This window comes from Adiantum capillus-veneris, chromosome 8, assembly GCF_014529385.1.
Source record: "Adiantum capillus-veneris isolate H3 chromosome 8, ASM1452938v2, whole genome shotgun sequence".
Taxonomy (NCBI): domain Eukaryota; kingdom Viridiplantae; phylum Streptophyta; class Polypodiopsida; order Polypodiales; family Pteridaceae; genus Adiantum; species Adiantum capillus-veneris.
This window is the reverse complement of record NC_140938.1, coordinates 89,514,227-89,658,405: the sequence shown is the minus strand read 5'-3', so window position 1 is coordinate 89,658,405 and position 144,179 is coordinate 89,514,227. Positions and strand designations below refer to the sequence as shown.

General features: G+C 43.5%; 1 protein-coding gene and 1 pseudogene across 1 annotated transcript; one reads left to right on the top strand and one right to left on the bottom strand.

Annotated features, from left to right (window-relative positions):
• Window positions 1-46,375: 46,375 nt before the first annotated feature.
• Window positions 46,376-135,714, top strand: LOC147452534 (putative bifunctional riboflavin biosynthesis protein RIBA 1, chloroplastic). Its single transcript, XM_086518184.1, has 8 exons — window positions 46,376-46,585; window positions 61,135-61,202; window positions 108,029-108,383; window positions 133,864-134,085; window positions 134,188-134,513; window positions 134,605-134,734; window positions 134,827-135,123; window positions 135,297-135,714. The coding sequence occupies exons 1-8, from the start codon at window positions 46,496-46,498 to the stop codon at window positions 135,501-135,503; spliced, it is 1,695 nt and encodes a 564-aa protein (XP_086374310.1). The 5' UTR covers window positions 46,376-46,495; the 3' UTR covers window positions 135,504-135,714.
• On the bottom strand, window positions 113,953-115,985 carry LOC147452535 (uncharacterized; annotated as a pseudogene).
• Window positions 135,715-144,179: the final 8,465 nt, after the last annotated feature.

Below are 144,179 nucleotides of genomic sequence, written 5' to 3'. Positions count from 1 at the left end.
TGGTGATGTTAAGCTAATTTCGATATTTAGAAAATGAGTTTTCAGACGACCAAACTCTCGAGTTTCTCAGATTTTTCAGCATAGGTTGATTCTATACTAAGACAGGAAGGGTAAATATTTATCAATGTATTCTCAAAACTGGGATTATTAAGACTACATAAGTCATCCATAAATCTGAAGGTATGCAAAAATTGTGGGAGTATTAGAGCATCACTAGGGTTGCTCAATTTTAGAAACCCATAAATAACTGAAGTAGCAGAGGTAAAGATTACACATAATCGGAGAGCATGAAAAACCCATAGGGATCCCCTGTCTTGTTTGTAGCAACTACCCCCGAGTTGGAGATAACTATTTTCTAGCACCCATTTGATATGTTCGCAAAGATCATTATGCCGAAAGACGCAGGGAGCAGACAATTTGGATATTTTAACCCATCCGGAGTTCTTTTTTGTAGAAATACAGGAGTATCCAAGCTTTGCCCTGTGTGTGAAAGAGATTATAATTAGTTTAGTTAAAACACTGAGAAGACCGTCATCTTCGGTAATTAGCGGAATATTTTCATAGCATTGTGTTATGTCAGCAGTAAAGATAGCGTAAATTTTTTCTGGTAAGTTAATATATACCTCCGCAGTATTTTTATCAGCCAAAATGGACAACAATCAAGGTTATTAAATCGTTTCATAATATCTCTTTTGACAGCACAAATGGCTTCTATTTCTAATAGAATATATTTAAGGCAAATAGTGATGTTATCTGTGATATCAGTGAATAGACTATTAGCAGCATCAGAAATCCATCTGAATTTATGCTTCTGTTTTTTATACATAGGAAATAGGACAGGTATTTTAAGTGATCAGGGAAGATATCCAAGTACAGATAGCTCTTTTTTATGTTTTATAGAAGCATCACTAGGGGAGACACTAAGTTCAAAGAACTCATTCCCCTTAAGCCTATCATGGGCTGATTCAAAGGCAAGCCTTCGACATATGATACAAGTCGTATTTGGCGCTCTATCAAGACCAACAATAAACCAGCATGTTTTAATGTTCGAGAAGGATGCCCTCGCCTGGGGGGTAAGCCAAGTAGTCTCAGTGCTCAACCATCCTTGTGGTAAAAGACTAATTTTGTTCCAGAAGATTTCTTTAAGTGTATGTGTCAGTATAATGTGATCAGTCTACTCCAGTTGGAGTTTTATGGCCAAGTTGGCCAGGCATTCAAGAACCGCAAGTAAGGCAAGGTTGGGATTAAGGGGAAAAGGTGGAATGTGATTCAGACCATTATTTATGAGGCCTCTGATAGTTATATCAGATATGATCTCTAAGTTCGATGTACACACATGTAAGCCTAGGTTAGCAAATGATTTGCAAAACATAGGGTATTGATGACAGACGCAAGTAGGGATATCTTTAAGAAGGAGGAATTCTTTTGAGTAGACAAGGTTTTCAATACACGGTAGATACTTCCATCCTATAGTTACATTATCAAGCAACGTATTAAGACCAAAAACCCTTTTGTAATATTCACTCAGAAGCGATTGTGGTGTGAAAAACTCCAAAACTTTGCTAGTAAATAGACAATGGGCAAAATTAGTATCACGGTTTTCCATCCTTGGGGATAGGTAGAGTCTACCACATGCGTTCCGAAGTACCTGCAGATTACATATCCAAAAGATTTCTGATTGGTACATTCCTACCCCGCCCTCTAGTGTAGCTTCTCGCCCTCCCTCTTCCATACGTAGAGTCACTAGATGAAGGAGTCAGAAAGGAAGTGTAGGAAGTAGACGGAGAACCAAGCGTGTTAGGCCGTTTGGAGACCTGAGAGTCCTCATCCTCTAAGCTAGTCTTGATTTGTGCAACCATACCTTTGATCCCCTTATAGTTACCAAAGGTGGTTAATAAGGTGCCACATCCATCACCACCAAGCTCCTGGAGGGTGTCACACATAGTACTTCTATAATGCATGAAAGCAATTTGTCCAAGGACCAAATCCTTAGCTTGTCCACCAAGCCATGAGCAGAAGAGGGATAGATTAAATTCTTCAGCTTTGTCAGGAAAAATGATTGATAGATTGTTGAGGGCATACCAAATTGCATGGTCAAACCAGATAATGCTTGACTCACATGGTGCTTTAGGATCCAAAAATCTGCAAGCACACTTAAGGTAGGGTCTGAAAACGTTCCAAACAGTTTCCGTGTAGTATTCTGCATTGCTTTTACTAAAGGTCATCAATCCTTTAGGTCTTACATAGAGGCAAGCATTGGAACTACATTTTTTTATCATCAAGAAACCTCATATTGAACGGTGCTTTAATAAGATCTCCCTTATCAAGGAGCTGAACCCCTTTCAAGACTTTGAGTTTGCATTCCTCTATGGTAGCCAGAGCCAAGTTAGCTAGGAAGACCCAAGTTTCCATGGAAATTTGAGCAAGGAATACTTTGTTAGGGAGCAGCGAGATTCTATAGTCTACACCCAAGGATTCAACTTCGATCTGTCGCGAAGGTAAGAAAGGAAAGGCCCTAGAAACCTTTGGTACTAGATCCAATAGGGAAGCCTCACTGAGGGAACAAAGGTTTTTTTGAAATTCTTTGACAGCTTCCAAAGCAGAAGCATCTCTACAAAAGAGGCTATTAGGTGGAGGAACCATAGGAGTTGAAGGTGCAGTAACAAAATTAGGACTAAGCCCACAAAATCTCCTGAGTAGATTAGACAATTTGGATCCCTTAGAAGAGAACGTTGCTAGATCTTGATTATGGGTTTTGGCAAGACACACCAGGTTAGCAATATATTCCAATAGAAGATTAATTCCATCAGCCCTGTTTTTAACGAGGAGAGCGAGCACTTTTACCCACTGGTCAAAAGAGACGAAATGGATAAGGGATAAACTAGCATCCTTTGAGGCATCAAAAATCAGAGAAGAGGCTTCACCATCCTGGATACATTTCAGTACAAGGAGAGAGGCAAAGGAGAGGGGTTCCATAGGTAGCGAAAGACCCTGGGAAAGAGAGATAATCTGCAATGATTACAAAGATTAGGTACACCATCCAAAAACTTATACCCAAAGTCATCATAGATCTTATGGATACTACATTCCTTTTTTGAGTTTTACATTTCTATGAAAATAAGGTCGAGTCCTATTCAGAGTATAGGGAGAATAAAGTTCTATTTCTCTGGCTAGGCGCATTTTCTCCGAGATCAACGCTCTCTTCACAGGATCAGAACAGACCTTCATTCTAGCAGTAAGTTTCAAAAATCCCTGGAGGACAGTAATACTTGTTAAAGGTGAACTAACAAGGTACAATAGTATTTTCTTGTGTATGTAAGTGCTAAACAAGGGTCATATAGATAGGTAACATTAGCAACTTTAAAACAGTCCGGTCAAAGGACCACTGCGACTGTGCACTAATGCCCCTGCCTTTTACAATATCCTAAAATATAGTAACAGGCACTAAGTGCTAGAACTAGAGTCCGAGATGAAAGGACAAGTCCTTCCCTCTTTTGCGCTTATTGTGTGTGTGTGTTGCTGTTTTAAATACATATATACGCAAACGAACACAAGTGTTCACGGACAGCCAGATCCTAGACAAGTATAAGGGTTATGCAAAAAACAATTATTTGCATGTTTGAAAATAAATTATGTACATGGTATCACTAACCGAGAATACATCATAGGAAAATACAATCCCAAAGAATGGTAGTAGAGCCGCTCCCCATTCGAACGAGCATCAAATTCAAGACATAAAGAATAGCCTGTTTTAATCAAAGAAGGTAGCCACCACCTGCACCCATAATAAACAAGAAAACTCTCAGTTAGCACTTGTTTATCGTTATACAGGTGATGCATGGCTATCCCAGTTGTTATCCATGTCACAATGATAAAACAAATCATTCTTTATGTGTTTCCATATAATCCTTTGAAAATAATGTGTCATGATACTATACTTCTTCTTTTTATTCCTCACAGCACCATATATATACAAAAAGTATCTCATACAGATTTTATGTAGTAAAATACTCGGTATTGTTTCCTCTAGAAGTGATAGAGGAAGGGTTCTTTTACATACATACGTTTGGCGGGTTTTTTTCACTTTTATCATAATTTCTTAAGGCCTTTGTTCAATTTAAAACCTAGTACATACCGTTAAGGTTTTAGATACCATAAGTAGAGACCTAGGTATCACAGCATATGGCAGCCAATTCCCAGAATCAAGGTCAGCCATGTTTGTAATATGCACAATATTGCTTATTTCTTGCTTAGGAATACTCAGCACACTTCCTTGCCATAAAGCATTGAGATTAAAGTATTTAACCAATCATTTTCAAGAGTAAAAAGAGCCTATAGTATTCAACACACAGTACCGACACAAGATAGACGTCATCCCCAACAGCAATACAGTCTATAATACTTTTACACCAAGATGTGAACCCAAGATCAAGTCTTCCAAACACAACCACATCATCGAAAAAAATTTCATTAGAATATTACATTCCTTCTTACTAGAGAGCAAAGTAAAATTCAGTATATATGTTTCGAAATGAATACTTGCCAATCATCTCCTAGTGCACCATGTTAGTCACCTAGGATCAGTAGCTCACCATATTTTTGAACCAAAATTTGTAATTTATTACTGAACTAAACAGCAGCTAGTTAAGGCCACTACCCCATTTTTTAGAGAACCGTTTAGAATACTGGTTTTTATCATAGAATAGAGCTATCCCTGAATAAAAGTCCTCAGTAGAGATGCCATACTGCCTGTTAGTATACCACATAGCTGGGGCAAATATGATTATGGGCTGGACCTTTATCTCGGGGTCACTGAATATGGCCGTACTTAGGTTTTCTATGATGCCCGGAACCCAAAAATAGCTCTATCTCGGTTTAAAGCAGAAGTTTTTTAAGAGATCTCCAATCGTACACTATCCATGAGTGCCCCAATTATCGGCCTTTTATGTTATAGATACACACACATCAAAACCCATCCATGTCATTAATATCTATTTTTAGAAGTCAAGATAGGCCTCATACCTATTCATATTATTAATTATTAACGTTGCAAGTCCTGATTCTTTAACCTAAAAAATATCATAAAGGTGTCACTTTTTTTCTTTATGTCCTCTACAACACACAGTCAGCAAAACAGGCTTCGCCCGCATTAAGATATTTATTGAAGTTTTCTAGAAGCCAATCAACAAACCAGACAAAATCCGACAGTGGTAGAGATAGTCCTCTTAAAACCGGATTTTTCTTAGCAGATCTCTGACATAGTACAATACAGTCAGTTCTCAAATCCACAACCCCCTGGTATGTAACACAAAGATGCCCCTAATCATAGAAACAAAGCATCATTTTACAGTTGTCTATAGTTACGAATCAGTCATGAGCAAGGAGAACACCCACAGCAACCCTATGTCCCATAGGGTGTCATCTTTAGTATGTCAGCTTCATTAAGTTTTGTACGTTAGAACCCAAAAACATGTATGAAAAGATTATCTCCGCATAAACATAATACCAAAACAAATACATAGTATTTTCCACGCAGACAAAAGCTACATGCTATTTGACCTGTGAACTCGGAGTAGTAGGCAGTCAGCCCCCACGATGATTTCCTTCCCACTTGTCATCAAGTGCAGAACAGTTTTCAACTCAATGTAAAAACATCTACAAATTCCATTACCATAAACAGTAAACAAATGCCAAGTGAGTATAAAAACTCACAAGTTTATATAGCCATGGTGTCAATACAGAGCGTACTGTATAAGATCAGAGTCGACAGCCCGTAATCCCAGAAGATCTGCATACTGTCATACTGCTACGAGAGGATGACACAAGTGCACAAAGCCAAGCAGAAGCAGATGAATGAGCACAATTGGTGTCGAGGCATGGCGTGTAAAGCGAACAGCCGTGCAGGGTGTGGGTTATTAGTACTAAGTAACTCGAAGGCAGAAGATAATGACCCCCCTTAGTCCATTTTAAACTTTTATGAGAGGTAATAGTTACCAATTCTTCTTAAGAAGGAAATACCATGTTTTAAGCTAGCATTCCCATGCACCATAGAAGGTCTGAGCGGTAGACATGAAGATGGTATTACGAAACAGTTATTCCAATCCTACTGTAGACAATCAGTTAGCAATTCAAAGGGTACTCCATATTTTACACAATTCTCCTTATATAAAGACACAACATCTATACAATACAGGTTAGGTGTGCTTCTCTTCTTTTTTTTAAAAGGGGACTAGGCCAAGAAAAGTTTATAGTATTTTTCGTACTGTATAGAGCAGGCCTGGAGTAGCATTAGTACATACATACAGATGAAGGGTTCTTTCGATAATAGATTATATGCAAAAAAACATAAGCAACAATTGCACAGTTTTCAGAGAAAAAACAAACATTATTCTATATATCTATCAAGGCTAAGTCATATCTACCAGATATCTATAGCTTTGGTAGGCTAAAGGCCCCATACCCGATGATGTTTTTAGGTACTACGAACCAATTAGTCCCTGCCTATTAGTATTTCAAGGGGTAATGCATATTATTCCAAGTCCTTTTATATAAGAAAAACTTTCCTACACCCAAGTTAGGTGTTTTTAAGGTATTTCCTTGTTTTGTAAAAAGCCCAGCCTGGAGTGGCATCAGCACATATGTACCAGATGAAGGGTTTTTAACACTAGGTTATTCACTTCATAAGCAACACCATGCAAGGTATTCAGAAGATCTTTAAACAATATTCCCTATACCTATCAAGAATAGGTCATATATTCCATATACCTATTGTTTGGTGTTTTAACCCGAGTAAGGACAAGGCAGAGTTATACCCTATTTAGTATAAGAGAAAGGAAGCCATTAGAGTGGCATCAGACACTAGTACAGGAATTTAGTAAGCTTTTTTACACTTATCCCTCATGGCAACAAACACTGATCTGATATTAGCTTTTGCAGTCCAACACCTGTAGCAAACTAATGAGTTAGCTCGTAGATCATTTGTCAAAAAATATGCCAGCCTTCTCTTTCCGAACCAGGGAACATCTGTAGCCGAAACACAGTGGTGGACATATCAAGATAAATTCACCAGAGTAACATTATGGGGTCGAGAGCATTTCAAGAAGAACATTAGTCTGGCAATGGTAAAAGAGGCATGGGTTTAGGTCCGAAGTACTATTACGTTGAGCAGTCTATGAAGCGCGGGTTCTCATAGGGATTATTCCTACTGGCACAATTTATTCCTCATCACAAGCTCTTCCTATGTCCTCATTTTGGCCCTTACTTACGAGGATACTTTGATTATTCTCCCCGAACCAGAGGTTTAAGCATGGTATTAGCTAATCGTATCCTACCCCATACTGAACGACCACCCATATGTTTCTATTGCGATAGTTGTTTGTGTGATCATGTAATGGATGGCTTAACCGTGATGTAAGAGGAACCTAGGCGGTTTTATCTGCTCTTATCTATGATAGACTCTCTTTTTTTTTTGCAACACTTTTGAACAAGTGTGTGTGTGTGTGTGTGTGTGTGTGTGTGTGTGTGAGAGAGAGAGAGAGAGAGAGGGAGAGTTGGGGTCAAATTGAATCCAAGGCAGTGCAAGTAGGTGTATATGTGCTTATATTGGTCATGCAGGATTATGTATGTAGGTACGAGAATCAATACTTTATGCAATTATGTGCTTGGCTTGGTGGTTGGGCAGGGGGCAACATGAGATCTCTCTCATAGATACACTAGTTGCATGTTGTTTCACATGGAGAGTGGGATAGATAATGGGTGCTTAGATGCAAAGCAAGTTGGGGGGGGGGGGGGGGAGAGAGAGAGAGAGAGAGAGAGAGAGAGAGAGATGGTCTATTCAAATAAAGGATAGTACATCTCAAGGCTATGTGGATAAGTTATTGTGTGTGTTTCTATGCCACCAACACGTTCATATATGTGTGTGAGAGTAGGGGAGAGAGAACGTGTGTGTGATCAATGCTTTTTTAGCTTATAAGGGGTGATCGCCTATCAAAAAAATAAAATTTAAAAATAGGCCTTTGCTTTGAGCCTTCTAGGTATTGATCGAGTGGCTTGCTGTATGAAGCCTTCGAATCTACTTCTCTAAAGTGCTGATAATGATAATTAATTGACTGGCAAGAGATGAGTGCTTGCATCATGAAGGCAACGTGTGTGAGAAGTGAGAATTTATCAAGTATGAGTAGGTTGTTGTGTTTTCTCCTTAGAGGAGGGTTGATGGTCCTATCTGATGTGTGAAGCAATATTTTGCTTCCACAATATAGCAATTGAAGCATTTGCATTTGCGTGTCGTCACCGGAGGTGGCGCCATTGTACTAGTTGTATTAATAGGGCATTGGAAAATGGCTTTTGTTCACTTCTTAGGTTGACACAGTGAAGCTCCTCCACATCAGCTCTATCCAATGGAGAATGCATCATACATTGTCATGTTGTTCTACGATTGCATTGTCTTCTTTGAACATGCACAATGGTGCCATAGGAACGTAGAAGCGATGTTGTCTACAGTAGGGGTTGGGAAAGTACATCACACAACTTATAGTAGCATTTGGGTCCACAAAGTGAAGTGGTGCCTAAATGATTGCAAATGGTAGTCAAAAACCAAAGGTCACAACTTGTCAAAAGGAAAAAGGAATAAGATCTCTCTATCTCTCTCTCTCTCTCTCTCTCTCTCTCTCTCTCTCTCTCTCTCTCTCTCTCTCTGTGTGTGTGTGTGTGTGTGTGTGTGTGTGTGTGTGTGTGTGTGTGTGTGTGTGTGTGTGTGTTGTGTGTGTGTGTGTAATAGTTATTGGCGCATACATCCCAAGTTACTTCTTGGGATAGGTGTGATTAGCGTAGGGATCCACCTTATGCAACATTACTGATTTGGTGTTGTGAGTGAGAACCTTACCATTAGAGTCAAGTTTGAGATTTGATGCTGAGAGTTACTTGATGTTCTTAACCTTCTTCTTCTTTACATATCTCATGGCATAAATGTGTAGCTTTTTTCTATCACGATATCAAGTGGCCTTCATGAATTTACGTCATTTATCAGTCATTTATCAGAGCATGTATTATCGGATTTATCCTGTAATGGCGCCTTTCTTTGCTACCTTCCCTCCTCTTGTAGAAACTTTTTTCAGTCATCTTTGGCCCCCCATTGTGTATCTCTATGCCCTTTGCTCATATCTCAAGTAACGTGTATGAAAATGTCTACTTGTGAATCTCTTAGAGAAATTCACACTGTCTTTTCTGGTTTGTGGGTGTGCATCAATGTTAGGCTACGGAGCTATGGCGGGTGGAGCCTTGGGCAAGCCATGGCGAAGGAAGCTGCAAAGAAAATCGAAAGAGAGAGAGAGAGAGAGAGAGAGAGAGAGAGAGTTGACACAGAAGCAGCAAAAATAACGCTATTTGATCTATAGCCTTACATATAAAGGAGGCTTCAGATAGCCATGCAAAAACAAAAACAACACTTGACTTCCAACTAAGCTTTCCCCTGCATGCTATAAACCGTGTTTCCACGGGTTGCAAAACCTAACAATCCCCCCCTCAAGCCCGAACTAGACAAGCAACTCATGATACCTCAAGTTTTTGGTATACTCGTCAACCGTGAGTTTTAGGTTTTCTCACAACCAAGGATTTTGGTGTATCCATAACCTGGTGCTAGGTGAGTAACCCCCCCTTGAACAGATAGGGTGTAGGTCAAAAAAGTTAGCTACCAAAAATGGAGTTTTTGGTTCACTTCCAAACCTTGGGTTTAAGGTGTACCCAGTAACCTCATGAGAAGTGCAACAAAAATGGGCTGAGAACAAATACTTTTGGGAGGTCTTACCACTTGATTTTTGTGGCAGTGTCTATAACCCGTACAAAAATTTGGACATGGCTGTAACTAACATTTAATAAGCTAAAAACAAGTCTTTTAACAGAAAATATTATTTGATTGAAGAGAGATAATGATGTTGACTATAGAAAAAAACCATAATAAAACTATGACACTGGAGAGATAACAACAATTTTGAAGTATTTTATCACGTTTTTGAAGAAGATCTTCGTGTTCTTCATCACTTTTCCTCATTGCTAGCTGTATTCCAACCAATGAATGGACAGATTTGGCATACAAGTCTTTCTGTTGTTGTCGAGAATCATTCCCAGCTTTCCTAAGATCCTTCAACCTTTTGATAAGTTTAGTGATCACATCAGCTCTAAGCTCCTCCATCTGCTCATTACCCAATAAACATGTTGGTGACTCCCTTCGTATTTGTTGGACCCTTTTCACCAAATTAAGAGGCTTTTGCCTTCTTCCAGATGTCCATTGAATTTGTGATTGTGTGTATTTTACTGAGAACGGCGCATGAAAGGAGCTTCGAAAGAGAGTAAGGGTTGAGCTAGAGGACGCCGTGGAGAAGTAGCTAGGGCTGCCATTATGTTGCATATACACACTAGTACCGTGGCCGTCTTGAAGGAGCATCGAGCTCAGCAGTGCAGGGTGTGAATCCCTCTTTCTTACGGGGTTAATTGAGGTTGGCCAAATCAAACACAGTGTGAAATAAAACCCAAGTGACGATTTTCAATTTACAGAGAGACGAACAGAGCGATGATGAAACCTTCTTGTAGGCAGCCTGTAGAGGCCGAGTTAGCAGACGAGTGCGTCGAAATTTCACCAGCATTGCAAGGCAACCTTGTTGATGACACGTATGTTCGGTTTGTTGCGGGTCAACGTGATGGTGCTCCCTTTTGCAAGCGACCGCTTCCGCCAAGCTTCTCCGCCAAGCTAAATCAAACCGAGGGCGGGCGCCCTGATACTAGTTGTTAGGCTACGGAGCTATGGCGGGTGTAGCCTTGGGCAGGCCATGGCGAAGGAAGATGCAAAGAAAATCGTGAGAGAGAGAGAGAGAGAGAGAGAGAGAGAGAGAGAGAGAGAGAGAGAGAGAGAGAGAGAGAGAGAGAGAGAGTGTGAGAGAGAGAGAGAGAGTCAACACAGAAGCCGCAAAAATAACGCTATTTTTAATTGATCGATAGCCTTACATATAAAGGAGGCTTGAGATAGCCATGCAAAAACAAAAACAACACTTGACTTCCAACTAAGCTTTCCCCTGCATGCTATAAACCGTGTTTCCACTGGCTTGCAAAACCTAACAATCAACTCTACATGTAGGGCTTATGTGGGGATATTACCAAGGCACATGCATGCTCTACTATCATAGACGATGATGCTCTTTCCAAATATCTACTTTGTGGAAGCTTTTAATACAGAGGCCAAAGTTGTTTCATTGTTTTTTGAGGCTTTGGGTGAACCAACGTACCAAAATTTCTTGCAAGGCCACATCTTTGTAGCTATGTCGTGCTATATGAATAGGGGGCTTTTGTTTGCTTCTTAGGTTGGCTATGAAGCTTTGCCACATCAACTTTGTCCGACATAGAATGCAGCATACACTGTCGTGTTGGATGTCCATTGTCACCAACTCTCTTTGGTTTATGCATCGATCAATTGAAACAAATTTATGCAAGAAGAAGGCATTGAAGAGGTCACTATTTGCAATACGGTAATCATGCTTTCGTTGTATGCGGAAGATGTAGTGCTTCTAGCACACACTTTAGAAGATGCACAAAAGCTTATGGTTGTCCTTGAGAACTTATGCTTGCATAGTGGGCTAATTGTGAATGAATCCAAAAAAAAGGTTATGCTTGTGAAAACCAACCGTAAGGAGAAGCCATGCATTGTGTACAACAATGAGACACTTGAAGTTGTTGAGAGCTTTAAGTACCTTGGCCTTGAGGTTCCGTCCAATCACAAGTGGCATGAATGTGCTATGCGTCGTTTGGAAGCGGGAAAGAGAGCATATTATGCATTTGAGAACATGTGTAATACGGGAACATCAAGTGTTGCATTCTCAAGAAGTATCTTTTTGATACATTGGTGACACCGATTCTTCTTTATGGAGTTGAAGTGTGGGGCGGGAGCATCTCAAAGTCTACTAGGGAAGAGTTTGAGAATGTCCAAAAGCGTTTTCTTACAAAGTTTTTCCAAGTTAATACACAAACACCATATATGCTCCTACTTCTTGAGTCAAGATCTCTTCCAATTGAGGTTATGGGCATGGAAAGGGTTGTGGAGTACATGATAAACATGCGTCAAAACCCCTCACATCGACTTCCTACAATTGCATGGGAACCAAGCAAAAAAGTTCAAAAGACGCGTAAAAGCAAGATCTTGAGCACGGGATGGATGCAAGACATAAAGAAGTGGTTTGGGAGATGGGATGCATTACACTTGCTACATGATGCTTCAATTGACTCCCAAGTGATTGAAGCTTTCTACAACCCCAATGTATTACGGCTTGGGAGAAATCCGATGGGTCACGCTTCATATATTACACCACCCATATTGCCCCCAACTACAAAACCATGTTCTTCACTGAAAGAGGAAACCGTACTCACACTTACATGCTTGAGCCTATCCCCTTGTTGGCGATACGCACTATCGCAGCCATTTGGCTTAGCTCCCATTTCCTTTGATGCGAGATAGGGTGTTGGGGCAATGGAGAAGAGTCAAATCAATTGTGCACATTATGCTCACTGCAAGTTCGAGAGTCTGAGTACCACAAACTACTAGAGTGCTCAGCTTTTGGTCACATTCGAACTTGCTTCTCTCACATTTTCAGCCATAACTTAGACCTACACACTTTCCTCTCCCAGCCACAGTGTGGGCTCTCCATTGCGACTCTCATCACCACAATTTTGGAGCATCGAGAGTCACTCGTCAGCCATACACATACTACATCACATGTAACTTTGGTCCCATAGGTCATATTTGACCTCCGAGGACGATAATAAAATCTCTCTCTCTCTCTCTCTCTCTCTCTCTCTCTCTCTCTCTCTCTCTCTCTCTCTCTCTCTCTCTCTCTCTCTCTCTCTCTCTCTCTCTCTCTCTCTCTCTCTCAGTTATTGGTGTATGCATCCCAAGTTACCTCTTGGGATAGGTGTGGTTAGCACCCAGGGGGGCTACCTCAATGTATGTAGGTGTACCATGTGAGTTCACTCGGAGGGTTTTTTTATATTCCAAAGAGCTACAAAATTACATGTACAGAGGGGTTTAAAAATGAAAAACTAAAAACAAGTTATGGGTATGAGGGAAGAGGGGTCTTTTAAGTCATGGTGTAGAGGGGTTTATAAATACCTCTTGAACCCACGTGCTATACGTATTTTTGAAAGTTGGACTAAACTTGATTCCTATATCTTTCATAGTAGACTCTGGTATCACGCAGACTTGAGCACCACCATCAATATAGGCTTCCACCTGCTTCTTCCTTTCCAGCAAAACATCCACCACTAGAAGCACATCCGTGGGACTCCCCACCCTTAAGGCCAGATTCTGCACAGCACGTGCATCACCTCTTGCACGGGGTAGCCTTGTACTAACACTGGTCGACCACTGTCTCCTCAATCTGGGGTTTAAGCAAGCAACTGCCCAAAAGTGATATTAGCTTTTTGGTTTTGAACATCACTCACCATATCATATTCAAGGTGACCCCGTCCCAGCTGAAAATCTGTCTGCTTGATCTTCCATCGTCGTCTCCCCCTACTTGGCTCAGACTGCTCTTTCCTCCCATCCACTTTCTCTTTCCCTTTTCTAGCTTTGGCTTTGCGTTCTGTCTCAGTCTCCCTTACATCTCTTGCTCTTTTATTGATCATAACATCAACCTCCTACTGATCAACCCCTATGATGTTAACTCTTTGCACTTCATCATTACGTGGCAGAACCAGTGGTGCCTTATTTTCAATAGTTTGTTGCTCCTTTTGACCATTGAATTGTGCTTGTCCTCTACCTCGACCAAATAGAGGGTACATGCCACCTCTTTCCCTTGGTGGATGAGGGAAGTCTGGAGCATAATGGTCCTCTTCTCCACAATTATAACACCTACCAGGCAGTTGCCTCGCCCTACCTCTTCCTGCTCTTGGTTGCCCCTGTTCATTACACTCAAGCGTAATTCTTGCATTTGCTCACTTAAATCTTGAACAGTATGTATCCATTTTTGAGAAATTGTTGCCGCCTCTCGGTTCCCTTGGTTATCCGCTTGAGCTTCCTCCCTTGGACGTGGAGCAGGGTTCAGGACCACCAACTCGTACCCCAATGCACCTTGATCTTCTTCTTGATTTTCCTACTTTTGGCCCGTGCAATACCAACAGCCCCGTTGTAATTTTCCGGGCTTTCAAAATCCACTTTTTCTTGAACCTTGGGATGTCTCGAACCTTGGGATGCAAACATGCCATGAACTTCTCCAATTTGAAGTACTCACCGCCACCTGCCAACTGCAAAATCCCTCCCGTGCTCTTCAAAACGGGCGAGAAAAACCCCAAATTCTTCGTTCATGTCTTGCTTCAAATTCTTCAATCTTGCATCAAAATCAGGAGGAGATACCTCTTTTCAAAAGTCCTGTAGAAACCGAGTCCGCAAAGCTGGCCACATAAATCTTGGTTTTCCCTCCAAAGCATAGAACCAATTCTTGGCCCTTCCTCACATTAGAGTGGAATTGTCTGCATCTTGTTATCCTCCGTATTCATATACAGCAACAGCATATATAACTCAAAGTCGGTCATCCACTCCTCCGGATCTTCTTCTCTAGTGAAAATTGAACCATAACCTCTTGCTACCATCTCTCCTTGATGAAGAAAGCTTCTTTTTTCAAACCCGAAGAGCAATTAGATGCTCCTCTATGGGGGCACCAGAAGATGGATGGGGGGAAAGGGGAACACACCCGGCACACGAAGAGCATGCCTCTCTATAGCCGAGGATAACCACTACACCCCGATCCACTAGAGTTCACCTTTGAAACTTGACAATTTGCCTACAACCGCCTGCACGATCATACACACACAACCCTTACACTAACCTTGCCTGGTAATATCTCCTACACAACACAAACCGCTCTTTCTTTTTCTCTCACTCACACCACAGGTCCAAAGAGGCACACACTTCTCAAACCGGCACCAAACAGTAGGGACAGAGCAAAGACGAGAAGGGGGAAATAGGGGAAGGAGGTAACACCAAACTCGGCTATGGTTCCCTTCAATTAATGGCAAAACACAACTATTACAACTCCAAGAAATCCCTGCTATCACATGGCTTAATTGTCTCCAGCATGAAGAGCAACACGGAGCATAGAAGATAACTGATGCCGCCGCGGGATGATTCCCTTCTTGAGAACACAAGCAAGAGAGCACAGGCTTAAATTGGCATTCTGGTGTATGGATTCCTCTTAGTACACCCTCCCTTGGTGACTCATTCTATTATGTGAAATCTAGGGATGATGCAACTAGGAAGGCATGGGCTTATCCAATGAAAAATAAATCCGATGTATTTTCTACAGAGCCAAATGTGGAAAGAATTTATAGAAAATGAAGCAGGTACTAAGCTGAAATGCCTCATATCTGACAATGGAGAAGAGTATTACAACAAATCATTTGAAAGATTTTTTGCTAGTAATGGCATTTGAATGAAAAATACAACACCAAGGTCACCTCAACAAAGTGAAGTTTTAGAAAGGATGAATAGGAAAATCATGGAGTGTGAAAGAAGCATGGGGATACTTGCAGATTTTCCACTTGAGCCTTGGGAAAAGTTAGTAAGTACATCCATCTCTTGAGTACATCCATCTACTTGGCAAATCAATTGCCCTCAATAACATTGGATGGAGAAATTCTAGAAGAGGCATGGACAAGCAAGAAGTTTAACTATGCATTTCTCAAAGTATTTCTATGTGAGGCCTGCATGCACATAAATAGAAATTTAAAGTCTAAATTAGATGCAAAGTCCAAGAAATGTTTTTTGATTGGTTATGGAGAAGTGGAATTTGGGTATCGGATCCTAAAGATGGTAAAATCTTTAGAAGTAGAGATGTTATTTTCAATGAACATAATGTGCTTAAAGATTGCTTGGAAAGAAAACAAACAAACAATGCAGGTGATGAGTACAAAGACAATGAAGACTCAAAAAGTGAAAGCATTGACAACTTGTAGTAATGCCAACAACATGATTAACTTCAAATTGTATCCCAAAGATATAAAGGTTTAGTGTACCTCCAAGGAGATCCATGTAGCCATCTCTCAGTCACAAATTTTAAAGTTCTAGATTCATATGAAGAATCCATACAACGTGAGTCCAAAGAGGAAAGGACAAAGAGTACGTAAGCAGAGCTAGACTCATTGCAACAAAATAAAACCTAGGAATTGGTTGATTTTCCTAAAGATAAATGGGCATTACAAAATAAATGGGTATACAAGTTACAAAAGGAAAAAGGCGAGAAGAATACAAGTTTAGGCTTGTGGTAACGGGGTTTACTCAAAAGAAAGGAATTGATTTCATTTTGTCAAAATCAATTCCATTGACTTGTTTTAAGACTTGTGGCTAATCTCGAGGGGGTCACTTAATAATGTGACAATCACATGAGTGTAGCAGAAGGGATTATTTATTTTCATTTTTTCTCACATTCTCACATAAAAAAGGGTATCACCAAATGAAATTGGAAAAAAATATAAAGACCGAATAGAAAAAGGGTGTATTTTATTTGTCAAAAATTCACAGATAAGGAGTTTCTAAAATAGTTCTTGAACGCACGCGATATACAAAATTTATACATAGTGACCCCCCCAAGTGGCTACTCAAGACTTGGATCTTGAACAAATGGATGTAAACATAGCATTCCCCATGAAGACTTAGAGAAGGATATATACATACTTCAGCCAAAGGGTATGAAGAAAAAGATAAGGAGAAAATGGTGTGTAGGTTGAGAAAGAGATTGTATGGTTTAAAGCAAGCATAAAGACAATGGTACATATAATTTGATCAATTTATGCTAGATCTTGGATTCAAATGAAGCAACTCACATCACTGTGTTTACACAAAGAATTTGGGGGATAAAAAACACATCATCCCAATGTTGTATGCTGATGACATGCTAATTGCAAGTGCTAACATGCAGGATCTATAAGGAGAGTTGTCTAGATCTTTTTCAATGAAACATTTAAGCATTGCAAAATGAATACTTGGTATGAAAATATCAAGGGACATGTTGAAAAATACACTAACACTATCTCAAGAGTATTACATCTAGGTTTGCAATTCAAAATGCAAAACCAATTTCTACACCTTTAGCTAGTCACTTTAAATTGAACAAGTATATGTGTCCAAAGACACAAAAGGAAATAGTTATATGCCTAATATTCCATATGCTATAGTAGTAAGTTCTCTAATGTATGCTATGGTCTAGACATGGCGAAATATTTTCCATGCAGTGAGAGTTGTGAGCAAGTTCATGGAAAATCCATGTAAGGAACATTACCAAGCACTAAAATGGATACTTAAGTATTAAAAGGGATATGCAAGGATATATTAATGCAGATATGGCAAGTGACAAAGATACTCATAGAAGCACTATAGGCTATGCTTCACCATTGGAGGCACAACAGTAAGTTGGCCATCAAAGTTGCAGAAGGTGGTCTCACTATCTACCACGTAAGCATAATATGTATCTCTTATAGAGGCTAGCAAAGAAATCTTGTGGCTTTATAGGTTTTTGGAGGATATTGGATGTAAGCAAGGCAATTGTGTCTTGTATATTGACAATAAAATTTCCAATTACTTTGCAAAGAATTCAGTCTTTCACCTTGGATGGATTCACTCAATAATTATGTGACTATCACGTGAGTGTAGCAGAAATGGTTATTAGATTTCAATTTTTCTCACATTTTCACATACAAAAGGGTACTCTAAAATGGAATTGAGAAAATAATTTTTAGATTGATAGGAGAAGGGTGTATTTTATTTTTCAAAAATCACAAATAAGGAGTTTTATAAATAGTCCTTGAATGCAACAATATACACAATTATACATAGTGATCCCCTCCCCCACCCCCTCAGACTTTCACTCAAGGACGAAGCATACAAAAGTAAGGAATCAATTCATACATACTCTTTTGAAAGAGGGATAACTAAAGCTTGGAAAAGTGCACCCAAGCTAGAATCATACAGACATGTTGACAAAAGTGGTAAACAAATCTAGAAGTTGAGATTTTTCTCAACTTGAATTGCTATTCAAGGATAAGAAGCCATAACAAAAAGCAGCCATAGATTTTCTAGAGGTCAATCTCCAAGGCGGAGATTGTTAAGTTTCAAGCTTGATTTACCCTTGTAATTCTTATTCTAGAAAAGCACATTTTTAAGGCCCTCATTATGAGGAGAATCTATCGTCCATATGAGAAAAGCCACTCGTTAGAACATCAAAAGTCAAGCCCTCACCAAAGAAATCACTCATCAAAATATTCCCTTTTCATCGAAATATATTGGCCAGTGAAAAGTGTCATTAGGAAAAGGTTGGACTCAAAATTTAGGCCTTGTAGGAAATTCCATGTCACGTAGAGAGAGATAATGGAAAATTCATATTCTCCCTCTTCGTACATGTTTCCAAAAATCCAAATATCACTCACAAGGTATGTTTATAAAAAAACCCAAAAAGTAATCAAATCATGGTAGCAATTCACTGTTTGTGGAGAGGTTAAGAACTAAATGCAAAATATCTCAATCTTTTGCATTTTCAAAAATTAGGCTCTACTTTCTCAAGTCATTTCCCCCCCCCCCCCCCCCCCCCCCATTTCCCTTTGCATGCTCTTGCATGCATATGTTGAATGTTCTTTCCTTCATTGCCCTCACCTCCTTCTACAACCAATTTCAATTAGTCATTACGAGAAGTTTAAGGTCTAAGAAATGGTAGGGAGAGAAAATTATTTTCATTTGTGAAAATGTAAACAAGAAATTGAAAAACCCAATATTGACAGAAAACTCCACCTTTTTACTAGGTAGGCCCCATATTTAGTATCATTTTCAAATATCTTGGAAATGTGTCCCTTTTCCAAAAATTATCCCCCCCAATGTATTATTTTTCTCCTTTGGTCCATATTTCAAATTTCCTCATACTCATTCTATCCTTCCTCTACACCTTTCTTTATACCATATCCAACCCATCATCTTCCTCATATCCAAGATTTGACCATGAATCTTGCTAAGAGAGGAATCTATCATCTCCATGTTGAGTTGATACCTCTTCAAAAAAGAAATAGGCTTTGTAAAACTCCTCCTTTTGCCATTGAAGCATTGAGATGAGAGGGAAAGAAGCACAATGACCTATGGATGGATGGTAGATTGTATCTTGCAAATACACCCCACCATCTTTCGATTTCTCTTCATTGATGATATTTGTAGGAGATGGTATGAAAGGGCTATTAGGCTATACACAAAACCTTGTAGTAGAGAGGGACATTCTTATGCTGGAGAATCATTTGCTACTATAGTTTAAGGATTCTCTTAATCGTCAGATTCAAAAAATCAAGGCAAAGGTAAAGAACTTCCAATCATTATTGAATATAGTCAAAAGCAAGAGGACAAAGCTTGGGCTCAGACAAAGACAACAAAAGTTGAAGAATATTGAGAGTCTCAAGCGAGGAGGTGAAGGCTACAACAGAAGAATCAAAGCAATGAGGTAAATATGATTTATTTTTCAAATTGATATCTTTGTCTTGCAAGTTGGTATCTTTGGGTGCTATAGCCTTTGTTTGTGTTTACCTCAGGTCCTTAGTTCAGCCACACTATTCACAAGGAAACATGAGAGGTGCATCACAATCATTTTGTGAAGTGATTCCACCTATAGTTTCTGGAAATGTATTGAATGAAAGAAGATTTAGGGTTTCTAGGGATACATACATCAATGGATTTCTGCAAAGTTCTACATTGAACAAGGATGAAGTTGAAGGCACTATGGACAAAGTTGGAATTAGTAGGCAGGTTATCGAAAGCTATACAAGATCATCAATAAAAACATGAAGCAGTCAAGAGTGAAGGGCTCCTTGCTACCACAACCATCACTTGTTGTAAGGGGAAAATGAAGCCCAAAAATCTTTGTGTGTAGTTCGAGGGAGGGGGGGGGGGGGGGGGGGGGGGGGGGGGGGGGGTCACTTGATAATTGTGTGACTATCACGTGAGTAGAGGAAAAGAGGTTTTTTATTTTTATTTTTTCTCACATTTTCACAAGGGAAAAAATTTTATAGATTGAACATAAAAAGGGTGTATTTTATTTGTCAAAATTTTATAGTTAAGGAGTTTTAAAAAATGTCCTTGAATGCACACAATATACACAATTTTATACATAGTAACCCACGTGAGGTGCAGTCAAAGAAGAACATTGGTGGTTAGGTGCTTTTGAGGTTGATAGTGAGGATTTTATTGTGTTAAATTAGGCGTTACACCACACTAGTATCCATGCAATAATCAAAGCTCAACAAGCTTGGGAGGGGCTAGATGTTCAAGGTTTTGGTAGGTACAAGGTGGAATGGCACATGGAGGGAAACCTAAAGACACTAAGGTATATGTACAATGTGTCAAAGGGTACCAATGCCAAAATCCCCTATATCTACTGCATGGGTGCAACAAAGGAGTTGAATCTTGTTGATTGGAACAGAGCCCTAGATAGACACTCTAAAGATCCAAACTTTCAAGTTGTTTTAGATATTCCCTTTTCAAATGTCCATCTGTGTGCACTACCTACACTGTGTAGAATCATTGAGAAGATTGTGCACCTTTACACAGGGTTTGCATGGAAACTATAACATTTATCAACCAAAGAAAATGCCATAAAAAGTATTGAAAGGGTATTGTCTAATATTCAGGGAATGTGGTGATTGAATCAAACCCTAGAGGTCATCCAGTGGAAATAATGTTACTAGGAAAGCTTCTATTGGTGGGGTGAATGCCAAGACATTTTTAGGATTCCATTGAAAATTGGATAGGGGTTTATCTAAAGTGCACATGAGCTCCGGCACCAATTGGCAACAAAAAGATTCCAATTGGTTTTGCATCAATCATAAACATTGTCCCTTTTCAATGTATAATCAAGCCTTCACAATGGCATACACTCGAGATTCTTAATGATCAAAGATTGGTTCTATCTTCAAGCATCGGCATCCATCCAATTGCACTTGAGCTCCTTTTTATTTTCCTAAAAATGCACCCCTAAAATCCCAATAGTAAAGCGCCCAAAACTGACCTTGTCAGTCTCCTCTTTTAACATCTAAGCAAGAGAGAACATTAAGAGAGTTTGCAATTCCCCTCATCTTTGCTTCTTTGGAGCGTCAAAAAAATTACCTTCAAAAGTTGTCTAGACAACATCTCCTTTGTTAACTGAGTCAACGTCAGTTAACAGGAGCTGCTAAAGACCAAAGACGTACGGATGCCCATCGATGATGAATACAAAGAAGCAATGAAGATTGGAGTTACACATTTTCTACATTTTCCCAAAATGGTCATGTATTGTAATTTCCCGATTTATTTAACCATTGTGATAATTGTAAGATGTTACGGGCTCAATAAGAGTTCTAAGATGTAAATCATAGGTTACTTACTGTACCTAGGTTGCAGATACAGTAAGTGTGAAGCCCTAAAGGTCTTGGGCGCCAGACATTACACATTTAAGACCTTGGCTAAGGTATAAAAGCCAGCTTTGTAAAGATTTTAATTAAGTTTTTGGATAATAGAAACACAACGTCAGCTAACGACGCTCACTTCTCTCCTTCTCACGCTTCCAACTTCCTCCCCGGTTGTCACATTGCAATCGTGTCTGTTGCGTTACAACTGCAAGTAAGAGCTCTACGCATTGACGTAAGCAATTCATAGTAATCCGTAGCTTTTGGCGTCGCCGACCCGCAGCCTAATTTCATCATAAGTAGGAATTTAAGCTTTAAAATCAAAAACTAAGTATAGGCGAGGTATTGGGGCATCATTGCTAAGCATTTAAATGCATTCTTGGTCAAAAACGACTAGGTCAAAAACTCATTGCTGTTAATAATCGCAATTTTTTTACTTGGCCTAAAGTGAGTTTTGAGGCCATAAATATGTGTTCTTAAATCTTATAAACATGTTCTAGAAGTTTTGTAACCTTTGGATGTTCTTTGATGCCATAATGGATGTGATTTTTTTGCCGATGAGCGATTAGATTTTGGTGATTTCAGTCATTTGAGTGTAACTTGAATTAGAATTAGGTCTTCGAGCGAGCTCAATGGAGCGAGCTTTGGAACGAGCTTTTTTTTTTTTTGGGAGTATTGCCCTCCCTACCGCCCTTCCTCCTCTTGTCACCCATGTGGTTCCTCCTCTTCCCATCCTCCTCCTCCTCCAAAATCCTTCCTCTCCTCCACCTCCTCTCTCCATCTACTCTTCTAACCACCTTCTCTCTCTCTCTCTCTCTCTCTCTCTCTCTCTCTCTCTCTCTCTCTCTGTCTCCACCCTTGCCTTCTCCACCCTTCCTGGAGTGAGCTCCACCCCTCTCTCCCCCATGTCTTCCCTCTCTCTCTCTCTCTCTCTCTCTCTCTCTCTCTCACACACACACACACACACACACACACTAGGACGAGAGGGAAGGGTGGCAAGGGTAGAGAGAGAGAGAGTGAGAGAGAGAGAGGGTGGTGAGAGCTATTAAAAAAAATAAAGCACTAGCAATCTCTCTCTATTTTTGTAAAAGAGGGAGAGAGAGGGAGAGAAGGAGAGAGTGATAGCGGGAGGGGAAGAGAGAGGGGGGGCGATTGGGAGGGGGAAAGAGATAAAGAGAAGAGGGGTGGCAGGTGGAGAGAGAGTAGGAAACTGGGAGAGAGAAAGAGAGGGAGCGCAGGGGGGTTTGTACAGGGTGAGCCCGTCTTTTTTTTTTTTAAATACACTTCACCTCTCTCCCTCACAATTTTGTCGCCCCCTTTTCTCTTTTGCTCTCTCTCTCTCTCTCTCTCTCTCTCTCTCTCTCTCTCTCTCTCTCTCCTTATCGATCTCTCTCCCACTGCATCTTCCTTTTTTCTTTCTCTGCCTCCTGTCACACTATCGCTTGAGTCTCTCCAATCCCAATGAGAAATGAAATGAAATGCTATGTTAACTGCCTTCAAAAGGCCAAAATGACCCATGCGACCAAACTGGTACATTCTTGGTGGATCTAATCCACTGTTTGGGTACAAAATAAAATGAGAGAGAAGGGGAGAGAGAGAGAGAGAGAGAGAGAGAGAGAGAGAGAAGGGGGGAGAGGGGTCCGCAAGGGAAGGGAAGGGTTGGGCGGGCGAGGGGGGGACTGTGAGAGGGGGAGAGTGGAGTGTAGTATCTTTTTTGTTTTTAAGGGAAAGAAAGGGAGTGTAAAAGGATGCTTACGCCAAAAAAAAAAAAAAAAAGTCATCCAAAGCAATAGCGATCGCTATTGCTTTGGATGATTTTTAAATTTTTTTTGCCTAAGTACCCCTTGCACTCCCTTTCTTTCTTTAGAAAAAAAAAAGATAATACATTCCACTCTCCCCCTCTCAAAGTCTCTCTCCCCCCCCCCCCCCCCCCCCCCCCCCCCCCCCCTCTCTCTCTCTCTCTCTCTCTCCCCCCCCTTTCACTGCAAGTTCGAGAGTCTGAGTACCACACACTTCTAGAGTGCTCAGCTTTTGGTCACATGCAAACTTACTTCCTTCACATTTTCAGCCATGACCTAAACCTACACACTTTCCTCTCCCAGTCGTAGTGTGGGCTCTCCATTGCGACTCTCATCACCACAATTTTGGACCATCAAGAATCACTCATCAGCGACACAAATACTACATCACATGTAACTTTGGTCCCATATGTCATGTTTGATGTCCGAGGACGATAACAAAATCTATCTATCTACCTCTCCCTCCCCCGCTGGCCCCTCCCTTCCCTCTCTCTCCCTCTCCCTCCCCCGCTGGCCCCTCCCTTCCCTCTCTCTCCCTCTCCCCTCGGCCCTCTTTCTCTCTCTTTCTCTCTCATTTTCCTTTGTACCCATGCATTCTATTAGATCCACCAAGAATGTATCAGTTTGGTCTCATAGGTCATTTTTACCTTATGAAAATTCTTAATATAGCATTTCATTCCATTTTAGTTAATATAACAATTCATTCCATTTTGTTTCATTTCTCTCTAGGGTTGGAGGGACTCGAGGGGTGGTGTGGTAGGAGTAAAGAGAGAGAAAGGGAATAGGGGGTGGGGAGAGGGGTGGCAAGTGGGGAGAGAGAGAGAGAGAGAGAGAGAGGAAGGGATAGGGAGAGCAAGATAGGAGGACATATATATATATATATATAGAGAGAGAGAGAGAGGGGGGGGGGGGGGGGGGGGGGGGGGGAGGATTGGAGCTAGGGAAGAGGGAGGGGCAGACGTTAGAGCAAGAGGTGGGGACCAGAGAGAGGAAAAAGGTGGGCTGGAGAGAGAGAGAGAGAGAGAGAGAGAGAGAGAGAGAGAGAGAGAGAGAGAGAGAGAGAGAGAGAGAGAGAGAGAACAGGGGGCAAGAGAGGGAATGGGTTGGAGGGATCGTGAGAGGGAGAGAAGGGGAGCGGTGAGAGGGTCTGATTTTTAAAAAAAACCAAAGGCACTAGCAAAATCGCTAATGTTTTAGGTTTTTTTAGAGAGATAGAGAGGAGAATTTTAACGTTATAGAAAAGTATAGAGAGAGAGAGAGTGTGTCTTTGGTTATTCCACTGGAGGGAGGGGCGGCAATGGGCGATTGTGGTAGAAGTAGGGGCGGCACATGGTGATAGTAAGTTAGCACCACTAACCACCATTTGGTGGGCTAGGGTGGTGGGTGGTGATGGTTGCTGAGGGGCGGCAATGGGAGATAGTGGTGGTGGGATGGAAAAAAAAAAGCTTGCTCCAAAGCTCGCTTCGTTGAGCTCGCTCCTTAATCGTCTCCCTTGAGTTAGATGCGATTTGTTTGTTTTTTTTCAAGATATTGACAACCTCTTGTAGCCTCTATGCACTGTCGAGTCAGCTTCATCCCATGGATATTCGTGGTTCTCGCTATGTCTGCAATAAGATAGGAGTGAGGTTAGACACCCATCCCACATTTGGCGCCGTTGTCGGGGACGAATAGACCTAAACTAGGGAAAACACGAGCGTCTTGTGTAGTCGTCCATTAACTTCCTCTAGGTTCACCTAGGGTTAAACTTTTTCTTTAAAACCGCATAGCTTAAGAGTGTCGTCTTTTGTTGTGTAGAGGTAGCTTGGAAGTAGATTGTACTTGTTAAGTACCTTGTAGGATTGTAGGATTAGATTAGGATTTTGAGAATGATTGATGGACAAGACAAGTCTTAAGATCAAAGCTCAAAAAACCATAAAAAACAAGAAAACCAGTGTTTGTGAACACTGGGTTGTGGACACTTTCTAGAAGAACCTAGGAGTAGGGTAAGTAGAATCCAAGGTGAGATCTCAAACCATTGCTCACTCCAAAAGAATCATCTGTGAGTTGTTTATGTGAAGTTGTAGAATTTCAGGTCTACAGCTTGAAACAGCACCAAAAGACTATCAACCCAGTGAATTCGGCTCGAGATTATGCTTTAAAAGTATGAACCAGTGGGTAATCTTAAGGACGCATTTGAGGTAAATTTTCAAGAGTTTGCCAAAAACTCAGATTATTTACTTTTTCTTGACATTTTAGGCCAAATTAAGTTTTGACTTAACTCAAAGGCTTAAAATAGATCATAAAAAGACTGTTCACTAAAAAAGTTGACAAAAGTTTTCATTTTGGGCCAAAAGTAAATAATCATGATTATTTACTTTTAGCTCAAAACTGACCAAGGTTAATATCAGAGACTCTATGCATGATTACAAACATCTTTTGTGAAGGCTCATAGAGTTTGGATCACAAAATAGACCAGAAAAACTTAACAAAAACTGAAATCTATACTGATTGTCGAGAAATTGTGTTTGACTTGATGAATCTTGTTCAAATTTGGTGAAACTTGACTCAGAGGCTAAAAACATGTCACTAAACGTATTGAAAAAAGTGCAAAAAGTGTTCATTTTATATCAAAAGTAAATAATCACATTTTTGTATTTGGCTCAAAATGGATCAAAACAGTTGTAGATATAGACAAGAGTCTAGCATCTATGATGTCTTGGGTCCTGAAACCACAGAAGCCCATATCATAGGAGACCCATGGAATAGACAATATCAGGGCAAAGATAATGCTATTTATAGCTTGACTTGGGAAATAATTTGCCATGTTTCACGGAGATACATAGGAAACTATGTAGAAGGTTTACAAATGCCAAACATCAACAATGTTACCCAAAGTGTGTCTTCACAATCCCAAAAGGTGAGACTCAACCATAGCCAAATAGTTTGAGCTCTCACAATGAAGCAGGCTATATTGATCACCCTAGGAAGGGGGGTGCTGCAAATTCATCAAGCTCAGCTCTAGTACTAGGAAATGCCACCAGATAGAAGCCCAAGAACTTCTAGCCAAAGACCCCTTCAAAACAAAAAACATTGGAAGATCATATGGTTGTTGGAAGTTTTCCACTGACCCAGAAACCATCAAAATCTGCAGAAATTTTCTTCTATGAAGATCATCAAGGACAAAAGTTTCAGTTAATCTCCACGAGTCAAAATCAAAAGCCAACAAATTCCATAGTGTTCAAATAGTTGCATGAGACCAAGCTTGCATATGCATATCGAGATGCAAATAGCAATGATTCTTAGCAGGTTGATGACCTTGTACAAGCCTCTATGGATGCTAAACTTGAAGTCAAGGACTATCTGAAGATGATGCAAAGCCTGAAGCTACCAAAACAGGTGACAGAAAATTCAAAATCAATGAAAGCTAAAGTCAGAAAGGCTACCCAAAGGTCACTACCAAAATCTCCTCCGAAGAGATAGATTCTGTCAGAAATTATAGTGGATCTTCTAAGATCAAAAGTTACTCAAATACAGGCACACAATGCTCAACAGTTGCAAGAAAAAGGTGCAGCATTACAACAAAACGAGCCAACATCAACGGAAGTAGGTGATCAAGACAAAGCCAATGTAGAAAAAGTTCAACCCACGAACACCGCCACCACAAAAGCACTCAAACAAAAAGAAATCTTGAGAAGATCAAGTGCAACATTGTTGGTGAAAACAAAGAAAAGCTTTCAAGAGAAGTAAAGCTAGATTTTCAACTAGACAAAAACCCCACGTCCTTTCGCACTTGGAAAAGATGTGGCCAACCACAACTGGAAGATGCTCCTGAATTTGTGAGCATATCTGGAGACAAGTGAGCAGAATGCTAGGGAATCATCTCCACCACCATTGAAGTAAGTTCACAGATCATCATAGCTCAATTCCACGTGGTCACAACAAAAGATATGCCAGAAGACATCATAATGCAAATGCCAATGGCCTAGAAGATGTTAGAGATACAGAATTCAAACATGACGGAGTCATCACACACATCAAACAATGAAGACCAAGACTGGTCACCCACAGACGACAGCACAAAGTCCTCAAGCACAATTCAAATGGAAGATCTTATTGAAGATTATTCATCTCCATCAATCAAAATTGTAGAAGAGCTTAAATCAAATCAGGCATCAAGAAGTGCAGATAAAACAAAGCAAAGAGCAACCACGAAAGCTATTAAGTAGATGATGCCACCAAAGCCAGAAGTTAAGAAGAATGAGGTTGCAAAAAGTCAGGAAGCAATAGGAAGTCCAAAGATCAATTACTCATTGCTAGCTGAATCAGCTGATGTAAATAAGATTGGAAAGCAGAGTCCCAAGCCACCATCCATAAAGACACAGCTAGATCAAGATGAGACCATGGCAAAAGTAGGACAAAGATCTTCAATAGAACCAGCAATGAGAATAGCTATAGTTCTCAGCAGTACAACAGGAGCAAGTGTCAGCTGCAATGCTCTACTAGATAAAGAAGCAAATTACAATATGATTGCAGAGAACATCCAAAGGATCCTCCAGATCGCTTCAAGCAAGCATGATAGCAAAACAATGCTAGGTATGTATACAGGTCAAGAAGAAATGGTTGATACCCTTAGCATGCAAGATCATGAAGAACATGTGAAATTTTATGTGAAGCCTTCAATGGAAATGCTTGCAGATGTCATACATGGACACCAATGGTTAGACCAACACAAGGCCTACAAAGAAGATATAATGCTAATACTCTCTTTTCCAAGAAGTAGCCAGCAACAATTACAGATGTCGTTAATGCTAGATTCAGAGTTACAGAAGTCACGAGAATCAAAGACAAATGCTGCAGACAAAGGTAAAGTTAAAGTGGAACCTCCACCGATTAGCACAAATGGAGTGACATCATATGCATCTACATTGTTAATGCTAGATTCAGAGTTACAGAAGTCACGAGAATCAAAGACAAATCCTGCAGACAAAGGTAAAGTTAAAGTGGAACCTCCACCGATTAGCACAAATGGAGTGACATCATATGCATCTACATCAAAGAACCCTCATGGATCGGCTTCTTCAAGCAAGTCACGCTTTCAAAACTTCAAGCTAATTGTTGACTCGATTAAAACCTCTAAGGAGACACCCAGAAAAGCAAAGATATTTTAGCCAAAGTACTCAAGAAATCAAAAGAAAGTCAAGCAAGTGTTTGTTCACAGCAGTTTAGTCAAAGTCAATGACCCAGTTTGGATTAAAGATGGAAAATCAATGCAAAAAGACAAACACATGGGATGATAGCATCACAATGGAGCTTAAAAGAATAGGAGTACTATAGAGGTAACAAACAGATATGGGTACCAAAACCGCAGGTTAGAGCATATGAAGCAAATTCAAGTACCTCCCAAGAAAGAAGGTCCACAAGGTATCGACCTCGGCAATATCCTAGGATACCTAAGAAGCAGGTATACAACATAACAACATCAAAAGATGCTAAAGTCAACCAAAACTCTCAAGAGGATACAAAACAAAGACGGATCTCAAAGAATGCTCCTCTTGGACAAGGATTCTACACAGGTTATACAAAGATTTGGCTACCTGTCAACCACAAGCCAACTACAACTACATCAGACCTGCATGAAGATCTCAAGAGCTCAACAAGACCTAGAGCTCAACAATGTCAACAAACGAGACACAAAGGTCATCAACAAATTTGGATTCCTAATTCTTCCAATGCTCCTAGTCAAAATCCAAATGCTGACAGTGGACAGAGGCATACAACAACATCAAAGACTCCTATCAGCAGGCCTAATTGGAGAATCAAAAAGATAACGGAGTCTTCACAGTCAAGGAAGGACCACCAAAACAACATGAATGCAGATTCAAAGATGATAAAACAGGTATGGCAAAAGAAACCTTGGTCCTTCACTAATCCTCTTTTTGAGGATTCAAGCTTACTTTTACCTGAATAAATGTTTGTAGTAAGCACAAGAATGTAAAAAGTCAAGTCGCCAGGGTGCAAATAGCACTAGACTTTGGCATAGTCAAAGTCGGGCTGCTGATCCATAAAATGAGCAAAGCATTAGTCCCAAAGCTTCAAGTCATAGTAAACTTTGTGCTGAGAGTCATAGTTATTAGGCTTATGCTCAAGCTGGAAGAGTTGAGCATATGTAAGTCATGTTGCTCATGCTGGATGAGATGAGCATAAGAGTCGAAGTCTATTAACTTACAAATGGTGGAGTGTCGTAAAGCCCAACACTCACACACAATGCACAGTAAGATGAGAACACATATCCTCGTCTACTAAAACCATTCTTAAAGGGGTGCTAGCTTGCAAATCCATGTCATATGCTTTTATAGCTACACCATCTTCTAAAGAACCCCTCAAAATCTTTCTTGCACGACATATTGTTTCCCATGCATTTCTGTGTATGCATAAATAGGATGTCCCATTATTGGACATATGCATTAGACACTCTTTTTTTTGCTACCACCTATGCACCTTGAGTGGACTACAATAGGAAAACCAATGTTCCATCATGCTACCCTTCATATTTGCTGCCTTTTTAATTCCATATCTATTACCAAATAATCCCTTGAGTACTATATCAGTATATCCAATCCTAATAAGTACTCCAATAATGTGCGTATCCCAAAGGCACTTTTTTCCCACTGGGTTTTTTCCCTTTGGTCATTTAGGTATTAGACTCTAATTTAGAACCTCATCATTCTACTTCCCTTGTACATACTTTTCATAAATAAACAAAAGCCTCCTTATTATGCTATTACAATGGACAAATGCAACATCATCTTTCACATCAGGCATATTCGGACTAATGAAGATGCTGCAGCAAATTAAACCTCATCAATAAATTCAACGACAAATGAAGACAATTAGCTCATCAACAACCAATCAAAAACCTTCCACAGCCTCCATGGACACTTTTCAATAGTGCCCGAGGACGGGCACTAAAATCGAAAGGGGGGAATGTTAACTGAGTCAACGTTACTTAACAGGAGCTGCTAAAGACCGAAGACGTACGGATGCACATCGAGGATGAATACGAAGAAGCAGTGAAGATTGGAGTTACACATTTTTCCAAAATGGTCATGTATTGTAATTTCTCGATTTATTTAGACATTGTGATAATTGTAACGTGTTACGGGCTCAATAAGAGTTCCAAGATGTAAAGCATAGGTCAATAGTGTGCCTAGGTTGCAGATACAGTAAGTGTGAAGCCCTAAAGGTCTTGGGCTCCGGACATTACACATTTTAAACCTTGGCTAAGCTATAAAATCCAACTTTGTAAATATTTTAATTAAGTTTTTGGATAATGGAAACATAGCATGAGCTAACGGCACTCACTTCTCTTCTTCTCGCACTTCCTACTCCCTCCCCGGTTGTCACATTGCAGTCGTGTCTATTGCGTTGCAACCGCAGGTAAGAGCTCTACGCATTGACATAAGCATTTCATAGTAATCCGTTGCTTTTGGTGTCGCCACAACCCGCAGCCTAATTTCATCATAAATAGGAATTTAAGTTTTAAAATCAAAAACTAAGTATAGGCGGGGTATTGGGGCATCATTGCTAAGCATTTAAATACATTCTGGGTCAAAAACGACTAGGTCAAAAACTCACTGCTATTAATAATCACGATTTTTGCACTTGACCTAAAGTAAGATTTGAGGCCATAAGCATGTGTGCTTAGGTCTTATAAACATGTCCTAGAAGTTTCGTAAACTTTGGATGTCGTTTGATGCTGTAACGGATGCGATTTGTTTGCCGATGAGCGATTAGCTTTTGGTGATTTCAGTCATTTGAGTGTAGCTTGAGTCAGATGCGAGTTGTTTGTTGTTTTCCAAGAGATTGACAACCTCTTGCAACCTCTATGCACTAGTTGAGTTAGCTTCGTCCCATGGATTGACAATTATATTCGTGGTTCTTGCTATGTCTGCAATAAGATAGGAGTGAGGTTAGACACCCGTCCCACATCCTTCTTCCCTTGTTCTCCCTCCTTCACCTTTCAGAGGAATTTTCACAGGAGCAAGCCCAAACCCTCTCTCCTCTTCCTCGTCAAGAGAGAGAGAGCCGAGCCAATAGACCGAGAGAACCATCTTCCCCTTTTGGGGGGGGGGAGAGAGAGAGAGAGAGAGAGAGAGAGAGAGAGAGAGAGAGAGAGAGAGAGAGAGAGAGAGAGAGAGAGAGGGAGCTCTCAAATCTTTTTCCTTCCTCCCCTTCTTCTTCTTTGAGGTCAAGGGGGGGGGGGGGGAGAGAGAGAGAGAGAGAGAGAGAGAGAGAGAGGCTATGTGACACCCCTCTATCCTCCCTTCCACATCAAAATCCCCCTCCTTTCTCGTCCAAAAAGACGTGTCCCTTCATTGCCAAAAAAACCTCTTCTTCCTTGCTCTACTTGTATTTTTTTGGCTCCCTGAATCCTCTCAAGAATAGCACCCCAAAAGCGCATTCCTTCTTGATATTTTTAGAAAGTCCCAATTTTCTCCTCCACTTATCCCCTTCCATTATCATAGGCAATAACCACACCTTTTCATAAAGGGGCATCCCAATGGGCCACATTGTATGAACACGTTACACCCCCTTAAGGGGCTAGTGGTAGCAAGACATGGCACAACCTCCACATCTGTCACCAAACAAACAATGGGTCCTTCCATTACAACCTGGGCATCGTGCAGAAACACATGTGCCCACAAGGGCTCCCATCATGACATCAGAAATCTCTCTCTTACTCTCCCATGAGATACCAAATGATGTGTGCTTTTCCTGCCTTTATACCATGCGATGCCTTGGTGGAAATCACGTGGGTTCACCCTGCTTCTACTAGATGGTAGCTCATGGTGAGTCCCCCTTTTGAGACTCCCAAATCCCACCAAAAAATGGCCCACATAGTATAAAAACTTGGCATTTTAACCATTCTAAGAGCAATTTAGATCCAATTTAAGCCCTCAAAAAACCCACAGAGTCGCGAACTCACCAGGCCTTATCCAAACTCCATTACCTACAAAACCCCAGATTTTACCCATCATTCCATCAATTGGCATGTATTTAAAGTACCTAAGGAAGACATAAATACTGCATGCATAAAATTTGTAATCACATAATCACTACCCCGCTATGAACATGTTAGCAAAAACACCTTGTTTTTGTCTTTGTGTAAACAAAACCCCCTCTAGGATCATAGGGAAGACTTAAAAACTTGTTATTGATAGATCATAGGCACTAGTAACCAACGAATCTTTTGATTCATAGCACATGGAGATAACCTACCCCAAACCATACACTTCACAACACCATTTGGATCAAATGGCATACAAATCAACTACCCAAACTCTTGATCAACATAAAATCCTTAAGACGTATACTACATCAAATAAACATAAGGCAAGTGTATCTTGCTATAACTCTACTCAAGGCACATGGGTAGAATCTCCCTTGATATCTTCCCTTCCATCAATTGGAAACATGTGCTTGTCTTGCAATATCTGCACCCCCTCTGAATAGGCAATCCTGTTAGTAGGGTATCACCACATGTCACCCTCATCCTGCATCACCGTCATATGCATGCACTCCTTCCCTACTACACATAGGCTCTTGCTCCTACTCATATGTATCATGTGATACATCCATGTTATCCTGTGTAGTCTTCAAATCATAGCGAACATCCTCTATTGGATTCAAAGGTTCTTCACATACCTGTAGACATCCATAAACATTGTATCTCTTTGTAAACCAATCATAGAACATCAAGCATCTTATTAATACCATCACATGGGTTGTTAATGGCATAGCCATTTGCTTTGGGTATCTTTGAAAGTTTTTGTCAACTTCAATTCTCATTCAATTTTGATTACCATTGGTCCTTTTACCCATAAGTTTAGGTTTGCTTGCATCTTTCTTCCATTCTAGCTTTGCACAAACTCGTTTCCAAAAAAAATCATACTTGGTACTTGATCATCTTTGTATCCCATTTCCTTAGCCATATACTCGTCACTTGCATGAAAAATTGCTTCTTTAAAATACTTCCAACACTCTCCATATTTTGTGGCAAGATCTTCTACCTCTTCATGTAAATTTCAAATAGCCAACCGCACAAATGACTCTCTCATAAGCTCCTCTCAAACTCCTCATCTTTGCATCTCTAACATGTAAGGTACCCCATCGGATCATAAATTTCAAACATATTGCATTGGGTGTGCACAACATCTAACACTGCTTCCACAACATCAGCTAGTTCTTTGTGATTTGATACCAATACATGCTCATTGATTTATAGAGCGTCAATCATCTACATTAACCTCCCTGACCTCTTTTGTACCTCTTCAGAGAAGTGAGTCATCCTAAATTTTGTAGTTTTTTGTAAAACTTGATGCCTCCCTATCTATGGCCCCATATATCACTCTCTCACCTTGGTCAGCTTCACGTTGGGTCCATCAAATTTTTCAAGTTGTGCGATTCTCCAAGGGTGACCTGGAAGGCATTGGGCCTCCGACTGAGAGAGAAGAAAAAACAAAAAGAAAAATAGAAGCACATGCCAAATTGAACACCAAATTTATTGCTTCTAATAAAATCTATACAAAATATGACCAAATCAACCTAATAAAGAGAGAGTTTGCAATTCCCCTCATCTTCCCTTCTCCGGGCCAAAAAGATCACCTCCAAAATTTGTCCAAAAAGGGCCTCCTACTTCTCTTGTTCTCTCTCTTCACCTCCAAGAGAAAAAATTATCCCCTTCTTCTTCTCTTGTTCTCCTTCTTCACCTCCAAGAGAAAAATTTATCCCCTTCTTCTTCAAGATTGAGACAACGAGAGAAAGCAAGAGAGACTAGAGAGGCTGTGTGACACCCCTCTCTCCTTCCTTCCTCACAAAAACTCCCCTCCTTCCTCGTCCAAAAAAAAACTTGCCCTTCACTACCAAAAACTCCCCTTCTTCCCTATCTGTGCTTGTATTTTTCTTGCTCATCAAATCCTCTTGAGAATAGAACCCAAAAAGTGTGTGCCTCCTACATATTTTTAGCAAGTCTTGATTTTCTCCTCCACTTATCCCCTCACTTTATTATAGGTACTAACCACACCTTTGCATAAAAAAAGGGCAGCCTGATGGCCACCATGTATGAACACCTCCCTTAAAGGCTCAGTAGTAGCAAGGCGTGGCACAACCACCACACCCATCATCGATAGCAAGTCAGTCCGTCCATTACAACCCCAGCATCGTGTAGCAACAGATAGACTACAAGGGCTCCCTCCATGGCCTAGGAGATCTCCCTCTCGCTATCCCATGAGATACCAAACGATACGTGCTCTTCTTGCCTTTACACCTTGCAATTCCTTCATGGAATCACATGTGGGTTCACCGCATTACCACATGATAGCTCATGGTAAGTCCTCTTTTGAGACTCCAAAATCCCACCAAAAAATGACCCACATAGAATAACAAGCCATTCAAAGAGAAATTTAGATCCAATTTAAGCACTAAAAAAGCCCACAAAATTGAACTCATTGACCCTTATCAAAACACCAATTTTTACCTACAAAATCCTAGATTTTTACCCATACTTTCATCAATTGATACATACCCTCAAAGTACCCAAAAAGGTCATAAATAGTGCAATTTAAGTTATATTGGGCTCCAACCGGTTCTGATTGGAGCTCGAAGACATCCAACGTGATCACGACAATTCCACACAATTAGGCTCAATTTTAGCATTAAAATTAATCAAGACCATCATTCATGTCCACATCTGGCAAACACATCACTCCTTAAACTACACCAAATCTACATAATTGCACAAACAAATCCCAATTTTTGTTTTTATCTCTATGCATGCAAAATGGCATGACAATAGCTTGTAATTTTCTTAGAAGATTATCAGAGCAGATGCTTACATATTTGTCTTTAATTAGTGTAATTTCTTCATCGTATTGTTGTCTAAGTTATATCCATTTTTAATCCACAAGAGACCGTGATCATGTTGGCTTCCTCTTTTTGAAAATGATAAGAAAAGTAGAGTACATGTGATCGAATCAGAGCAATTGAATTAAACTTCAAAGCCAACAATCATTCACAAATAGGTTGATATGCACAAAGGTAAATCATAGTGAACATATTTTTTTTGAATTTTTGGTTTAAAAATACAAACAAGTAGCATTTGTAGGTTGTTAAAAGGATATTGTGCTACTTTAGTGGCCCTTACATATTGGGTTGTTTTATCCCAAGGGGGATCAATGCCGCTAGATTTGCATGCTTTTTTTGACTCAGATTGAGATGGTTGTACGACACATGAGTGTCCACAAGTGGTTTTTTTGTCATGCTTGACAGTTCGTGCATATCATGGTTGAGCAAGAAGCAATCTACTATGGCCACTTCCACTTGTGAGACTAAGTACATGGCAGTCTTCACAGCTACAATGGAGTGTGTATGGCTCAGATGTCCTAGGACATTGCCGAAATCATATACACTAATAGTCAAAGTGCACTGGCATTTGCGAGGAACCTAGCTTTTCATGCTCACACAAAGCACATTGAGATGCATTATTACTATGTTAGGGAGGTATTCTCAGCAAAATACATCAACTTGGCTTATGTACCAACACAACACAACCTTCCAGATCTGTTCACCAAGGCAATGCCTCATGAGAAGTTTGAAGCTTTGGGCTTGCTTCCCTATGTGGATTGATCATGTCTTTAAATCATGGCATTTCCTTATACACTATGTGCTAGCTCTCTCATTCACCGCATCACTCCCATAGGGGAATTTGTTACCATATATTTGTCACTCCCAGGGGACTGTCGGGGCACTTTTTCACTAGGATTTTTTTTCCCCATGCATTGTATATACGCCCATCAATCTAGGGGTAAATTATATTTCTATTTTCCACCAAGCAATACACTCGTTGTTGTGTGCCTTGAGCTTCTTCAGTTTCTCCAAGCTATGTGTGCATCCCTATAACCCTAATTCCAACACCACTTCAGTTAATTGATTGAATTGTTGACCAGAAGAATAAAATAGATCTTAAAAAATTTAAAGATCACATCAATCATAACAATAAGTAAAGAACAATTATCAATTGGAAGAGCACGCGCAAACCTTTGAGCTTAGTGTAAGTGAGGAAAGCTTAGAGTTGAGGATCAAGCGCTTTCACTCCTAAAGCTTAAGGGACTCTTCAATATGAGAATAGGGCAAAACCCTTTAATTTTTTCATAGTCTTGCAAAGTGAGCATGCCACATGATAACGGGGGTAAAAAACATAGCCAACGTTTGAGAATACAAGCACTTAACATTGGGGACAACCGAGCTACATTGTCAACACTCCTCTTGTGATAGGATGTGATAGCAACCTAGCCACAAGAAACTCCTTTTATTAGAATCCTTGTGTAACAAGTCAGCCAAAGACTTTGCATTTGTTCAAACAAATGTTCGTCTCCAAAGTACAACATTGTCTATAATCAGCTATTAGATAGAGAGACTTGACACAAGACGTGGAAGTGGAGCACAATCTACTAATTGAACCAACCAAGAACATATAAGAGATGGATTTATAGCATTCACACAATGCAAATGACAGCACTTACTGTGTCATAAGTAGGAGGTGTTAACCTCGTCACTTAGATGAGATCTAAAAAGCTATCATAGGGATGGTTCCCTCATAACATTACTCCCTTCATCTCATAGGTGGAGCTAACCCTAGAGATGATACATGCTAAAGTGATAGAACGAGAGCTTGAGGCTCTCACTAAAACACTAAGGGATGCTAAAAGCGAATGAGACACACTTACACTGCAGATGATGGCAGAGGTCTTGAGTGAAGTAAAGAGCTTGCATGAAGAAAAGGAAAAGCTGGAGGATGAGATAGATTCAGCTAAAGATGAGGTAGTCGAGCTAAAAGCCAAGTTAGAGCTCCAAGAGTTTACAATACAAAGACTCGGAGAACCCCAAGGGCTGCTCGAGCAAGTGCATGAGCAGATAGCCAGGCTATACAAGCCTTGGAAGCCCAAGTCATTGCACTACAGAAAGAATTACGGCTGGAACAAAGACATAGAATGCATGTGGCACAAGGTTTCCTCGCCATGAAAGAGATATTGAGAAATGGCGGTGCATGTGCAGAGAGAGAGAGAACACAGGATGTGGGTGGATTAGCCTCAGGAACTAACTCAGTGCATAAGTGAGATGCTCCTTATTCTTATTTTTGGAAAGAATAAGGAAGTGTGTATACACAGTGGGCGGGCGGACACTGGACGTCCGGCCCGGGCAAAGGCACAACGACTTTACCCCAACAAACTGCCACTTAAAGGCAATGCGACGATAAGTGAGGCCTACTAGCTAAACTACTAGTATGTACAAGAAACTAGGTGAAAGACTCTCTCAACCTATGCCCACTGGCTCAAGCACCGCCAAGTACTCACCAACAATCCCTTATCAATGATCTCAATGTGAGAAACCCTCACTTTGCATTTGTCTAAAGAATCCCAGGTCTATCAGAGCACTTCAAGAGACTTTTTTTGGCGAGAATCCCTCACTTTGCATCTGGTAAAATCATACCATACTTTTTTGCCATATCCATGTTGCGCATATCTTGTAGTCGATAGCCCCTAACTAGCAATCACATCATGAATTTTGATACCCATGTGCCAAACACGTCTTCTTTCAACACTAACAACATAATTATGAATTTTTGTGCCCATATCAACATCTTGCATAGAGCCACATGCCTTCAAGATGCATGCATAGGTGATTGCATCTATTGAAAATAGACTAGAGATTTCTCTTGTGGGGAAAATACTGCAATCAATGCATTCCAAGAGTTCACAATCCGTATATGAAGCTGAAAAAAGCCTAGATCTTTTTGACAATGCTCCTATTGTGCGTATCATGTGACCAATGCATTCCAATGCTTTGCCCCCACTGAAAACAACCTAGAGCTTTCTGGCCCTGCTCTTGTTGCACACAACCCACAATCAGTGCAATAAAAGAGGCGACATTTCGGGCAAGAAGCCCCTCAAGCACTTTTTGTGCTTTCTCAAGCGCACCACATGAGGCATACATATTGACCAAGGCAATTGCCAAGCATGACATCTTTTTTCATCAATAGCCCCTAACTAACAATATCAGTATGAATTTTTGTTCCATATCAACATCTTGCATAGAACCACATGCCTTCAAGATGCACGCATGCATGATTGCATCTGGTAGAAAGAGACTAGAGTTTTCTCCTGTGGAAAATCTTGCAATCAGTGGATTCCAAGTCCATACTTCGCATAGGAAGTGAAAAACATTCTAGAGCTTTCTGGCCCTGCTCCTATTGTGCATATCCTGCAACCAGTGCATTCCAATGCTTTGCATCCGTTGAAAATAGCTTAGAGCTTTTTGGTGCAGCACTTCTTGCGCAGATCCCACAATCAGTGTATTCCAAGAGGCAACATCTGGACAGGAAGCTCCTCAACCACTTTTTGTGCTTTCTCAAGCGTGCCTAATTTGGCATGCATCTCGACCAAGACATCATGAAAGAGCTGGTGTGATCGTTGAAAAGGCTAAGACACGTGGAGCAAGGAGAAGGGAGTTTTTTGAATGGAGCTGTATGCTAACGAAGTAATAATAGTCAGCATGATATTACCCCCTACTAATGGCTCTCTCGATGTTATATTCATTCATTCGTACAATACCTCCTCTAGATATGGTCCCAATGCTAACGTTCGGACTAATCTGAGATCTCTTTCATGAGTCTCATCCCTACAGAAGGTATTGGATGGAGGATTCGAATGCGATGTGAGTGCACATGTGCGTGGATGCATGCGTGCGTGGATGCATGCGTGGATGTGAGTGCACATGTGCGTGGATGCATGCGTGGATGTGCAGGGAAGGGGAGAAGCACGAGACGGTGTGGGTGGAGCAGCCTCAAGAACTACTGAGTGAGGTGCTCCTTATTCTTTCTATATGAATGAATAAGAGTATGTACACACGTGGACAGGTGGCCGGACACCGGACATCCCAACAAACTCCCACTTAAAGGCGATGCACCGACAAGAGAGACCTACTGGCTAAACTGCTAGTATGTACAAGAAATTAGGTGAGAGACTCTCTCAACCTATGCCCACTGGCTCACTATGTTGATCTACATGCAATCATATCAGCTTCGGTGGTAGGCAAGTGTGCATACCCATGCTAGAGCATGCATGTAAATCTCGCAGACTACTCTGTATGGTATGCAAAACTCCACTATGCAGCATGCTAGTGTCAGCCATTGCACGATTGACAACCCCTGCTGCAAATTTTACCACTGCAGCTGCTAGATCGGGCCTCAACACTAGTAAGTCAAACATGAGATGTCCCAATACTGACAAAATCTGCACAAACTTGGCTGTACTCACCTCTCTTGTGCTATCTGCAATCACTACATCATCAAGACTACTCATCGCGTATGGATGTGTCATCACACGACATTGGGAAACCTACGTCCCTTTCACCCATAGGCAAGATTGTGCGCCCTGACACCAACTCATGAGCATATCAAAGAACTCCATGTCTGTCAGTTTTGTCTGTGTCTCTAGGGAGAAGACCTGCTCTATCTCTGCATGCACAAAGTCTAACAACACCTGTTGTGTCTCACTATAGAACTGCCGCTCTATCACTGTCTCTACAGAGTCTACTGGCACGTCCTGCACAACTAAATGCTCTGTCTTGTGAACATGGTGGAGCTCACCCGTAAAAGAGAAACGTCTCATCTCTCGCTCAAAGTATGCCAACAACAAAACCAAAACTGCATCGTCTAGAACCTCAGACACATGCATAGGCTATACCAAGCCGTTGCGAGCTCCTTTGGCAATCACTAATGAACCGCAATGCATCTGTAAAGACTGCTCTATAAGGAGTATCTGACAGCCAAAGTCTGCTAACTGTCTCACTAAGATCAAGCTCTATCTTACATGAGGAACATAGCACACATGTCGTAATATGTATTACACACCACTGGGTAGAGACAAACAAACGTCTCCTACAGCCTCTATGTTAAATACCGAACCATCGGCCAAGTGCACACAACTAAAACTCCCACTAGAAAATGTGTTGAGCCAGTCACAATGCGATGTGATGTGGAAAAGTGTATCCTCATCAAGAAACCAATGTGGAGAAAGTGTGCTATCCATAGACATATCTGCAAGAGGTACACTCGAGGCAAGCACATCACTGTCACACTGGCATAGACTGCCACTGGAACTGCCTCTCTAACATGTGTCAAATCCGTATCTACATCTCGCATACATCTCCGCTACTGCCTCATACATACGAAACAATGGCGCCTAATGTGCCATGTGTGACTACAATGCCAACATCGTACATATCCGCAAGAATGAGACCACCGTCTCTCAATGTCACACATGTCTGCTGCCATAAGTGAATGCCAAAATGGCAACAAAGTGGGAGGTAACTTGACCACTAAGCAATCATGAAAACCATGACCAATAGCATCAAAAATGATGCTCACATATGCATAAAACAACTCTGCAATCTGCTATCTGCAAGCATAAACTAGGACAAACTTCTCAACCGAGCATGAAGTGCATAACCATATATGCAAGTAGAGAACAAACTAGCTCAAAACGCATCCCACAAACTTCCTGCAAAAATTTGTAAAAATTTGTGAAATGTGTAGCTATCTATCTGTAGCCACACAAGCATACGCTAATCCGCACTCCTGCGAGAGTGGGTACAAGAACACCAAGTTGTGTCCAAGCTGACAAAACCTGTCAAAGTGAGAGTAAAGACTCTATCACTGTCAAAGTGGGAATATATCGACCATTGTGCAAGATGGCATAACACTGTAAACTTTTATGACAAGAAGACGGGGAAAACGAACAGAGTTTCCTTTGCAAAATGAGTCAAATCTCAACGTAAACCGCAAGCTAAAAAACAGCAGATAACTGTCAGAGTGGGAGTCAACTCGATCATTAAACCATCAGAGAGTAAACTGCGATTACGTGCAAACCATGGCAAGAATCTGGGAAAAATCCAGTAGAGTTTTTCCTGAAAATTGAGCAAAAACTCAAAAATCTCACCAATACGCATGAAAATAGACACTCAGTGTCTCAGTAGCAAAGTCCACAAATGGATACATAGCACTGCTAAAAAGCCTAGCAAAATAGCTCACACTTGATCGAGTGGCTCTATGGACGTATAACTGTCCAAAAATGTCTGTAAACCTACGAACCTGCTACCTAGGAGTGGGAGCTATGGCTAGCTCAAAATGTATCCGCATAATGCATACATAGCATGAAACTGCACAAGACCGTGCCAAAAGCTCTCTCGAATGCATTGTGCTACTTGTGAGCAAACCCGTTGAAACACTGGACACTCTACCTCATCGGTCAATAAACACGTCGACCGGAAACACTTGCCAAGAGCTCAGTGCACTCCAGGCAAAATTTTGCTCCAGAATGGGCCGTCAGAGCCATATGTGGCGTTATGTGCCGTCAAAGCCGAAAACTGGGAAAGTGTTGAAGCCAAAACGGCCGCATCAAAGTCGAGATGCCGGGAGAGTACGTCGGACCCAAATCTGCTCCGGAATGGGCGCTAGAGGAGAGCTAATGCCACTCTTGCTCTATTATCGCTTGTTGTGTCGAGGTTGGGAAATTGTTGACGATGCCGTCTTTCGCAGCCTGGCGGAAGCACGCTAGCCGAATAGCCGCATGATTGCTAGTCAAGGCAAAACCGTAGACATCGAAACACCGAGAAAAGCCACCAAAATCAGTGTTAGAACGGATGTTGAAACGACTAATCGCTGATGCTCAAAGCCGAGACCGCGAGCCGATGCAAAACGTCAACAAGAACGCTAAAAATGAGCCGCTAAATCAGTGTCAAAAATTGATGCCAAAGCCGCCTCCCATTGCTGGACGGGTGTTTCTGATGCCGAGGAGGACGCCAAGAAAATCAAGCCAATGTCGGGTGATGCTCGGGCTTACTTGCCGAAGTCGCGGTGGTCGGAAACCGCAAATATTTGCTCTCTCTCTCTCTCTCTCTCTCTCTCTCTCTCTCTCTCTCACTCTTTCTCGGGCTTTCTTGCTTTAACTCCAAGCTGGGGGTGTGTGAATGAGCGAGGAGTCCGGGTCGGTAGTTGGGGGTGTTGGGGGTGTCGAGGTCTCCCGTGGGAGTGAGCCCTTGCACACCGGCTCAAATTTTACAAAAAAAACGAATTTTAACTCCCTGTCGACTGTCGACTGCAGAATGTGTCGGACGGGCGCGTCGAGCGCTTGTCGGGTGTGTGTGGTCGATCCCGATCACAGCTCACAGAGCCTCCTGCTCTACCTTGGTGTTGCAGCCCGAAATGCCTATCTGCCACTCGGTGCAAGCTATCAATGCTCAGGCTTAGTGCCCGATTGATGCTCGACTTCCCAAGTTGCCTGCAGCCCGCTCTACACACATTCCCAAGGGATTCGATTTGCAATTTTGCCCCCAGTTTGCTATCTCCTTCCAAGCTCCAAGCTCTTGCTGAGTTCGGCCTGCTGCCCCCGATGCTCTATGTTGCCCTTCAGCGCTGCCCGATTTTGCGTCAAGATGCTGACGTGCCCAAAATGCCTTCAGCTTGCTACCAACACAGTGGCGCTCCCGAATTGCTCAATGTCGAGTTGATGCGGGCTGGCTATTGCTCAAATCCCTTGCATTGCTTTCAATTGTCTGCCCAATTTCTCAAGCTTCCAAGCCTTTGCTTGATTTCAAAAATCTCCCCCAATTCCTATGCTCTAGTTGTTAAGAGTTTTCAAGCCTTCAAGCCTTCCCCTCCCCCCACACCCCCAACCACAAATCTCACTCAGAGGATTCTCTGCCTGCTTCGACGCCCGATGACACCTCCCATTCATTCGGCTTTAAAAGGGATCTTGCGTGATTTTGTCTTTTTTTCGATTTTCCCCAGCCGAGTATCCCCTACTTAGTCTTCATGATAAAGAATAAACATACTAAAGGTTTAATAACACTAGGCCATAATGATAATGAATACAAGATTAAATGAAAGCATAATACATTGTTAATCCAACTCTGAAATCATGCTAGAAATAAATAAATATATAAAAATATAAAAAGAAAGAAATAAATAGATAGAGAGAGTTGACGCAAGATGGAAGAGAAACACAAAACTCAATCTCTGCTAATTGAAAATGTACAAGAGATGGCTTTATAGCATGTATGCAATGTAAATGACCTCATTGATGATGTCATAAGTAGGAGGTGTTGACCTAATAGCTTAGGTTAGATTTAGGAAGCTAACATAGGGGTGGTTCCCACCTAACACAAGTCTCGTAGAGCTTCACAAAGCCTTCAAATTTCAAAGGCTACACAGATGTAGTAAATGTAGTGTTGTGGCTTGCATCTTAAAAATGAAGATCTACCTCTAAGTAACCATGCACGTCACTGCTTGCTTATGAGGTTCAATTTTTTGAATTAAAAGGGGATCACCAAATATGTTAAGTTGCTATTCTAGGATTATCAACTTTGATGGTCCCTCTTCTATTGGTGTGGAAGTAGGGCACCAAAGAGACAAAGTCTCTCTCTCTCTCTCTCTCTCTCTCTCTCTCTCTCTCTCTCAAGTAGCCTAGATGGGAGCAAGGTCCCCTTATCTAACTACACTCTTGCAAGTTGCCTATGTAGGAGCAAATGTGCAAAGAAAGGCTTGTTGGTTGCATATGATTCTCTGAATGGATACTTGTAGATCCATTATTGTTGTACGTAATGCTGTACATGCCAATATGAGACGATGGTGCCTTTTACAACGTGCCATGCTACATATGTTGTTGGCTGGGAATAAGGCTAGGCTCAAGGTGCAAGGAACATGAGCGGCTCATGTTGACTTAACAAGGAATGATTCATTAGGAGTAGCCATGATAACACAAAAGTTGTTTTTGCCCTTTGAGGTCACCCACTTCTTTGTTATTAGAAAGCTAGGTATGAAACACAACATACCATCCATGGTCGCTTGCACATGCTACTCATCAGCCATTCAATCTGCTGTGCACAACTTGGCAAAGTTTCACACTCGTGTAGTCTGAATGCAAAGGGTGCCCTAAGGGAAAATCACTTGTGCTGTTTGAATCGAGCCTAACTTTACGATACTAACATTCTGGTCTGCCAAGAAAGTAAAAACATTTTCTTCGTGTGATTAGGTCTCCCAATCTTAGAAAAATATAAAGCCTTTCAAAACATCTTAAGTGCATAAATGAAAGGTGAGTTTATGAGACTTTTTGTGTCGATGTAAAGAGGTGGTCTACCTCACATTGCTAAGTTCTTGTTTTTCTTCTCCTTTATTTCTTTAGGATTTTCTTCTCTTTTAAGTGTCCTTGCACCATGAGGTAGTGATTTTTGCTTTCTAAAAGAAACCTTAGTGTTGTGTTGTGTTGGGTTAGGGAGACTTTCGTTGTTTTTAGTAAATGATGGAAACTTTTTTAAATGTTTATTTCACTTTCATTTCATATGAGGTAGTGATTTTTGCTTTCTAAAAGAAACCTTAGTGTTGTGTTGGGTTAGGGAGACTTTCATTGTTTTTAGTGAATGATGGAAACTTTTTTAAATGTTTATTTCACTTTCATTTCATATTGTGACATGTCTTGACTCTTTTTGCATTGTATCGTTTTAGAATGTTAAAGTGAAACTTCACTTACATAATTCTAATAAATTCTATGGATACACACACATATATACTAATGAGTTTTTTTAATTTTACAGCCTCATATGGCTTGATTTTTCTTACATTCGATAACTTAATTCTAGTCAACAATCAGGAAAGTCTCTGTTATTAAGCGGTCGACGACTGAGTTTCCTTCCCACAAAGAAGCGAACCGGAAATACTAACTTAAATTTAAAAATTGCAAGATTTTTGAACTATTTTCTCACATATTTCACTAGTTTTTCTTCCCTTTACCATGGTTTGCAACCAGGTAGTCTCCATTTTCAATCGGTTAAAGGCTAAGCTGAGGCAATCCTTTCTTGAACATTGATTCCACTTAAACTCAACCTAATGATTTTATCACGTTCTAATTATTTTAGAAAGCCATTGTGATTCTTTCACTGGTTTTCTATAAAGCCATGGAATACCTTACATTAAAATCTTCGTGTGAGTAAGTCTCCTCAATCTCAAAAAAGTAAAAATTCATTCAAAAAGATTTGGAATTAACCATTAGAATTCAATTATTTTAATCCTCCACTAGTCTCAAGACTAAGTGACACGAGCATGGGGGCTGGGATCTATGGTAGGGGGATTGTGGGTCGTAGATTTGGGTGGCGACTTCGAAAGTAATCTAGGGTACTTTCGGTTGTCATCGCCTTGCATAGTGTTTTAGGTAAATTAGGGCTCTCATGCTTCAGAAACGCGTGCAAGGCGAAGTGGTTAGGGCATGTGTCTCTCATGGGTGAGGTCACGAGTTCAAACCCCACGCCCGTAAAATGGGGTAACCTAGATTACTTTCGAAATGCGAGTACCCTAGTAATCTAGGGTATCGTAGATTACAAAAAGTAATCTAAGGTAACGGCATTCCAGATCTACTCCCCACCGTAGATCCCACCATCCCATGCCCGTGTCACTTAGTCCCGAGGCTCCACCAGTAGTAACCAATGCATTAGTAGCATCTATTTGGAATCACGTGATGGTGGTTAGAGCCTCGTTCCACCAAGGGGTTGCGGGGGCTGAAAGACAGTTTCAAGTGTGGTCCGCACGACTTGCTGCATGGGCTCTTAGTGGACGATGAGCGTAGCATACAATACCCTTTTTAGCCAAGGAACAGCCTGTATCTGATTAAAAAAGGACGAGACTCGTTGGACAAGTCACTTATGCTGCAAAAATTCAAAAAATAGCTACTTTTTGCAACGGCCATGGAGCATAGCGCACGTGGGCTCAAAGATCTATAAGCGCTACAAGCACTCAATAAGACGGGGCTATTAACACCATCAAGAACCTACTCACAGGACTTTGATGCAGCTACAAGAATTTCTCTGTTAGCTCACGGAATTAATATTCTTTGATGGAATTTTTGATGCAACTGCGGCAGCTTTTTTCATTTCATGTGCACACTCTTTTAGTGTTGACGTCGATAGCTGCCAGTCATCCATCGATACATTATCTTAACTATTCCCCATCCAAAATCCAAAAACTTCATAAAGTGTAGAAAAAAGTGCGGTGCCAATTTACCGCCCCCACACACGCGCAGGCATGCGGGCGCCCGCACCTCCCCACACACACCACCACCTCATCAGCTGAAGCACATCAGAAAGCCTCTCTTCGAATCAGCCAGCGAGCGAGCATGCTGCCCACTAGCTCCATCAAGTATTCTGCGAGCTTCTCCTCTTCTGCGCTTGTGCAGGATCACCACATCACTCCAATTATTGTCAAGGTGGGCTCTCTCCACGAAGCTTGATACAGAGAGAGAGAGAGAGAGAGAGAGAGAGAGAGAGAGGTACCAAATATTGAGGCATGGTGGTTATCTGAATTTTCTGCATGAAGGAAAAAGGAAATTAGTATTGTTTCACTCGCCGGAAGGAGCAGAATGGTTGCCTCAGCTCAAACTGATTACGATTTCCGAATAGTATATATTTGTTTTTGGCTTTATAATTTATAGCTTGAGGCACGCTTCACACTTTTTTGCAACAAGCTGTCGAGCTTGTCTCGGATACCGAGCTTCCTGTGTTGCCCAATTTCAGCCTATGCTTCTAGAGCCATGAGGGAGCTTGTTTTGAAAGTCTCAGCTGCTCTACCTTGGTATTCTATGATCAATGGCAGTATGCCGATGCTAACTTGGTTAGGTAGCCATGCCTGGTGGCCTGAGAACGCATCTTATCTTTGTATAGGTATTACTCTACTTTTGGCACATGGCTTGAAGGATAGGTGTAGGTGTAGGTGTGTGTGTGTGTGTGTGTGTGAGAGAGAGAGAGAGAGAGAGAGAGAGAGAGAGAGAGAGAGTGTTTTTGGAGTCTTCTGTAGTCCATAGCCCTGTTGGTATCCCTTCTTTGGATCATTTATCAAGGCCCCATCGTCCTGTTGGCATCCCTTCTTTGGATCATTCTCCATGGCAGCCACCACACCAGTTGTGGGAACCACCATGGCTGCTTCTGAACCCTTCACGAGGACCTATGATTTGACGCCAAAGGACATTTCTAGGATTGATGCTGCCACTCAAGATTACCTTGGACAGACTCCTATTGGGAAGATCCACACCGACAAGCCATGAGACCGCAAGTCAGAGTGATCTAGGAGATTACATTTGCCAGATCGTGGGATGTGTAGCTGTAAGGTTACTGAGGGTGAGCATACACAATTTTGAAGGCAAGGATCCAATTCATTAGGAGAGAAGGAGAGCAATTGTACTGACCACCGAGCAGTCACAACCTGCATCTCGCTTGTAAACTCCCCAAGGAAGCCCAAAGCATTGAATCTCAACTCTATGTAGATCAAGGTGGTGAAAGTGCTCCTCCAAGGAAATGTACCTATTGTACCAAGGTTGAATAGAGATCTTTGTCCACTAGCAGATGGTGGTGTCTTCTCTGGGAAGTCGATGTTCCAATATGTGGTAAACAATCTCTCTTGTAAATTCACTCGTATGGTAAGAAGTTGTTACCCCGGAGGTATGGTAAGAAGTTGTAACCCCCTCTGGGGTCACCACTGTCGATGCAGAGTTGGAATGAAAGGGCCCCCGTAGATCTCATGCCCAAAAGGAATGATCAAGCAATGTTGAGGATATCGCAAGCTATAGCAGTCACCGATAGGTTGCACGGATCACCACTGGATAGTGTCGTGCTAGTGGGTAACTCACTATCTTGCTAGTGGGTAACTGAAGAAGAGACAAAGTGGCAAACTCTGAGTATGTTGTCCACCCAACAACATTCCTACGAGGGGTAAAAATATTGCGGTCCGGCTAAAATCAGCGTGCTAGTACTCCCGGACCGTATGGGTAGATCTTCGTGTCAAAAGCCATTGAAGGCTGAAAACATAGAAAAAACAGTGTATAGCTCGAAAATAATTACCGCAATGCCATGGTTGTCATCAAACTGATCCAAGATTTGGTGTAGATGGATGTCTCATTGCTAGATCCAATGCTAAAACTGTGCCGTAGATGCTCCTTCGTCTTGCCAAGAATCCTCGTAGCTGACCCGCCTATTCGATATGAAGTCCAAGCCATTGAGGCTTCACTGTCGCAAACGGATGTCGCAGATCTAAGCAGAAGAGAATGGGAGGCTAGGAGTTGCCAATTTGTTGGAGAGGGTCAATCCTGATGGTGTGTGCACTGGAGGGGCTGTTGGCACACGCCAATAAAGCAAGTGAAAGCCACAAAAAAGTAGCCATCAAACTTGCTAGAGGGAGGCATCCGAGGAGGTACAATGGGCAAAAGGAGGGCTTTCCTAGGCTTTGATGAGTTTTCACGACATGACTATTCGAGTGGTCGCATTTGCTCGCAAGGTGGAGTCAGCATCAAGGCTGGTATTCTGCGACAGTAATAAGGCTACCTAGTAACTCGTATGGTCGGTGTTTACATCACAACAATACCTACATTTGCAATATCCACAAGTTTGGAGGAGTTTTCATCGCTTTATGCATCCACAAGTATCAGAAACAATCCGCATCAAAAGTCCAGAAAGCATCCACAAGTAGACGTTCGGCAGTTGTGCCTCACCTTTTATGTGGGGGAGGCTTGGGGGGATGTCACGTGCGCACTTCACTTGCTCTACATGGACAAGCTTCTGCTACAGTCTAGCATCGGTCTTAGCTTAGGACCTAGCCTATCACCCTTGTGAACCTCTAGCAGGATGTGCATGTTTAGGCCGGTCATAGTTGCATACCCTCACCTGCACTGTTATAGGCATATGAATAGTCACTTAAGTCATTTATTAATAGTGACTTTGACATGACATTTATTAAAAGTAGGTAGGGCAAATGGCTAAAAGACCTATAAATGAAGCCCCTTGGGCACCGGTAGAAGGTAGAGGAGCAATACAAGAGCCTCTCAGCAGTACCCAGTGCTTGGGCAGCCATCCGCCAGCTTTTTCTCCAGAAGCCATCAGCGTTTTCAGCCCATCGTTGTCACCGACGAGAGTAGTTCAGCCCGTAGCCTCGTCGCATTAGCAGATTTCCATCAACATCCACAGCAATGTCAGATTTCAGCCTCAAGCATCAAAAGAATTTTCATATTTCAGCCCATTAGCTTCCACTTCATCGTTGACATCGTTGTCATAAAGTGTCACATCATTTAGAACCATTGTACCAGGCTTTGCGCAATCTAAAGAAAATACCTCTCTAATAGAGAGGGGGGCCCTTGGAGGGGGGTTTGGGACCCATCTGGTGTCGTATCTTCTCTCTCTACCACTCACAACACTTTCTCACAGTTTTCCACACTCTTGTTTTGGTCTTGGAGATACTTGGTACTGCGATGACGACGACGATGATGGGCTGAAAATGCTGATGGCTACTGGAGAAAATGCTAGCTGATGGTTGCCCAAGCGCTGGTACTGCTGAGAGGCTCTTCTACTGCTTCTCTGCCTTCTACTGGTGCCCAAGGGGCTTCATTTATAGGTCTTTTAGCCATTTGCCTTACCTACTTTTAATAATTGTCATGTCAAAGTCACTTATGAATAAATGACTTAAGTGACTGTTCATATGCATATATGCGTAGGTGAGTTAATTGTGCAAGTGAGGGTATGCAACTATGACCGGCTTGGACATGCACGTCCTGCTAGCTCACAATGGTGCCAAGCTAGGTCCTAAGCTAAGACTAACGCTAGACTATAGCAGAAGCTTGCCCATGTAGCGCAAGTGAAGCGCGCACGTGACATTAAAAGCAAACTCACTTGAATGAAAAATATGGTAAAAAGCAAGCCACGAAAGCTATGCACAAATGTGCAGAACTCTCCCTGAAGTGTGCCAAAATGGCTCTGATGAAGAGGGTCGATGGCGACCGATATCTCCCAATGAACGCACTAGATGTGTGAGTGTTGCCGATCTCGTGGGTATGTGGGATCTGCTCTATTCACACATCAAGAAAACCAAGCGCACCTCCCTTCTCGAAGAACAGGTCATGAGTTCAATACTTGTGTGGGGAGCCGGCTGTCACAAACTGGTGACGTGGCATGGCCCTAGACATGGGGCAGCAGAGCACACACACACACCCCAGACTGGCAGTCTCGGAAAATCCGCGGACAGTGACATGTGGCATGCTGTACTGAACCCCCGCCAAATGCGCCGATAGGCTGGTACAGATTCCCGAAAATTGCGGCGTGATTTGCGGCGTAGATTCCGCTAACTTGCTGACGTGGCAGAGCGTATGGATTTTCGTAAAAAGCGGGCAGCTGTACGGAGACTTTGCTTTAGCGTTGGCTGGCTGAATTGGCAGCTTTTGGTTACAATTGCTTTATTTTCAAACAGCTTTTAAAAATTACCTTCTTTTGGGGCTCTGCTTTTGGGCATCCCTTGTAAATTATAAATAAGTGGGCAGGGCCCTCACAACTCAGAGTATCTGGACGCAGAGTCTGAGAGTGAGCGCCTGCCTACCCTCTTGTACTTTGAACACAGATAAATATAAAAAGAAATATCGAAAGGGGCGCCCGTCTTTGGGGCCAACATCTCTAGGCAGGGAACTCCGCCGGGCCGTGTCGAATCAATTGTAAACTGTGAACTGTTTTGAAGTGAATCTCTGCTGTGTCGCTAGAATCTTGACTTGGAGTATCCAAGTTTGTTATAGTGGTATCAGAGCACATAAATATTCTTCTTCTATGGAGGATCCGATCCTTTTTTGCAGCGCACACAGCTTTTGAGAAAGAATCTTTGTGTCCCGACCCCGGACTTATTAGCCACTCCCACCCTTCATGCATCACGCGTCGGATCCCGTCTTCATCGCTCTGTCTTGCAGGGCATAAAGACATTAAGAATCCCAGATTACACATGGGTTTTCGTGAAGAATCTGACAGAGATGAAACCTCTCAGTGGGAAGGCAAAGAAAAGTTGAAGATCCGGTGCGGGAACTGAAGAAAAGAATGAAGATTTGGGCAAATTTTGTTTCGGACAAATTTGCCAGAAAAGGAGTACAAACGTCAACTGCAGATTGGCATATGACCCGAGATGGGTGATACACCTGAAGAATTTACCCGATTGATAAGATTTACTCGAGATGGCATGTGGCCATTGCTTCTCCTCTCAGATAGGGAGTAAAGCCGAAAAGACAAACGAGTGCAGAAAAGAAGAATCTGAACTTGCAGGAAGACATGGACAAGCGAAGCAAAAGCCAAAGCTTCGGAGAGGGCAAGAAAAAAAGGCAAAGAAGCCTAGATTTTGCCCAGTTTCTGACAGTTCTACAGAGGAGTCATCCTCAGATAGTTCGGACGCCGACGATCACATGTTTTATGCAAAGAACATTTTTATAAATCCAACCAATATGACTTCCTCGAAGATAAAAGCAAGAAAGTAAAGGAATTAAAAGAAGGTGGACAGTCGATTTGAATCCTTTTCTGGGTTCCGAGATGCTCGAACATGGTGGTCCACTCTTCTTCTGAGAAAGGAAGCTCCAGTTAAATGGTTGAACTTCAAAAGGCTTTTTATTTCTTCTTGGCTGAGTCGGGAGTACGAACGAGACATACGAACCGCTTGGAATCATCTTCAGATGACCAAGGGAGATTCTTTGGACGTTGATTGCGAGAGGTTTTGGAGCTCTTTTCTACCCACTTCTTCATTTAAGGTCTTGTTTAAAGAACAAATTGAGCGGTTTTGCTATGGACTTCCTACAGAGATCCGAGACTACTGCTTGGAACAAAAGTTAAATTCTATTCAAGAATTGATGGGTCATGCGAAATAGGGTTTTGCCATACACTCGGGCAATCTGACTTACCCCACTGATAAGATCTTGACTCAGAGAACCTAACAGACTTCTAATAATGAAAGTAGAAAGAGCAAGAGTTCCAAGAAAAGAAAAGAAAGATACACTTCCCCGACAGACTCTTAGAGAAAGGGCTATCTATCTCAAAGAGGGCAAGTGTTTTGGTTGCGGGGAATTTGGACACATCTCCGCAAAGTGCCCCAAAAAACGCTCAGGGATACATAGCATTGCGCTTCCCATCCTCTGTCTATCTGTCACTGTGAGGATCACTGGTTCATGGTCTGAAAAAGAAGTCCCAGCTAGAATGCAAACTGTCCCACCCAAGGCACAAAAGTGGTCACTATTGTAGAAACAATCTATCCGAGATAGATTCACTTCTCTCACTCTACGGTCCGAACGAGAGAAGGCCAGGCTGTCTGGGGGCCTCACGAAGCTAGAATGCTGCCACATTTGAAACCCACAGTCATACAAAACCTCTCCCAAGCTGCCAACTCAACTCCATGCACAATAGTATGGCTACCTCCAATCCTGTCAGAGGGGTTCTTCAACATTTTGAAGTCACCCCCAATGCACCATGCTCTGCCTGCGGCAGAGACTCAACAATATGAGACCAAAACTCTGCACGTGCACTCGCCATATTGGGCGCATAGATGTTCAGGAAGCCCAGGAGGCAACCCTCAACCTGCATAGTAATCCATTGAGCCCTGCCTGGCACAATAATCCCTCTGCCCACAATGGCATGCTGCAAAGAATCCGCAATAGTCATACATACCCCTTCCTTGATGCCTCCAGGTCCAAATGCAGCTGGCCAAAACGTCTCATAGCGACCACACAAAATCTGACCACACCGTCTAATGCGGCTCTCACAAAGATGATGCTCTTGTAGCATAAGAATGTCAATCTCACCACCCACAAGACATCTTTGAAGCTCCTGACGCAACCGACCCCTCTGACGTTGAAACTGGGGCCCTCCTAATCCCTGCACATTCCATGAGATGATTCTCATGGAGTCAGTGAGAGAAAACAGCTGCTGCCACAATAGCCAAACTTGCTATCTTTGAGGCCGGTTTGGATGGGGAGTAATCCGCATCCAAACGACCTCTAAACAAGCATGAAAGGAGTGACTGTCCTGCCCACGCCCAAGCTGAGCGTGCAGCCCGAAGGGCTACTTCCTATGTCCAAGAATCCTCATGTACAAATACATAACAGGGAGGGCTCTGAGTGTCCATCGGTTTACAAATGAAACACTGATTCGGGAGGCCCGAATACTCCACGCTCTGACGGAACCAACCTCCTCTCATCCGAGGTAGTAGGATGACCTTCTGTAGAGTGTGGGTGTCTTGAACCAGAACACGTACTGAGGGGATGCCGGCCGCCTTGGCAGCTACAAAGGCTGCTGTGCGAGGTGTCTCCAGGGCAGTGCCAATCGCTGAGTGTCACAAAGTGATGACGTGGCTAAGGACAACAGAAACCCTAAAATTCTTGCAAACCCTAATTTTTGGCAACAACCCTAATTTTCGGAAATCGCAGAGGCTATTAATTTTTACTTTTTTTTGAAAATGATGAGCGACACAAATTTTGCTTTTTCTCTACAATATGAGAAAGAGAGAGAGAATGCTTTTGCTTTCAAGTTTTGACTCTCTGTGAGAGAGAGAGAGCAATTGCTTTTGATTTGAAGCTTTTGAGGCTCTTCTTTTGGGCATCCCTTGTAACCTTTAAATTAGTGGTGAGGGCCTCACTTCTCAGAGCATCTGGACGCAGAGTCTGAGAGTGAAACCCTAGCCACTTTCTTGTACTTTGATTTGATTAATATAAAAAGAAATACCGAAAGCGGCGCCAGTTTTTGGGGCCAATATCTCTAGGCAGGAACTCCGCCGGGCCAGTGTACATCTATTGTGATTTGTGACTTGTTTTGAAGTGGTTATTTGGTGCTGTCACGGTTGATTCTTGACTTGGAGTGTCCAAGTCTGTTACAGTGGTATCAGAGCACGGCCGATTTCTCTTCTACGGGAAATCCGATCCCCAATTTTTTTTCCGCGGCACCTATGGCTTCAGGAAATGATCAGTCGACTCCCTCTGCATCTGGAGATGCGGACAGGGATCACAACGAAGATTCCGGCAGAGAGTATGGCCCGCCTTGGCCTACTCAGGCGGAGCGGCGAGAGATAGAGCGTCGCCAGTTGATCGGCGATGCAACAAAGATGATGCTCAATTTTGCCAAGGACCCAAAGATGGCAAAATATATGAACCAGACCTCTTTGGAAGAGGTACAGACGGAGTGGCAGAGAACCACAACCCCACTCCCGAAACCCGTTCTTGAAACCCGCTCTCAAGAAACCTTCTACCTCCAAGAAATATACGGAGAAGGAACTAGAGAACGTGGTTGATGCACGGATTGCTCAGCTTTTTGACGCGCAAAAGAAAGCCAAAAAGCACGGCAAAAAGCAGAAGAAAAGCACTGACTTCCCGGGATATTTGGGTCGTCGGTCGACTTTTGACAAGGCAAAGAAACAGAAGAAGCGTGTTCGATTTGAAGGAGTACCCAGTTCTTCTTCTTCTTCTTCTTCTTCTTCTTCTGACAGTTCTTCTAGCTCTTCAGATTCGAGCCAAGAAGACAGAAAAGGTAAAAAGCGAAGCAAGAAGCAACGCTTCGGAAAGGGCAAGAGAAAGACAAAGAAGGCTAAATCTCGGCCAGAGACTGACAGTTCTACTGAGGACTCGTCTACAGACAGCTCAGATTCCGATGACGGAAACTTTTATGTGAACAAGAAGAATTTTTACAAAGCCAACCAGTATGACTTTCTCGAAGATAAAAGCAAGAAAGTCCGAGAGTTTAAGGAAGGTGGCCACTCGATCAAGTTTGATACTTTTTCAAGATACTCAGATGCTTCGAAGGCTTTGTCTTTTATACAGCAGTTTGACATCGCTTTCGCGGGAGGACGCTATTCAGAGCACTCCAAGATTCGGAGAGCTGCCTCTTACTTTAAGGGGAATGCTCGTACTTGGTGGTCCACGCTTCTTTTAAACAAGACTGCGCCAGTTAAATGGCTGAAATTTAAGAAGCTTTTTATTTCTTCTTGGTTGACGCAAGAATATGAACGAGATGTACGAGCTGCTTGGGACCATCTTCGGATGACCAAGAAAGATACAATCAATGCTTATTGTGAAAGATTCTGGAGCTCTTTTCTACCCGCCTCTTCATTCAAGAAGATCTCGTTCAGAGAACAGATTGAGCGGTTCACCTTGGGTCTACCTACAGAGATCCGAGATCACTGCTTGGAACAGAAGTCGACTTCTATTGAGGAGTTGATGAGTCATGCGAAGCGGGGCTTTGCCATTCACTTTGGCAGTCTGACCTACCCCATAGATGAAGCCATGACACAACGAGCCGAACAGACTTCTGGGAATGGAAGTAGAAAGAAAAAGAGCAACCCAGATAAAAAGGATGCACGACCCAAGCTTACTCGTGAGGAGAGAGCTTGCTTCATGAGAGAGGGGAAGTGCTTTGGATGCGGGGAACATGGACATATCTCCGCGAAGTGTCCTAAAAAGGCACAAAAAGAACAGAATGATAAAGACGACGACAGGCCTAAGAGTACGAGAGCAGCTGAGGAACGTGGCAGTAAAGGCAGATAGAAAAGCAGAACTGGTACCACATGGCGTGGGACTTGCACCGAATCAAATGAATGAAAGTACAAACTTTGCCGCTTTTTGGGGCAAAGTGAAGGATTAGGAAGCTCTTTTGAAGGAGCCAAGGCCAAATTCTTTTCACTTGGAATTGGCGGCTCGATTTGGAATTACGCCCAACAGACTGACGCCACAGACGGAGGTAGTTCGACTGGCACCCGGATGGGATGTTGCCATTACACCGAGCATTGCAAACTTCGTTTGCAATGATAGGGGTGTTCAGGGCACGCGAGTGACGTTCTACTCAAGATCCCTTGGTACCACAAGAACTACGCCGTGGTTGACTACCGGGCCGAGAAAGCGACTTTGATAAATAAAGGGCTTAGAGATTGTACTTGATGAACTTCAGTTTCTTACTCATTCCTTTGGGAGAGAACTGAACGATGGATGAAGGTTGAATATGTTTTGACCTGATCAAAAGAACGCCAAGATTTTTCTCCACACTCATGCCGATTGCTTTTCAGAGGGCCTGAAGATCAAACCATTGATCTGATACCTGGAAGCACGCCACCGAATCGGCCACCTTACCGTGTGAGCTGAGTATAGAATGAAAAGATTATGAACCCAATGAAAGACCTCTTGGAAAAGGGTCTTGTCCAGCCTAGTACTTCACCGTATTGCTCTCCAGTGTTGTTGGTTTTGAAGAAAGGCGGATCTTGGAGAATGTGCATCGATTATAGCACTCTCAACGAAATCACCATCAAGAACAGATTTCCGACTCCTAGGATCGATGATATACTCGACAGGTTACAGGGATCCTCGTGCTTTAGCAGGATTGACTTGAAGAGTGGATATCATCAGATCAGGATAGCGCCAGGAGATGTCTACAAGACAGCTTTTCGGACGACTTTTGGGTTTTTTGAGTTTTTGGTGATGCCTTTTGGCTTAACCAATGCTCCTGCGACATTTAACCGGACGATGGACATGATTTTTTGAGAGTACAGGCTATTTGTTGGCACTTTCTTTGACGACATCATTGTTTTCTCCAAGAATGAGGTAGAACACAGAGATCATCTGCTTCAGGTCTTTCAGGCATTACGAGATCACAAGTTAGTGATTAATGCAAAGAAAAGTGAATTTTTCCTACTAGAGATACACTTTTTGGGACACATTGTTTCAGCAGCAGGAGTGCAAATGGATCCGGCCAAGATAGAGACTATCCGTGATTGGCCCGACTTGAGGAATGTCCATGAAGTTAGAATCTTCTTGGGATTGTGTTTGTACTCCAGGCGGTTCATACGAAAGTTTGTAGAGGTTGCTTCCCCTTTGCATATCTTGTCACAAAAAGGAGTACCTTTCTCGTGGGGACCCACAGAGGTGACTGCCTTTCAGACATTGAAAGAGAAATTGACTACGGGACCTATTTTGACTTTGCCGGACTTGCAGAAGTCATTTGAAGTATATTGTGATGCTTGTGGTAGTAGTCTGGGTGCGGTCTTGATGCAAGAAGGCCATGTCATAGCTTACGAGAGCCGTTTGTTCTCTAGGCCGGAGATGACAACACAGATTTATGAGAAAGAGCTTTTGGCAGTTATCCATGCTCTTACTCAGTGGCGGCATTACCTACTCGGAGCGGATTTTACTCTCTTTACAGACCATCGGAGTTTGCGCTACTTCTTGTCACAGAAGCATCTTGTCACAGTTCCACTTCCAGATTGTCCATGTGTAGGGACTGAAGAATGTGGTGGTAGATGCTTTGTCTCGGAAACCGTTGGTTCTGGCTATTTCCACGATACATCATAGGAGCTTCGAGGATATGGTCGATCAGTATGCCACAGATACAGATTTTGCAAATATTTTCACAAGGATACAGGATGGGGAGACAGTAGCTGGATACTCCCTTCGGGAAGGCTACTTGATGAAAAAGACTATGTTGTGCGTTACACAACCGTTCAGGGAAAAGGTTATGACTGAATGCCACTGTCCACGTTTTACAAGTCACCGCGGCATTGCTACAACCATGAAAGGGGTAGAGAGATACTTCTTCTGGCTGAGACTCAAGAAGGATGTGGAGGAGTTTGTGCGCAGTTGCTTGGTATGCCAGAAGGTCAAGTTTGACAGGCATAAGGCACAGGGATTGTTACAGCCTTTACCCATACCCACCCGCCCTTGGGAAAGTATAGCGATGGATTTCATTTTTGATCTCCCGAGAACACAGAGTGGTCACGATGGTATCTGGACTGTTATTGACATGTTTAGCAAACATGCTCATTTCATTCCAGTGAAGAAAACAGTCAAGCCGGATCACTTAGCGAGCCTGTTTGTGGCCCAGATTTTCAGAGTACATGGCATGCCTGAGACGATTGTCTCCGACAGAGACCCAAGATTTATGAGTTTGTTTTGGAAGGCAATTTGGGAGAACATTGGCACGCAGTTGCAGTTCTCGTCATCGTTCCACTTGCAGACTGACGGGCAATTTGAGATTGCCAATTCAGTGATTTTAGATTTATTGAAGTCTTGTATCTCGGATCAGAAGACTCAATGGAAAAAGAACTTACCTTTGGTGGAATTTGCCTACAATAACACGATACACTCTTCGACGGGGAAGACGCCATGTGAGATTGTTGAAAGTGCTGCGAAGGTTCCATCCTTCTTGAGCACGAAGATTAGATATTTGAAGCGGATGAATATTCGCGAGATTTGGATACGGCTTTTGCCAAGGTTCGCGAGACTTTGCAGGAGTCTCAAGAACGACAGAAAAAGGCAGCGGATCGCCATCGTCGCGACTTGAAATTGAAGGAGGATGATTGGGTGCTCTTACGTTTTGAGAAGGCACGCCTACGAAAGAAAAAGGGAAAGGAGAGGCTTTTTCCAAAGCTTAGTATGCGATACTATGGACCTTTCCAGATCACTGACAAGATAAATGATGTCTCCTTCCGATTGAAACTGCCAGATACTTGGAGGATTCACAATGCATTGCATGTGAGTCTCTTGAAACCTGTTAAGGGTGATGTGCCTGATGATGGGGAGCTTGATGAGCAACCCGAAGTGGAAGAAAACGAGGAGATCCTTGTTCATGAACAGATTTTGGCACATGACGATACGAAGAAAGGTAAAGTCCGAAGGCGGTTCTTGGTTAAGTTCAAGAACTTTCCTGCATTTGATGCGAAGTGAATGGAGGAGGAGGACCTAGGAGATACTCCTCGGATTGTGAAACTTTACCTCGATGTTTTGGTTTAGCATAGTCTACTCCAAACGGAACCCAGAATTCAGCTTGGCTGGAGATCTGGTGCAGTGGGATGCACAAGAGGGGAGTCACTCCGCTCCCTTGTCAACAGATGCCTCGATTTTGATACTAAAGTCATTGATGTCTCTTTGAGCTTCAGGGATACTGAGAGCTGACAGTATTCTGCTGGATGACTTTATGAAATGGAATTCCTGATAATGATACTGATTTGTTTCTTCACTTCTTTTGAGTGCAGGAACTGATAGACGAAATGACTGCAGCATTTTGGTCTACTTGATCTCGAATAGACATGGTTGCAATAGGGGTCAGTCAATAGGACATATGAGGTCCCGATTGGACCTACATGTGATTGCTAGCTACATTGCCGATAAATCATGGTCTAAGATCCGAATGAATGTTGAATGTCTTGTGATGTCCTGTGATGTCGTGTGATGTGATTGTCGATTTTGTACATGTGCTAGATGTGTGTTCCTAGTACGTAGGTACTAACAGTCAGTGTCTGCTAAGACGGTTTATGGCTTTTGTCGGTTTTGCAGGCGTAATCGCGGTCGATTACAATGCTTTCAAGAGGGGGGTATGTCACAGAGTGATGACGTGGCTAAGGACAACAGAAACCCTAATTTCTGCCAAAAGCCCTAAAATTCTTGCAAACCCTAATTTTTGCCAAAAACCCTAATTTTCGGAAATCGCGGAGGCTATTAATTTTTTTTTTTGAAAATGATGAGCGACGCAAATTTTGCTTTTTCTCTACAATATGAGAAAGAGAGAGAATGCTTTTGCTTTCAAGTTTTGACTCTCTGTGAGAGAGAGAGAGTAATTGCTTTTGATTTGAAGCTTTTGAGGCTCTGCTTTTGGGCATCCCTTGTAACCTTTAAATTAGTGGTGAGGGCCTCACTTCTCAGAGCATCTGGACGCAGAGTCTGAGAGTGAAACCCTTGCCACTCTCTTGTACTTTGATTTGATTAATATAAAAAGAAATACCGAAAGGGGCGCCAGTTTTTGGGGCCAATATCTCTAGGCACGGAACTCCGCCAGGCCAGTGTACATCTATTGTGATCTGTGACTTGTTTTTAAGTGGTTATTTGGTGCTGTCGCGGTTGATGCTTGACTTGGAGTGTCCAAGTCTGTTACACTGAGCCTATCCTGGAAAGGAGCGGAAGGTACTCCCTCCGCAGGCCGGGGAAGCAGACTGAGATGGGCAGGTCTGCCTCCTCGACAATAACGTCGGTAGTCGGGTCGAAACCGTGGCGCCACTATGGAAAGTGTGCTCGAATTGCTCGGGGATGGCCAGGTGACTCATCGCAATGACCTTGGACGCCATCTCGGGAGTCTCAAACTCTATCTGGTAGTAGCCTGGTCCAAGAAGCTGAACGGCCGAGAATCTTGCAGATAACAGAGGTGGCTTGAAGGCGCGCCACCTTTGCCTCTAAGCTCGCTTGCTCTGTCGGCGAAAGACCAAGTCGGATGGTGGGTTCTATGGGTTCGGGCGAGGGGGCTGTAGTGGAGTCCCTTTGTGGCGGAGTAGAATCCTCCATCTGTGTCTGCTGCTGAGAAGGTGGTCGTGGGCGTCACTGAATGCGAGGTGAAGCGAATGAGCAGGGCGGTTGACGACGTGAAGAGGGAGAAGGGGATGGGTGAGCAAAGTGAGGGAAGCGCGAGGGGAAGGGGGGGGGGGGCTGGCGGGAAGCTGTAGGCAGCGTGAGGTGAGTGGGTAGGGGGGGCTGGCGGGTTGCTGCAGGCAGCGCGAGAGGGGTGGGGAGGCTGGCGGGATGCTGCAAGGGTGGACGGGGGGCATCACGCTGAGAAACAGGCGGGGGGTGGCGCGCAAGGCAGAGCACCCAGGGGCGGGCTCAGGGGCTGCGCGCAGGGGGTGAGGGCGAAGGGGCTATGCAAGAGCAGGGAGGGGCAGCAATTGGGGGGGGGGGGGGGGGGGGGGGGGGCAGCAGCGAGCGGTGCCAGCTCGGGCCTCAATTTTTCTTTTGGTGTGAGTGTGATTAATGTCTACGGAAGGCGTAAATTGCCTATGAGACACCATAGACAAGTCGTCGCCCTCTGGATACTGGAAAAAAGTAGTACAAATTGATTGACCAACAGATTTTAACGTTACAACCAATGACAGTTCAAATTTCTGTTTTGAATGTCACGCAAAATTTTGTGCAAAATGTTGTCACTTGTGTTCAAAAAACTAATGATTTATATTTTGCTATCCCAGTGGAAGGAGTCTTTCAGTGAGGACAAACAATTGCGATTGGTACATCTTTGTGCTTCTTCAAAGGCAGTGTAAGTTGTTTTTTCCACGTGTGCTTTGGATACAAGCTCTTAATTTTCTTCCCCAAAGTTTGGCTGTGTAAGAATCTCATTTGTTGTTTAACACATCTTCATAGATTTGAAACGATGGCTTCAAATCTATATTGAAACCTTATGATCTTATTGCTGTTTATATTACATTTTTTAAAAGTTGAGTTATTAGTGGGGGTGATCTTGTTGATTTAGTAACTTTCAACAAAAGAAAGCGGGTTTCCGTGCAAGAGATCCTAAGGAGAACCAAGAGAAAATATTTACATCAATAAGTCAGAGGCCTTGCACCCAGACAGCAACCTATATGGAAGCTCAATATTCTTTTGGTATTTCTTCATTGATGGTTCTATTGATTTCCACTTTTATATGAATGGTGTGTCCAGTGGATATCAATGTTACCCTAGAAGCTAGGCATAGGCAGGTTACACATTTTCAAACAATCATCTGCTATCCTTTTGTCTGTTTCACCCGTGCAATATTGTACACTTGTTTTTTTGGAAATTGATACAGCTGAATTGACTGAAAGTTCAATGTTTGAACAAGACAAAGCATCTGCCACCAAGTTCTTCTGTCCCTGAACATGGAGACCCGGGCGCGCAAGTCACACACACTGCGTGTGTAGGGGCAGCCAGGCCCGTGAGCTTGTTGCCGGGCTTGACACAGATTTTGTTGATATGGCAGTTTGCTTGACTGCTACAATGAGCCCTAAACTGGGCGGCACTCTGTTTGTTATGTAGTCTCCTAGGTCACTTATCAGCATAAAAGGTGACCCTCTCTCCTCCATTCTCATCATCCAATCGTATAAGCACTCTCTTGAGTTATTAAGTTATTGGTCTTGGGCCATTATGTCTTCTTTATTTCTATCTCACATTGTGTTTATCTCCTTTCTTGTGTGGTGCTCTCTTCAACCCTCCATGGTATTAGAGCAAGAAAGTTGAGGACCGCCTGGAAATCTTATGAGGTCTTTGAGTCTATTTTGATGATGAAGTTATTGATAGAAGAAACCTCTCTATTGTTGCTCATGGTTATCAAGAATATGCCTAATCGTATATAGTCTTCCTCTTCTAGTTTGCAGCCTGAACATGCGCTGGCGTGGTAGTGCTGCACGGATGGCTGTTTTGTGCAAGCTTTTGAGTGCAGATGCTTTTGGAGACCACTAGCTTTTGAACTTGATGCTTTTGGGCATCCCCTGAACTATTTATAAGGGCCCGGAGGGCCACTCTCTAGAGAGCATTTGGATACAGAGTCTTGAGGAGTTGGACCCTTGGGGAGTTGTCCCTTTGTGAAGCAATAATAAAGAAATATTGAAAGGGTGCTAGTCTTTGGGGCCAGTGCATCTCGAGACGGAACTCCGCCGTTCCGTGCGGTCTCTCTCTCTCTCTCTCTCTCTCTCTCTCTCTCTCTCTCTTCTTGCCTGGAGTGTCCAAGCCTGTAATAGTGGTATCAAAGCTGAGACGATTCTTCTTTTACGGAGGATCCGATCCTTTCTGCAGTGCACATGTGTTCTAGCAATGAATCCGGCGACAAAGACGACACCCCTCTGACTACTCGTGTGCCGGGAGATGAAAAGACCTCAAATTTCAATGGGGAATAGTAGAAACCAAGGGAGATTTTAACGGAAGCAAGGCTCCTTCGATTTATTCGGGAGACAAACATGGTGGCCTACTTTGTTGTTGTATAGAGAAGCACCTAAGAAGTGGATCAAATTCAAGAGAATTTTCATTTCGACGGAAGAATATGAAGAAGATGTCATCATGGCTTGGCATCATTTGAGGATGAAAAGGAAGACACTTTGGTTGACTATTGCTAGAGGTTTTGGGATACTTCATTATTAGTATCTTCTTTTTGGAAGATCACTTTTAAGCAGCAGGTTGAGCAGTTTTGTTTACGGACTCCCAAAAGAGATTCGACAATTTTGCCTAAAGCAAAAGTTTGATTTCATTCAAAGACTTATGGGGCATGCCAAGGAAGGATTTAGTATGCATGCCGTCACCCTAATTTATCCTAGGGACAAGTTAGTGTCCACCTCAATGGGGCAAGAGTCTTCCAAGGGAAAGTAGAATGAGAAAAAGAAATCCACAAGGCCCACATTGATAAAAGAGCAGCGTGCTGAGTACTTCAAAGAGGGCAAGTGTTATGGCTCTGGTGAACATTCAACAGGGGCACATCTTTGCGAAGTGTTCAAAGAAAGGACCATGGAACTAATTGATAATTCATCAGAGAGTTTCGACGTTTCAGAATGATGTGCAGGTGGATTTTTTTTTTTTTTTTTGGGGGCCGGGGGGGGGGGGGGAGCAACAACCTATAGGTCCATTGGCACAAGAAAAAGAACAGAAGGGTAAGCTAGGTCCACCGATAATTTGTTCAAGAGCAGCTTTTTGGCTTCCGATGCAAAGTGGATGGCGGAGGAGAACTTCACAGATTCTTTTCAATTTTGAGTTGTATCTTTAGGCTTTTGAATTTTTAGCAGCGTCTATTCTTTAAGTGCATCGGTGGGCTGAATTTGGTGTAGTAGGTGCTGCACAAGAGGAGAGCCACTCCACTCACTCGTATCTTGAGCTGTATCTTTAGGCTTTTGGATTTTTAGCAATGTCTATTCCTTTAGTGCATGTCAAATCAGCATGCTGAATCTGGTGTAGTATGTGCTTCACAAGAGGGGAGCCACTCCACTCCCTCGTCACAGGTTGCCTAGATTAAATAAAGTCACCAATTTTTCCTTGAGATTTTAGGGATATATCACAGTCTGACGGTATTCTATGGAATGACTTTATGAAAATATGTACATTATTGAATTGGAAATTTTCTAGATTGAACTAATAACATGTACTCTTTCAATTGTGTATTGGTAGAGAATGTAAAGAGAGATGAAATGTCTGCAGCATTTTGTCTAATGAATGATATGATGAACTTAGTGCATCTAGACATCTGTTAGAGATCAACGAGATTTGGATGTGATGGCTAAGTGAATGTGATTCTAGTGCATCAAGATTTCTATTTGGATGAGATGACTGGATATTGTTGTGAGTGTATCAAGAGTTCCACAAGGATGAGATGGCTACATAGAGATGAAGGTGCATCAAGAGTTCTGGACTGGATCAAGTGACTAGATTGAATGTTTGCACCTTGGAGATCAGTGTGAACTAAGTACTTGATGTATGAACAACATGCTCTGTGTGTTAGAGTTATGGCATCTCTTTGGGGTCGTCCAGTCGGTCCTAGTTTCTCCGAGGCCCAGGTGTTAGGGAGCCGGGACTATTTTCTGGTTGTGCCCGTTCAGTGTGAGGTAGGTTCTCATGTCGGGATGTGTTAGCCATGTTTAGCCTTGGGTTTTGGCTTGGTTCCATGGCCATTAGGCTCTTGTAGGCTGGGAGTATTTTCCCCAGCCTTGCATGCTTTTTCCCCAAGCCCTATGTGGCATCTGGTGCCTGCACTTGCTATTTTTCTCATTTCCTGAGGTAGTGGGGGCTGGTGGATAGCTGGCGACCCAGACCTTTTGAGCTATATATGTAGGGCAGGGATACAGGGGGTAGATAGTGTATGCACAATGCAGGGCGCCCCTAGGGGCCAGCCCTAGGATGGGCGGTGGGCAGGGAGCATATCAGCCCCAGCGTTTTCCACATTCAGCCCTAGCGTTTTTCCCTCCCAGCAGTAGAGCAACACATCAAGCAGGCGATGGGCAGCAGGGACACCTCCCTTGAATTTCTCTCTTCAGGGAAGCCTATAGATGAGCGATCACATGCAGAGGCAGAGCATCTCTAATGCAAGCCGAGGAGAGCAGAGGATTCCCTTTCCTCTAGAGGCCAGCCATATGACGGTAGCCCTCGAGTCTTGTTTCCTCTCTCTCCAGATCCATCTTGTTGCTGGGAGGAGATGCAGTTCGGTATTGCCCATCTTGAGGCCGTGCCAGTAGTTTTGTGGGCAGGGGCAGTTGGCAGTGTCAGTAGCAGTTGCAGTTGTGTGTGTACCTCGGGCCTATCTCCACCCTATCCTTGGTCACTTGTATGAGCAGCTTGTTATTAGCATGGAAAGCCTCTCTCTCTCTCTCTCTCTCTCTCTCTCTCTCTCTCTCTCTCTCTCGCAGGCCACTTATTGTCTTCATTGCATCTTCCGCTGCCCCCTTTGACACTGTGAACGTACTGTCTTGTGGGGATGGTCATGGGCTTGGTTTGCTTGAAAGTGTGAAAGGATATGAATCTGATAGTGATATGATTTAGTTGATGAAGACATCCATGAAAAGATTGGCAAGGTCTGGATGTGATTGGTAAATAGGTTACAATGATCATGATTTGTATTTGGGACCCTCGATGGAAATGTGATGGATGTCTTTGTGCAAGTGCTGGATGTGTGAGAGTCTAGTGCATGGGTACATAGAGTTAGTGTCTACTGAGCTAGTTTTTGTTCTTAGGCTATTTTTGAGGCGTAATTGAGGGCGATTACAATTCTTTCAAGAGGGGGGTATGTCACAAGTTGTGATGTGGCATGCCTAATGATTAGTTGAGAGGACCGTAGAGTTAAAAACCTGACCAACTTGTGAAGAGCGGGCGAGGGGCCTAAATACTACAAAGCCCAAAGCATAAAAAAAGTGGCGACTTGGCTGAAATATCGAAAATCATGGGCTGTTGCTGACGTGGCAGAACTGTATGGAATCTCCGCATTTTGTGCTGGCATGTGCTGGCATGGTAGTGTTGTTGATGCTTTTGGAGACCAGTAACTTTTGAACTTGATGCTTTTGGGCATCCCATGTAGGGCCTTGAGGGCCACTCTCTAGAGAACATTTGTACCTTTGTGAAGCAATAATAAAGAAATACTAGAAGGGGCATGCTACAGGCTTGAACACTCCAAGCGAGAAATCAATCACAACACATGAACAGAGTCTGCAAATAACTGAATTGAACTTGAATATATATATATATATATATATATATATAGAGAGAGAGAGAGAGAGAGAGAGAGAGAGAGAGAGAGAGAGAGAGAGAGAGAGAGAGAGAGTTGACACCGAACGACTCAGTTCCGTCCCTTGATGCATTGGCCCCAAAGACTTTATTATTGCTTTGCAAAGGTACAATTCCCCAAGGGTCCAACTCTCCGAGATTGCGTCCAAATGCTCTCTAAAGAGTGGCCCTCTAGGCACTTATAAACCGTACAAGGAATGCCCAAAAGCAGAGGCCCAAAAGCTCTCATCCAAAAGCATCTGCTTCCAAAAGCATGGCACAAAACCTACCAGATCCAGCCAGCGCAAAACATGGAATTACAATCATGCCATGTGTCACTTTAGTATAATTCGCGGAAATAATTAGGGTTTAGGCCCCTCGGCCACATCTTTTGGTATTCCATCAGTTCCTTTGGGTTAGAGTGTTTAAACTCTATCCCCTTGTCCTCTCGGCCAATTCCTCAAGTTGGGCATGCCGCATCACAAATTTGTGACATACCCCCCTCTTGAAAGAATTGTAATCGCTCTCGATTATGCTTGCAAAAACCGCCAAAGGACAGAAACTAGCTTAGTAGACACTGACTATGTACTCAGCACCAGACTCCATAAATCCGGTACTTATTCAAGACATTAGTCACTGATTAGATCACATTTCCATCTAGGATCTCAGATACAAATCCATTGTAACAGATTTAGCTATCACATCCAGACCGTGCTGATCTTTTCATGGATGTCTTGATCTACTAAATCTCATTACTATCAGATTAGCATTTGCTCCCAAAAGCATGGCGCAAAATCTGCCAGATCCAGCTAGCACAAAACGCGAAAATCTGTACAGTTATGCCACGTGTCACTTCAGTGCAATTTGCGGAAATATGCTGGCCTCACACTCTTGATAATTAGAGTTTGGACCCCTCGGTCGTTGCTCTTCAAGCTGGTAGGGGTTAGGTTTTTAAAACCCTAACCCCCTAGGTCCCTCGGCCACGTCTTCTTGTATTCCATCAGTTCTTTTGGGTTAGAGTTTTTAAAATTTAACCCCTTGTCCTCTTGGCCAATTCCTCAAGTTGGGCACACCGCATCACCAACTTGTGACATGGCGCCAATCTTTGGGGCCAGTGCATCTAGGGAATGGAATTTCGCCGTTCAGTGTTCTCTCTCTCTCTCTCTCTCTCTCTCTCTCTCTCTCTCTCTCTCTCAAGTTTAGTTCAATTATCTACAGTTGTTGTTCGTATGTTGCTATTGATTTCTCGCTTGGAGTATCCAAGCCTGTAACATAAGCCAAGTTGAAAGCCAATCTAACTGGCAATGAAGGTGAATTTTCACCATTTGATTCCTTTCTAACATCTAAAGTCATTTAAAGCCAAGCCTCTCTTCCCTACATCCCTCAAGAGAGTGGTGTTCTGGAGAGAGAGAACATGTTGTAAAGGAGGTAGCTGCATTTTGTTGTGTGCAACTTGTTTCACTCCCTCACTTGTGGAGAGAGAACATGTTGTAAAAGATATTTTTTTGTGTGTAGCTTCTCTCACTCCCTCATTAACTGTAAATTTGTGGTTACATTAGTTTATCTTCTCAACTGCTCTCTGACTAAAGCGGTAGACACCATCACTCTAGAGGAGGTAATTTCATGTTGTAAACCTACTGTCACATCTTCATGTTTTCGCGTTGCTCATATTCGTGTGTCTCCAAAGAGGAGGGGCCCTTTGAATGGTGAATTCAAAGAGATGATATTATGTGGTTATGTCTCTTGTTCCAAAGGATTACACTCTGGGATCTTTCTTTGAAGGATATTGTGCTCTCTCTTGATACTTGGTTCGATGAGTCTAGATTTGGTCTTGACTCTATCATAGATAAATGTTGGGATAGTTCAGCCTCTTTTAGCACCTTCACCCCCTATCATCACCACTACCCCTATCAGAGACTCTGTCGGAGATTTTTTATTTGACGATGTGTAACAGACTTGGACACTCTAAGTCAAGAATCAATTGCGACAGCACCAAATAACCACTTCAAAACAATTCACAGATCACAATAGATTTGCACTGGCCAGGCGGAGTTCCGTGCCTAGAGATATTGGCCCCAAACATTGGCGCCCCTTTCGGTATTTCTTTTTATATTAATCAGTTCAAAGTACAAGAGAGTGGGTCGGGATTCACTCTCAGACTCTGCGTCCAGATGCCCTGAGAAGTGAGGTCCTCACCACTAATTTAAAGGTTACAAGGGATGCCCAAAAGCAGAGCCCCAAAAGCTTCAAATCAAAAGCAATTGCTCTCTCTCTCTCTCACAAAGAGTCAAAACTTGAAAGCAAAAGCATTCTCTCTCTCTTTCTCATTGCCTAGAGAAAAAGCAAAATTTGCGTCGCTCATTTTTTTTTTTTTTAAAGTTTTTTTTTTCAGCCTCCGCGATTTCTGGAAATTAGGGTTTCTGCTGTCCGCCACGTCATCACTTTGTGACATACCCCCCTCTTGAAAGCATTGTAATCGACCACGATTACGCCTGCAAAACCGACAAAAGCCATAAACCGTCTTAGCAGACACTGACTGTTAGTACCTTCGTACTAGGAACACACATCTAGCACATGTACAAAATCGACAGTCACATCACACGACATCACAGGACATCATAGGACATCACAAGACATCACATGACATTCACCATTCATTCGGATCTTAGACCATGATTTATCGGCAATGTAGCTAGCAATCACATCTAGGTCCAATCGGGACCTCATCGATGCCCGATTGACTAACCCCTATTGCAACCATGTCTATTCGAGATCAATCAGACCAAAATGCTGCAGTCATTTCCTGCACTCAAAAGAAGTCAAGAACAAATCAGTATCATTATCAGGAATTCCATTTCATAAAGTCATCCAGCAGAATACTGTCAGCTCTCTGTATCCTTGAAGCTCAAAGAGACATCAATGACTTTAGTATCAAAATCAAGGCATCTGTTGACAAAGGAGCGGAGTGACTCCCCTCTTGTGCATCCCACTGCACCAGATCTTCGGCCAAGCTGAATTTCTGAGTTCCGTTTGGAGTAGACTATGCTAAACCAAAACATCGAGGTAAAGTTTCACAATCCGAGGAGTATCTGCTAGGTCCTCCTTCTCCATCCACGTCGCATCAAATGCAGGAAAGTTCTTGAACTTAACCAAGAACCGCCTTCGGACTTTACCTTTCTTCGTATCGTCATGTGCCAAAATCTGTTCATGAACAAGGATCTCCTCGTTTTCTTCCACTTCGGGTTGCTCATCAAGCTCCCCATCATCAGGCACATCACCCTTAACAGGTTTCAAGAGACTCACATGCAATGCATTGTGAATCCTCCAAGTATCTGGCAGTTTCAATCGGAAGGAGACATCATTTATCTTGTCAGTGATCTGGAAAGGTCCATAGTATCGCATACTAAGCTTTGGAAAAAGCCTCTCCTTTCCCTTTTTCTTTCGTAGGCGTGCCTTCTCAAAACGTAAGAGCACCCAATCATCCTCCTTCAATTTCAAGTCGCGACGATGGCGATCCGTTGCCTTTTTCTGTCGTTCTTGAGACTCCTGCAAAGTCTCGCGAACCTTGGCAAAAGCCGTATCCAAATCTCGCGAATATTCATCCGCTTCAAATATCTAATCTTCGTGCTCAAGAAGGATGGAACCTTCGCAGCACTTTCAACAATCTCACATGGCGTCTTCCCCGTCGAAGAGTGTATCTTGTTATTGTAGGCAAATTCCACCAAAGGTAAGTTCTTTTCCCATTGAATCTTCTGATCCAAGATACAAGACATCAATAAATCTAAAACCACTGAATTGACAACAATCTCAAATGGCGTCTTCCCTGTCGAAGAGTGTATCTTGTTATTGTAGGCAAATTCCACCAAAGGTAAGTTCTTTTCCCATTGAGTCTTCTGATCCAAGATACAAGACTTCAATAAATCTAAAAGCACTGAATTGGCAATCTCAGATTGCCCGTCAGTCTGCAAGTGGAACGATGACGAGAACTGCAACCGCGTGCCAATGTTCTCCCAAATTGCCTTCCAAAACAAACTCATAAATCTGGGGTCTCTGTCGGAGACAATCGTCTCAGACGTGCCATGTAATCAGAAAATCATCATGATCATTCTGTGTTCTCGGGAGATCAAAAATGAAATCCATTTCAATATTTTCCGAGGGGCGGGTGGGTATGGGTAAAGGCTGTAACAATTCCTATGCCTTATGCCTGTCAAACTTGACCTTTTGGCATACTGCGCACAAACTCTTCCAGATCCTTTTTGAGTCTCAACCAAAAGAAGTATCTGAAACCGGCCTGTACTTTCAAAAAGGGCGGCAGACCTTAGACTTAAACCTTATTTGCTTTTACCCATTTAATTTGTCGCCCACTTTACCTGTACTTTCAAGACACAACAAAGGGGAAAGGGATACAGGCTGCTAGAATGCACCTGTATGAGAAGACCGACACCAGATTGGCCCCTAACTTAGGCGCCCCTTTCGGTATTTCTTTATTGTTTAAAAGAGGGAATAAACGCTGTGGTTCCGTACAAGCTGCCCCGCACAAGCTTGGCTGAATTTCAACTGGTCCGGCCCGATTTCGGCAGCATAACTGCACTAGGACCCTTCACAGTCAGTATTCCCACGCATTGAATGACTTTCCCGACGCATACGGGCACTTTGCAAAACTTGGCGAGAATCTGCAGCACACTGAATTCTCTGTTTTTAGCCCCGAAAATGCGCGAGATCACCTGTACAGCGGTCCCCTCGCATCCCCGAACCTCCTGGGGGTATTAGGGTCCGTTTAGGGCCAAAACCCTAACCCTGCTAAAATACACAGCAGGCTGTAATTTACTGTTTCGGGCTCCGTTTCGCGTGCCGGTCGCATCTGTAGCAAGTCCTCGAGCTCCCGCACCTGTAGGGCTACTTGCCCTTTGAATCGGACGAGATTTCTGGCGTGAAACCTCTCCGAATTCACTTGTACCTGCGGGGGATTAGCCGCTAGCTAATCCAGTACCTGTGCAAGAGGCTCTTGCCTCAGCAATCGCGCATGAACCCACACAACTGTACATTGGTCAATTGAAAAGCCCACTAGAGGGGCATAACATACTGCCACAGGGGAGAGAGAGGGCAGTGCGTAGCGTGCAGGGCATCACTCCTGGCACCGCACTGTACATAGGAGGGAAAGGAAGCACTCCATAGCTCTTAACCTGTGACAGGAACTTGCAAAATGAGCCTCCCAGCTATAAATTCAGCGCCACTTCTTGTTGCATGAGGAAAGTGCACAGAAATGTGCCACTTGGCGCATTTACAAGCTATTTCCCGTTTCGGGGTTACCGCCTAAAAATCTCCCGACCGGTTGCCCGGTTGACTTCACTGCAGAGTAATAAAATGTTCCCCTTGTCATTCCGGAGGTAATGACGTGAACACATTTTCAGGTCCCAAAATAGCAGTTCCCTAAATTTTAGGAGATGTTGCCATTGTATCTTTCTAGGTCATCTGACCCCCTTTGTACACTGCAGCCACACCCAGAATTGAAATGTAGCCTCTGTAGCAAAGGATTCCACTTTGGCTAGTCAATGACCCCACTTTGGCTAACCATAGTCCTTGTCCAACCTTAGTGCTCTCTTGCCCTCTGGCTTGGACTCCCTCTGGACAGTTCCACACTACTATGCAATGCAGGGCAGTTAGATTTCCCGAGGGGTGTTTCCAAAAAGTGAAAGTAAATAAATAATAAGAAAGAAATCAACAAAAAGGATAGATAGTAGTCACACGCTGGTGACATACCCCCCTCTTGAAATCTCAAACGTCCTCGTTTGCATCTATGTCGTACATGCTGACAATCAACACTGATTTATTCAACGCTTGTCGACACATACATGCTCATTGTCAACCCTGGTGTATTCAGCACCTCGTCGACACATGTATTGCTTGGGTGTGAACCCTGTCCCAATGACATAGTGGTAGCTTCGCACTCTGCCATTGCTTTGAGTCACTAACTTTCCAATGACAAAATGGCAGCTACACATTTTGCCACTGTCTTATAGTACACGTTGGGCCCAGTAACACTTTCGAGCATACCCAAACCGACAGTTTAAGAATGCAGTTACACATGTACCTTTTAATAGAAGCAATTACGCTATCCTTGACAAACTGACAAGAAATACTCACTTCTATAGCACTAACCAAACTTTTGGACATTCCATAAGAGCAATTGCCAAACTGACAATCTGTACAGCTATAACATTCATGTAACATGTATTTGATTTGAGCTCACTTTAAATACCATGTACAATATTTGTTTCAAAAGCCATTGTCACACTGACAATTCATGTAGCTTTGAAACTCAAGGGGTCAAGGTAGGTTGCAAATCCAAGGCTTCAAGGTAAAGTGATAGCATAGTTGGTGACTCTGCAAGTTCACCTTCTTCCATCCACTTAGCATCCATTGGTGGATAGTTTCTGAACTTTACCAAGTAACGCCTAGCATCCTTGCCTTTCACTTTTCTTTCTTCATGTGCCAAAATCTGTTCCAGGACCAAGATCTCGTCAAGTTCCTCGACACCGGCTGATCTTCAGCTGGCATATCCTCTGACACATCACCCACATAGGGTCTGAGAAGACTCACATGAAACGCATTGTGAATCTTCCAACTGTCAGGCAATTTCAGCCTATATGCAACATCACTGATTATGTCGCACACTTGAAAAGGCCCATAGTAACGCATGCTGAGCTTTGGAAACAGTCTTTCCTTGCCCTTCATCTTCTTTAACCTTGCCTTTTCAAAGCGTAAAAGCACCCAATCACCAAGTGAATATACCACTTCACGACGGTGATAATCAACTACTTTCTTTTGCTTTGCCTGAGTCTTTTCCAAGGCCACTTTGACCTTCTTGTACATTTCATCCATGTCCTGAACATACTTATCTGCTTCAAATATCTTGTCCTTTGTATGCAGTATGGGAGGAACTTTCTTGCCACCTTCAACTATCTCAAAAGGTGCCTTGCCAGTTGATGAATGCACTGTATTATTGTATGCATACTCCACCAATGGCAAATATTGCTCCCACTTTCCTTTATGCTCTGACACGTAGCACTTCAACAGATCTAGGACAGTAGAATTTGCCTCTTCTGACTGTCCATCTGTTTGAGGATGAAATGACGAAGAGAATTTGAGCGTGGTGCCCATATTCTCAAACAAGCCTCTCCAGAACAAACTTGTCATGCGTGGATCACGGTCGCTAACAATCGACTGTGGCATGCCATGATACTTGAAAATATTGCTCTTAAACAAGCGTGCCATCTGATCTGGCTTTATCTTCTTCCTGACAGGAATAAAATGAGCCTGCTTGCTGAATCTGCAAATGATGGTCCAAATACCATCGTTTCCTGTCTGCGTTCTCGGAAGATCAAAGATAAAATCCATAGCAATACTTTCCCATGGTTTATCTGGAATAGGTAGTGGTTGCAATAACCCTAGTGCCTTTTGCCTGTCAAACTTGACCTTCTGGCAAATTAGGCATTCTCGCACAAAGGCATCCACATCTCTTCTCAATGTAGGCCAGTAGAAGAATGTCTCAACCGCTTTAACTGTAGCATCGATACCACGATGCCCTGCATACAGTGGGACATGACTCTCTTCCATAACTTTGCGTCGCAATGGCTTTGTGACACACAATCTGCCATGCATCATCATGAACCCATCTTTGAGAAGATAGTGTTCATGACGTTGTCCATCCATTAGTTGCTCGAAGACCCTTGCAAAATCTTCATCATTTGCATGTTGTTCCCTCATATGATCAAGTTCATGATGATAAGGAATTGACACCCCTGAAATTTGTTGGTTCCTTGACAAGGCATCAGCCACAACTTTCTTCTTGCCTTCCACATGCACAATCTGAAAGTGGAACATGGACAAGATATTTGCCCATCGCATATGCTTCTCAGATAACTTTGCCTGTGTCAAGAAGTATCGCAAGGTCTGATGGTCCGTTTGGACAACAAAGTCTGCACCTAGCAGGTAGTGTTTCCAACTTAAGAGCGCATGAATCACGGCCTGCAATTCTTTTTCATAGACTTGCATAGTCTTTTCTGGCCCTTGCAAGATTCTACTCTCATAGGCTACTACCCTGCCATCTTGCATTAGTACTGCACCAATGCTACTACCGCAGGCGTCGCACTGGACCACAAATGACTTCCTAAGATTTGGCAACACAATGACTGGATCTGAAGTCATCTTTTCCTTTAAGAGATTAAAAGCTAAAATCTCTTTTTGTGTCCATCTAAAGGTGACTGCCTTCTTTTGAAGAGCATGTAAAGGTGAAGCAATCTCAATGAAATTTCGGATAAACCTTCTGTAATAGGAGCATAGTCCCAAGAAACTTCGAACATTGTGCACCGTCTTCAAATCTGGCCATGACTTGATCGCTTCATTGCAGGATCCATTGTGACACCATCCTTTGAGAAAATGTGTCCCAGAAAGTGAATCTCTTCTAGAAAAAATTCACTTTTCTTTGCATTGATGAGCAACCTATGACTGCGTAGCTCTTTGAACACAATGGCCAAGTGATGCCTATGCTCCTCTTCATTCTTTGAGTAGACTATCATGTCATCAAAGAATGTACCAACAAACTGCTGGTGTGGACGGAAAATTTTGTCCACATCCTATTGAACGTAGCAGGAGCATTTGTGAGACCAAAGGGCTTCACTAAAAATTCGTAAAGGCCAAACGTCGTTCTAAAAGCAGTCTTGTGCACATCCTCTGATCTAATGCGGATCTGATGGTACCCACTCTTTAGATCTATCTTGCTAAACATAGCTGCTCCTTCTAATTTGTCCAGAATATCATCAATTGTAGGTATAGGAAACCTATTCTTGATGGTATTCTTGTTCAGTGCACGATAATCGATGCACATACGCCATGAGCCATCCTTTTTTTGCACCAACAACACTGGAGAACAGAATGGGGATGAACTGGGCTGAATCAGCCCCTTTTCTAACAGCTCCTGTACTTGGCCCATTATCTCTTTCTGTTGCCGCACTAACCCTGTACGGAGGCTTATTTGGTGGGCTACTGCCTGGCACCAAATCTATCGCATGGTCCTCGGGTCTCTCTGGCGGTAATCGAGACAGTAATGAATCGGAAAAACAGTCACTATACTGTTGTAAAAACATTGACCTTTCTTTATCTAGCACAGATAAATTTGATTCATCACAATCTGACACTTCACGTGCAAAAACCAAGTACACAGAAAGATGCTTTTTCATTACACAAGTAATAGCAGAAGCTGATACAGTGGGAATAGACTCCCCTTTATGCTTTACATCCAGAATGTGAGTCTTTCCTCTGCTCTGTACAGTGATCTTTTTGTTGTAGGCATCCATGATTCCCTGTACACGAAACAACCAAGGAATACCTAGCAACACATCACATCCGTCCAGTGGCATTATGTAAAATTCTTCAGCATCTACATAGGACTGGATATGTAGGCGCAACTTTCCAATGATGGGTGTCACAGCCTCTGTATGGCCAGGACATGCCAAACCTGCCTCTGCTATATACCCCATCTCTTCAGGTCTGATTCCCAACTTTGAAGCCAATTATGGGGAAATGAAGTTGACTTTGGCACCTGGATCAGAGAAGATAAGCACTGTTTGATCCCTGACCTTTCTCCATGCTCTTCAAAGCTCACTTGCATCTGAATTTGGCTTGTCGCCCACCATATCTGGCACTAGACCAGCCATGGGCTTCTTTCATTTCCTGTCCTCCTTGTCTTCAGAATCAGCTAGCCTTTTCTTTGTAGGAAAATTGTAAGCAATGTGGCCAGGCTGCTCACAGATGAAGCATTTGTTCTCTGACCTCAGGACCTTCTTTTGCTCTTCCGACTTGCGAGGAAAACGTCTTTTACATTTCTTGGCTGGTGCTTTTCTGATTCAGCCGTAGCTTTGTCTTTCCCTGCGCTGGCTAGCTCCTGAGTCACTCTAGGAACCTCCTTGGGAACATACTTCTTCGCTGAATTTTTCTTGGTTGATCCTTCCTTGACGCCAGTATTGAATTCACAATCTTCTCCCTTGAGCAAACCATTGCCAGTGTTTGCTACCTTGATGAGCTGCGTCAAAGTAGTGACTTTGGTCTTCGTGCAGTACTTTCTCAATCCTTTGGGTAGGCCACAACAGTATTTTTCAATTTGTTCTGTCAATGGCACAAACCTATAGGAAGTTACTGGAAGTAGAGCTTTCCAAAACTTCCGATTGTAGGTATCGAGATTCTTGCAAGTGGCAGCATTAAGCTGGTGCCATTCTGTCATGACATCTGCTTCAAAGTCATCAGATAACCATGCTGCTGCAAAAATCTGCTTGAAGTAAATCCATGTGGACGAAGCTTGCCCTTGAAGCAATAAAGTTGTCCACCATTGTCCCGCATTCCTTGTCAAGAAAGTGGCTGCTTTGCGGACCTTTGAAGCCTCTGTAAAGTTTCCCCCGGCATAGGCCTTGTCAAACTGCTAGAGGAATGAGAGAGCCTTCTTCCTGTCATCAAACCCTGTAAAGGTCGTGAATGTCACACCTTTGCCACCTTCTTTGTACGGAGTTGGCCTCTCCATCGGTGCTAAGTTGTCATATGGAAGTGACTGAAACATGGGAACACTGTTAGGGTTCATTTATGTTCCCTGACCGCAATTAAATTGACCTGAAAATGCCATATTTGGCTGCTGATTTGTAATTGCAGCCATACCAAAATTTGCCTGTGGCATCCCAAATTGGCCCTGTGGTTCTGTACAAGCTGCCCCGCACAAGCTTGGCTAAATTTCAACTGTTCCGGCCCGATTTCAGCAGCATAACTGTACTAGGACCCTTCACAGTCAATATTCCCACGCATTGAATGACTTTCCCGACGCATACGGGCACTTTGCAAAACCTGGCGAGAATCTGCAGCACGCTGAAGTCTCTGTTTTCAGCCCCGAAAATGCGCCAGATCACCTGTACAGCGGTCCCCTCGCATCCCCGAACCTCCTGGGGGTATTAGGGTCCGTTTAGGGCCAAAACCCTAAATCTGCTAAAATACACAGCAGGCTGTAATTTACTGTTTCGGGCTCCGTTTCGCATGCCGGTCGCATCCGTAGCAAGTCCTCAAGCTCCCGCATCTGTAGGGCTACTTGCCCTTTGAATCGGACGAGATTTCTGGCGTGAAACCTCTCCGAATTCACTTGTACCTGCGGGGGATTAGCCGCTAGCTAATCCAGTACCTGTGCAAGAGGCTCTTGCCTCGGCAATCGTGCATGAACCCACACAACTGTACATTGGTCAATTGAAAAGCCCACTAGAGGGGCATAACATACTGCTGCTTCTGTGGCAAGAAATAGCGCAAACTCTGATGGTCTGTAAAGACAGTAAAATCCGCTCCGAGTAGGTAATGCCCCCACTGAGTAAGAGCATGGATAACCACCAAAAGCTCTTTCTCATAAATCTGTGATGTCATCTCTGGCCTAGAGAACAATCGGCTCTCGTAAGCAATGACATGGCCTTCTTGCATCAAGACCGCACCTAGACTACGACCATAAGCATCACAAAATACTTCAAATGACTTTTGCAAGTCCGGCAAAGTCAAATCTGGTCCTGTAGTCAATTTCTCTTTCAATGTCTGAAAGGCAGTCACCTCTGTGGATCCCCACGAGAAAGGGACTCCTTTCTGTATCAAGATATGCAAAAGGGAAGCAACCTCTGCAAACTTTCGAATGAACCGTCTGTAGTACGAACACAGTCCCAAGAAGCTTTCAACTTCATGGACATTCTTCAAATTGGGCCAATCACAGATAGTGTCTATCTTGGCCGGATCCATTTGCACTCCTGTTGCTGATACAAAGTGTCCCAAAAAAAAAAGTATCTCTGAAGCATATGATCTCTCTGGTCTGCTTCATTCTTGGAGAAAACAATGATATCATCAAAGAAAGAGCCAACAAATAGCGTGTACTCTTGAAAAAATCTTGTCCATCATCCGGTTAAATGTCGTTGGAGCATTGGTTAAGCCAAAAGGCATCACCAAAAACTCAAATAACCCAAAAGTCGTCTGAAAGGCTGTCTTGTAGACGTCTCCCAGCGCGATTCGGATTTGATGATATCCACTCTTCAAGTCAATCCTACTAAAGCACGAGGATCCCTGTAACCTGTCGAGTATATCATCGATCCTAGGAATTGGAAATCTGTTCTTGATGGTGATTTCGTTGAGAGCGCTATAATTGATACACATTCTCTAAGATCCGTCTTTCTTCAAATCCAACAGCAGTGGAGAGCAATACGGTGAAGTACTATGTTGGACAAGATCCTTTTCCAAGAGGTCTTTCACTGGGTTTATAATCTTTTCATTATGTACTCGGCTCACACGGTAAGGTGGCCGGTTCGGTGGCGTGCTTCCAGGTATCAGATCAATGGTTTGATCTTCAGGCCCTCTGAAAAGCAATCAGCATGAGTGTCGAGAAAAATCTTGGCGTTCTTTTGATCAGGTCAAAACATATTCAACCTTCATTGATCGTTCAGTTCTCTCCCAAAAGAATGAGTAAGAAACTGAAGTTCATCAAGTACAATCTCTAAGCCCTTCATTTATCAAAGTCGCTTTCTCGGCTCGGTAGTCAACCACGGCGTAGTTCTTGTGGTACCAAGGGATCCTGAGTAGAACATCACTCGCGTGCCCTGAACACCCCTATCATTGCAAACGAAGTTTGCCAATGCTCGGTGTAATGGCAACATCCCATCCGGGTGCCAGTCGAACTACCTCCGCCTGTGGCGTCAGTCTGTCGGGCGTAATTCCAAATCGAGCCGCCAATTCCAAGTGAAAAGAAGTTGGCCTTGGCTCCTTCAAAAGAGCTTCCTTATCCTTCACTTTGCCCCAAAAGCGGCAAAGTTTGTACTTTCATTCATTAGATTTTGTGCGGGTCCCACGCCATGTGGTACCAGTTCTGCTTTTCTATCTGCCTTTTCTGCCACGTTCCTCAGCTGGTCTTGAACTCTCAGGCCTATCTCCGTCTTTATCATTCTGTTCTTTCTGTGCCTTTTTACGGCACTTCGCGGAGATATGTCCATGTTCCCCGCATCCAAAGCACTTCCCCTCTCTGATGAAGCGAGCTCTCTCCTCAAGAGTAAGCTTGGGTCGTGCATCCTTTTTCTCTGGGTTGCTCTTTTTCTTTCTACTTTCATTCCCAGAAGTCTGTTTAGCTCGTCGTGTCATGGCCTCATCTGTGGGGTAGGTCAGATTGCCAGAGTGAATGGCAAAGCCCCGCTTCGCATGACTCATCAACTCCTGAGTAGAAGCCGACTTCTGTTCCAAGCAGTGATCTCAGATCTCTGTAGAGACCCCAGGTAAATCTCTCAATCTGTTCTCTGAATGAGATCTTCTTGAATGAATAGGCGGGTAGAAAAGAGCTCCAGAATCTTTCATAGTAAGCATTGATTGTATCTTTCTTGGTCATCCGAAGATGGTTCCAAGCAGCTCGTATATCTCGTTCATATTCTTGCGTCAACCAAGAAGAAATAAAAAACTTCTTAAATTTCAGCCATTTAACTGGCGCAGTCTTGTTTAAAAGAAGCGTGGACCACCAAGTACGAGCATTCCCCTTAAAGTAAGAGGCAGCTCTCCGAATCTTGGAGTGCTCTGAATAGCGTCCTCCCGCGAAAGCGATGTCAAACTGCTGTATAAAAGACAAAGCCTTCGAAGCATCTGAGTATCTTGAAAAATTATCAAACTTGATCGAGTGGCCACCTTCCTTAAACTCTCTGACTTTCTTGCTTTTATCTTCGAGAAAGTCATACTGGTTAGCTTTGTAAAAATTCTTCTTGTTCGCATAAAAGTTTCCGTCATTGGAATCTGAGCTGTCTGTAGACGAGTCCTCAGTAGAACTGTCAAGTCTCTGGGCAAGATGTAGCCTTCTTTGCCTTTTGCTTGCCCTTTTTTTCTTGCTTCGCTTTTTATCTTTTCTGTCTTCTTCGCTCGAATCTGAAGAGCTGGAAGAACTGTCAGATGAAGAAGAAGAAGAAGAAGAACTGGGTACTCCTTCAAATCGAACATGCTTCTTCTGTTTCTTTGCCTTGTCAAAAGTCGACTGAAGACCCAAATATCCTGGGAAGTCAGTGCTTTTCTTCTGCTTTTTTCCGTGCTTTTTGGCTTTCTTTTACGCGTCAAAAAGCTGAGCAATCCGTGCATCAACCACCTCTTCTAATTCCTTCTCTGAATATTTCTTGTGAGTAGAAGGTTTCTTGAGAGTGGGTGTAGTGTGTTTTCTGCCATTGCTCATGCACTTCTTGAAAAGAAGTCTCGCTCATATATTTTGCAAATTTTGGGTCCTTCGCAAAATTGAGCATCATCTTCGTTGCATCACCGATCAACTGGCGACGCTCCATCTCTCGCCGCTCCGCCTCAGTAGGCCGAGGCGGGCCATACTCTCTGCCGGAATCTTCGCTGTGATCCCTGCCCGCATCTCCAGATGCAGAGGGAGTCGACTGATCCTTGCGTGAAGCCATAGGTGCCGCGGAAAAAAAATTGGGGATCGGATTTCTCGTAGAAGAGAAATCAGCCGTGCTGTGATACCACTGTAACAGACTTGGACACTCCAAGTCAAGAATCAACCTCGATAGCACCAAATAACCACTTCAAAACAATTCACAGATCACAATAGATTTGCACTGGCCCGGCGGAGTTCCGTGCCTAGAGATATTGGCCCCAAAGAGTGGCGTCCCTTCCAGTATTTCTTTTTATATTAATCAGTTCAAAGTACAAGAGAGTGGGTCGGGATTGACTCTCAGACTCTGCGTCCAGATGCCCTGAGAAGTGAGGCCCTCACCACTAATTTAAAGGTTACAAGGGATGCCCAAAAGCAGAGCCCCAAAAGCTTCAAATCAAAAGCAATTGCTCTCTCTCAGAGAGAGTCAAAACTTGAAAGCAAAAGCATTCTCTCTCTCTTTCTCATTGCGTAGAGAAAAATGCAAAATTTGCGTCGCTTATTATTTACCTTAAAAAAAAAAAAAAAATCAGCCTCCGCGATTTTCGGAAATTAGGGTTTCTGCTGTCCGCCACATCATCACTTTGTGACACGATGGTATTGATCCATTTCCAAATGTTGGGATTGTTCAGCCTTTTTTAGCACCTTGATCCCCTATCATCACCACTACCCCTCCTATACCCCTTATTGGTTTCTTCTCACCCTTTGCATTATCTACATCTTTATTGGTGTTACACATTCTCCCTCTCCCCCTACTTCAGCTATTCCTACACCCTTTGTGTCAAGTGACAATGGTAGTCTTACTCACATATCCTCTTATCAAACATGCGTAGACCAAGGGCACTTCAAGATTTTGGTTAATTGGATAACCATTCATGAGCAAGTTTCTACTCATTGTGTAACTTGTATTTCACAAGAACTGAATTATGCTCTTATGTCACATGTTGAGCTCGATTATGTGGAGGAGGCTATGTCTCACTCTCATTGGTGTGAGTTTGTGAGATGTCTTTTATTAGGGACAATGATTCTTAGAGGTTTGTTTATCATCCATCTCACAAGAAGGTATTGGTATGAAGTGGGCTTTCAAGGTCAAGTTTTATTTTGATGGTTCTTTATTCAAATTAAAGGTCATCTTGTTGTGTGAGGTTATCCTCCAAAGGAAGGTATTGACTTTGATGAGACTTTTGCTCGACTTCATGATTTACTACCATACAGCTTGTGATTGCTCTTGCTGCACATTCTTGATGGTCTGTTTATCAAATGGTTAGTTAGTTTGTTTGTTAGTTAGTTAGTTTGTTTGTTTTTGTTTTTCTTTTCTTTTCGTGTGTCCCTTGCTTTTATAGTTTTATGAGTGCTTTATTCCCTCTTATAATTCGTGAGTTCAGACTATTCTGAACTTATGAAGGTATATGTTTATCAAATGGTTATCAAGTGTGCTTTCTTGAATGGTGATTTAGAGGAGGAAGTGTATGTGGAATAAACCCTTAGTGTTATCATTGGTAATTTTGAGCATCATGTTTGCTTGTGTAAGAAGGCATTGTATGGTCGCAAATAGGCACCCAAAGCTTGGTATGAAACAATGGACAATTATCTCATCTTCATTCCTCCGAAGAAGTATGTTAAAAAATTGCTTCATGGATTATTATTATCTCTAATTCCTTGTCATAAAGATCCAAATTTTAAATTATTCAAGAATTATAATACTCCTTCCTTGAATGCTATGGAGTAACTGTAGCTCATTGGTTCCCTCATTATTCTTGATTAACACTCGGCTTGATATTTGCTATGACATGAGTATCTTGTGTGAGGTTTTTAGTCAGGCTCATCTCTCTCATTGTTTGGAAGCTCATACAGTACTTTGGCACTTTCGTGGCACTATTGACTATGATATTCACTATTTTAGTGGTGATTTAATGATTGAAATTGATTTGGTTGTTCTGGCACACGGAGATCTACTACTTGTATCGCTTCTTTTTAGTAATGGACTCATATCATGGAAATGTGAAGCAAAACACCACTGCCTCTTTTTCTACTGATGCTGAGCATGGGGCTTATCATGATAATAGCAGAGTAACAGGGAACGGGCGGAACGGGCCCCTCCCGTTCCCGGAACGCGTTCCCATGGGGGTCGGACAGCCGGAACGGAAACGTGGCCATTTCGGAACATTTGCCGGAACGCTCACCGGAACGGCGGCCGGAACGCATCCCGGAACGGCAGGCCTCGCGGAACGGCAGTTTTAAAAAAACTGTCCGTTAGTCCAAAAATGGGCGTTTGGGTTTTTTTGAATTTTGAACGCCATGGTTTTGGGGGGAGATCTTCCCTACATAATGAGGCAATGCTCAAGGCAATGAAGCAAGCCAACTTCCAAGGCTCAAGGCACTTGAACTTTGAAGGCACTCTAGTCTCTAGTCTCTCTCTCTCCCTCTCCCAAGGCACTCTCTCGAGTCTCTCCCTCCCTTGGGTCTCAAGGCTTTAAGCCTCAAGGCTCAAGCTTGACGCTCCACCTCTCCATCTCTCTCATTCATCACCTCTCTCGAGTCTCCTCTCCCTTGGGCCTCAAGGCTTTAAGCCTCAAGGCTCAAGCTTGAGATTCAAGAATCAAGACTCCACCTCTCCATCACTCTCTACCGCGCCATCATCCCCCCTCCCTCTCTCTCTCTCTCTCTCTCTCTCTCTCTCTCTCTCTCTCTCTCTCTCTCAAGAATCAAGATTCCTTCCTCTATCGAGTCTCATCACTTATGGCGCAAGCTTCCGCATCAAGTGAACGTGATCCCTTGGGTGCCAAGAAGAAGAAGGACGAAGCATCATGGTGGGATGAAGTGCATTCCCGAGTGTTGGGAAAGTCCGGTGGTGCACGCGTATGGAAGTGCAAACTATGCGGCTTCGAACTGCAATCCGGTACAACCAAAGTCCGTGCTCATCTCCTTAAGCTTGATGGACAACAAGTAGCATTATGCAAGGCCGTCAACGAGCAACGGTTGAAGGAATTTGAAGCCAAGGATGCTGCCATGAAAGCCAACAAAGAAGAGAGAGAATCGGCAAGGCCTAAGCGTTCCGCAATCAACCCCAACAACTTGGTTTTTCCCTCTTCTACACCTTCTTCATCGGTTGGTGGTGATAGCAATGCGACAACGACGGAGACGACGGCTACATCTTTTCACTCAGCATTTTCAATGCCTAATACTACTCCGGTCTCCACCCCCAAATCTCAACAACGCACCCTACATACCACTTGGGATTCAAAAAAGAAGGAGGATATGGATGCAAGTGTTGCCTGCTTTTTCTATCACGATCACATCCCCTTCATAAAGGCTCGGTAAGACTTACTTTCATTTTCAATACCCTCAAATAGTAAATTCTTAATTAAATAGTAAATACTAATACCTCTTGTGTGCAATGTCTAGGTCGGAGTACTTCAAGACCATGTGCACAAGGATTGGAGAGTATGGGGCACGCTACGTGCCACCCTCTTCCGAGGCCCTCCGCACTACTCTACTCGATAGAGAGAAAGCCGTAGTGGAGATGGCAACCCTCAACATGAAGAGGCAATGGACGAAGTATGGAGTGACCCTCATTGCGGATGGATGGAGCGACACTAGGAGGAGGTCCATCCATGGCATTGTTGCCTATTCCAAAGGGGAGATGTAATTTGCCCACTCCCATGACGCCACGGAGACGGGAAAATCAGCAGATGTCCTTGCGGGTGAGTGGGCCTCCGCCGTAGAGACCATTGGGTCGGACCTTGTGATAGGTTTGGTCATCGATGGAGAGGCATCAAGCAGGGCAGCCGGAGCTATTTTGGAAGGCACTTATCCTCACATCACGGTGTCTTTTTGCATGGCACATTGCCTTAACAACCTCTTGAAGGATTTCGGCAAACTACCTTGGATAGAGCCTCTCATTGCATCCACGTCCAAGGTGGTTGCTTTCATCAACAACCACAACATACTTCGAGCCGAGTTCTTGAAGCGGTCGGGGGGCAAAGTGCTTCTAAAGTATTGTGAGACCCGCTTCGCCTACAACTATCTAATGGTGAGCCGCTTTGTAGAGTGTCAAAGTGCAGTGCGGCAGCTCTTCATCAGTACAGAGTTTGCTCAGACTACCCATGCAAGTACACTCGCAGGGATCATTTGTATAGGGAAGGTGGAGGATCCCGAGTTCTGGGAATCCCTAAAGAGTATTGACAAAATGGTGAAACCAGTGATCCACTTGCTTAGAGTGATGGATGGTATGCAACCTTGCATTGGCAAGGTCTATGAAGCAATGGATCGCATGGTCGAGGCCCTTGAAGAGTATGAGCAGGACCCAGATAGGCTCGAAGAAATCAAAGAGCTTTGCAGTAGCAGGTGGAATGCCTATAGTTCACCTCTTCATGGTGCAGCTTTTGTGTTGGACCCAGAGTTCCAGGGTGCAGGGCAGGAGCATGATTCGGAGGTAAATACACATTGGAACACCATCTTGAAGAAGCTTCACCTTGAACGTGACATGCAACGCAAGATAAAGGATCAGCTTGCATTTTACAGGGATATGCGAGGATCATTTGGGACAGCCGATGCCCAAATTGATCGCACCAAGATTTCCTCCGTCTTGTGGTGGCAAGAAAATGGTTCAGATGGTCCCGATCTTCAGCGACTTGCCGTCCCCATTCTCAGCCAAGCGGTTAGCTCCTCTTGCTTGGAGCAATTGTGGAGTGTATATAGCCACATTGCATCTAGAAAGAGAAACCGACTTGGAGTGGAGAAAGCAAATGACCTTGTTTTTGTCAGTGCAAACTTAAGAATGCTTTGCAAGTCAGCATCCAAAGTGACAGATCCCTTTCTACAGTGGGAGATGGAGGCAGAGGCAGAGGTGCTTGGTGAGGCAGGAGGATCTACGCATGAGGATGAGCCTATGCAGGAGGATTGGGATGATATTCACGACGTCCAGGACTCCACTACAAATTGGGAGGGGGGATGCTCTTCTGCCCCTACCTAGAGGTGAACTTCAGGCATGAGTCATGATTCATTGCTCATTGGTTTTTGATATTTGTTTCCTTTGTGGCCGTCGGCTTTGCCCCCCTTTTTGTATTGCACTACCATATGAGTGATTGAGTCTTGACATGTCACCTATTGACTCTTACAGTTGTTATTTAGCACTCTTGAGTCTTAGCCTCTACATGTCTTTTAAGTTTTTGTAGCGCCTTGGTTGGCCTTATAAGCCATCTTTATAATCTATGATCTATCATCTTTTTCCTCCAAGCTTTTGTGTAGAGCATGGACTCTAGATTCTATTCTTCAACTCTGAGTTAATGTTCTTTCTATGAAGGATCAAGATTCAAGATGCTTTTGTGAAGGATCATCCCAATTTATGTATTGTGTATTGCGCAATCGTGTGTAAGCCTAGACTGAAGAATCATTGTAGAGCATGCCTGAATAGGATTCTACTTGGACTAATGGGTGTGTATGGCTCTCTACTAACATATAGGTCAAATCCAACCTAATTTAAGCATATTTTAAACTTACCGTTCCGGGCCCCGTTCCCGTTCCGCCTTTTTGGGGGGGCTGCGTTCCGGAAACGTTCCGGAGGCCCCCGTTCCCGTTCCCATTCCGGTTCCGGTTCCGGTTCCGGGTAACTTTGGATAATAGGATGGAAGTTTTATGGTTTCCCCATATTCTTGACCATCTTGCTATTGCACCTTCATCTTCTACCACTGTTTCTTCAGATTCTCATAGTGCTATTGCTTTAGCACATATACCTGTTGTTTGTGTGTCACAAATTGCTGATGTGTCAAGCCACAGAAGAACGGATCCTACCTTCAGATCCCGGTTGAGGGGCCTAAACCCTAAAAAGAAGCAACAGAAGAAGTAAAAGCTCCACCATCTTTTGGGACCCCGTTCGATGGGGCCCAAAGGACATAAAGGCATTAAAATGAAGCTGGACCCACAAAAAAAAAAAAAAGACTAGTGTAAAAACTAATGACGTGGCAGCTAATGCGAATCTCTGGATTTCACGCTGACTGATGACGTAGTAACCTGTACTGATTTCCGCTTTTTGTGCTAGCTTGTTGACGTGGCAACCTGTACAGATTTCCATGATTTACGCTGGCAGATTTTGAGCACCTGCTTTTGGACCAGTTGCTTTTGAGTTTGAAGGATTTTCATGTAAACTGCTTTTCATAAGCCAAGGGCCTTTAAATATGTGTAGAGGGCTCATTCTGTGGAACTCTTTTGGGTGAAGGTGCAAAGCATGAGTACTGGCATTGTACTCAGTTGAAGTAATATAAAGAAATACTGAAAGGGGCGCCAAGGTTTGGGGCCAGTACTCTCTGGGGTGGAATTCCGCCACTCCGTGTCACATGTGCTCTCTCTCTTTCAGTTTAGTTGTTTTTGAAGTGCTAAAAGTCTATTCAGTCTATTCTTTTCTATTGGCACGTGGTGCCCGTCTTGTGACATTGTGCTATGTGGACGGACTAAGCACATTGATCTTCATTACGGCTTTATTTGGGACTATTCTGAGGATCGTCTTATTAGGGTTGGAGTATTGTCTCAAGATCGACAATCTTGCAAGTATTCTCGCCAAGCCTCTATCTTGACCAAGACTAGATTCTTTTCAAGGATGTGGAGTTGGCCATCGAGTCTTGAAGAGGAGGTGTTGGAGATATGTCATCACCAGATGGTGGCATTCTAGGTTACATCTCATGGTTGTAGGCCATATTGGTCCTACATTATAGCTATACTTTTTAGAGTTTTCTCCTTTACTATTGTCTTGAACCTTTAATCATTGATCAATTGACCTTTCCTTGGTCTAGTTGCCACATTCTTAGACGAGGTTGCACATTTATTAGCTTTTATGCCCTGTGTCGTTATTTTGATGACGTGGCAATCTTCTTGACTACTACAGTCAGCCCCACACTGGGGCTTTGATTTTATGCAGTCTCTCAGGTCACATTGTCCGTTTAAGGGGGGCCCTTGGCCCCTCATTGTATGAGCACTCTCGTCTTATTGAGTTATTGCCTTGGGTCATTCTCCTCTCCCCCCCTCACATTGTGTTTGTCTCCTCTCTCTTATGCTCCTCTCTTTATTCCTTCAAATTATGGTAAGAGACTAGAGACTAGCCATTTTTTACATGAGAAATACACACACATACACATTGTAACGAACTTGGGTACCCCAAGTCTAGGTTCTGTCGCGACACAATAGAGATTCACTTAAAACACTTTACAATTTATGAGCCGACACGGCCCGGCGTAGTTCCGTGCCCAGAGAGATTGGCCCCAAAGACTGGTGCCCCTCTCGGTATTTCTTTTTGTATTAATCCTTGAGCAAAGTACAACTCGCGCGCCCTCATCTCTCAGACTCTGCATCCAGATGCCTTGAGAAGTGAGACCCTTGGGCTCCTTATAAACTTACAAGGGATGCCAAAAGTAGAGCCCCGAAAGCAGGTAAACTTAAAAGCATTATCCCCAAAATCACTTGGTCAAAAATCTGCCAACAGTCAACGTAACTTGCAGAATTCTGTACAGTTCTGCCACGTCTGCAGTTAGCGCAAAAAGCGGGATTCCGTACAGCCACGTTAGCAGCCTGTCAGCGCGTTATGCAGACGTCCGCACGGCCTGCCACATCAGCTGCCACATCACCAATCCGTACCGTCTCTTCCACGTCATCATCTGGTCTGCGGGTGGTCATGCCACGTCATCAGTTTGTGACTTACCCCCCTCTTGAAAGAATTGTAATCTCCCTCGATTACGCCTGCAAAACAGACAAAGCCATAAACCATTTCAGCAAACATTGACTCTTAAGTACCGACGCACTAGAAACGACACATTAGCACTTGTACAGAGACAACAGTCATATCACTGCACATGATATCATAGGACATCACATGACAAGTCAATCACATAAAAATTCATTCCAAATCTCAGACCATTTGACTGCCAGCAACGTATCTAGTAACCGCATCTAGATCCATCCCGGACCTCACTGATGTCCGATTAACTAATCCTTATTGCGATCATAGTTTTTTCATACGTCAACCATGCGTCTCACTTGAGCGGGTATGGAAGCCCGATATAAGCCTGATTCAGACGCCCCGAAGATTCCATACGTGGAATACCATACGGCGCTAAAAAATTAGTATATATATATATATATATATCATAACAAATAGCAATTAAATTTAAAACACTAGACTCTAGAGAGCAGCCCAAAGCCACATAATGCATTAAAACATCATAGAAAATGTAGAATCTAGCTAAATCAAGGAGTCGGGAGTCGAGAAACAGATCAAGATCTCTGATCAATAGATACATCATGCTAGAGGCTAGAGCAAAGCAGGAGATGGCAAAATATGGAGCCTCCAAAACCAACAAGACTATATACTGAGTACTCCAAATGATCAAACATAAATAGAGCCTAGAGGGTGGAGTCCAGCCGCTCGATGCTAAATAGTGAATCCAAAACATAAGTAGAGCTAAGAGGAGTCAGGACCGAGGCTAGAGCAAAATGCAATGAGCTCTAACTCTCATCGCAGGCCACCTTCTCATCATCACCCTCATCATCCTCATCCTCATCCCAAGCCTCATTCTCAGCAACGGAGCATGAAGTCCCAATATCAATCGGCATGCTAATAGGAAGAGACTCCATAACATCATCAGTGCTCTGTGCAATAGCCTCCTGAATCTCCTGCAACTCAAGCAAGCGCTCCTCATCTTTCTCTTTGTTAAGCATCTCTACTGTCACCTCCATTCTCTCATAGCCGTGCTCTTTGATCTTCATAAGAGCCTCAAGTTGGTGTGTATGTAGACAAGCTTCTCGGTATGAGCAGGAAGTAGCCTATTTCTTCTCTTGGTGTGAATGAGAGAGAAGGTGCTCCAATTTCTCTCACATGGAGAGGCACATGTCCCTTGAGAAAGCTCCTTAAGTGCAAGAGTCTGCAATGTGGGCGTGCAAGCCCCAAAAGTCTCCCACCATTTTACACCCTCTTGCATTCTCTTTGGATCCTTTGCAATAGGATGAGCAAATGACTTTCTTTCAATGAGGAAAGTGTCCAACTCATCAATGAGGGTACCTTGCATGGTCAAATCACCCTTGGTATACCTGTCCAAAAATGTCATCCACCCGTCATGAACCTCACTATCATTGAATTGCCCTCTTCCTCGCCATACAGGATGCAACAAGTATCCCACAGCATGCAATGATGTGTGCATCATATTCCATCTATCAATGCATAGGTCCTTGATCTCTTGCATCCTTGCCGCATGAATACCTTGCATGTTTTGAATTTGCCCAACCATGCGATCCGTAAGCTCATACACAAGCCCCATGGTGGCTCCTTCCCTATCAGCCAAACGAAGTATCTTCAAGATGGGAGCACAAATCTTCAAAATTAACTTGGCCTCTTGCTAAAAGGATGCATTAAACACAATGTTTGAAACCACTGTGGCCTTTGCAGTCCTGGATGCCTTCATTTACACAAATTTTGCATCAATCATAAGCCTACGCACACCTTGCATACATCTCTCATCCACAAGACTAGCCAACATGATGTAGTAGGCAAATCGAGTGACCGATGGCTTCAACAATTCCTTCTTGCTAAGTATTTGAAAAAATGCCAAGAGAGTGGACTTCCTTGTGACAAATGTGACAACCTTTGTTGCATCTGTAACAGACTTGGACACTCCAAGTCAAGAATCAACCGCGACAGCACCAAATAACCACTTCAAAACAATTCACAAATCACAATAGATTTGCACTGGCCCGGCAGAGTTCCGTGCCTAGAGATATTGGCCCCAAAGACTGGCGCCCCTTTCGGTATTTCTTTTTGTATTAATCAATCATCAAAGTACAAGAGAGCGGTTAGGGTTTCACTCTCAGACTCTGCGTCCAGATGCTTTGAGAAGTGAGGCCCTCACCACTAATTTAAAGGTTACAAGGGATGCCCAAAAGCAGAGCCCCAAAAGCTTTTAAAATAAAGCATCAGTTCTCTCTCTCTTTTAGAGAGTCTTTTCTCTTTTTTTTTTTTAAAAAAAGCAAAATTTGCGTCGCTCATCATTTTCCAAAAAAAAAAAAAGTTTTTTATTTTTATTTTTTTAAAAAGCCTCCGCGATTTCCGGAAATTAGGGTTTTTGGCAGAAATTAGGGTTTGTAGGAATTTTAGGGTTTCTGGCAGAAATTAGGGTTTCTGCTGTCCGCCACGTCATCACTTTGTGACAGACCCCCCTCTTGAAAGCATTGTAATCGACTGTGATTACGCCTGCAAAACCGACAAAAGCCATAAACCGTCTTAGCAGACACTGACTGTTAGTACCTACGTACTAGGAACACACATCTAGCACATGAACAAAAATCGGCAGTCACATCACACGACATCACAGGACATCACCAGACATCACAGGACATGACATGACATTCAACATTCATTCGCATCTTAGACCATGATTTATCGGCAATGTAGCTAGCAATCACATCTAGGTCCAATCGGGACCTCATCGATGTCCGATTGACTAACCCCTATTGCAACCATGTCTATTCGAGATCAATCAGACCAAAATGCTGCAGTCATTTCGGCTATCAGTTTCTGCACTCACAAGAAGTCAAGAACAAATCAGTATCATTATTAGGAATTCCATTTCATAAAGTCATCCAGCAGAATACTCTCAGCTCTCAGTATCCCTGAAGCTCAAAGAGACATCAATGACTTTAGTATCAAAATCGAGGCATCTGTTGACAAAGGAGCGGAGTAACTCCCCTCTTGTGCATCCCACTGCACCAGATCTTCGGCCAAGCTGAGTTTCTGGGTTCCGTTTGGAGTAGACTATGCTAAACCAAAACATCGAGGTAAAGTTTCACAATCTGAGGAGTATCTGCTAGGTCCTCCTCCTCCATCCACTTCGCATCAAATGCAGGAAAGTTCTTGAACTAAACCAAGAACCGCCTTCGGACTTTACCTTTCTTTGTATCATTATGTGCCAAAATCTGTTCAGGAAGAAGGATCTCCTCGTTTTCTTCCACTGCGGGTTGCTCATCAGGCTCCCCATCATCAGGCACATCACCCTTAACAGGTTTCAAGAGACTCACATGCAATGCATTGTGAATCCTCCAAGTATCTGGCAGTTTCAATCGGAAGGAGACATCATTTATCTTTTCAGTAATCTGGAAAGGTCCGTAGTATCACATACTAAGCTTTGGAAAAAGCCTCTCCTTTCCCTTTTTCTTTCTTAGGCGTGCCTTCTCAAAAGTAAGAGCACCCAATCATCCTCCTTCAGTTTCAAGTCGCGACGATGGCGATCCGCTGCCTTTTTCTGTCGTTCTTGAGACTTCTGCAAAGTCTCGCGAACCTTGGCAAAAGTCGTATCCAAATCTCGCGAATATTCATCCGCTTCCAATATCTAATCTTTCGTGCTCAGGAAGGATGGAACCTTCGTAGCACTTTCAACAATCTCACATGGCGTCTTCCCTGTCGAAGAGTGTATCGTGTTACTGTAGGTAAATTCCACCAAAGGTAGGTTCTTTTCCCATTGAGTCTTCTGATCCGAGATACTAGACTTCAATAATTCTAAAATCACTGAATTGGCAATCTCAAATTGCCCGTCAGTCTGCAAGTGGAACGATGACGAGAACTGCAACTGCGTGCCAATGTTCTCCCAAATTGCCTTCCAAAACAAACTCATAAATCTGGGGTCTCTGTCGGAGACAATCGTCTCAGACGTGCCATGTAATCGGAAAATCATCGTGATCATTCTGTGTTCTCGGGAGATCAAAAATGAAATCCATTGCAATACTTTCCCAGGGGTAGGTGGGTATGGGTAAAGGCTGTAACAATCCCTGTGCCTTGTTCTTGTCAAACTTGACCTTCTGGCATACCAAGCAACTGCGCACAAACTCTTCCACATCCTTTTTGAGTCTTGGCCCAAAAAAGTATCTCTCTACCCCTTTCATGGTGGTAGCAATGCCGCGGTGACCTGTAAAAGGTGGATAGTGGCATTCAATCATAACCTTTTCCCTCAACGGCTGTGTAACGCACAACATAGTCTTTTTCATCTAGTAGCCCGCGGTGAATCTTCGTTGTGATCCCAGCCCGCATCTCCAGATGCAAAGGGAGTCGACTGATCATTGCCTGAAGCCATAGGTGCCGCGGAAAAAAAAATCGAGGATCGGATTTCCCGTAGAAGAGAAATCGGCCGTGCTCTGATACCACTGTAACAGACTTGGACACTCCAAGTCAAGAATCAACCGCGACAGCACCAAATAACCACTCAAAACAATTCACAGATCACAATAGATTTGCACTGGCCTGGCGGAGTTCCGTGCCTAGAGATATTGGCCCCAGAGACTGGCGCCCCTTTCGGTATTTCTTTTTGTATTAATCAATCATCAAAGTACAAGAGAGCGGTTAGGGTTTCACTCTCAGACTCTGCGTCTAGATGCTCTGAGAAGTGAGGCCCTCACCACTAATTTAAAGGTTACAAGGGATGCCCAAAAGCAGAGCCCCAAAAGCTTTTAAAATAAAGCATCAGTTCTCTCTCTCTCTTAGAGAGTCTTTTCTCTTTTTTTTTTTAAAAAAAAAGCAAAATTTGCGTCGCTCATTATTTTCCACAAAAAAAAAAATAAAAATTTTTAAAAAGCCTCCGCGATTTCCGGAAATTAGGGTTTTTGGCAGAAATTAGGGCTTGCAGGAATTTTAGGGTTTCTGGCAAAAATTAGGGTTTCTGCTGTCCGCCATGTCATCACTTTGTGATAGCATCTTCAAGAATTTTTGCAATCCAAGGGAGCTTCTCAGTATCCTTAAACAAGAGGTCCAAGCAATGGCATGCACACCTCGTGAAAAAAATGTGTTTCCATTTCTCTTCCACCATTTGCCCGGCCCCAACACAATTAGTTGCATTGTCCATGCATACCTGCACAAGATTGGAGGGTCCTACCCCAATAATCACATCCTTAAGCTGCTTGAATATAAATTCCGATGTCTGTCTGCCTAGATGTGTCCACAGATTTCAAAAACACAGAACCATGTATAGAGCATGCAAGAAAGTTAATGATAGACCTGCGTCTAGTGTCAGACCATCCATCACATACAATTGTGCATCCATGTTTCTTCCATTTCTCGCGCATACCCATGATCTCATGACCAATGCATTTGACCTCATCATTTAACTCTGTGGTGCACAAAGCATTGTATGTGGGAGGCACATAAGATGGACCAACTTGTCCAATTGCCTTGACCATTTCCAAAAAGAAAGGACTCCGCACTTTCCATTCAGGAATGTCCTCTGCATAAAAAACCTGCGCAAGGCTTGATCTGCTTGCTGCGTACTTGCAAGCTAAATGCACTTGCCAAAGGCTCTTGTGCAACCTTCCTCTTCTTCCTTGAGGACCCCACATTTTATTTGGAAGCCGAAGTCCTTATGGCACTTACATGTGCACTCCCTGATGCGTGTGTACTCATTGAGCCTGAGGCACCTCCTTGAGATAGAGAGGCATTACCTCCCAAATCATCCACCAAGGCATCTACATATGCATTTGGGTCCTTCCCATCATTCTTTACATCTACATGCAATCTTGTGACCACCTCTTTGACGTCCTCTGGCATACTATCACATGGGCCTACACCATGGCCAGAGATGGACAATAAATGTGCACGAATACGAGAGGGACCTCCGTCCCAAGTATGCCCACAATACTTGCATTTACATGTAAATTGCCCTTTCTTTTGAGGCTTCAATTGTTATACATACTGCCATTCGGGACGCTTCACTCGGCCCATCTGGATTCTGCACAGTGCAAAGTTCAAACTTCAAACCTTGACAAAGTGGAGGCCTCAGGAGCAGCCCACTGGTGAAAGGAGAGCGTAGGTGAAGATGGAGAACCGCGAGAGAGAGTGTGTGGGTAGGGCTCACAGGCTCAAGCCCACAATGGCCTCAATCGGGTCACGGCTGTGTAGAAAGTGCAGCGTGGCAGACTCCAAAAGACTCGCGCAGAGGCGTTTACGGGCAAATGTGACCTTTAGGGGAAAAAAATGCCACATCGTCAAATCGGCCTTGCCCACGTCCGAAATCCCCAATCAGACGCCAATCTCACGCGGACGCGCCCGGAAGTATGGTTGCCCAATCAGACGCGTCTGAAAAAAACTATGATTGCGATCATGTCTATAGAGATTTATAAGACCGAAATGCTGCAGTCATTTCGTCTTTCAGTTCCTGTACTCAAACAAGTCAAATGAGAGAGTACAAATCATTCATGTTCAATTTCGGGAATTCCATTTCATAAAGTCATACAGCAGAATATTGTCAGCACAGCAATATCCCTAAAAACCAAAGGGATATTAGTGACTCTATTCAATCCAGGTAATTTGTGACCAAGGAGCGGAGTGACTCTCCTCTTGTGCAATCCCTTTGCACCAGATTCAACCATGCTATTCTGCGGGATCTCTCGGAGTAGACACAGCTTAACCGAATGCTTCAAGGTAAAGTTCCAAAATCTGAGAAGTATCTGCTAGGTTCTCCTCCTCCATCTACTTCGCATCTAATGCTGGATAGTTCTTGAATTTAGCTAAGAACCTCCGAATTACTTTACCTTTCACTTTTCTTTCCTTGTGTGCCAAAATCTGTTCATGAACGAGTATCTCCTCGCTCTCTTCCACTTCGGGTTGCTCATCTGGCTCCCCATCAAGTGACACCTCACCTTTAAAAGGTTTCAAGACACTCACATGGAATGCATTGTGAATCTTCCAAGTATATGGCAGCTTGAGTTGAAAGGAGACGTCATTTATCTTCTCTTTTTTTTGGAAAGGGCGATAATACCTCATGCTTAGCTTTGGAAAAAGCCGCTCCTTTCCCTTTCGTTTCGTTAGGCTTGCCTTCTCAAAACGTAAGAGCACCCAATCGTCTTCCTTGAATTTCAAGTCGCGTCGATGTCGATCTGCTGCCTTCTTATGTCGTACTTGAGACTTCTCTAAAGCCTCGTGGACCTTGGCAAAAGCACTTCATGAATGTTCTTCAAGTCAAGCCAATCACGGATAGTCTCAATTTTGGCCGGGTCCATTTGTACTCTTGCTGCTGAGACCATGTGTCCCAAGAAATGTATCTCCGGCAAGAAAATCTTGCTCTTTTTGGCATTAATAACCAATCGATGATCGCACAATGCTTGAAAGATTTGAAGCAGGTGGTGTCGGTGCTCTGCTTAATTCTTGGAGAAAACTATAACATCATCAAAGAAAGTGCCCACAAAAGATAGATGCTTTCGGAAAATCCTATCCATCATTCGGTTTAAAGTTGTTGGAGCATTGGTAAGTCCAAAAGGCATCACCAAAAATTCGTATAAACCAAATGTTGCTAAATGGACTATTTTTTTATTTTTCTGAGTAATTTCTGTTTATTGAAATTAGAATATTTAAATATGTGCACTTGAACCGTAAGGTTAGGAACTGTAGATCTATTGGAATTACTAAAAGCCATAAACTCTGATGCGTCATATGATGGGTGACATTAAGCATCGCGAAGAGGTTGTACCGTTAGTTCGGTAGGAGAGACCGGGGAACGGATTCCGGATGCGTCATGTGATGGGTGACGGGAGCATCAGGGTTCTGAGAAGCCTTTTCTAAAAAGCGAAATATTTTAACTTGTTTTCCAGGAAAAGCAAACGCTTTCCCATGAGGAATCTATGTTTGCATTGCATCTATGCTTGAGAACTGCACCCGGGGACGCCCGGAATGTGCTTGTGTAGCACCAATTTTCAGCTCACTGAGTTTTATTGAGTTTTGTCTAGGTTCACATGTTTTTTAAAAAAAGTGACCGGCCGCCCACTTAATTAGTGGGCACCCATTAAAAAAAAGCAAGGACTTATAAAAAAGGCCAGCGAATGCTTTGTATGGCAGCCAAAATCAGCCAACGCTGTTTCTCTCTCCTCTCTCTAGCTACAAAAACAGCCAGAGCTGACTCTCTCTCTCTCTCTCTCTCTCTCTCTCTCTCTCTCTCTCTCTCTCGCTCTCTCTCTCTCTCTCTCTCTCTCTCTGTGGGTCTCGGTTATCTTTGGCGGTGTTCGGACCGGCTATTCCCGTCGGTCCTCGGAACCTATAAAAGCAACACTGGCCTCCTCTCTGGACACTGAATCTTACTAGCGCTAGTGGAGAAGGGGACTCTGCCGGGATGAAGACGCAAGTGATCGTGAGACTACAGAGCACGGAGGTCGCTTTTCCGTACAAGAGCGACAGATATCAATTGTGGATTCACCATACGAATTGTTGTCTCGTGTTTGTGTGTGTTTGCAAGTACTTCATCGTGAAGGAGAAGCGGGAAGGCCTCAGCCTACGCTCTGGAATTCGGGAAAGGAATTCAAAAATTGTCTGCGGAGTCTCGACTCCGAGTACAGACGGAAAAAGGATTGAGAGCTCCTCTCTCGGAAATTCCCTCACGGGAAGGAACGACCATGTAGTCTAAAAATAGAACAGAGGGGTTTTCTCTAGTTCTTGTGCTTGTAAAAAGATTCTCCCTAATAAAGATTCTCTTTAAGAGGGGGGACCAACCCATCTTTTGGTTTCAAATATTGTGTCGAACTTCTCCCTCAACTTTGTTCAGTTGAAAGATTATTTATTTTCAGCTTGTTGATTATTTGTGTGCGCTCCCATTTGTGACAGTGGTATCAGAGCTCGATTCTCTTTTTCTCTGCAAAGGACGATTCCGGGAAGCAACGAGAAGAACCGTGACAAGCCACGGAAGAACTGTTGAAGACGAACTTCAGCAAGTGCGAGCTCAACTCGCGGAATTGCAACAACTTATTTCGTTGCCGGCTGTCCAAGACGCTTTGGACGGAATCAAGAAGCCGCAAGGAACAGATGCCGATGCGCGTCAGAAAATCTTGCTAATGGAAGTAACCCGTAGGGGGATGGTGCGAAAAGAGGTGCCGAAACGCACAAGGGATCTCCGGACTAGGACAAATGGCCGTCCAAGAGCAAGGGCCAGGAAAAAGAACTTTCTCTGCTTAACGAAAGCAAGAATGTCTCTCTCTTCTCCATCATACTCTCTGATTATACTACTACATCTACTTCTCATACAATATCTAAATCTTCTCCCAAGAAGAAAACTCCTACTACTTCCCTACATACTACTAAAGAGAAGCCCCAGTTCAAGAGGGATAACCGTAGACAAGGATGTGAAGTTTGATAACTACACAGGACGGAGAGATATCTCCAAGGCACTGTCTTTCATCAGGCAGTTTGAAGTTACTTTTGTGAATGGAAACTTCACTGAAAAATCCAAGTTGCGTCATGTTGGGATGCATCTCAAGGAGATTGCAAGCAACTGGTGGCTAGCCAAAATTCTGGAAGGTACTCGAGCCAGAACCTGGGCTCAATTCAAAGCTGAATTCTATGAACAATTTCTTCCACCTAATTACGAGAAGAACATTCGGAAGGAATGGGACTGGCTCGCCCAAAAGGAACAAGAGAAAGTCACGGCTCATGTTGACAAGTTTTGGTTGGTTCTTTTGAAAGTTACGCCTTTTATGAAGATTTCCGACAAGGAAAGTCGGTACAAAAGAATCCAAAAACCTTTCACAATAGGTATCCAAAGTGTCACTCTTGGTCATCCGAAGATGGTTCCAAGCGATTCTCACATCTTGTTCGTACTCTTGGGTCAAGCAAGAAGAAATAAAGAGCTGTTTGAACTTCAACCGCTTGGTTAGGGCTTCTTTCCTCAAAAGAAGAGTGGACCACCATGTTCGTGCTTTTCCCTTCAAAAACGATGTTGCCCTCCTGATCTTGGAGTGCTCTGAGTAATGCCCTCCAGAGAAGGCTGTATCAAACTGCTGAATGAAAGCCAAAGCCTTCGGAGCATCTCGAAATCCAAAAAAGGATTCATATTTCACTGAGTGTCCACCATCTTTAAATCCCTTTGTGTTTTTGTTCTTATCTTCGAGGAAATCATACTGGTTGGCTCTGTAAAAGTGTTTCTTCTTTGCATAAAACATGTGATTGTCGGAGTCCGAAATGTCAGAGGATGACTTTTTCGTAGAACTATTAGAAACGGTCGGAATGCGATCTTCTTTGCCTTTTTCTCGTTCTTTCTAAAACTTTGTTTCTTGCTTCGCTTCTTGCTAGAAGAACTGTCGGAAGAAGAGGAAGAAGAATTGGGTATTCCTTCGAAACGCACATTCTTCTTCTGTTTTGTGCAGTTGCAAAAGTAGATTGACGGCCCAAGTAACCGGGGTAGTCAGTTAGTCCCCTTGTTGGGCTTCTTCAACTACTTCTTTGATGGTTTCTTTGATGGCCTTCGTGTCAAGAAGCTGATTGATTCGGGTCTCGACAACATCATGAAGTTCTTCTTCAGTGAACATCCTCGGAATAGAAGGTTTCTTGATTGCCGGTTTGATTGGTGTCTCGATGGCTTTTGGCCATTGGGTATGCACTTCATTCATGGACTGCTGGGTCAAAAATTTTGCATATTGGGGATCTTTGGCAAACTGTAGCATCTGCTTGCGCACTCGTCAACCCGCTGTTGGCATTGCATCTCCATGAATTCGTACTGTGAGGGCCGGGGTGGCCCGTACTCATTCTCCCCTAAGTCGCTTGAATTTCTAGTACTGCCTCCTGCCTCAGGGGTGGCAGATGGAATCATCTAATTCTCTTCGGAATCCATAAGTTCCGCGAGAAGAAGGATCGGATCCCCGGTAGAAGAGAAATCAGCCGTGCTGTGATACCACTGTAACGAACTTGGGTGCCCCAAGTCTAGGTTCTGTCGCGACACAACAGAGATTCACTTAAAACACTTCACAATTTATGAGTCGACATGGCCCAGCGTAGTTCCGTGCCAAAGAGAGATTGGCCCCAAAGCTTGGTGCCCCTTTCGGTATTTCTTTTTGTATTAATCTTTGAGCAAGTACAACTCCCGCGGATCCCCAGCTCTCAAACTTTGTGTCTAGATGCCTTGAGAAGTGAGGCCCTTGGGCTCCTTATTAACTTACAAGGCATGCCAAAAGCAGAGCCCCAAAAGTAGGTAAACTCAAAAGCATTAACCCCAAAATCACTCGGTCAAAAATCTGCTAGCAAAAAGCAGTGAGTGCAACTTGCGGAATTCCGTCCAGTTCTGCCACGTCAGTAGTCAGCGCAAAAAGCGGGATTCCGTACAGCCATGCCAGCAGCCTGTCAGCGCGTTCTGCGAACATCCGTACGGCCTGCCACGTTAGCTGCCACATCACCAATCCATACTGTCTTTGCCACGTCATCATCTGGCATGTGGGTGGTCATGCCTTGTCATCAGTTTGTGACACACAGACACATCTTAAGTTAACTACATCACTCAATGATGGGTGACAGTCATTATAGATTTGCTCAGAGAACTAATGTCGCACCTCATTCCACTACATAGAGAGGTGTCAACTACATACAACAAATAGAGGATGCCAGATCTCACAAATGACTATGAGCATATGAATATCACATCCTGTAGCTATATTAGAGAGAGATCAGGGTGCGCCTTCAGTAGACCATTTAAAAGAGGGTGGATCGCGCATTGTCAGATTGGTACATTCGTTTTGTAATATTCACATTTTTTACCTTTTGTCCTTTTTTCCTTGATAGCTAGAAGGCCTACCTTGTATATCAATCTGTCTCATAATTGATTTCAGTCTCTAGTAGACATTAATAATTCATGCTCTCTCTCTCTCTCTCTCTCTCTCTCTCTCTCTCTCTCTCTCTCTCTCCAGCGCATTGTAACTTTCTAGTCTCATAGGTCATTTTGGCCTTTTGAAGACGTTAATATAACATTTCAGTTCATTTCATTTCTCTCTCTCTTGACACCTTGGTGACACCGTGGTTCTTTATGGAGTTGAAGTTTGGGGTGGTAGCAACTCTAAATCTACTTGTGAAGAGTTTGAGAATGTTCAAAAGCGTTTTTTTTACAAACTTTGTACAATTCTAGATGCAAACACCGTACATGTTCTCACTTCTTGAGGCCGGATCACTTGCCATTGAGGTTATGGGTATGAAGAGAGTCATGGAGTACATCTTAAGATGCGCTAAACGCTTCACATCGACTTCCAAGACTTGCACGGGAAGCAAGTGAAAGAGTCCAAAATGTTGGGTTAAAGCCCTAAATAACCCCTTTTTGTACATTTTTATACTTTGTCCAATATTGAACCTGGACACATTTTTTAAAGGTCACTTATAATAAAAGTGGGAAAACCCAAAACTCACTTATTGAGTTTTCCCCAAAAACGTGAGCTCTCTCTCTTCTGCTAGCGCTTCCTCTCCTGCTGGCCTTCGCCTCCCCTCTCTGCACACACTGCACTTCCTCGCGTGCTCTTTCACTTGCACACACCGCCGCGCGCTCATCAACTGGTATCAGAGCCCGATTAGGGTTTGCCCCCAAACCTGCAAACACTGAATTTAGCCAAGAAGGTTAATTTTCACTCGAGATTTTGCAATTTCGTCGCCAAAGGACTCGTCCCCGGACACTAGAGAGCTCCTGGCAACCAAAATTGACTTAAAACATGCTGAAATTAGGTCAAAAACAAGAAATTACAGGTTATGACAATAAAATATAGGTTTTGCAAATGATGTATTAAGGTGCGGGAATACTTTTGCTAAGTCCCTGAAATTGCCGAAAAACGAGCCCTAAAACAGGTGTTTTAAGCAAATTTCAGATTTACGCAGGTTTTTGCAAGTGTTTTTATGGTGCGATTACATTGGGGAAAGTGCAAATAGATGCAATCCACGGACATTTGACAAATTTTGTCGATGTATGAACATCTGTGGCTCAATTTCATGCAATTTTGATGCTACAAATTGGGGCTTTTGCGCTTACATACTTCTAAAGGCTGTGTATTAGCCTTGTGTATGTCTTCTGAGGTTAAAAACAACTAAATTTGTTGTTTTCGAGCACAAATTCGCTCGCTGAAATTTCCTGCGCATAAATTTCAAAAATTGAATTTTATGCCCAAATCGTCCTATTTTGCCCCAAATTGCTCTTGTGACCATTTAGAGCTGTAATGCATATCTCTGTGAGGCTATACTCCGATTTTTGCGCATTTTGCCCAAAAATTCAGCGTATTATCCCTCTTATTTCGTGCAAGTATGGCCTCATCTTCTTCGGATGTGAAGAACCTCTTCGAGATTAGGAGGTTCGATGGAACAGGTTTTGATCTTTGGAAAGACAGGATTCAGGGAATCCTATTTCTTAAGGATTGCGAAGGGGCACTTGAACAGGTGAAGCCACAGAATATGACAGATGAAGCATGGGTTAGCATGAACAGGAAAGCCGTTACATACATTAAAATGGCCATGACAGATGAGACCGTCATTGATGTGAAAGGTCTCACGACTGCTTTTGATGTGTGGGAGAAGTTAAAGGGAATGTATGAAAATACAACGCCTGTCAACCAGGTGCACTTGATGCGAAAACTTGTTGGCATGCAACTAGATGAGTCCAAGAGCGCGGCAGAGCACTTGTTATTGTTCGCAGGTACTTTGTCGCAGTTACAAGATTCTGGCTTGCCCCCTTTTGATGATAAGCTGAAAGCTATCTTCTTGCTTATGACCTTACCTGAGTCATGGGAAACTTTGGTGGTTTCGTTGTCCAATAACCCCAATTTGACCTTTGATGGTGTTAGGGGTTCTATCTTGAATGAAGAAATCAGGAGGAAAGCAAGTGGAGAGGGAGACAGCTCTGCCAACATGGTTAGAGGCAGGACAGAAAAGAAGAAATGCTTATTCACAAAGGAGTAAGAGTAAGAGTAAAGAAAGGGGAAATGCAAGCAAAGGCAAGGGTGATGTGACTTGCTATCAATGTGGCAGGAAAGGTCACAAGAAACCTGATTGCAGGTACTATAAAGCTGAGTTAGAAAGGAAAAAGAATGACGGAGACGAAAAGAAAGAGAAGAAGGAAGTCAAGGCAGATGCAGAGGATAGCTCAAAGGACAAAGAGAAGGCCAATGTGGCTTCTAGTGTCGTGATTGAGGAGGTGTCAGATGTAGAGGACATCTTGTGTGCCACTTTGTCAGATGATGATGCTTATGACTTCGATGCCTCTCTAAATGTTCATTCACAGGACATGCAGATCACCAAGAGTGATCTTATTGATGCTTTGTTGACTGTCAATGATGCATTTGTCCCAGACTTGGATTGTTGATTCCGGTGCTTCATTTCATGTGACTCCTATCAAGGAGTGTTTCTCTACTTTTGATGTAGGCAAACGTGGCCATGTATACCTTGGAAACAATCATGCATGTTCCATTGAGGGTATTGGCACTGTGCATCTCTCCATAGATGGCACAAATGAGCTTGTCTTGCATGATGTTAGATATGTGCCAGGAATCAAGAAGAGTCTGCTTTCTGTTAGTCAGATGGATATGCATGGTAAGAGTCTGCTTTCTGTTGGTCAAATGGATATGCATGGTTACAACATTTTGTTTGAGAGAGGATCATGGAAAATGACCAAAGGCTCAAGGCTGATTGTAAAGGGCCCAAAGAAAGGGACACTTTACTGCATGCATGGAAAGGCCGTGTTGGGCAAGTTTATTGCATTGCCTGAAATTAACTCTCACATGGAGTTGTGGCACAAAAGGCTTGGCCATATGAGCCAAAAGGGCCTTTCTAAGCTTTGTACTTTGAACAAGCTTGATGCTAAAGGCACAAAGCTTGATTTTTGTAATGAATGTCAATATGGCAAGCAAGTAAAGCGTTCTTCTTACTCTGGCGTCTCTCGTAAATCTTGTGTGCTTGATCTTGTACATTCTGATGTATGTAGCATGCCTACTAAGTCTATGGGTGGTGCATGTTATTTTCTCTCTTTTGTTGATGATCATTCTAGGAAAATTTGGGTTTATTTGCTTAAGTCTAAGGATGAAGCCTTTGCTGCGTTTAAGAGATTTCATGCATTTGTGACCACCCAAACTGGTAGAAAGCTAAAATGCTTGCGTACAGACAATGGGGGGGAGTACACAAGTGCTGAATTTAACAAGTTTTGTGAAAATTTGGACATTAAGAGGGAGCTTACTGTGCCATACAGCCCCTCTTCTAATGGTGTGGCTGAAAGATTCAATAGGACACTTTGTGAGAGGGTGAGATGCATGCTGTCCACAGCTAATCTCTCTCTTGGATTTTGGGAAACTGCAGTGCATATATGCAATCGATCCCCTCACATGTCTTTGAAAGGTGACATCCCTGAAGAGGTTTGGTCTGGCAAGCGTGCTTCATATGATCACTTACGTATTTTTGGTTACGAAGCTTTTGTGCATGTTAGACCTGAGTTGAGGAGTAAACTAGATGCGAAGTCCATTAAAGGCCTCTTCATGGGATGGTGAAGAAGGCGAAATGGGTTACAGGATTTGGTTACCTCAGCTCAAAAGGGTTGTACGCAGCCGGTATGTTGTTTTTAATGAGGCAAGGCTGCTTCAAAACAATTGTGCCTCAAAGCATGACCATAAAAGGGTGAAATTTCAGTATGACCAGCCACCTGTTAGGCCTATTTTTGACCCTCAGGATGCACCACAAATGGCTGAAAATGTAGATGATCCATTGGTGTTTGAGCCAGATGATATTGGACAGCAAATTGAGGCTCCCGAAGGGCATTTGCAGCCAAGAAACAATGCTGAAAATGGTGCTGAAAATGATGTACAACAGCCCATTGTTGATGATTTTGTAGTGCCACCTGATGTAAACCCATTGCCGGATAATGTGGATCATTGGGTGAGGCGGTCTACTCGTCAAAGACGGCCTGTGAGTCGATATGACCCCTCTTTGCATTACATTATGTTGACAGATGAGGGAGAGCCTCTTACGTATAAAGAGGCAAAGACATGTGAGCACAGCGACAAGTGGGAGCTTGCTATGCAGGAAGAGATTAAAGCTTTGCATGCTATTCATACTTGGGATTTGGTTGAATTGCCCAAAGGAAGGAAGGCTATTCCTAACAAATGGGTGTATAAAATCAAGACTGTTGATGCAAAACCCAAGTATAAGGCAAGGCTTGTTGCAAAGGGATATGTTCAAACCAAGGGCATAGACTTTCAAGAAGTGTTCTCTCCTGTTGTGAAGATGACCACTTTGCGTGTATTGTTTGCCATTGTGGCTGCTCTTGATTTGGAAATGGACCAAATGGACGTACATACCGCTTTCTTGCATGGTGATGTGGAAGAAGAGCTTTACATGAAGCAACCCGAGGGTTTTGTCATCCCTGGCAAGGAACATTTGGTATGTATGCTCAATAGAAGCTTGTATGGGTTGAAACAATCATGTAGACAGTGGTACAAGAAGTTTGATCACTTCATGCTTAAACATGGTTACAAAAGAAGCCATGCAGACCATTGTTTGTTTACCAAACGTGATGAGGATGGCAGCCCCATCATTCTTGTGCTCTATGTCGATGATATGTTGATAGGTGCAAAGAAAAGAAGCACTGTTGATGCTCTTAAAGGGCAGCTGAAATCTGCGGTTTCAATGGAAGACCTTGGGACAGCTGAGCATATACTTGGGAGTGCGTGTTACACGGCAAAGAGACAAGCGTCTATTGTATTTGTCGCAAGAAAAGTACATTGAAAAGCTGCTGGACAGATTTAACATGGCTGAAGCAAAGCCTCTTGGTGTGCCATTACAGCCATATGTTAAAATCTCCAAGGATGATTGTCCCAAGTCAAAGGAAGAAGCCAATGACATGCAAAGTGTGCCTTATGCTTCAGCTTGTGGTTCACTTATGTATGCTATGGTTGCTACTAGGCCTGACATAGCCCATGCAATGGGAGTTGTTAGCCGGTTTATGGCTAATCCAGGCAGGTTACATTGGGATGCAGTGAAGTCTATTATGAGGTACTTGAAAGGGACTAAAAACAAATGCCTCTGCTATGGTAAAGGACCAATGGAGTTGAAGGGATTTTGTGACTCTAACATGGCTGGTGATGTGGATACACGGAAATCCACAAGTGGCTATGTATTTACTCTTGCGGGAGGTGTTGTTTCATGGTGTTCTAGATTGCAAAAGATTGTTGCATTGTCTACGACAGAGGCTGAATATATTTCAGCCACTGAGGCTTCCATTTGGTTAGCACGCCTATGCAGGGAGTTTGGTTTGCCTGCCAAGGCACCTATGCTTGGTTGTGATAGCCAGAGTGACATATGTCTGGCAAAGAATGCCATGTTTCATGCACGCACAAAGCATATTGATGTGCGGTATCACTTCATACGAGAAGTGCTTGAGGATGGCCTTATTACATTGGTTAAGGTCCATGCATCACAAAATCCAGTCGATGCTCTCACTAAGTGCTTACCCAAAGCACAACATCATCTATGCATAGAGATGGTGGGAGTCACGTAGCTTAAAGGCGCCATTTTATGCCTTTAAGTGGGAGGTTGTTGGGTTAAAGGCCTAAATAACCCCTTTTTGTACATTTTTATACTTTGTTCAGGTTCAATATGAACCTGGACACATTTTTTAAAGGTCACTTGTAATAAAAGTGGGAAAACCCAAAACTCACTTATTGAGTTTTCCCGAAAAACGTGAGCCCTCTCTCTTCTGCTAGTGCTTCCTCTCCTGCTGGCCTTCGCCTCCCCTCTCTGCACACACTACACTTCCTCGCGTGCTCTTTCACTTGCCGCGCGCTCATCACAAAAGACGCAGAAAAGCAGAATACTAAGTTCAGGTTAGATACAAGACATCCAGAAAGTGTTTTGGAAAATGCATTACACTTGCTTCGTGATGCCTCAATCAACGCCAAAGTGAATGACGCTTTTTACAGCGTCATGTATCACAGCTTGGGAGAAATCTGGAGGTTCAAGCTTCATACATTACACCACATATGTTGCCCTAAACTATAAACCATCGGCTCCAAACGACAGAGCCGCACCCAACCTTACATGCTCAAGCCGATCCTCTTGAGTGCGATCCGCACTATCGTCTCCAACCGACTTGGAAGTCCTTTTTGAACCACGATGTAAACTCTCAATTGTGACACTCATTTTCACAATCCTTGAGCTTCAAGAGTCACTGATCAGCTCCAAACACCCTACATGATATGTTTCTTTTGTTCTCATATGTCATATTTGACCTCTGAGGATGATAATAGAATGTATCTGTCTATCTGCCCCAGTTATAGCTCAAATAAGAAAATCATGAAAACAAGACCTGGAGCTGCCCCCTCTTGCAACAATTGTGCCTGGGAAATTGCTAAGCCAAGTGACTGCCCTGCAAGTCACAAATCTGCAGTCCGGATTCTTCACATGAGCATAGATAGCACTCCCCAAACCAAATGAGCATGTGGAGATACCTAGAAGCAATGGCTCAATGACTCATCAGTCTCCAAGGAGCATTGCCGACAAGTCAAATCATACCCAAAGCCTGTGCTGATCAAATGCCAACAGGGAGACAGCATTAACATGGAATAAGAAATCCGCCTGCCGCTCCTGAGTTCCTAGAATTGCGAAAGAAAAGCATGGGAGATGATAAATTTTCTGCTGGAGTCAATGCGGCATACGGCTAGGCCTGATAGAGACAATGTTTTGTCTGGCCAGAATTTACAGCCAATGCGCATAGAGTACTAAGAAAATAACATGGTATTCACACCAGGGCAGCAATCTATATGGAGTTTAGTATCCTACATTCTATTTATGAATGATTCTTTTGAGTCCCCTTTTTACAAAAGATGTGCCCGCACAAATGCAACCATGAGCTAAGCAATTCTCAAACTTTCATCTGCTTGCCTTTTTTTTGTCCCTTTTATCAAGTGAAAGTTATCTTCCCTAAGAGTTGATACAGCTCCTAAAGGTCAATTGAACATTGTGTGTTTGATCACAATATTTTGTTATAAGCTCCATGGTTGCTGTACTGATGCTTTCGATCTACAGACATTAGTGAGGATGAGTCAATACTATGCATGATGGAGCTGATGGTTATAGTGTCTTGTTGATGACTACCATGAGTCTATACCTTGCACCTTACATTAAAGGTGAATTTGGGCTTATCTCGGATTTATCTAGGTCTGTATCTTGTCCACGGTGATTATTTTGTCCAGGATTGACTTTTCGTTTAGTCTGGTAGGGGATGTCTATTCCAACATTGGCTTTTCCCGATTGAACACTTCAATTTAGTGTGAGACCGTTGATGCAGGATCACAAGATAACAAGGAGTTTATTCTGTTTGTAAGCTGGAACTAATGCTGCCTTTAGCATCTTTGACAAGTAGCATCTTCAGGTAGTGATTGGCCATCATTTTTTGAGGGAGTATGGATGAGGCAAGAAGGTGGGCAAATTAATTGTATTGTCAGAGAAGCTTGTCATTGATTTTAGCATGTTTCTGATGCCATGCAGCAGTTATAGTTTGCTGAAAAGGCCCTTCTTCTTAGCTATAATTGAAGCTTTTTGTTTTCTGATTCTCAGGGCTTATATCATATGCAATCTTGTCTGAACATAGATTATTTTTGTTGAGACAATTCATTGATCTGGTATTGTTCCATTTCTACAGATTTCCTTACCATCCGCTCTTTGGATCAAAGAGAGAAGTAAAGTATGCTTCAAGCACACATACTTGCTTGACAGTTTGTTCAGGGGCAACCAATGGAGCTGCCACGAGCAGCTTTTCTGAGGATAGCAACAATCTTGTGCCTGTGGACTCTGGTTTGTCAAGAGTATCTTTTTTAGAGAATGCATCTTCACCTGAGAAGGTCAATGCTGTGGAGGCTGGTATTGAAATTTTGACAGCAACGATTACACAGCAGACAGAACAATTCTTTGTTAGTGAGACTGATGGTGATCCTGATCAGCCCTCGGAAGGTTTTTCTTCAGTAGCAGAGGCAGTTGATGCCATTCGTAATGGCAAGGTGAGTCTTCTTCTTTAGCTTGCGTATTGGAATAATAAAAAAGCTTTTGTTTCAATGTAAGTTGGGCTCTTACCCTGCTTATAGAACTAACTGGTGTTAAGAGACAGCTTGTATGAACACGGCTTCATAACTACTAGAAGCTCTAAGATAACTTGTCACCAGTTTTGAAGGGATTCTTTCTGCATTCCTTTTCTAGCATCAAGAGATCTGGACACCTTATGTTGCTAAATGGACTATTTTCTTCTTTTTTTTTAGTAATTTCTATTTATTGAAATTTGGATATTTAAATGTGTACACTTGAACCGTAAAAGTTATGAACTGTAGATCTTCTGGAATTGATAAAAGCTATCAGAATGGAGAACTCTGATGTGTCATATGATGGGTGACATTAAGCATCGAAGGAGTTGTTCCATAAATTCGGTGGGAGGGACCGGGAAATGGGTATTTCCACTCCGCACATGATGGGTGGCGAGAGCATCAAATAGGGAATATTTCATTGGTATGGGGGGAAAACCGAACTCAATAAAGGAATACGCGTAAAGATGTAGACACAAGAATAAAGATGGGTTCTAAGAAGCTTTGGGTAAAAAGCAGGATGATTTTCAAGTGCTTTTTGGGAAAGCATCTGCTTTTCCGTGAAGAATCTATGTCTACTTAGCATCTGTGCTTGAGAATTGCATCCGGACGCTTGGAATGTGTTAGAGCAAGCATTTGTTTCTAACTGATAAGCTTCAGTGAGTTTTTTAAACAGGTTCATACCTTTTATAAGGTGACTGGCTGCCCACTTAATTAAAAGAAAAAGGAAAATAAGGAGCGCTCCCCTTACGGCTGAAAACAGCAGCATGCAATGATCTCTCTCTCTCCACTCTAAGTAAGCTTCCGCCAGCCCCATACCCACTATTCTGGCCGGATTGCATCCCAAGGCACCCCCCTCCAGGAAAAGCAAGGTGCCCCTTTCCTCTGGCTATTCATGCCAGCCTCGGGAGGCTATAAAAACAGCCACCGCTCTCTCTTCTGGATAGAAGAATCCAGCGCTAGGAGGAGGAGACTCTACCAACGGGAATCTGTAAGTGCTTGCGACATCTCGGTGAAGGAAGGTTGTTTACAATGCCGAAAGCAACAAGTGAATGGTGTCCATTAGTTTTGCAAGTCTTTGTTACTGTGTTTGAGCTTTTTGCAAGTACTCCATTGTGGAGAAGTAGCGAGGAGGCTTCGGCCTACGCTCGGGGATTCCGGAAACGGAATGTGGAACGATTTGTAGAGCTTATTGCTCCGAGTAGAGACATGAAAAAAACCGAGAGCTCGTCTCTTGGAATTTCCCTAACGGGAAGGAAACGACTATCGAGTCTAAGATCTAGAACGGAGGGATTTTCTCCGGTTCTTGTGTATGTAAAAAGATTCTCCCTGAATAAAGATTCTCTTTAAAGGGGGAGACAAGCCCAATCTTCTAGTCCCCAATACTTGTCGCTCTTCTTTCTCGCCTCTTTTAATCAATTTTCTTTTTATTTTCAGCTTATTGATTATTCGTGTGCGCTCCTTTTTGTGACACCTTAATAATAGCAGAACAATGTTGTTGAATCGTACCAAACTGGTAGTGCAAGTTCATCCTAGTATCTCAAATACTCAAGACGATTATGAGGAGATTGAGGTACCCACGTGGGTCTTCTCTTCAATTATTTTGAAGAGAATCCCGTCTAATTAGAAGTTCATCAACTGTACAGGCAATCACTCTCTAGAGTTTTGTAGAAACTTTTATTTAAGTGAATTCTATAGTATGTAGTCTTCCTTAAAAGCCCCGCTTTCTTAGTGGTGACACACCCCCCTCGTAAAAGAAGAACATTGCAGATTGCACCTATCAAAACCACGAATTAGTAGACATAGACACCATTTTTTACTCATGGTGGTCTACCAATTGGCTTTTGGTGTGCTCAACTAGGCTTCAATCCTTTGTGCATACCTTGTACAGGTAGGAGTGTGGAGACTCCCAAACCACGGCCTTTGGGGTTGCTTCACATCACTCCTTGTTTGGTGAGCTCTTTCATTACTTCTTCCAAAGTAGGGGTCAAGTTTGGCTTTCTTACGTGGGGAGGAGTCTCATGGTTGATGCATTGTCTAGCAATCATTTGTTCTTTGAGGGTGCTGCCACGGATTGGTTTTTATGATGACAGCCTCAAGGTATCTCATGGGTACCTTGAGTATGATACCCAAAGTGGATGCGCAGAACGATGCTCCTTAGTTCCACAATGAGGTGTTCTGCATGCTAGTTACCATTGCATTCTGGAACGTTTGGCGGGCTCGTTGCCGTCATGCTCTCAGTGCTACACCCTCCTCTATTGTGGAACATCCTCGTAGACATTTGGGTGGATATTATCCGCACTCTATGTAGCCAATGGGATTCAACAACGGGTTCGTGGAGGGAAGCTGGGGAGAGTAGGCTTGGTTTTATCACAACGCCGGGCTCACTTCCACATGTTTTCAAGTTTGTCTGAGGTCATATACAGAGGCATTACTCCCCACCGCAGTGGTTTATCCTACACTCCTCTCATCCTCCACCTTGAGGAGTTGTATTTGGTGGATTCTCCCATACCTACCTCTGGTTTTTTTCATCCACGTACATCCTACGAGATAGGCTATTTCTAGCATCTTCAGGGTTCTATTGTACTTAGAGCTGATCTTTTAACCACAGAGAGAGAGAGAGAGAGAGAGAGAGAGAGAGAGAGAGAGAGAGAGAGAGGAAATGATATATTAACGTCTACAAAAGGCCAAAATGACCTATGAGACCAACAAGTTACGAACTGGTGAATCTAATACAAAGTCTTGTGTTGAAAGAAAGACTACCACCCTAAACAAAATGTTCTAGTGAAAGTGAAAGTGGGGGAAAGACTAGAGACTCTCTAGTCAATACAAGGTACAAAATAATTAGGGATGCAAGAAACTTAAGCTACTAAGAAGGGGATAATCTTCTAGCTCAGAGTATCAGTTGATGTCGGATCTCCTTGATGTCCTCCATGGTCAAAATCCTGATTGGGTATCGTGCATGGCGCGCCAAAATAATATGAATCCTCCTCTGTAATCTCCGTCTATGCTGGGATGCCCTTCTCTGTAATCGTGGATGCTTGGATCTCGCTAGGTCCATCGCACGGTCAATCAGTGTGCCTCTAGTGTGATGCGAACTCTGCTGTAGATTCTGTTTGTCTAGCTATCTAGTAATAATGGCTGGCCTAAAATAGTCCGTAACCTGTCGCTGAGTCTGTCTCTCTGGTCGCCTCAGCAAGCAATCTCTATCTCTCCTCAACTCAAGCAAGAACATACCCAAGCATCTCTAATCCTGGTATCCCATAACTCTAGAAAGTGGTCGAAAACCCTCCCTGAATAAGCAATGGAATCGCCTGCGAATCTCTAGTATGCGGAGCAATGACATATGTAATGCAGCTTTGTCTCTGGCTCCCTATGGCATACACGACATCATCCCGAATTCCTCTATGTTTGCGAGTCTTAATCTCAAGCTAGGGTGAGGATGTGCGTATCTGGCCAAAAGCACACCGCACCCCAAATGATAAATGTGTATCCATATAGTTGGGCCTGACTACAAAGCCATCTGCTATTGGAGAAAATGTTCTTTGTAAAAAATCCATCTTCGTGCCCAACTCCTGAGTAGGCTCTATCCAAGTCCTCCTGGTGTCCATCTAAATCAAGTCCTGGCGGATAAGTCTAGTAATTTCTGTCTGTGTCTCTGTGAGAGAGGGGGCCTCCAAAGAGTACTGGAAGGGAGATAGTTTGTCCATGCTAAAACCATGCATCTGGAACCAAGAAGTCATGTGTCCATACCAGCAGGCCGTGTCTCCCTGTAAGGCCAACTACCAGGAAGACTCAAGAGCAAGCCAGGCATATTTGTTTCTGGGAAGGTCCTACAGGCTATGTATGAAAGAGACTGATCTAGTAAATGCCTCAATCACCACCGAAGCGGCAGCTAGCTCTGCTCCTAATAATCTCATGAGGTACTAAGGCCTTGGCTCTAATCATCTGGGAAATCATAAATACCAAGGGTCTCTCCATCCCTTTCCATCCATTAGTGTTGCATCTCTACCGTGACAACCAACTGAGGGGCCCCAAATCTGCACCCCATACATCATAACTGAGGTTATCAAAGTATCAAAAAGCCAAAGTTTGGTTCAAGGTTCCTGAAACCAACGTCACCATGAAACGCGTTTCAACAGGTAGGGACAGGTGAAACGTTTTGGGCCTTGAAACGTTTCGCTCAGCAAGTGAAACACACGCCGTTTCACTAAGGACAAGTTACCGTAGTTTTAGTTTCAAAGTCGTTGAACGCATGTTTCGGTCTCATGTTTCATTGTGCTCTAATTTTGGACTGAAACGTTTCATGGTGAAACACCACGTTTCGGGGTGAAACGTTTTGGCCTTGAAACGTTTCGCGGTTACGGTGCCTGAAACTGAACCTGCGAACACATTTTCTCGAGTCTGCCCAAGGCTGCATAGGCGTTGGTCAATCTAGTCTTTGCTGCTCTTAGTGAAAAAACTAGCCCACTGAAAACTACCCCAAAGATAAGTATATGCATCTGTATACTCCACAATCTCTTGCCCATAGGTAAATGTAGGAGCTCACCTCCTGACCCACTGTGGTGTGGTGTGGTGTTAAACACCATAACCTTGGTTTACCAAGGTTGACTGACAATCCACTATCCTCCGCAAACACATGTAAGGCATCCAAATGGGGTTGCATTCCCTCTGGGGAGTCAAAAATCAGCACAATATCATTAGCATATGACAAAAATGGGATCCATGTCTCTGCTAGTTATTCTCCTCTGTCTCCTAGTCTCATAATGTAATCAGAGGCCGCATCTACATACATACCAAACAAAGTAGGAGATAGCGGGCATCCCTGCTTCACTTCAATAGTGGAGTGAACCAAGGTAGAAATCCCCTCGAGAGTGCGTACCTGCCTCGCAAATGATCTATATAAAGCTATAATCCCCAAAATGAGCTCTGTAGGTACCCCCATGACTTGTAGTTGCCGCATCAGTCTAGCTCTGGGTACTGTATCAAAAGCTTTGCGGAAGTCCACAAAGCTACAATATATCCGTTTCCCATGTGACTTGCCCTCCTCACTAATGGCTCGTAGAGTTAGGATGTGATCAAGAGTAGAGAAACCCCTCCTAAAACATGCCTATCCTGTTGCTCGTACACCGTGTTTGTGTGCCCATTTGCTCAGTTGTTTCTTCAGAATGGATGCGTAAAACCGTGCTAATGTGTGACCGATCATAATAGTATGGTAGTTCCCAGGCTCCATAGGGTCTCCTGCCTTTAGGATAGGTACGATAGTAGACAAACTCCAAGTCTCAGGCAGTCCCTCACACATAGCACGGTTGAACATCATAGCTAGAAGCTCTGTAAGCATATCTCTGACATGAATAAAATGCTCAGCCACTAATCCCTCATGATCATAAGCTCTCCCATGCTTCCTCCCGCGCTTTCCTTACCATCTCCGTTGTAAAGAAGACAAATGCATGTGGGCATGGCTCTGGTGGGTCTGGTAGAGGTGGTTGCCCCGACACTGTATATAGGGATGTTGCATATTGACCCCACACCTCCAGAGAAGTAATAGCTAGAGCGGGAGAGGATTCATGAAAAAGTGGCCAAGCCTCTGCGGAGTTCTGACTCAAAAATAGCTTGTATAACTCCTGCTCAAGGCTAGCTAGAAGGGCCCTCTTCTTCTGACATGCTAAACGCGGGAAGGCAATACGCGATTGTCTATGAGTGATGACTCCCAGAGAAACCTCTCTTTGTAGTCAGGCTCTCAAATCTCTGCACTCCTCATCATACCAATTGTTATGGGGCATAGTCCCAGAACGGCGTCTTTGCTCGGCTGTGTATGTGGATAAACCTCCCTAGCGGCATCCCATAGAGTCTTTGTCAGAATATGGGTGAGCTCCTCCAAAGGTCGCCCTGGTTCCTCTATGCATAGGTGTCTATAAATCCCATCAAGTGAAAGTATATCTTGTAGGACCTCCTCCTCGTGTCGTTTGAGGCGTGGTGAATTGGAAGGAGATGTCCAGTGTCAAAAGGGCACGGTCCACTGCTACCTCAATGGATTGGGGTTCAATTGTGAAGTCCTCGATATGGGAAAGAAAGCTCGGCATGGCCATAATATAATACACTATGCTAGCCCCGTGATGATGTGGAAGCAAGTAAACGGGGCGGCTGCTGGGAATCTCTTTAAGCCATTAACTATGGCTAACCTATGTGTGGTGCCCATATCTAGCAAGTATCTCGCATACTCTGTACATTCTGTATCCTGTGAGCGTCTATCCAGCCCCATGTCTATGGTGTCCAGCTCTCTCAACATCTCCTCCGAGGTATCATAGAAGATTGTCTGATGGTTGCCTGTTTGGGCATTGAAGTCCCCTAGGAGAATGATGTCCCCATCCCTAGAGAATTCACATATGTCATCATTAAGCATAGAGAAAGGAGACGCTCCTCTAGGTGACGCATAGGTTGATGTACTTGGAGCAAAGTAGCATATGGCAATTTAGAGAAATCTGCCTGTGTCAGCCTTCAATCTCACCCACATGTACCTGGCATGATCGTCTCTCCGAGCAACATGTACAAGCGAGTGCAAATCTTCCTTGAAAAGAACTGCTAACATCCCCCCCCCCGCTCTCCGGATCCTCTACTCCCATGCTCGGATCTCGCATCTACTCGAAGAGCTGTCTCCCATCTATATCTAGTCACATGTGTTATCATCTGACTCGGGGCCTGATGAGTCTTTGAATAGAGCAGAATATCTTTGTCTCTAAAGCTGTCCTCAAAGGCACCCACAATAAGCTTGAGAGACCACATTGCAGTTCCACATTGCTATTTTAAGTTTAGTCTCATAGGTCTCCAATCGTCATGTGGAGCGTCGCTCCATAATGACCACCTTCCCTTCTCTATAGAAGTCTATCTTTCCTTTTTCCCTTGCCGCCCTAATCTCTGGCATAACTTCTTGCATGTGGGCAAGTTGTGATAGAGTGAGATCATCGCCAAGGAATATGCCGGTCTTCTTTAATGTGGGCCTTTTCTTCAAAACTCTCTCTTCGCCTCAATAGTGGGAAAACTCAAAATGAGAGCAAGTTCCTTAGATGTCTCTCCAACACCTCCACTTCTTTTGCCGACTCTCCATGCTTTTGTGTGCGTTGGTTTATCTATTCCTATCAACTCCATGAGCTCCCTTCTTCCTCGACTTTATCTCGATCTTTTAGACCGGTAACTCTCACATGTACAACACGCGAGCGTCTCCGTTGTTCCTCCTCTAGTGTCATGTTGATAATGGTTGGTGTGGGGGTTGATGCCTCCTTCCTTTTCCTTTCTTCGCAACCTCTATCCACTTCTTCACTTCATCCATCTTCTTCTGTGTCTTGGTGATCACCTCCACCCATGTAAACGTCTTTGCTTCATGTTGCTCTTTGATCTCCTGCACTTGCTCCATCTTCTTCTGTGTCTTGGTGATCACCTCCACCCATGTAAACGTCTTTGCTTCATGTTGCTTCTCATCCTCTTTGATCGCCTGCACTTGCTCCTTGATGACTTTGAGCCAGTGTAACAGGGAATGGGGGGAAACACAGCCCAAACGTTCCGAAACGGCGTTCCAGACGAGTCCCGTTCCCGAAATGGAGATGGGAACGGAACGCCGTTCCGGAATGGGGTGTAACCGGAACGGTGTTCCGGAATGGGGGGAACGAGGTGGAACATGAGGCGGAACAGCGGAACGCGGGGTGGAACGGGCAAAAGTAGGCATTTGGGGGAAAAAAGTGGGCTTTTGGGAGCAGATTTGGGGCTGTTCGGGGAACATATTTGGTGCACTTTGAGGGTAGGTTAGGGGGCAGTTTTGGGGTTGTTTAGGAGTTTATTTGGGACTAAGCTGAATGGAGGTAATTCAAGTCTTACTTTAGGTGGACCGTTCCGGCCCCGTTCCCATTCCGTCCCCCCCTCCTCCTCCCCGTTCCCGTCCTGTTTCGGACCCTCCCGTTCCCATTCCCCGTTCCTGTTCCGGGTAACTATGCTTTGAGCTCTTCGATCATTGAGGGTTGAATTTCTACTTCTTCAAGTCCCCCCCTTGTCTTAACTTTAGCCAAATCTTTTTAAAGGGCCGATGCCTCCCCTTTGAGCGCGTTGATTTCAGCACACGTCCTCTTTCTCTTGCGAGGTCTCCCTTAAGTGCTTCGATCAATGCATCCTTTTCATTCATGCGTTCTTCCATTTTTTATTTCGAGGATTCAAACGTAGCAAGTGCATCCTCTAATCTTTTTTGCATTACGCATTCCTTTACATCACTTCTTCCCTCACAATCGTCTGCATTTTGGCCTTCAATGATGTATACATCTCATCATGCTTACCAAGCATCTCTTTGTCCAACTCTTTCCTCAAATCTGCATACATTGCTTTTTTGTAAGTCTCCGCATTTGCATACATCTCTTTTTCAATGTCACCCCTCAAAAGGCTGATCATCACCTGTACCTTTTCATACATTAAGTCATCTTCGACTCTAGACAGCTTCTCTGCTCTCATTGAACCTGGCGATAGTGACTCTCTCGAAAGCTCCGCCTAAATGTCGATTTCGATTTAGGCAGGGTTTTATAAATATCCTCGTCTGCGAGATCAGCTGATTGGTCCATGCTCAGAACCTGCTCACTGCTGGCAAGCTGCTCCTACGTACGAAGTTGCCCTCTTTTCTTGTGCGTCAACACCCTCAGCCCTTGCGCAGAGTCGGCCTCAGCCTACGAATCCTGCTTCAGTCTCTGGCTGCTCGACTCCTCCCCCATTGTGGGCGTTGTTCTGCTGCTCACTGGCTCTCTTAGCAGTAGGTCACGCGTGTTCATCTGTGCGTGAGCCTGGCTGCCCCATCTGGTGCGTGGGCGTAGCCTTCTTTGCAAGTTCAATAACGCACAGCAGAAGCTTAGATTCGCTAAGCACTGCTTGTGCCTGTGCTGGTGATCGCTTTGGCCTACACGTAGTCAACCTGCTCCTTGCTGTCATCTCTATGAGAAATGAAATGAAGTGTTATATTAACGTCTTCAAAAGGCCAAAATGACCTATGAGACCAAATTATTACAAAATTGTGAATCTGATACCATGTCTGGGTACAAAAAGACTAGAACATAATGCTACTACTACTAGAATCCATCCTCATCTGCACTGTGGATGTCGGGAGAGTATGGCTCGAATCCTCTGCTGTAGTCTCCGTCGATGCTGTGTAGCCCCTTTCCTCAATCGTGGCCGTCTGGATTTCCGTAGCTCCAGTGCTCGGTCGATGAGAGTGCCGGTAGTGGTCGAATGAGTGTGGGCGGAGCTCTGAAGTGATGGCTGCTCCTCTAGCTGTTCCATATCTAGTGAAAAGAAATCTATAATCCGTCTCTGGGACTGTCTCTCTCTAGCTCTCTCCAATAAAGTGTCTCTATATCTGTGTAACTGATATAGCCCAAGACATCTCTGATCCTCGTAACTCATGACCCTAGAGAAAGGACCGAAACCCTCTCTGAATAAGCAGTGGAAACGGCCCCAAATCTCATAGTACACTATGCAATGACATATGTAATGTAGCTCTCTCACTGGCTCTAGCTGGCATAAGCGGCATATCCTGTTGTCTGCTGGTATCCCTCTGAATCTACCAATCTCAATCTCCAGCTGATGTGAGGATGTGCGTATCTGACCAATGGCACACCGCAAACCATGAGACATATGTGTATCCATGTAGCTAGGTCGAATCACAAACCCATCTCCTGTGAGGTGGAGAAGATGCTCTCTATAGAAAGCCATGTTCGTGCCCAACTCCTGTGGCGGCTCTATCCATGTCCTCCTGGTATCCAGCTGGATCAGGTCCTGACAAATGAGTCTAGTAATCTCCACCCGTGTAAGAGACATCGAGGGTGTCTGAAGAGAGTAATGGAAAGGGGGCAGCCTGTCCATGGTGAAGCCATGCATCTGAAACCATGATGTCATTTGTGCATACCAGCATGAAGTGTCCCCCTGAAGAGCTAACTGTCTGGAAGACTCAAGGGCCAGTCTAGCATATCTGTCTCTAGTAGTATCCCACAAGCTGTGCACAAAGGAGATTGATCTGGTAAGCGCCTCAATCTCCATAGGAGGGGCAGCTAGCTCTGCTCGAATGATAGCGTGGGGTACGGAAGCCTTGGCTCTGATCAATCGAGAGATCATAGATACCAAGGGCCTCTCCATACGTCTCCAACCATCTTGACCTTCAAAAGGTCCCCATATCTGCACCGCATACAACATAGCTGAGGCTACTAAAGTATCAAAGAGCCATAACTTTGTTCGAGGTTCCTGGAACTGAACCTACAAACACATTCTCTCCAAGCCTCCCAAGGCCGCATAAGCTCTAGTTAGCCTAGTCTCTGCTACTCTCCCCAAAGAAAACCTTGGCCGAATGAAGACAACCCCAAGGTAAGTGTATGCATCTGTATATTCTACAATCTCCTGACCATATGTGAAAGTCGGTGCTGATCTCCTAATCCACTGCGGTGTGGTGTTAAACACCATAACCTTGGTTTTACCAAGGTTTACAGACAATCCACTATCCTCTGCAAAACTGTGTAATGCATCCAACTGTCGTTGCCTACCCTCTGGTGAGTTAGAGATCAACACAATATCATCAGCATATAACAACAATGGGATCCACGTCCCTGCCAGCTGGGCACCTTTATCACCCTCTCTGTCAATGTAATCAAACACCTCATCAACATACATACCAAATAGAGTAGGAGACAATGGGCAACCCTGTTTCACCCCAATGGTGGAGTGAACTAAATCAGATATCCCCTCCGGGGTGCGTCCCATCACTGATCAATATAGAGCCATAACCCCCCAAATCAACACTATGGGCACCCCCATCTCCTGCAGTCTGCGCATCAATCGAGCTCTCGGTACCATGTCAAATGCTTTGCAAAAATCCACAAAGCTACAATAAATCCGTCTCCCATGTGACCAGCCCTCCTCGATGATGGCTTTGAGTGTCAGAATATGATCAAGAGTGGAGAAACCCCTCCTAAAACCAGCCTGGCCCTTTGCTCGTACACCCTCACCCTCTGCCCAATTACTCAATTGCTGCTCAAGAATGGATGCATACAACCGTGCCAATGTGTGCCCAACCATAATAGTATGGTAATTCCCAAGCTCTGTAGGATCACCTGCCTTGAAGATAGGCGCAATAGTAGACAACCTCCAAGTCTCAGGTACCCCTCACACATGGCACGATTGAACAACACTGCAAGAACCTCTACCAGCATATCTCTAGCATGTATATGAGAGAGAGAGAGAGAGAGAGAGAGAGAGAGAGAAATGAAATGTTATATTAACGTCTTCAAAAGGCCAGAGTGACCTATGAGACCAAACTGATACAAAAGTGGTGAATCTGTTACAATGTCTGAAAAGTGTGAAAGTGTGAAAATAAATGCAAAAAACTAAATACAAAGTATTAGATAAACTTCTTAGGAGCATTCTGGGTGTCTGGCTAGAATGCTTCTAATCCTTTGTTGTAGTCTCCTCCGGTGAAGTGTGCTTCTGCATCTCGGTCGTGGTCGTCTCGATTTCCTAAGCTCAATCGCCCTGTCAATGAGGGTGCCTTTGGTATGAATGTGGGTACTCCTTTGTGCTCGCTGCTGGCCTCTTGCTTCTCCTTCCATTCTTGTTTCTCTCGATCCGAAGAAATCTGTGATCTGCCTCTGAGGCTGTAGTGCTCTTTGTCTTCTCATTAGATTATCCCTGTGCCGATGTAGTTCCAGTAGGTACAGGCCTAAGCACCTTTGATCTTGGTATTGCATGACTCTATCTAGAGGTCCAAAGCCTTCTTTAAATAGGCAATGGAAACGCCCGCGTATCTCATAGTATACGGTGCAATGGCATATGTAGTGTAATTCTGTCTCCGGCTCCATTCCGCATAACTTGCAAATTCTGCTCTCAGGTGGGATTCCCCTAAATCTGCCAAATTCAATTTCCAACTGGTGTGAGGATGTACGAATCTGACCAATAGCACATCTCAAACCATGAGGCAGGTGGGTATCCATGTAGCTCGGGCGAATCACAAAACCATCTTCAGATAGCTGTAGGAAGTTTCTTTGTAGTCGGCCATCTTCGTGCCCAATTCTTGTGTAGGGTCTACCCATGTCCTCTTAGTGTCCAACTGTATAAGATCCTGGCGGATGATTTTATTAATCTCCGTTCGTGTGATTGCCAGTGATGGAGCCTCAAGAGAGTATTGGAAGGGGGGTAATCTTTCCATACTGAACCCGTGTCTCTGAAACCACGAGGACAGTTGCGCATACCAGCATGATGTATCTCCTTTCATTGCTAATTGTCGAGAGGATTCGAGGGCCAATCTAGTATATCGGCAATTATCTGTATCCCATAAACCATGTATAAAGGACACTAATCTAGTAAGAGCTTCAATTTCTATCGGAGGGGCAGCTAGTTCCGCTCGGGTAATCGCATGTGGTACGGAGGCCTTGGCTCTAATCATTCGGGAAATCATAGATACCAAAGGTCTCTCCATTGACTTCCAATTATCCTGATCCACAGATGGTCCCCAAATATGGACCCCATAAAGAATAGCCGAAGCCACCACAGTATCAAAAAGCCAAAGTTGTGTTCGTGGTTCCTGAAACTGCACTTGTGAACACATCCTCTCCAACCCTCCCAAGGCCGCAGAGGCTCTGGACAATCTAGCATCCACTGCTTTCTTAAGAGTAAACTTCGGTCCTGTAAATACCACACCAAGGTATGTGTATGCATCTGTATACTCTACTGTATCCTGGCCATATGCAAATGTAGGTGCCGATCTCCTAACCCACTGCGGTGTGGTGTTAAACACCATAACTTTGGTTTTACCCAAATTTACCGATAGTCCGCTGTCCTCCGCGAATTTATGTAATGCATCTAACTGCCTCTGCATTCCATGTGGTGATTCTGCTATCAATACAATATCATCTGCATACAACAACAGAGGGATCCATGACCCTGCAAGTTGAGCACCTCTGTCACCCTCTCTATCAATGTAATCTGATACCTCATCTATATACATACCAAATAAAGTAGGGGACAGTGGGCATCCGTGCTTTACTCCAACGGTGGAATGAACAATGTTGGAATCCCCTTCTGGAGTACGTACATAACCAGTTGCTGACCCGTATAAGGCCATGATCCCCCAGATAATCTCTTTGGGGACCCCTAACTCTTGCATTCTGCGCACCAATCTGGCCCTTGGTACTGTATCAAAAGCTTTCCGAAAATCCACAAAGCAACAATACATCCTTCTCCCGCTTGCTCTTCCTTCCTCAATAATGGCTATGAGCGTAAGAATATGATCCTGTTGCCCTTGTGCCCTCATTCTCTACCCATCTACTCAATTTTTGTTCCAGAATGGATGCGTACAGTCGGGTCAATGTGTGACCCACCATAATGGTACGGTAGTTCCCGGGTATCATAGGATCCCCTGACTTGAAAATAGGTACAATAGTAGATAATTTCCAAGATTCAGGTAATCCTTCACACATGACCCAATTAAACAGACGAGCAAGGACTTCTGAAAGTAGATCCCTTGCATGGATCAGATGTTCTGCTACTAAACCCTCATGATCATATGCTCTTCTTGTCTTCATCTTATCAATGGCTTTTTCCACCATTTCCATAGTAAAGAAAGTACTGGTAGCAGGGTATGGCTCTAGCGGATCTGGTAATGGAGGCTGTCCAGATACCGTATATAATGATGTTACATATTGACCCCAAATCTCAGGAGAAGTAATTGTCGGAGGCGATGAGTGCTCGTGAAATAAACGCCAGGCCTCATGTGAGTCCTGACTCAAGAAGAGCTGATATAAATCCTTCTCCAGTTTGGCTAAAAATGCCCTTTTCTTGCGACGTACTATACGCCGAAGAGCAATCCGAGACTGCTTATATGTGATGATCCCAAGTGTAAGCTCTTTCTGGACCTGGGTTCTCGTCTCTCTGCATTCCTCGTCGTACCAACTGTTTTGAGGCATGTTCCCAGATCCTCTCTTCTTATCAGGCTGGGTATGTGGGTATGCCTCTTGTGCTGCTCCATGTAGTATCTTTGAAACCGGCCTGTTCAATCCAAAAAGGGCGGTAGACTTTACTTTAAACCTTGATTTAGCTTTCACCCATTATTAGTCGTCTATTATACCTGCGCTATAGTGACACAAGAGAGGGGAATGGGATACAGATGCTAGAATGCACCTGTATGAGAAGACCGACACCAGATTGGCCCCTAACTTAGGCGCCCCTTTCGGTATTTCTTTATTGTTCAAAAGAGGGAATAAACGATGTGGTTCCCTACAAGCTGCCCCGCACAAACTCGGCTGAATTTCCACTGTTCCAGCCCGATTTCGGCAGCAGAACTGTACTAGAACCCTTCACAGTCAGTATTCCCACGCATTGACTGACTTTCCCGACGCATACGGACACTTTACAAAACCTGGCGAGAATCTGCAGCACGCTGAATTCTCTGTTTTCAGCCCTGAAAATGCGCCAGATCCCCTGTACAGCGGTCCCCTTGCGTCCCCGAACCTCCTGGGGGTATTAGGGTCCATTTAGGGCCAAAACCCTAAACCTGCAAAAATACACAGCAGGCTGTAATTTACTGTTTCGGGCTCCGTTTCGCATGCCGGTCGCATCCGTAGCAAGTCCTCGAGCTCCCACACCTGTAGGGCTACTTGCCCTTTGAATCGGACGAGATTTCTGGCGTGAAACCTCTCCGAATTCACCTGTACCTGCGGGTGGATTAGCCGCTAGCTAATCCAATACCTGTGCAAGAGGCTCTTGCCTCGGCAATCGCGCATGAACCCATACAACTGGACATTGGTCAAATGAAGAGCCCACTAGAGGGGCATAACATGCTGCCAAAGGGGAGAGAGAGGGCAGTGCGTAGCGTGCAGGGCATCACTCCTGGCACCGCACTGTGCATAAGAGGGAAAGCAAGCACTCCATAGCTCTTAACCTGTGACCAAATCTGAAAATGAGCCTCTCCCTCCTTCAAATTCAGCGCCACTTCTTGTTGCATGAGGAAAGTGCACCAGAAGGTGCCACTTGGCACATTTATAAGCATTTTCCCGTTTCGGGGTTGCCGCCTAAAAATCTCCCAACCGGTTGCCCAGTTGACTTCACGGCAGAGTAAGAAAATGTTCTCCTTGTCATTCCGGAGGTAATGACGTCAACACATTTTCAGGTCCCAAAATAGCAGTTCCCTAAATTTTAGGAGATGCTGCCATTGTATCTTTCTAGGTCATCCGACCCTCTTTGTACACTGCGGCCACATCCAGAACTGAAATGTAGCCTCTGTAGCAAAGGATTCCACTTTGGCTAGTCAATGACCCCACTTGGCTAACCATAGTCCTAGTCCAACCTTAGTGCTCTCTTGCCCTCAGGCCTGGACTCCCTCTGGACAGTTCCACACTAGCTATGCAATGCAGGGCAGTTAGATTTCCCGAGGGGTGTTTCCAAAAAGTGAAAGTAAATAGATAATAAGAAAGAAATCAACAAAAAGGATAGATAGTAGTCACACGCTGGTGACATACCCCCCTCTTGAAATCTCAAACGTCCTCGTTTGCATCTATGTCGTACATGCTTACTGTCAACACTGATGTATTCAACACCTGTCGACACATATACGACACATACATGCTCATTGTCAACCCTGGTGTATTCAACACCTCGTCGACTCATGTATTGCCTGCGTGTGAACCGTGTCCCAATGACATAGTGGTAGCTTCGCACTCTGCCATTGCTTTGAGTCACTAACTTTCCAATGACAAAATGGTAGTTGCACATTTTGCCACTGTCTTATAGTACACGTTGGATCCCGTAACACTTTCGAGCATACCCAAACCGACAATTTAAGAATGCAGTTACACATGTACTCTTCAATAGAAGCAATTACTGTATCCTTGACAAACTGACAAGAAATACTCACTTCTATAGCACTAACCAAACTTTTGGACATTCCATAAGAGCAATTGCCAAACTGACAATCTGTACAGCTCTTACATTCATGTAACAGGTATTTCATTTGAGCTCACTTTAAATACCATGTACATCATTTGTTTCACAAGCCATTGTCACACTGACAATCCATGTAGCTTTGAAACTCAAGGGGTCTAGGTAGGTTGCAAATCGAAGGCTTCCAGGTAAAGTGATAACACAATTGGTGACTCTGCAAGTTCACCTTCTTCCATCCACTTAGCATCCATTGGTGGATAGTTTCTGAACTTTACCAAGTAACGCCTAGCAACCTTGCCTTTCACTTTCCTTTCTTTGTGTGCCAAAATTTGTTCAGGGACCAAGATCTCGTCAAGTTTCTCGACTTCCGGCTGATCTTCAGCTGGCATATGTTCTGGCACATCACCCACATAGGGTCTAAGAAGACTCACATGAAACGCATTGTGAATCTTCCAACTGTCAGGCAATTTCAGCCTATATGCAATATCACTGATTATGTCGCACACTTGAAAAGGCCCATAGTAACGCATGCTGAGCTTTGGAAACAGTCTTTCCTTGCCCTTCATCTTCTTTAACCTTGCCTTTTCAAAGCGTAAAAGCACCCAATCACCAAGTGAATATACCACTTCACGACGGTGACGATCAGCTGCTTTCTTTTGCTTTGCCTGAGTCCTTTCTAAGGCCACTTTGACCTTCTTGTACATTTCATCCATGTCCTGAACATACTTATCTGCTTCAAATATCTTGTCCTTTGTATGCAGTATGGGAGGAACTTTCTTGCCACCTTCAACTATCTCAAAAGGTGCCTTGCCAGTTGATGAATGCATTGTATTATTGTATGCATACTTCACCAATGGCAAATATTGCTCCCATTTTCCTTTATGCTCTGACACATAGCACTTCAGCAGATCTAGGACAGTAGAATTTGCCTCTTCTGACTGCCCATCTGTTTGAGGATGAAATGACGAAGAGAATTTGAGCGTGGTGCCCATATTCTCAAACAAGCCTCTCCAGAACAAACTTGTCATGCGTGGATCACGGTCGCTAACAATCGACTGTGGCATGCCATGATACTTGAAAATATTGCTCATAAACAAGCGTGCCATCTGATCTGGCTTTATCTTCTTCCTGACAGGAATAAAATGAGCCTGCTTGCTGAATCTACAAATAATGGTCCAAATACCATCGTTTCCTGTCTGCGTTCTCGGAAGATCAAAGATAAAATCCATAGCAATACTTTCCCATGGTTTATCTGGAATAGGTAGTGGTTGCAATAACCCTGGTGCCTTTTGCCTGTCAAACTTGACCTTTTGGCATATTAGGCATTCTCGCACAAAGGCATCCACATCTCTTCTCAATGTAGGCCAATAGAAGAATGTCTCAATCGCTTTAACTGTAGCATCTATACCACGATGCCCTGCATACGGTGGGACATGACTCTCTTCCATAACTTTGCGTCGCAATGGCTTTGTGACACACAATCTGCCATGCATCATCATGAACCCATCTTTGAGAAGATAGTGTTCATGACGTTGTCCATCCATTAGTTGCTCGAAGACCCTTGCAAAATCTTCATCAGTTGCATACTGTTCTCTCATATCATCAAGTTCATGATGATAAGGAATCGACACAGCTGAAATTTGTGGCTTCCTTGACAAGGCATCAGCCACAACGTTCTTCTTGCCTTCCACATGCACAATCTGAAAATGGAACATGGACAAGATATTTGCCCATCGCATATGCTTCTCAGATAACTTTGTCTGTGTCAAGAAGTATCGCAAGGTCTGATGGTCCATTTGGACAACAAAGTCTGCACCTAGCTGGTAGTGTTTCCAACTTAAGAGCGCATGAATCACAGCCAGTAACTCTTTCTCATAGACCTGCATGGTCATCTCTGGCCCTTGCAAAATTCTGCTCTCATAGGCTACTACCCTGCCATCTTGCATTAGCACTGCACCAATGCTACTACCACAGGCATCACACTGGACCACAAATGACTTCCTAAGATCTGGCAACACAATGACTAGATCTGAAGTCATCTTTTCCTTTAAGAGATTAAAAGCTGAAATCTCTTTTTGTGTCCATCTAAAGGTGACTGCCTTCTTTTGAAGAGCATGTAAAGGTGAAGCAATCTCAGCGAAATTTCGGATAAACCTTCTGTAATAGGAGCATAGTCCCAAAAAGCTTCGGACATCATGCACCGTCTTCAAATTTGGCCATGACTTGATCGCTTCAACTTTTGCAGGATCCATTCTGACACCATCCTTTGAGACAATGTGTCCCAGAAAGTGAATCTCTTCGAGAAAAAACTCACTTTTCTTTGCATTGATGAGCAACCTATGACTGCGTAGCTCTTTGAACACAATGGCCAAGTGATGCCTATGCTCCTCTTCATTCTTTGAGTAGACTATCATGTCATCAAAGAATGTACCAACAAACTGCTGGTGTGGACGGAAAATTCTGTCCATCATCCTATTGAACGTAGCAGGAGCATTTGTGAGACCAAAGGGCATCACTAAAAATTCGTAAAGGCCAAACGTTGTTCTAAAAGCAGTCTTGTGCACATCCTCTGATCTAATGCGGATCTGATGGTACCCACTCTTTAGATCTATCATGCTAAACATAGCTGCTCCTTCTAATTTGTCCATAATATCATCAATTCTAGGTATAGGAAACCTATTCTTGATGGTATTCTTGTTCAGTGCACGGTAGTCGATGCACATACGCCATGAGCCATCCTTTTTCTGCACCAACAACACTGGAGAACAGAATGGAGATGAACTGGGCTGAATCAGTCCCTTTTCTAACAACTCCTGTACTTGGCCCATTATCTCTTTCTGCTGAGCCGCACTAACCCTGTACGGAGGCTTATTTGGTGGGCTACTGCCTGGCACCAAATCTATCGCATGGTCCTCGGGTCTCTCTGGCGGTAATTGAGACGGTAATGAATGCGAAAAGCAGTCACTATACTGTTGTAAAAACATTGACCTTTCTATATCTAGCATAGATAAATTTGATTCATCACTTCACGTGCAAAAACCAAGTACGCAGAAAGATGCTTTTTCATTACAGAAGTAAATAGCAGAAGCTGATACAGTAGGAATAGACTCCCCTTTAAGCTTTACATCCAGAATGTGAGTCTTTCCCCTGCTCTGTACAGTGATCTTTTTGTTGTAGGCATCCATGATTCCCTGTACACGAAACAACCAAGGAATACCTAACAACACATCACATCCGTCCAGTGGCATGATGTAAAATTCTTCAGCATCTACATAGGACTGGATATGTAGGCGCAACTTTCCGATGATGGGTGTCACAGCCTCTGTATGGCCAGGACATGCCAAACCTGCCTCTGCTGTATACCCCATCTCTTCAGGTCTGATTCCCAACTTTGAAGCCAATTCTGGGGAAATGAAGTTGGCTTTGGCACCTAGATCAAAGAAGATAAGCACTGTTTGATCCCTGACCTTTCCCCATGCTCTGCAAAGCTCACTTGCATCTGAATTTGGCTTGTCGCCCACCATATCTGGCACTAGACCAGCCATTGGCTTCTTTCCTTTCCTGTCCTCCTTGTCTTCAGAATCAGCTGGCCTTTTCTTTGTAGGACAGTTGTAAGCAATGTGGCTAGGCTGCTCACATATAAAGCATTTGTTCTCTGTCCTCAGGACCTTCTTTTGCTCTTCTGACTTGCGAGGAAAACGTCTTTTCCATTTCTTTGCTGGCCCCTTTTCTGATTCAGCCGTAGCTTTGTCTTTCCCTGCGTTGGCTGACTCCTGAGTCCCTTTAGGAGCCTCATTGGGAACGTGCTTCTTGGCTGAATTTTTCTTGCCTGATCCTGCCTTGACGCCAGTGTAAAATTCACAATCTTCTCCCTTGAGCAAACCATTGCCAGTGTTTGCTACCTCGATGAGCTGCGTCAAAGTAGTGACTTTTGTCTTCGTGCAGTACTTTCTCAATCCTTTCGGTAGGCCACAACAGTATTTTTCAATCTGTTCTGTCAATGGCACAAACCTATAGGAAGTTACTGGAAGTAGAGCTTTCCAAAACTTCCGATTGTAATCATCCAGATTTCTGCAAGTGGCAGCATTTAGCTGGTGCCATTCTGTCATGACATCTGCTTCAAAGTCATCAGATAACCATGCTGCTGCAAAAATCTGCTTAAAGTAAATCCATGTGGACGGAGCTTGCCCTTGAAGCAATAAAGTTGTCCACCATTGTCCCGCATTCCCTGTCAAGAAAGTGGCTGCCTTGCGGACCTTTGAAGCCTCTGTAAAGTTTCCCCCTGCATAGGCCTTGTCAAACTGCTGGAGGAATGAGAGAGCCTTCTTCCTGTCATCAAACCCTGTAAAGGTCGTGAAAGACACACCTTTGCCACCTTCTTTGTACGGAGTTGGCCTCTCCAGCGGCGTTAAATTGTCATATGGAAGTGACTGAAACATGGGAACACTATTAGGGTTCATCTGTGTTCCTTGGCCGCTATTAACTTGACCTGGAAATGCCATATTTGGCTGCTGATTTGTAATTCCAGCCATACCAAAATTTGCCTGTGGCATCCCAAATTGGCCCTGAGTGCTCTGAAACCTTGGTTGCATACCCATGACATTGTACATGGGGTTAGGCATCATCGTTTGAGCACCCCCAAACACTGTTCCTGGCGTATAAAACTGATTTCCAGGTGCATAACCAGCCATGCTCAGGAATACCGATCCACCTCCAAAATAGCCAGGGTGTACTGAAGGTGGTGGGAAGACTTGTTGCATAGCCTGTAAGTTGCTTCCCTGCCCATTAGAACCAGCTATAGGCTATTGAAAGGTGGCGGGCTGAACTGGTACAGCTTGAAAGACTGGCATCTCGGCCACCTGTTCTTGCACCTTAGGCATAGGTTGTGGAGACTGCATGTTCTCCGTCAAGTGTACAGGTGTTTCCATTGACTGTGCGGTATGAATCACCTGTGTTCGAGCCTTAACAGGCTTTTGAATATCATCCAGTGACCCAACTTGCTGAGACGGAACAGGAGGTTGCAGAAAGGCTAAAAACCTTGGGTTTTGCATTACTTGTGTGAACATAGCCACAGCAGTAGCCAACTGGGTCCTGAATATATCGTCATCTATCTGTGGTGGTCTTGAGGACTCACCCACTTCATGTGTCTGTTGACCCTGTGAAGAGGAAACCTCTTCAGTCACATCATATGGTCTGTCAGCCATAATTGCAATTCCCTGTGTCTGGTCTATGATCCCCTATGTCTTCAAGCCCAATCTGACCAAGGCTCACTTCTATGGGAAAAAGTGATTTAATCCCGTCGATGGAACCATGAAACCGGCCTGTTCAATCCAAAAAGGACGGTAGACTTTACTTTAAACCTTGATTTAGCTTTCACCCATTATTAGTCGTCTATTATACCTGCGCTATAGTGACACAAGAGAGGGGAATGGGATACAGATGCTAGAATGCACCTGTATGAGAAGACCGACACCAGATTGGCCCCTAACTTAGGCGCCCCTTTCGGTATTTCTTTATTGTTCAAAAGAGGGAATAAACGATGTGGTTCCCTACAAGCTGCCCCGCACAAACTCGGCTGAATTTCCACTGTTCCAGCCCAATTTCGGCAGCAGAACTGTACTAGAACCCTTCACAGTCAGTATTCCCACGCATTGACTGACTTTCCCGACGCATACGGACACTTTACAAAACCTGGCGAGAATCTGCAGCACGCTGAATTCTCTGTTTTCAGCCCTGAAAATGCGCCAGATCCCCTGTACAGCGGTCCCCTTGCGTCCCCGAACCTCCTGGGGGTATTAGGGTCCGTTTAGGGCCAAAACCCTAAACCTGCAAAAATACACAGCAGGCTGTAATTTACTGTTTCGGGCTCCGTTTCGCATGCCGGTCGCATCCGTAGCAAGTCCTCGAGCTCCCACACCTGTAGGGCTACTTGCCCTTTGAATCGAACGAGATTTCTGGCGTGAAACCTCTCCGAATTCACCTGTACCTACGGGTGGATTAGCCGCTAGCTAATCCAGTACCTGTGCAAGAGGCTCTTGCCTCGGCAATCGCGCATGAACCCACACAACTGTACATTGGTCAAATGAAGAGCCCACTAGAGGGGCATAACATGCTGCCAAAGGGGAGAGAGAGGGCAGTGCGTAGCGTGCAGGGCATCACTCCTGGCACCGCACTGTGCATAAGAGGGAAAGCAAGCACTCCATAGCTCTTAACCTGTGACCAAATCTGAAAATGAGCCTCTCCCTCCTTCAAATTCAGCGCCACTTCTTGTTGCATGAGGAAAGTGCACCAGAAGGTGCCACTTGGCACATTTATAAGCATTTTCCCGTTTCGGGGTTGCCGCCTAAAAATCTCCCAACCGGTTGCCCAGTTGACTTCACGGCAGAGTAAGAAAATGTTCTCCTTGTCATTCCGGAGGTAATGACGTCAACACATTTTCAGGTCCCAAAATAGCAGTTCCCTAAATTTTAGGAGATGCTGCCATTGTATCTTTCTAGGTCATCCGACCCTCTTTGTACACTGCGGCCACATCCAGAACTGAAATGTAGCCTCTGTAGCAAAGGATTCCACTTTGGCTAGTCAATGATTCCACTTGGCTAACCATAGTCCTTGTCCAACCTTAGTGCTCTCTTGCCCTCAGGCCTGGACTCCCTCTGGACAGTTCCACACTAGCTATGCAATGCAGGGCAGTTAGATTTCCCGAGGGGTGTTTCCAAAAAGTGAAAGTAAATAGATAATAAGAAAGAAATCAACAAAAAGGATAGATAGTAGTCACACGCTGGTGACAATCTTTGTTAGCTGAGAAGTAATCTCCTCTACAGTATATACTGGCTCGGCTGCCCACATCCTATTATAGATCTTTTCCACATAGACTGAATCAGTCTCTGGCGTGAAAGTATATCTTGTGTGTGTCTTCTTCCTTTGTACTTGAGAGGCATTGTATTGGAAGGAGATTGATAAGGTCAAGAGAGCATGATCCACTGCAATCCCAACCGGTCTGGGGTCCCACCTTAAAGTCCTCGATACTAGAAATAAAGCTTGGTGAAGTCATGACATAATCCACTCTACTGGCCCCATGCCTGTGCAAGAAGCATGTGAATCCCCGAGATAAAGGGAAATTCTCTAGACCATTAAGTATGGCCAAACCATGTGTAGTTGCCATTTCCATGAGATGTCTCCCATATTCAGTGTGTTCTTTATCCTGTGAGTTTCTAGTAAGCCCCTCCTGTGATAAATCCACTTCTCTAAGCATTTCCTCAAAAGTATCATAGAATACTGCTTGAGAGTTGGCCGTTCTGGCATTAAAGTCTCCTAAGAGAACGATGTCTCCATCTCTAGAGAACTCCCATATGTCATTATTCAATATGGAGAAAGGGGACTGTCCTTTAGGTGAGGAGTAGACTGATGTACTTGGAGGGAAGTAGCATACAGTGATATATAGAAATCTACCTGTCTCGGCTCTCATTCTTACCCACATATACCTTGCTAGTTCATCTTTCCTGATAATCTGTAGTAGTGGTTTCAGCTCCTCTTTAAATAAGATTGCTACTCCTCCTGAACCCTAGCTACCTCGTAGAGATCTCTTGTCTGGTCGACCAGCTGTTTCCCATAAATACCCCTTCACATGTGGCATAAGCTGTCCCGGTATCTGGTGTGTCTCTGAGTAGAAAACTATGTCTCTGTCCCTAAAGCTGTCTTCAAAGGCACCTACATCTAGCCTATATGATCCATTACAATTCCACGCCGCTATCCGGAGTGTCGCCCCATAGGTCTCGCACCATCATGATGAGCGCTTTTCCAGAACCACTACTTTCCCTCCTCTATAAAAGGCGATTTTCCCCTTTTCTCTTGCTGCCCTGATCTCTGGCATCAACTCTTGCATGTGTGCCACTTGTGCCAATGTAAGGTCATCTCCCAGGAAAATACCGGTTTTCTTAAGAGTTGGCCTCTTCTTTAGAAATTCTTTCCTTATTTCTATATTCGGGAAGCGGAGAATAAGTGCCCTATCCTTTACGTTTCCCTTCTCGTCGATTCCTTTCTTGTCCACTCTCCATGCACTTGTGTGAGTAGGCTCTTTGATGCCCATGCGTTGTAGGAGTTCCCTCACTTCTTCATCTACATTCTCTTTGTCTTTGACTCCCGTGACCCGCACATGCAGAGCCCGATTCTTCCTTTTCTGCTCTTTCTCAATGGTCATATTAATAATGGTGGAGGTAGGTGTGGTCTCAGGCATTTGGGCCTTCCCTTTCTTCGCATCCTCAATCCATTTCTCTGCTTCATCAACCTTTTCTTGTGTCTTAACAAGACGTTGCGCCTATGAAGATGCCGTTTTCGATTTCTGTTCATCTCCTTCCTGTAGAGCTTTCATCTGATCCTTCATGTCCTCGAGCTCCTTCAGCACCGAAGGTTGGTCGTCTCCCTTCTTCTTAGTTGCAGATTTGCAAGCTGCAAGTTCTCCTTTTAGCCCCTCGATTATTGCATCTTTTTCCCCCATGTGCTTTTCCATATTTGTTCTCCATGCTTCAAAACTTGCTACTGCCTCATCGAGTTTCTTTTGCATAACGCATTCTGTTACATTTACTTCGGCCTTGATTAGGTTTCGTAATTCCGTTTTCACGATCTGAATTTCCTCATTCTGTATCCCTCGGATCTCTCTCCTTAGTTCTCTCATCATGTCTCCATACATGGAGTTCCTGTAGCTCTCAGCGTTCGCGTGCATTTCCTTCCTGATGTCATCCCTCATATAGTTTAGCTCTGATTTGAGCATCACCTGGACCTTCTCCATCAGTAGCTCATCATGTATCCTGGAGGTTTTCCCAACTCGTAAGGATCCTGGTGATAGTACAGTATCTCTGTTTCTCCGTTTGAAAGTAGCCGTTGTTTTTTTTGGGGTGGTGTAGCTATCGATACCCGGCCCTTCTCCTTCGGTAGGCGGATCCATCGAACCCGAGCCACAAATGTGGGGTAGGGTACCAGGGTGAGGGACTGAGAATAAGGCAAACTTAACGGTTTATCTTAAAGCTTAAAAACCTTTAAACTTTAACGTAGGAGATATTTGTCTTTCTACGCGTAGATGAAGGGGGGGTGCCGGGGACTTGCTACGCGTAGGAAGTCCTTCTACGCGTAGAAGAACTTGCAGAGAGGAGAGGGCTTGTGTGCGTACGGAACAGGTCGTGCGCTGGGCTGGTCTGCACAGATGCAGGCTTAGGCACAGCTGCCTACGGGGTCACGTCCCCTGCCTCTGTCTGCGGGTTGCTGCGAGAGAGAGACTGCGTCCCGCTGCAGAGGGAGAGAGACCTGCTCGCGTAGGACAGCAGCTCGCGTAGGAGGTCGCATGAGGGAGCAGCTCGCGTAGGGCACCAGCGCGTAGGACGTCTCGCGTAGGATGAAATGAAAAAATCGCGTAGGATGTAAAATAGAGAAAGAGAGATTGATTGATTGATTGATTGTGTTTGTGCAGTTTGTGGTTGTCGTTGACGATGAGGACAGAGAGAACGAAGGTGATTTGATTATAGCTGGCTCGTTGGTCACACCAGATGCACTTGCTTTTGCAGTAAAACATGGGACGGGTATAGTCTGTGCAGCCATGAAAGGTGAAGATTTAGACAGGTTGAAGCTTCCTCTGATGGTAGAGGATAGGGAGAATGAAGAAGCTTTGTGTACAGCATTTACATTATCTGTTGTAAGTAATCTTTAGTCCTTCCGCCTTTTCTCTTGTGCAAAGGGGGTTTCAAATGCTGTATACTGAACTTCTACCATGCTGATTCTTTTGCCCTTCCATAAGGATTCCAAGTTTCGAACAACTACTGGAGTGTCTGCAAGTGACAGAGCAAACACAATTCTTGCCCTTGCTGACCCGAATTCCAAGGCTGAACATTTTAGAAAGCCAGGGCATATCTTCCCGTTGAGGTATAGAGAAGGCGGTGTTCTTAAGAGAGCTGGGCATACAGAAGCGTCTATTGATCTAGCATGTATGGCAGGGCTAGTTCCTGTTGGTGTTTTGTGTGAGATAGTGGATGAGCGTGACGGATCAATGGCACGCTTGCCACAACTCCATGAATTTGCTGCAAAATATAATTTGCCCATCATATCTATAGCAGATTTAATAAGGTGCACCATGAATAAGTGCTTGATACTTCTGCTTTCAACTTTTGCTTTGGTTGATCATCTGATATAACGGATTACATTGTTCTGTTACCAGATATAGACGGAAGCGTGCGAAGCTGGTTGAGCGAACAGCAGTTGCTCGGCTGCCAACAAAGTGGGGCACCTTCACTGCATATGGGTACAAGTCAAAGCTGGATGGTATGGAACACATTGCAATGGTGAAGGTACACATAGTTTAAGTGGATGTCAGCAGGTGTTGGTTTCCCTTTATGGAATCCTTTTCTAAGTTTCATTTTCCTGTTATCCATGATTGCAGGGAGAAATAGGTGATGGGCTTGATGTGCTAGTACGTGTACATTCTGAATGTTTAACAGGGGACATATTTGGCTCTGCAAGGTGTGATTGTGGGATTCAGCTCGCTCTAGCAATGCAGAAAATAGACAAGGCTGGTAGAGGCGTCATGGTTTACTTGCGTGGGCATGAGGGAAGAGGCATTGGTTTGGGCCATAAGTTGCAGGCATATAATCTTCAAGACAAAGGTCGAGATACTGTGGAAGCAAATGTCGAGCTAGGTCTTCCAGTCGACTCGCGAGAGTACGGGATTGGTGCACAGGTAAGTCCTCATCATACTCTTCTATCTACTATCTAGTGTGTTAGATTACAATTTGATTGATTACAATTTGATTTAAAGTTAGTGTGCATAAGTCATTGTGTGCAGAATTTATGGTTATTGGCTTCTATTTATCTGCATGGGTTGCCTCTAACCTATGATGTGTGCATTGCTAGATCCTCCGGGACATTGGTGTTCAGACTATAAAGCTAATGACAAACAATCCGGCCAAATACATGGGTTTGAAAGGATATGGACTTGCTGTAACAGGGCGCGTACCTGTTATATCTCCAATAACTGAAGAGAATCAAAGGTATCTAGAGACAAAGAGGTCCAAGATGGGTCATATCTATGGATCAGACCTACCTGGAGTGACTTATTGATTGCCTTCCTAGACTTGTCTTGTACCATCATGCTTCATATATGTTGAACTTCTGACTATTCAGCAAAGAACTGATGTTTTCTGTTGTCTATTCATCAGATGAGTCATAAACGCATAGTTAACTGGGGAGTTTTTACTAGTTGCTTTGATTTTTTTGGCACAAGTCTTGTACACTTTGGTCAGTAATTCTTGAAAGATTTCTTGTTGTACTATGCAGCCTTTGTACAACTATAGAGCAGCCCTTTTTTGAGACTCGGTTTTTTAGATGTGCTGCACCCCCTCTTTATTTTTGCGTGTGGGTGTGTCTCCTCCCTTTTGGCTGGTCACATAATTTCTGAGTCTGACTACACTTTTGCAAAGGTTGTCACACTTTTCTCATAGTAGTGAGGGGCTACCTACGTGATGGGAAGGAGGCCATTCTTGGGTTCAGTACTCTTTCTCATTGCACAACATCAATTTTATTGTTTTTTTCCAGTATGCTGGACCCTGGTGTTCAAGGTCGGACTCCCGAGGATTTGGGGTCCAGATCAAGAAGAATTTCCATTTAGGGGAAACAACAATCAATACCCTCCAAGAGATAATAAACTTTGTTGTTGTCTCTTGTTGTCATTGTTATTGAGAAGAGTTGTCAGAATTGATGATGAGCAAATGTTTACCAACCTATCTAGTTAGCAAGTTTAAAGTCCTTGTTTAGATTTTTTTCGCTTGAAAACAGTTTTCCTAGCACGAATAAGCTACCGAGGTTGATTTTCGTCACAAGAAGATTGCGTCCTAGCCGCTGCAGCCCTACAATTGTTCCTCGCGCCGGTTGTCTGCATTGGGATGGTGACCCAATGCGTGGAAGGTGTGGTGTGTGTGTCCTTTGGGTCTGAGTGTGGGTGGACACTTGGCAGGTTGCAGGCATTTTCCTCAAGATGGGCTACCTAGCATGATATTATTGCGTTGTGATGGCTATGTGAAGTTATAAGCTCCTTTTGAAGTCTATCTAGAGTTGAGTTTGACTTTGGTAGGCTTTGGATAAGCCAAACCTATCGTTTCCGAGTATATGGAAAGTCAAGAGTATAGAGGAGATGAAATGAGAAGTCTCGGTTGCATATAAAAGGGAAAATTTGCACACAATAAAGCCTTTTCATATGCATCCCCCGCACTGGTGCCCTACTCTCTCTCTCTCTCCCTCTCTCTCTCTCTCCAGCCGTTTTTTGACCTAGTAGACAGCACAATTCACTCTTTTGATCATAACTTCTTCATCTGAACTCCGATTTGGGTGATCTATAGCCTCAACCGAAGAGCACAAAGCCCTCTATGCATTGATGTAAAGACACAAATTCTCAAAGTTATGGAAGGAGTAGCATTTCTGAAGTGAATAGGTTCAAGAAAATGGACTCTTATCTCTTATTTTACATACAATGTCTTTCGGCCCTCGCAAGGGTTCTTCTTCAACAAGGCCCACAACCATTGTGGAAAATGATCCAAAATCTCTAAGTGGAGATAGCAACACAACCACCTAACCAACGACATCGGAAATCATGATCATGACGTACTTGGCATCATTGCAAGAGACCGTAAACAAAGAAGGCAAAGACTTACGAGCACTTGCAATGGAGAATGACACACTAAGGGTACTTGTGGTTGAGAATGAGAATCTCAAGAGGACACTTGAGATGCAAACAACACGTTTGATGCAACTTGAAGAGGAAGTCAAGGAATGTAAACGCTCTCTTGTGGACTTCAATGCTTTGAAGGAGCGGATGAGCAAAGTAGAGCATGACCATGTATTGAAAGAGGAGAAATTTGACACCATAAGCCGGGATGTATGCGATATGAAAAATGTATGCACAAACAAGTCTTGCGCTGATGTATGTGGTAGCAATGTGGTTTCTAATTCCTCACTCATGCAAGCTATGGTTCAAACAAAGAATGTGGATGTGGAGGAGTTGAAGGAACGGGAGCGACATTCCAAGAACATTGTCATTCGTAGAATTCCCGAAGAGAAGTTAGAGACACCTCCTTCTCTTGCCATTGTTATTGAAGATTTCTTTAAACCCACTTTGGCATGTCCGGAGTTATAGTATATGAAGCACATAGAGTGGGAAAGCAAGGAGCTCTTCGCTCGGGAGAACGGCCAATTATATGTACCATGCCGGATGAGACCAAGCGAAAGATTATCTTTGATAATAGTTGGATCTATTTGAGGGATACAAAATGTTTTGTATGTCAAGATTGCACCATTAAGCAACAAAATGTGCGTCGCAAGGCATATGAGGAAAAGAATAATAAAAACAAGGAGATCTCTCATGAAGAAAATGTGTCCAAGGAGGAGGTAAGTCCCTCGAGCAAATAGGGATGCGTGACCTATGAGACCGAGTTACAATTGAAAATTTGCTTTTGGAATTGTAATGGATACCCATGGAATGTGGGGGTTGGCATTGATGAAAGCCGATGTTGTACTTCTTGTTGAAACTTGGGAGCATGATACACTAAGGATTAACGGCTTGGAGGATTACAATATACATTCATTGATGAGGTCAAAGAATCTTAAGAAACGAACAGGACAAGGAGGGGTAGCATGTATGGTTAAGAAAGGATTGGAAGATTTTGTATCAATTGTGAAAGATGACAAGTACAAACGCTATGTATGGCTGAAAATTATGACACCAAAAAGAGCACCCATTTTTGTAACCGGTTGCTACATTCCTGATCATGATCCCCCCTTTTATGCTTGCATGGATAGAGATGAGTCATTTTTTAATTTAGAAGAGGACATTGCTTATTTCAAAGGTGAAAGTGATGTTATTGTATTTGGGAATATGAATGCTCGCACAAAAACATTGCAACATGAGACTCAACAATTTGATATGCCATACATTTCCAAGGACTTGGAGAAAGTTCACTTGTATGATCGTGTTTCAAGGGATGAGAAAGAGTCGAATCACTCTGGAAAGTTACTTTTACACATGTGTAATAGCACAGGTATGCTCATTGCCAATGGTGTATCTTTGTGGAGTGGAACCAATGGATTTACATGTAGGAGACATAATGAGGATAGTGTGATTGACTATATGCTACTCTTTGAAGCCATCATGTATCGCATAAAGAGTTTTGTGTTTGGTCAATGGACCCCAGAATCAGACCATCGCATCTTATGTATTGACTTTTCATGTGGAGAAGCAACTAAGCATGATAATCTCAGCCAAAGGAAAGAGAAATTATCACTATGTATAGATTTTAAACGGGCACCAATGTACATTGAAATGGTTGAGTAAAAATTATGGATTACAAAGCTTCAATATGTGTTTAAGTATGGAGCCTGATTTACCCCTTATAATTTTTGTGGTAAAAGCGCACATTTGTAAGGCCCCCATTATGAGGAGAAGCCATCATGCGTGAAGGAAAATCACTCACCGGAAACAAAAAAATTCACGGTGGAAAGTGGTCGAAAAACAACCGGTCGGTTGGCTGGTGGTTGGTAGTCAATGGCCGGTGGCCGGTGGTCGGAAGTCAATGGCCAGTGGGTCGGTGGCCGAATTCAAAAGCATACTTGTCTTCTCAAGGGCGGCCACACATGGGTGGATTGAAGGGTCCGATTTGGACTTATCTACATAAGGGCGGTTACACATGGCTGTCTCTCATGAGAGAGGGCAGCCCTTTTGGCCTATAAAAGGAGGCCATTTCTACACACATTTCATAGTGTGTGAAGTTGATGCAACAAGGTGGGTGTAAGGTGGTGAGAGTGAAGCAAGGCGGGAGCTCTATTAAGGGTATAATCCCTTTGTAAACTACTTCTTGTTTTGAAGTACTAAAGCCATTGAGTGGCTGCTTTCCCGTGGACGTAGCCCACATTGAGTGAACCACGTATATCGTGTGTACTCTCTCTCTCTCTCTCTCTCTACTCTATAATCTCTTCTGTGTGAAATCTATCTCTCTCCATTAAGTAATCTACTCAAATATCTATTTAGCTACGTCTTATTTCCTAACAACTGGTATCAGAGCAAGGTTTGCTCGTAGCTAAGTTATCTCAAGGAAAGGATTCCTTGAATTGAGTGGGAGTTATGGCGGAGGAAGGGAAGCTCAAGATTGAGAAGTTCAACGGCAAAAACTACCAACATTGGAAGATGCAGATTGAAGACTATCTCTACCAAAAGGACTTCTATTTGTCACTAAGCGATCTTACGAAGAAGTCCGCAACAATGGCAGATGAAGCATGGATTGTCCTTGATCGAAAGGCATGGGAACAATCCGATTAAGCTTGGCGTCAACGGTGGCCTTCAATGTTTCGAAGATGAAGACCATGGAGGACTTGATGAAGTCACTTGACGACTTCTACGAGAAACCATCAACATCCAATAAGATATTTCTTATGAAGCGTTTGTTCAATCTAAAGATGACAGAGAATGGTTCAGTTGTAGAACACCTAAATGACTTTAACACAAACATAAATCAACTTCAATCGGTGAAAATCAATTTCGATGATGAAGTGCGAGCTCTCCTTATACCATCATCTCTATCGGATAGTTGGGACAGCCTTGTCATGGTTGTAAGTAATTCTATCTCTGGTACAAATACTCTTAAGTTTGATGATGTTGTGGGTGTTCTCCTAAGCGAGGAAATGCGAAGGAGAAGCACAGAAGAATCATCAAGTGCTGCACTATCAGTGGAAACAAGAAGAAGGCCTAAGGAGAGGTTCAAAAACCAAAAGGGTCGTGATCGCTCAAGACGGAGCAAGTCACGCACAAAGTCAGTTCTTGAATGTTGGAACTGCGGCAAGAAGGGCTACGTCAAGAAGGATTGCTGGTCCAAGAAGAAGAAGGAGAGTGAGTCTCAAGACAACAAGCCAACCTCAGAGGCCAATGTGACAGGTAAAGTACAGCAAGATGCTTTAATTCTCTCATTAGACAATGTGTCTAATTCTTGGATAGTAGATTCCAAGGCTTCATTCCATGCGACACTACACAAGCAACATTTTCAAGATTACACCAAAGGTAATTTTGGGTATGTATACTTGGGAGATGATGAAGCTTGTGAGATTGTCGGCAAAGGTACAATTTCTGTCAAAACTACTAACGGAAATGAATGGAAGCTTAAAGATGTTAAAGCATGTTCCTTCTCTTCGGAAAAATTTGATCTCTACAAGACAGTTGGATGATGAAGATCAGAAATTGCATTCGAAAACAAACGGTGGAAGATATCAAAGGGATCTTTGGTGGTTTCCAAGGGAGAAAAGGTCGGTACACTTTACTTGTGTATTGTCAGCACGTAACCTTCAGCTTGTGCAGCAACTACAGAAGTTGAGAGTGCGGTGTGGCACTACCAGCTTGGACATATGAGTGCCAAAGGAATGCAAATCCTTCAAACGAAGAAGCTTCTACCAGGTTTTAAAGAAGTGGACTTAAAGTTCTGTGAAGATTGTGTTTATGGTAAACAAAAAAGGGTAAAATTTCAAAAATCAAGAAATAAAAGAAAAAATAAAAAACTTGAGTTGGTTCATTCTGATGTTTGGGGTCCTGCAAGTACACCATCACTTGGTGGCTCATTGTACTATGTAACATCCATAAACGATGCGACTAGAAAAACATGGGTTTATGTCATGAAGAATAAGTCCGATGTATTTTTCATATTTCAAAGGTGGAAAGCCTTTGTGAAGAATGAAACAGGTACCAAGGTTAAATGCCTCAGATCTAACAATGGAGGCAAATATTGCAGCCAAGCTTTTGAAAGCTTTTGTGCTAGCAATGGCATTCGGAGGCAAAGGACAACCCCAAGGACACCTCAACAAAATGGGATTTCGGAAAGGATAAACAGGACAATCATGGAGCGAGCATGAAGCATGCGGCTACATGCAGGCCTATCGCTTGAGCTTTGGGCAGAAGCAGAAAGTACGTATGTGTACTTAATCAACCGTCACCCTCAACGACATTGGATGGGGGAGTTCCAGAAGAGGCATGGACAGGTAAACCGGTGAATTATGCATTTTTCAAAGTGTTTGGGTGTGAGGCTTTCATGCACATAGATAGAAGTCTAAAATCAAAGTTACATGCAAAGTCCAAAAAGTGTTTCTTCATTGGCTATGGAGAAGGTGACTTTGGGTATCGCCTATGGAATCCTGAAGATGGTAAAATCTTAAGAAGTAGGGATGTAATTTTTAACGAACAAAATATGTACAAAGATTACTTGAAAAGAAAACAAACAAAAGAAATAGGTGATGAGTACATGGAGCTTGAGGACAGTGAAGACTCAAGGACTGCAAATGGGGACAATGTGCAACAACGTCAACCAATTGAGGAGCCTCAACCTATTCCCCGAAGATCTACAAGAGCAAGTAGACCTTCAGAAAGGTTTTTTCCTTCCTTCAACCATCTCTTGATCTCAGATTCTGGAGAGCTGAAACCATACGAGGAAGCTATGCAACATGAATCCAAAGAAGAATGGACGAAGAGCATGCAAGTGGAGATGGACTCACTACATCGCAACCAAACATGGGAGTTGGTTGAGTTGCCTAAAGGTAAGCGAGCACTTCAAAACAAATGGGTGTACAAGGTGAAGGAAGAAGAAGGTGAGAAGAAAAGGTACAAGTCTAGACTTGTGGTAAAAGGGTTTTCTGAAAAGAAAGGTATTGACTTCAATAAAATATTTTCTCCTGTTGTAAAAATGAACTCAATTAAACTTTTCTTAAGCCTTGTGGTTGCTCATGATCTAAATCTCGAGCAAATGGATGTAAATACAACATTCCCTCACGGTGACTTACAGGAGGAAATCTACATGCTTCAACCAAAGGGGTATGAAGTAAAAGGTAAGGAGAAAATGGTTTGCAGATTAAAGAAGAGCTTGTATGGGTTAAAACAATCATCAAGACAATGGTACTTGAAGTTTGATCGATGGATGTTGGATCATGGATTCACAAGATGCAACTCGGATCACTGCGTCTACACGAAGAATTTGGGGATGGGAAATTCATCATCCTAATGTTGTATGTTGATGGCATGTTGATTGCAAGTGCTAACATACAGGACATCAAAGACCTAAAAGAGGAGTTGTCTAAATCTTTTTCAATGAAAGATTTAGGTGCTGTAAAGAGGATACTTGGTATAAAAATATCAAGGGACAGAACGAAGAAGACAATAAAGCTACCTCAAGAGGATTACATCAAGAATGTACTAGAAAGGTTTGCAATGCAAAATGCAAAACCAATTTCTACACCTTTGGCTGGTCACTTTAAACTAATGAAGGATATGTGTCCAAAGAAACAAGAGGAGATAGCCTATATGTCTAAAGTTCCATATGCTGCAGCGGTAGGTTCTCTAATGTATGCTATGGTATGGACAAGGCCAGACATTGCACATGCAGTGGGAGTTGTGAGTAGGTTTATGGACAACCCAGGTAAAGATCATTGGCAAGCTGTAAAGTGGATACTTAGGTATCTAAAAGGGACAAAAAAAAATGCTTTATTTTGGAGGAACTAATATTTTTCTAGAAGGGTATGATGATGCAGATATGGCAGGTGACAAAGATACTCGAAGGAGCACTACTGGCTATGTGTTCACGGTTGGAGACACAACAGTAAGCTGGGCTTCAAAGCTACAGAAAGTGGTTTCACTTTCTACGATAGAAGCAGAGTATGTAGCAATGACGGAGGCCAACAAAGAAATTCTGTGGCTTCACAGATTCTTAGAAGAGCTTGGATTCAAACAAAACAATTTTGTCTTGTACAGTGATATCCAAAGCGCTATCCATCTTGCGAAGAACTCAGCCTTTCATTCAAGGACAAAGCACATTGAGGTGAGATATCACTTCATACGCACTCTTTTGGAAGAGGGACAACTAAAGCTAGGAAAGGTGCATACAAGTGAAAATCCTGCAAACATGTTTACAAAGGTGGTCAACAAGGAGAAGTTGAGCTTTTTCTCATCTTTAATCGGCATTCAAGGATAAGAAGCTAGGATGGAAAGCAGTCACAGGTTTGGTTTGGAGATCAGTCTCCAAGTGGAAGATTGTTAAGTATGGAGCGTGATTTATCCCTTGTAATTTTTTGTGGTAAAAGCGCACATTTGTAAAGCCCCCATTATGAGGATAAGCCATCATGCATGAAGGAAAATCACTCGCCGGAAATAAAAAATTTCACGGCCAAGAATCAGGGACAACTTTAGGGGCCTCGGGGGCGGAAGCCCCCCAGACTGTGGACTTTTTCCTTCGTCGGAATATTTCTTTTCGCCGGAATATTATGCCAGACGGCGATCGAAAAGTGGTCGAAAAACAACCGGTCTGTTGGTCGGTTGGCCAGTAGTCAATGGCCGGTGGGGCTGGTGGTTGGAAGTCAATGGCCGGTGGCCAGTGGCCGAAGCGGACTTGTCTTCTCAAGGGCGGCCACACATGGGTGGATTGAAGGGTCCGATTTGGACTAATCTACATAAGGGCGGCTACACATGGCTGCCTCTCATGAGAGAGGGCAACCTTTTTGGCCTATAAAAGGAGACCATTTCTACACACGTTTCATAGTGTGTGAAGTTGATGCAACAAGGTGGGTGTGAGGTGGTGAGAGTGAAGCAAGGCGCGAGCTCTATTAAGAGTATAATCCCTTTGTAAACTACTTCTTGTTTTGAAGTACTAAAGCCATTGAGTGGCTGCTTTCTCGTGGACATAGCCCACATTGGGTGAGCCACGTATATCGTGTGTACTCTCTCTC

Coding starts and splice junctions, on each gene's coding strand:
- LOC147452534 (XM_086518184.1), top strand. CDS start 46,496: ATGCTGCCCACTAGCTCCATCAAGTATTCTGCGAGCTTCTCCTCTTCT. Junction 134,086..134,187: donor CAGCATTTACATTATCTGTT/GTAAGTAATCTT, acceptor CCCTTCCATAAG/GATTCCAAGTTTCGAACAAC. Junction 134,735..134,826: donor AACACATTGCAATGGTGAAG/GTACACATAGTT, acceptor CCATGATTGCAG/GGAGAAATAGGTGATGGGCT.